This window comes from Phocoena phocoena, chromosome 1 (assembly GCF_963924675.1).
Source record: "Phocoena phocoena chromosome 1, mPhoPho1.1, whole genome shotgun sequence".
Classification (NCBI taxonomy): domain Eukaryota; kingdom Metazoa; phylum Chordata; class Mammalia; order Artiodactyla; family Phocoenidae; genus Phocoena; species Phocoena phocoena.
This window is the reverse complement of record NC_089219.1, coordinates 23,596,433-23,740,611: the sequence shown is the minus strand read 5'-3', so window position 1 is coordinate 23,740,611 and position 144,179 is coordinate 23,596,433. Positions and strand designations below refer to the sequence as shown.

At 51.3% G+C, this 144,179-nt stretch overlaps 1 pseudogene; it reads right to left on the bottom strand.

Moving 5' to 3' along the window:
- Window positions 1-35,636: 35,636 nt before the first annotated feature.
- On the bottom strand, window positions 35,637-88,328 carry LOC136122991 (eukaryotic translation initiation factor 4E transporter-like; annotated as a pseudogene).
- Window positions 88,329-144,179: the final 55,851 nt, after the last annotated feature.

Genomic DNA, 144,179 nt, shown 5'->3' with positions numbered 1-144,179 from the left:
CCTCATCTCCTCACCTCCCTCAAATCCTCACCTCCTCCCCTCCCTCACCTCTGGTACCTCACTCATCTCTTCAACTCCCTCACCTCCTCTCTGCCTCACCTCCCTCACCTCCCCCATCTCCTCAACTCCCTCTCCTCTGGCAACTCCTCAGCTCGCTCTCCTCATCTCCTCAACCCCCTCACCTCCATCTCCACCCTCATATCCTCACCTCCCTCACCTACCTCACCTCACCTCCCTCCTCTCCGTATCCCCTTCACCTCCTCACCTCCCTCACCTCCTCATCTTCCTCACCTCCCTCACCTCCTCACCTCCTCACGTCCCTCAACTCCCTCAGCTCAACTCCTCACCACACTCCCCTCCTCACCTCCCTCACATCCTCACCTCCCTCATCTTCTCACCTCCCTAACCTCCCTCACATCCTCATCTCCCTCACCTCCCTGACCACCTCACCTCCCTCATCTCCCTCACGTCCCACACCTTCCTCCTCTTATCACCTCCCTCAAATCCTCACTTTCCTCACCCCATCTCCTCCTTCCCCTTCCTCACCTCCCTCTTCTCCTCACATCCTCACCTGCTCAACACTCTCACCTCCATCACCACACTCAGTGTCTCACCTCCTTGAGCTCTCACACCTCCCTCACAACCCACACCTCCATCACCTCCTCACCTCCCTTACCTCCTCACCTCCCTCATCACCTCCCCTCCCACATCTGCCTCACCTCCTCACCTTTCTCTCCTCCCTTACTCAACACCTCCTCTCTTCCCTCACCTCCTCACCTCCCTCACCTCCTCACCTCCCTCACCACCCTCACCTTCTCACCTCCTGACTTCTGTCACCTCCCCCACCTTCCTCACCTCCCACATATCCCTCAAGTCCCAAACCTGCCTCCCCTCCACACTTCCCTCTCTTCCCTCACCTCCTCAACTCCCACATCCCCCTCTCCTCCCTCTCCTCCGCAACTCCCTCACCTCCTTCACCTCGCTTATCTTCTCACATCGCTCACCTCCTGACCTCACTCACCTCCTCTCCTCCCTCATCTCCCTCACCTCCTCACCTCCCTCACTTCCTCACCTCCCTCACTTCCTATCCTGCTCAACACCTTCCCCTTCCTCACCTCCTCACCTCCTCACCACCTCACAAACCTCATCTCCTCACCTCTCTCAAATCCTTACCTCTTCCCCTCCCCCACCTCTGGCACCTCCTTCATCTCCTCAACTCCCTCACCTCCCTCACCTCCCACACCTCCCACACCTCCCTCACCTCACTCACCTCCCACACCTCCCTCACCTCACTCATCTCCTCCTCACCTCGTCACATCACTCAACTCCATCACCCCCTAACCTCCCTCACCTCTTCACCATCCTCACATCCCTCACCTCCCTCACCTCCTCATTTCCCTCCATTCCCTCCCCTCACATAACTCCTCACCTCACCTCCCTCAACTCTCTCACCTCATGTCCCTCACCTCTCTCACATAAGCTCCTGCATGTCCCTCACCTCACCTCTCTCACGTCTGTCACATCACCTCACCTTACTCACCTCACCTCAACTCCCTCACCTCTCACACCTCTCCTCAGTGCCCTAACCTCACCTCACTTATGTCAACTTACCTCGCTCACCTCCCTCATCTCCCACATCACCTCACTTCCTCACCTCCCTCATCTCCTCAACTCACACACCTCCTCACCTCCCGCACCTACCTCAACTCCCTCATCTGCTCACCTCCCTCACCTCCATCCGCTAACTCTCCTCACCTCACTCACCTCTTGATCTAGTCACGACCCTCACCTCCCTCACCACTATCACCTCCTTACCTCCCTCACATTCTCCCCTCCCTACCCTCCCTCCCCACCTCACCTACCACAACTCCCTCTCCTCCCTCTCCTCCCTCACTTCCTCACCTCCTGCACCTACCTCACTTCCTTACCTCCCTCTCCTCCTCACCTCCCTCACCACCCTCTCCTCCCTCTCTTCCCCACCATGCTCACCTCCATCATCACCCTCACTTCCTCCCCTCTGTCACCTCCCTCATCTCCCACACCTCCCTCACCTCCACACCTCACTGACCTCACTCATTTCCTCACCTCCTCACCTCACTCATTTCCTCACCTCCTCACATTCTCACACCCAAAACTCCATCACCGCCTCACCTCACTCACCTCCTCACCTCCCTCACCTCCCTCCCCTCCCATAACTCCTCACTTCCCTCACCTCCTCACCTCCTCACCACACTCAAATCCTCACCACGCTCACCTCCTGTCCTCCTTCACCTCCCTCACCTCACTCACCTCCTCACCTCACACACATCCCTCACCTCCTCACTTCCTCACCTCCCTCCCCTCATCCCCTCCCTCACCATCTCACCACTCTCACATATGCACCTCCCTCTCCCCCCTCACCTCCCTCATCTTCACCTACCTCACCTCCGCACCTCCCTCACCTCCCTCATCTCCTCACCTCCTCACATCCCTCAGCTCCCTCATCTCCTCACCTCCCTCACCAACTCACCTCCCTCATTTCCTCACCTCCATCACCTCCACACCTCCATCACCTCTTCACCTCCATCACCTCCTCACCTCCCTCACCTCCACATGTCCTTCACCTCGATCACCTCCCTCACCTCCACATCTCCCTCACCTCCCTCCCCTCCCATAACTCCTCAACTCCCTCACCTCCTTACCTCCTCACCACACTCACCTCCTCACCACTCTCACGTACTCTCTGCCCTCACCTCCCTCACCTCGTCTCCTCCCTCACCTCGCTCACCCCCTGACCTCCCACACATCCCTCACTTCCTCACCTCATCACCTCCCTCACCTCCTTCCCTCCCTCACCTCCTTCATCTCCCTAATCTACTCACCTCCTCACCTCCCACACTTCCCTCACCTACATCACCTCCCTCATCTCCCTCACATCCCTCACCTCATCTCTGTCACTTCACCTCATCACCTCACTCACATGCTTGACGACCCTCACGTCCTCAACTACCTCACCTCCACACCACCATCACCTCCTCACCTCCATCACCTCCCTCATCTCCCTCATCTCCTCATTTACCTCACCTCCACACTGTCCACACCTCACTCATCTCCTCACCTCCCTCACCTCACCTCACCTCCCTCACATCACCTCACCTGCCTCACATCACCTCACCTCCCACACATCTCCTCACCTCCCTAACCTCACCTCACCTCCCTCACCTCAACTTCCTCACCACCCTCACCTCACCTAGCTCACCTCACCTTACTTCCCTCACCTCGCCTCACTCACTGCACCTACCTCACCAAACCTCCCACACCTCATCTCATCTCCCTCACCTCATCTCCGTGATCTCCCTCAACTCACCTCCTTCACCTCACCTCCCACACCTCACCTCATATCTCTCACATCACTTCAGCTCCGTCACCTCCCCTCCCTCACCTCCTTCACCTCACCACCATCACCTCACCTCCTGCCCCTCCCTCACTTCACCTCACCTCCCTCACCTCACCTCACCTCCCTCACATCACCTCACCTCCCTCACCTCACCTCACATCACTCAGCTCCCTCACCTCACCTCCCTCATCTCCCTCACTTCACCATGCTCACCTTACCTCTCTCAGTTCCCTAACAACACTTCACCTACCTCACCTCAACTTGCTCAGCTCCCACACCTCTCCTCACCTCCCTAACCTCACCTCCCTCACCTCCTCACCTCTCTCCTCACCTCCCTAACCTCACCTCCCTCACCTCCTCACCTTTCTCAGTTCTTCACCTCCTTACCTCCTCACCTACCTCACCTCCTCACCACCACACCTCCCTCAACTCCCACCCCTCTCCACCTCATCTCCCTCACTTCCCACACCTTCTCACCTACTACACCTCCCTCACTTCCCTCTACTCCCTCTCCTCCTCACCTGCCTCACCTCTGCCCCTCCCTCACCTAATCACCTCCCTTACCTCCATCTCCTCCCTCTCATCTGCACAACCCTCACCACCATCATCACCCTCACCACGTCTCCTCCCTCTCCTCCCTCACCTCCCACACCTCCCACACTTCCCTCAGTTCCTCACCTCCTCTCCTCCTCACCTCCCTCATATTCACAGCCCCCTCACCTCACTCACTGCCCTCAGCTACTCACCTCCCTCACCTTCTCACCTCCCTCATCTTCTCACCTCCCTCAGCTCAGCTCCCGCACCTCCTCACCTCTTTACACCCTCACCTCCCGCACCGCCATTATCACCTCACCTCTCTCTCTACTTCCTGACTCATCACCTCCTCACATCCCTTACCTCCTCACCTCCCTCACCACTCTCACCTCCCTCAACTCCCTCACCTCTCTCACCTCACCTCCTCAACACCCTCACCTCCTCACCCCTCTCACCTCCTTCACCTCCCTCACATAAATTATCACCTCACTTCCATAACTTCCTAACCTCCCGCACCTCCTAACCTCCATCACACCCTCTCTTCCCTCACCTCCCTCATCTCCTCACCTCCTTCACCTCCTTTGCCTCCTCACTTCCCTCAATTCCCTCACCTCCTAACCTCCCTCACCTCGTCACCTCCCTCACCTCCCTTACTCCTCACCTCCTAACTTCCCTGTTCTCCCCACCTCCTTCACCTCCCTCATATCTGACTCGACATTCAACTCCTCACCTCCCACACCTCCCCCACAATTCACACCTGCATCACCTCCTCACCTCCCTCACCACACCTCCTCACCACCCTCACCTCCTTACCACTCTCATCTCCTCATCTCCTTCACCTCCCACATATCCCTCATGTCCCAAAGCTCTGTCCCCTCCATAACTCCCTGTCATTCCTCACCTCCTTAACACCCATACCCAGCTCACTTCCTTCATCTCCCTCCCCCTCCCTCCTCCTCAGCTCCCTCACCTTCCTCACCTCCTGAACTCCTCACCTCCATCACCTCCATTATCCCCTCAACTCCCTGACCTCCTCACCTCCTTCATTTTCTCACCTCCCTCAGCTCCTCACCTCTCTCAGCTCACCTCCTTTACCTCACCTCACCACCCTCATAACTCTTCTCTCACCTCTCTCACCTCACCTCCCTCACCTCCCTCACCTCACCTTCCTTACCTCCCTCTCCTCTTCACCTCCTCACATCCTCACCTCCCACACCTCCATTATCTCCTCACCTCCCTCACCTTGCCAACTCCCTCACCTCCTCAACTCCTTCACCTCCCTCATCTCACTCAGCTCCTCAATTCCTCACCTCCTCACTTCCCTCATCACACTCACCTCACCTCCCTCACCTCCCCTCAACTCCATTACCTCCCTCACCTTTCCTCTCTCTCCTACATCACCTCATCTCCCTCACCTCCTTCACATCACCTCACCTCCCTCACTTCTCCTTCCACACCTCAACCCCCTCAAATCGCTCACCTCACCTCAATCACCTCACCTCAACTCCCCCATTTCACCTCCCTCACCTCACCTCCCTCACCTCCCACTCATCACATTCCTCACCTCACATCCCTCACTCACCTTACCTCCATCACCTGCTGCACCTCATATCCCTCAACTCCTTTATATCACCTGCCTCACCTCCCTCACCTAACCTGCCTCACTTCCCTCACCTCAATTTCCCTCACCACCCTCACTTACCTCACCTCCTCACCTCTTCGCATTCTCACCTCCCTCACTTCCCTCACCTCCCTCACCTCCTCACCTTCCTCACCTCCCTCACCTCCTCACCTCCTCACGTCCCTCAAATCCCTCAGCTCCTCATCTCCTCACCACACTCTCCTCCTCACCTCCCTCACCTCCCTCACATCCTCACCTCCGTCATCTTCTCACCTCCCTAACGTCCCTCACCTCCTCATCTCCCTCACCTCCCTGACCACCTCGCCTCCCTCATCTCCCTCATGTCCTACACCTTCCTCCTCTTATCACCGCCCTCACCCCTCACTTCCCTCACCCCCTCTCCTCCTTCCCCTTCCTCACCTCCCTCTTCACTTAACATCCTCACCTCGTCATCACTCTCACCTCCATCAACACACTCAGTTTCTCACCTCCCTCAGCTCTCACACTTCCCTCACAACCCACACCTCCATCACCTCCCTCATCCCCTCCCCTCCCACATCTGCCTCACCTCCTCACCTTTCTCTCCTCCCTTACTCAACACCTCCTCACTTCCCTCACCTCCTCACCTTCCTCACCACCCTCACCTTCTCACTACTCTCACCTCCTGACTTCTGTCACCTCCCCCACCTTCCTCACCTCCCACATATCCCTCACGTCCCAAACCTGCTTCCCCTCCACACTTCCTTCTCTTCCCTCACCTCCTCAACTCTCACATCCCCCTCACCTCCCTCATCTCCCTCTCCTTCCTCTCCTCCTCAACTCCCTCACCTCCCTCACTTCACTTATCTTCTCACATCCCTCACCTCCTCTCCTCCCTCATCTCCCTCACCTCCCTCACTTCCTCACCTCCCTCACCTCCTATCCTGCTCAGCACCCTCTCCTTCCTCACCTCCTCACCACCTCACCAACCTCATCTCCTCACCTCCCTCAAATCCTCACCTCTACCCCTCCCTCACCTCTGGCACCTCCCTCATCTCCTCAACTCCCTCACCTCCTCTCTTACTCACCTCCCTCACCTCCCTCATCTCCTCACCTCCCTCATCTCCTCACCTCCCTCTCCTCTGTCACCTTCTCACCTCCCTCTCCCCCTCATCTCCTCAACCCCCTCACCTCCATCTCCACCCTCATATCCTCACCTCCATCACCTACCTCACCTCCTCACCTCCCTCATCTCCTTATCCCCTTCACCTCCTCACCTCCTTAATCTCCTCACCTCCCTCATCTCCTCACCTCCTCACCTCCCTCTCCTCCTCACCTCATTCATATCCTCAACTCCCTCACCTCCCTCACCTCTGCACATTGTTAACTCCTCACCTCCTCACCTCCCTCACCTCACCTCAACACCCTTACTTCCAGAACCTCACCTCCCTCAGCTTCCTCACAACCTCATAACGCTTCCCTCACCTCCCTCACCTCACCTCCCTCACCTCCCACACCTCAGCTCCCTTACCTCCCTCACTTCCTCACATCCTGCACCTCCATTATCTCCTCACTTCCCTCACCACCTCAACTCCCTTGGCTCCTCAATTCCTCACTTCCATCACCTCTCTCACCTCCACACCTCCTCACCTCCTCACCTCCCTCACGTCACCTCCCTCAACTCACCTCAACTCCCTCTTCTCCATCACCTTACCTCCCTCAACTCCCTCAACACCCGCATAACACTTCCCTCACCTCCCTCACCTCATCTCCCTCACCTCCCTCATTTGACCTCCCTTAACCCACCTCACATCCTTCACCTTACCTCAGTCACGTAACCTCTCTCACCTCCCAAGGATCACATGCCTCACCTCACATCCCCTCCCTCACCACAGTTCCCCTCACTTTCCTCACCTCACCTCAACTCCCTCACCTCCCTCACCTCACTCACCAAAACTCCCTCGCCTCGCTCCCCTCACCTCACCTCCCTCACCTCCCTCAACTCTCCTCCCACACATCCCTCACCTCACCTGGCTCATCTCCTTCACCTGTGCTCCCTCATCTCCCTCACCTCACCTACGTCACTTCAGCTTCCTCACCTCGCTCAACTCTCCTCATCTCCCTTACCTCCCCTCCTCCCCTCCCTCTCCTCCCTCACCTCTTTTACCTCACCTTCTTCACATCACCTCACCTCCCTCACCTCTCCTCCCACACCTCAACCCCCTCAACTCACTCACCTCACCTCAATTACCTCACCTCACCTCTCACATTTCACCTCCCTCACCTCACCTACCTCATTTCACCTCCCTCACCTCACCTCCATCATCTCAACTCACTCTCTCTCTCTACTACCTTACCTCCCTCACCTCACCTCACTCACCTACCTCACCTCACCTCCCACACCGCACCTCACCTCCTTCACCTCACCTCACCTCTGTCACATCACCTACCTCACCTCACCATCCTCAACATCCTCACCTCACCTGTGTCTCTTCCCTCACCTCACTTCACCTACCTTACCTCACCTCCCTCAACTCTCTCACATCACCACCCTCACCTCCCTCACTTCACCTCTCCACCCTCACCTCACACCCTCACATTACCTCCCTGACCTCCCTCACATCACCTCCTTCACCTCACCTCCGTCCCTTCCCTCACCTCACCTCCCTCACCTCACCAGTCCTCCCTCACCTCCCACATCACCTCACCTCCTCACCTCCATAACCGCCTCACCTCCCTCACTTCCCTCACATCCTCACCTCCCTCACTTCCATCACCTACATCTCCTTACCTTGCACACCTCCTCACGTCCTCACCACCCTCACCACTTCAACACTCTCACCTCATGACCTCCCTCACCTCCTCACCACCATCACCTGCCTCACCTCCCACACATCCCTAAGGTCACACACCTCCCTCATTTCATCACCTCCTTACCTCCTCACCCACCTCAATTCCTCACCTCCCTACCCTCCCTCCCCACCTCACCTCCCTCTCCTCCCTCTCCTACACACCATGCTCACCTTCATCACCACACTCATCTCCTCACCTCCCTCTCCTCCCTCACCTCCCACACCTCCCTCACCTCACTCACCTCCCAAACCTCCCTCACTTCACTCATCTCCTCCTCACCTCATCACATCACTCAACTCCATCACCCCCTAACCTCCCTCACCACCTCATTTCCCTCCATTCCCTCCCCTCACATAACTCCTCACCTCACCTCCCTCAACTCCCTCACCTCACCTCCCTCAACTCTCTCATCTCATGTCCCTCACCTCTCTCACATAAGCTCCTGCATGTCCCTCACCTCACCTCTCTCACGTCCGTCACATCACCTCACCTTACTCACCTCACCTCAACTCCCTCACCTCTCACACCTCTCCTCAGTGCCCTAACCTCACCTCACTTACGTCAATTCACCTCGCTCACCTCCCTCACCTCCCACATCACCTCACCTCCTCACCTCCCTCATCTCTTCAACTCACACACCTCCTCACCTCCCTCACCTACCTCAACTCTCTCACCTGCTCACCTCCCTCACCTCCATCCGCTACCTCTCCTCACCTCACTCACCTCTTGATCTAGTCACAACCCTCACCTCTCTCACCACTATCACCTCCTTACCTCTCTCACATTCTCCCCTCACTCCCCTCCCTCCCCACCTCACCTACCACAACTCCCTCTCCTCCCTCTCCTCCCTCACTTCCTCACCTCCTGCACCTACCTCACTTCCTTACCTCCCTCTCCTCCTCACCTCCCTCACCACCCTCTCCTCCCTCTCTTCCCCACCATGCTCACCTCCATCATCACCCTCACCTCCTCCCCTCTATCACCTCCCTCATCTCCCACACCTCCCACACCTCCCTCACCTCCACACCTCTCTCACCTCCGCACCTCACTCACCTCACTCATTTCCTCACCCCCTCACCTCACTCATTTCCTCACCTCACTCATTTCCTCACCTCCTCACATTCTCACATCCCACAACTCCATCACCGCCTCACCTCGCTCACCTCCTCACCTACCTCACCTCCTCACCTCCCGCAACAACCACACCTCCCTCACCTCCTCATCTCCCTCACCTCCCTCCAATCCAATAACTCCTCACCTCCCTCACGTCCTCACTTCCTCACCACCCTCACCTCACCACTCTCACCTCCTATCCACCACCACTTCCCTCATCTCTTCCCCTCCCTCACCTCCTTCACCTCATCACCTCCCACACATCCCTCACCTCCTCACTTCCCTCAACTCCCTCAACAACTCACCCCCTCACCTTCCCCATTTCCTCACTTTCACCTCCTCCTCACCTCCCACCTCCTCTCCTCCCGCACCTCTTCACCTCCCTCAACTCCTCACCTCCCTCACCTCCCTCCCCTCCCATAACTCCTCACTTCCCTCACCTCCTCACCTCCTCACCACACTCAAATCCTCACCACGCTCACCTCCTGTCCTCCTTCACCTCCCTCACCTCACTCACCTCCTCACCTCACACACATCCCTCACCTCCTCACTTCCTCACCTCCCTCCCCTCATCCCCTCCCTCACCATCTCACCACTCTCACATATGCACCTCCCTCTCCCCCTCACCTCCCTCATCTTCACCTACCTCACCTCCGCACCTCCCTCACCTCCCTCATCTCCTCACCTCCTCACATCCCTCAGCTCCCTCATCTCCTCACCTCCCTCACCAACTCACCTCCCTCATTTCCTCACCTCCATCACCTCCACACCTCCATCACCTCTTCACCTCCATCACCTCCTCACCTCCCTCACCTCCACACGTCCTTCACCTCCATCACCTCCCTCACCTCCACATCTCCCTCACCTCCCTCCCCTCCCATAACTCCTCAACTCCCTCACCTCCTTACCTCCTCACCACACTCACCTCCTCACCACTCTCATGTACTCTCTGCCCTCACCTCCCTCACCTCGTCTCCTCCCTCACCTCGCTCACCCCCTGACCTCCCACACATCCCTCACTTCCTCACCTCATCACCTCCCTCACCTCCTTCCCTCCCTCACCTCCTTCATCTCCCTTATCTACTCACCTCCCACACTTCCCTCACCTACATCACCTCCCTCATCTCCCTCACATCCCTCACCTCATCTCTGTCACTTCACCTCATCACCTCACTCACATGCTTGATGACCCTCACGTCCTCAACTACCTCACCTCCACACCACCATCACCTCCTCACCTCCATCACCTCCCTCATCTCCCTCATCTCCTCATTTACCTCACCTCCACACCGTCCACACCTCACTCATCTCCTCACCTCCCTAACCTCACCTCACCTCCCTCACCTCAACTTCCTCACCACCCTCACCTCACCTAGCTCACCTCACCTTACTTCCCTCACCTCGCCTCACTCACCGCACCTCCCTCACCACACCTCCCACACCTCATCTCATCTCCCTCACCTAATCTCCGTCATCTCCCTCACCTCACCTCCTTCACCTCACCTCCCACACCTCACCTCATATCTCTCACATCACCTCAGCTCCGTCACCTCCCCTCCCTCACCTCCTTCACCTCACCACCTTCACCTCACCTCCTGCCCCTCCCTCACTTCACCTCACCTCCCTCATATCCCTCACCTCACCTCACCTCCCTCACCTCACCTCACATCCCTCAGCTCCCTCACCTCACCTCCCTCATCTCCCTCACTTCACCATCCTCATCTTACCTCTCTCAGCTCCCTAACAGCACTTCACCTACCTCACCTCAACTTGCTCAGCTCCCACACCTCTCCTCACCTCCCTAACCTCACCTCCCTCACCTCCTCACCTCTCTCAGTTCCTCACCTCCTTACCTCCTCACCTACCTCACCTCCTCACCACCACACCTCCCTCACCTCCCACCCTTCCTTCTCCACCTCATCTCCCTCACTTCCCACACCTTCTCACCTACTACACCTCCCTCACTTCCCTCTACTCCCTCTCCTCACCTGCCTCACCTCCACTCCTCCCTCACCTAATCATCTCACTCACATGCTTACCTCCGTCTCCTCCCTCTCATCTGCACAACCCTCACCACCATCATCACCCTCACCACCTCTGCTCCCTCTCCTCCCTCACCTCCCACACCTCCCACACTTCCCTCACCTCCTCACCTCCCTCAGTTCCTCACCTCCTATCCTCCTCACCTCCCTCACATCCACAGCCACCTCACCTCACTCACTGCCCTCACCTCCTCACCTCCCTCACCTTCTCACCTCCCTCATTTCCTCACCTCCCTCAGCTCAGCTCCCTCACCTCACCTCCCTTACCTCCCTCACCTCCTCACCTCTTTACATCCTCACCTCCCACACCGCCATTATCTCCTGACCTCTCTCTCTACTTCCTGACTCATCACCTTCTCACATCCCTTACCTCCTCACCTCCCTCACCACCCTCACCTCCCTCAACTCCCTCACCTCTCTCACCTCACCTCCTCAACACCCTCACCTCTCTCACCCCCTTCACCTACCTCACATCAATTATCGCCTCACTTCCATAACCTCCTAACCTCCCGCACCTCCTAACCTCCCTCACACCCTCTCTTCCCTCACCTCCCTCATCTCCTCACCTCCTTCACCTCCTCAGTTCCCTCAATTCCCTCACCTCCTAACCTCCCTCACCTCCTCACCTCCTTCACCTCCCTGACTCCTCACCTCCTAACCTCCCTGATCTCCCCACCTCCCTCACCACCCTCACATCTGACCCGACACTCAACTCCTCACCTCCCACACCTCCCTCACAATTCACACCTGCATCACCTCCTCACCTCCCTCACCACACCTCCTCACCACCCTCACCTCCTTACCACTCTCATCTCATCTCCCTCACCACCCACATATCCCTCATGTACCAAAGCTCTGTCCCCTCCACAACTCCCTGTCATTCCTCACCTCCTTAACTCCCATACCCAGCTCACTTCCTTCATCTCCCTCTCCCCCCTCTCCTCCTCAGCTCCCTCGCCTTCCTCACCTTCTGAACTCCTCACCTCCATCACCTCCATTATCCCCTCAACTCCCTCACTCCTCACCTCCCTCATCTCCTCACCTCCCTCATCTCCTCAACTCTCTCAGCTCACCTCCTTTACCTCACCTCACCACCCTCATAACTCTTCTCTCACCTCTCTCACCTCACCTCCCTCACCTCCCTCACCTCACCTTCCTTACCTCCATCGCCTCCTCACCTCCTCACATCCTCACCTCCTGCACCTCCATTACCTCCTCACCTCCCTCACCTTGCCAACTCCCTCACCTCCTCAACTCCCTCACCTCCCTCATCTCGCTCAGCTCCTCAATTCCTCACCTCCTCACTTCCCTCACCTCACTCACCTCACCTCCCTCACCTCCCCTCAACTCCATTACCTCCCTCATCTCACCTCTCTCCTACATCACCTCATCATCCTCACCTCCTTCACATCAACTCACCTCCTTCACTTCTCCTCCCACACCTTAACCCCCTCTAATCGCTCACCTCACCTCAATCTCCTCACCTCAGCTCCCCCATTTCACCTCCCTCAACTCACCTCCCTCACCTCCCACACATCACATGCCTCACCTCACCTCCCACGCTCACCTTACCTCCATCACCTGCCGCAACTCATATCCCTCACCTCCTTTACATCACCTGCCTCAACTCCCTCACCTAACCTGCCTCACTTCCCTCACCACAATATCCTTCTCCTCCCTCACTTACCTAACCTCCTCACCTCTTTGCCTTCTCACCTCCCTCACCTCTCTCACTTCCTTCACATCCCTCACCTCCTCACCTTCCTCACCTCCCTCACCTCCTCACCTCCTCACGTCCCTCAAATCCCTCAGCTCCTCATCTCCTCACCACACTCCCCTCCTCACCTCCCTCACCTCCCTCACATCCTCACCTCCCTCATCTTCTCACCTCCCTAACCTCCCTCACCCCCTCATCTCCCTCACCTCCCTGACCACCTCACCTCCCTCATCTCCCTCAGATCCCACACCTTCCTCCTCTTATCACCTCCCTCAACTCCTCACTTCCCTCACCCCTCTCCTCCTTCCCCTTCCTCACCTCCCTCTTCTCCTCACATCCTCACCTCCTCATCACTCTCACCTCCATCACCACACTCAGTTTCTCACCTCCCTCAGCTCTCACACCTCCCTCACAACCCACATCTCCATCACCTCCTCACCTCCCTTACCTCCTCACCGCCCTCATCTCCTCCCCTCCCACATCTGCCTCACCTCCTCACCTTTCTCTCCTCCCTTACTCAACACCTCCTCACTTCCTTCACTTCCTCACCTCCCTCACCTCCTCATCTCCCTCACCTCCCTGACCACCTCACCTCCCTCATCTCCCTCACGTCCCACCCCTTCCTTCTCTTATCAACTCCCGCAACTCCTCACTTCCCTCAGCCCCTCTCCTCCTTCCCCTTCCTCACCTCCCTCTTCTCCTCACTTCCTCACCTCCTCATCACTCTCACCTCGCTCACCATGCTCAGTTTCTCACCTCCCTCAGCTCTCACACCTCCCTCACAACTCCCTCACAACCCACACCTCCATTACCTCCTCACTTCCCTTACCTCCTCAACTCCCTCATTTCCTCCCCTCCCACATCTGCCACACCTCCTCAACTTTCTCTCCTCCCTTACTCAACACCTCCGCACTTCCCTCATCTCCTCACCTCCCTCACCACCCTCACCTTCTCACCACTCTCACCTCCTGACTTCTGTCACCTCCATCACCTCCCCCACCTTCCTCACCTCCCACATATCCCTCATGTCCCAAACCTGCTTCCCCTCCACACTTCCCTCTCTTCCCTCACCTCCTCAACTCCCACATCCCGCTCACCTCCCTCATCTCCCTCTCCTCCCTCTCCTTCCTCACCTCTTCACCTCCTCACCACCTCACAAACCTCATCTCCTCACCTCCCTCAAATCCTCATCTCTTCCCCTCCCTCAACTCTGACACTCCCTCATCTCCTCAACTCCCTCACCTCCTCTCTTACTCACCTCCCTCACCTCCCTCATCTCCTCACCTCCCTCATCTCCTCATCTCCGTCTCTTCTGTCACCTCCTCATCTCCCTCCCCTCCTCATCTCCTCAACCCCCTCACCTCCATCTCCACCCTCATATCCTCACCTCCCTCACCTACCTCACCTCCTCACCTCCCTCTACTCCTTATCCCCTTCACCTCCTCACCTCCCAAACCTCGTCCCCTCCCTCATCTCCTCACCTCACCCTCCTCCTCACCTCATTCACCTCCTCAACTCCCTCACCTCTCTCACCTCTGCACATTGTCAACTCCTCACCTCCTCACCTCCCTCACCTCACCTCAACACCCTTACTTCCGTTACCTCACCTCCCTCAGCTTCCTCACAAACTCATAACGCTTCCCTCACCTCCCTCACCTCACCTCCCTCACCTCACCTCCCTCATCTCCCTCACCTCACCTACCTCATCTCCCTCACCACAACTCTCTCGCCTCGCTCATCTCACCTCACCTCCTTCACCTCCCTCACCTCTCCTCCCACACATCTCTCACCTCACCTGGCTCATCTCCTTCACCTCTGCTCCCTCTTTTCCCTCACCTTACCTACGTCACCTCAACTTCCTCACCTCCCTCAACTCTCCTCATCTCCCTTACCTTCCCTCCTCCACTCCCTCTCCTCCCCACCTCTTTTACCTCACCTCCTTCACATCACCTCACCTCCCTCACCTCTCCTCCCACACCTCAACCCCCCAACTCACTCACCTCACCTCAATTACCTCACCTCACCTCCCACATTTCACCTCCCTCACCTCACCTACCTCATTTCACCTCCCTCACCTCACCTCCATCATCTCAACTCACTCTCTCTCTACTACCTTACCTCCCTCTCCTCACCTCACTCACCTCCTCACCTCACCTCCCACACCACACCTCACCTCCTTCACCTCACCTCACCTCTGTCACATCACCTCCCTCACCTCACCATCCTCACCATCCTCACCTCACCTCTGTCTCTTCCCTCACCTCACTTCACCTACCTTACCTCACTTCCCTCAACTCTCTCACATCACCACCCTCACCTCCCTCACTTCACCTCTCCTCCCTCACCTCACACCCTCACATTACCTCCCTGACCTCCCTCACATCACCTCCTTCACCTCACCTCCGTCCCTTCCCTCACCTCACCTCCCTCACCTCACCAGTCCTCCCTCACCTCCTTCATCACCTCATCTCCTCACCTCCATCACTGCCTCACCTCCCTCACTTCCCTCACATCCTCACCTCCCTCACCTCCATCCCCTACATCTCCTTACCTTGCACACCTCCTCACATCCTCACCACCCTCACCACCTCAACACTCTCACCTCATGACCTCCCTCACATCCTCAACACCATCACCCGCCTCACCTCCCACACCTCCCTAAGGTCACACACCTCCCTCATTTCATCACCTCCTTACCTCCTCTCCCACCTCACTTCCTCACCTCCCTCCCCTCCCTCCCCACCTCACCTCCCTCTCCTCCCTCTCCTACACACCATGCTCACCTTCATCACCACACTCATCTCCTCACCTCCCTCTCCTCCCTCACCTCCCACACCTCCCTCACCTCACTCATCTCCTCCGCACCTCGTCACATCACTCACCTCCATCATCCCCTAACCTCCCTCACCTCTTCACCATCCTCACATCCCTCATCTCCCTCACCTCCTCATTTCCCTCCATTCCCTCCCCTCACATAACTCCTCACCTCACCTCCCTCAACTCCCTCACCTCACCTCCCTCAACTCTCTCACCTCATGTCCCTCACCTCTCTCACATAAGCTCCTGCATGTCCCTCACCTCACCTCTCTCACGTCTGTCACATCACCTCACCTTACTCACCTCACCTCAACTCCCTCACCTCTCACACCTCTCCTCAGTGCCCTAACCTCACCTCACTTAAGTCAACTCACCTCGCTCACCTCCCTCACCTCCCACATCACCTCACTGCCTCACCTCCCTCATCTCCTCATCTCACTCACCTCTTCACCTCCCTCACCTACCTCAACTCCCTCATCTGCTCACCTCCCGCACCTCCATCTTCTACCTCTCCTCACCTCGCTCACCTCCTGATCTAGTCACCACCCTCACCTCCTCAACACTCTCACCTCCTCTCCTCCCTCACCTCCCTCACCTCCTCACCTCACACACTTCCCTCACCTCCTCACTTCCTCACCTCCCTCCCCTAATCCCCTCCCTCACCTTCTCACCACTCTCACATATGCAACTCCCTCTCCTCCCTCACCTCCCTCACTCCACCTACCTCACCTCTGCACCTCCCTCACCTCACTCATCTCCTCACCTCCTCTCAACCCTCACCTCACTCATCTCCTCACCTCCCTCACCTCACCTCACCTCCTTCACATCACCTCACCTGCCTCACATCACCTCACCTCCCACACATCTCCTCACCTCCCTAGCCTCACCTCAACTTCCTCACCACCCTCACCTCACCTAGCTCACCTCACCTTACTTCCCTCACCTCGCCTCACTCACCGCACCTCCCTCTCCACACCTCCCACACCTCATCTCATCTCCGTCACCTCATCTCCATGATCTCCCTCACCTCACCTCTTTCACCTCACCTCCCTCACCTCACCTCACATCCCTCATCTCCCTCACCTCACCTCCCTCATCTCCCTCACTTCACCATCCTCACCTTACCTCTCTCAGCTCCCTAACAACACTTCACCTACCTCACCTCACCTTGCTCTGCTCCCACACCTCTCCTCACCTCCCTAACCTCACCTCCCTCACCTCCTCACCTCTCTCAGTTCCTCACCTACTTACCTCCACACCTAACGCACCTCCTCACCACCACACCTCCCTCAACTCCCACCCTTCCCTCTTCACCTCATCTCCCTCACTTCCCACACCTTCTCACCTACTACACCTCCCTCACTTCCCTCTACTCCCTCTCCTCCTCACCTCCCTCACCTCTGCCCCTCCCTCACTTAATCACCTCCCTTACCTCCATATCCTCCCTCTCATCTGCACAACCCTCACCACCGTCATCACCCACACCACCTCTCCTCCCTCACCTCCCAAACCTCCCACACTTCCCTCACCTCCTCACCTCCCTCAGTTCCTCACCTCCTATCCTCCTCACCTCCCTCACATCCACAGCCCCCTCACCTCACTCACTGCCCTCACCTCCTCACCTACCTCACCTTCTCACCTCCCTCATCTCACCTCCCTCACCTCACCTCCCTTACCTCCCTCACCTCCTCACCTCTTTACACCCTCATCTCCCGCACCTCCATTATCTCCTCACCTCTCTCTCTACTTCCTGACTCATCACCTCCTCACATCCCTTACCTCCTCACCTCCCTCACCACCCTCACCTCCCTCAACTCCCTCACCTCTCTCACCTCACCTCCTCAACACCCTCACCTCCTCACCTCTCTCACCTCCTTCACCAACCTCACATCAATTATCACCTCACTTCCATAACCTCTTAACCTCCCGCACCTCCTAACCTCCCTCACCTCCCTCACCTCCTAACCTCCCTCACCTCCTCACCTCCCCCACATCCCTGACTCCTCACTTCCTAACCTCCCTGATCTCCCCACCTCCCTCACCTCCCTCACATCTGACCCGACACTCAACTCCTCACCTCCCTCAAAATTCACACCTGCATCACCTCCTCACCTCCCTCACCACACCTCCTCACCACCCTCACCTCCTTACCACTCTCATCTCCTCATCTCCCTCACCTCCCACATATCCCTCATGTCCCAAAGCTCTGTCCCCTCCACAACTCCCTGTCATTCCTCACCTCCTTAACTCCCATACCCAGCTCACTTCCTTCATCTCCCTCTCCCCACTCTCCTCCTCAGCTCCCTCACCTTCCTCACCTCCTGAACTCCTCACCTCCATCACCTCCATTATCCCCTCAACTCCCTCACCTCCTCACCTCCCTCAGCTCCTCACCTCTCTCAGCTCACCTCCTTTACCTCACCTCACCACCCTCATAACTCTTCTCTCACCTCTCTCACCTCACCTCCCTCACCTCCCTCACCTCAACTTCCTTACCTCCCTTGCCTCCTCACCTCCTCACATCCTCACCTCCCGCACCTCCATTATCTCCTCACCTCCCTCACCTCGCCAACTCCCTCACCTCCTCAACTCCCTCACCTCCCTCATCTCGCTCAGCTCCTCAATTCCTCACCTCCTCACTTCCCTCACCTCACTCACCTCACCTCCCTCACCTCCCCTCAACTCCATTACCTCCCTCACCTCACCTCTCTCTCCTACATCACCTCATCTCCCTCACCTCCTTCACATCACCTCACCTCCCTCACTTCTCCTCCCACACCTCAACACCCTCAAATCGCTCACCTCACCTCAATCACCTCACCTCAGCTCCCCCATTTCACCTCCCTCAACTCACCTCCCTCACCTCCCACACTTCACATTCCTCACCTCACCTCCCTCACTCACCTTACCTCCATCACCTGCCACACTTCATATCCCTCACCTCCTTTACAACACCTGCCTCACCTCCCTAACCTAACCTGCCTCACTTCCCTCACCTCAATTTCCCTCACCTCCCTCACTTACCTCACCTCTCACCTCTTTGCATTCTCACCTCCCTCACCTCTCTCACTTCCCTCACCACCCTCACCTCCTCACCTTCCTCACCTCCCTCATCTCCTAACCTCCTCACGTCCCTCAACTCCCTCAGCTCCTAATCTCCTCACCACACTCCCTTTCTCACCTCCCTCACCTCCCTCACATCCTCACCTCCCTCATCTTCTCACCTCCCTAACCTCCCTCACATCCTCATCTCCCTCACCTCCCTGACCACCTCACCTCCCTCATCTCCCTCACGTCCCACACCTTCCTCCTCTTATCACCTCCCTCAACTCCTCACTTTCCTCACCCCCTCTCCTCTTTCCCCTTCCTCACCTCCCTCTTCTCCTCACATCCTCACCTCCTCATCACTCTCACCTCCATCACCACACTCAGTTTCTCACCTCCCTCAGCTCTCACACCTCCCTCACAACCCACACCTCCATCACCTCCTCACCTCCCTTACCTCCTCACCTCCCTCATCTCCTGCCCTCCCACATCTGCCTCACCTCCTCACCTTTCTCTCCTCCCTTACTCAACACTTCCTCACTTCCCTCCCCTCCTCACCTCCCGCACCTCCTCACCTCCCTCACCACCCTCACCTTCTCACCACTCTCACCTCCTGACTTCTGTCACCTCCCTCACCTCCCTCACCTTCCTCACCTCCCACATATCCCTCACGTCCCAAACCTGCCTCCTCCCCACACTACCCTCTCTTCCCTCACCTCCTCAACTCCCACATCCCCCTCACCTCCCTCATCTCCCTCTCCTCTCTCTCCTCCTCATCTCCCTCACCTTCCTCACCTCAACTGCCTCATCTCGTTTACCTTCTCACATCCCTCACCTCCTGACCTCACTCACCTCCTCTCCACCCTCATCTCCCTCACCTCCTCACCTCCCTCACTTCCTCACCTCCCTCACCTCTTATCCTGCTCAACACCCTCTCCTTCCTCACCTCCTCACTTCCTCACCACCTCACATACCTCATCTCCTCACCTCCTTCAAATCCTCACCTCCTCCCCCCCCTCACCTCTGGTACCTCCCTCATCTCCTCAACCCCCTCACCTCCATCTCCACCCTCCTATCCTCACCTCCCTCACCTACCTCACCTCCTCACCTCCCACATCTCCTTATCTCCTTAACCTCCTCACCTCCCTAATCTCCTCACCTCCTCACCTCCCTCTCCTCCACACCTCATTCACCTCCTCAACTCCCTCACCTCCCTCACCTCTGCACATTGTCAACTCCTCACCTCCTCATCTCCCTCACATGACCTCAACACCCTTACTTCCGGAACCTCACCTTCCTCACAACCTCATAACGCTTCCCTCACCTCCCTCACCTCACCTCCCTCACCTCTCTCACCTCATCGCCCTCACCTCCCTCATGTGACCTCCCTTAACCCACCTCACATCCTTCACCTTACCTCAGTCACGTAACCTCTCTCACCTCCCAAGGATCACATGCCTCAGCTCACATCCCTTCCCTCACCACAGTTTCCCTCACTTTCCTCACCTCACCTCAACTCCCTCACCTCCCTCACCACAACTCCCTCGCCTTGCTCACCTCACCTCACCTCCCTCACCTCTCCTCCCACACATCCCTCACCTCACCTGGCTCATCTCCTTCACCTCTGCTCCCTCATCTCCGTCACCTCACCTACATCACCTCACCTTCCTCACCTCCCTCAACTCTTCTCATCTCCCTTAACTCCCTCAACTATCCTCATCTCCCTTACCTCCCCTATTCCCCTCCATTTCCTCCCTCACCTCTTTTACCTCATCTCCTTCACATCACCTCACCTCCCTCACCTCTCCTCCCACACCTCAACCCCCTCAACTCATTCACCTCACCTCAATTACCTCACCTCTCCTCCCACTTTTCACCACCCTCACCTCACCTACCTCACTTCACCTCCCTCACCTCACCTCCGTCATCTCAACTCACTCTTCCTCTACTACCTTACCTCCCTCACCTCACCTCACTCACCTACCTCACCTCACCTCCCACACCACACCTCACCTCCTTCACCTCACCTCACCTCTGTCACATCACCTCCCTCACCTCACCATCCTCACCTCACCTCTGTCTCTTCCCTCACCTCACTTCACCTACCTTACCTCACCTCCCTCAACTCTCTCACATCACCACCCTCACCTCCCTCACTTCACCTCTCCTCCCTCATCTCACACCCTCACATTACCTCCCTGACCTCCCTCACATCACCTCCTTCACCTCACCTCTGTCACTTCCCTCCCCTCACCTCCCTCACCTCACCACTCCACCCTCACCTCCCTCATCACCTCACCTCCTCACCTCCATCACCACCTCACCTCCCTCACATCCTCACCTCCCTCACCTCCATCCCCAACATCTCCTTACCTTGCACACCTCCTCACGTCCTCACCACCCTCACCACCTCAACACTCTCACCTCATGACCTCCCTCACCTCCTCAACAGCATCACCTGCCTCACCTCCCACACCTCCCTAAGGTCACACACCTCCCTCATTTCATCACCTCCTTACCTCCTCTCCCACCTCACTTCCTCACCTTCCTATGCTCCCTCCCCACCTCTCCTCCCTCTCCTCCCTCTCCTACACACCATGCTCACCTCCATCACCACACTCATCTCCTCACCTCCCTCTCCTCCCTCACCTCCCACACCTCCCTCACCTCACTCATCTCCTCCTCACCTCATCACATCACTCACCTCCATCACCCCCTAACCTCCCTCACCTCTTCACCATCCCTCATCTCCCTCACCTGTCACACCTCTCCTCAGTGCCCTAACCTCACCTCACTTACGTCAACTCACCTCGCTCACCTCCCTCACCTCCCACATCACCTCACCTCCTCACCTCCCTCATCTCCTCAACTCACTCACCTCCTCACCTCCGTCACCTACCTCAACTCCCTCACCTGCTCACCTCCCTCACCTCCATCTTCTACCTCTCCTCACCTCACTCACCTCCTGATCTAGTCACCACCCTCACCTCCTCAACACTCTCACCTCCTCTCCTCCCTCACCACCTCACCTCCCTCACCTCCCTCTCCTCCCTCTCCTCCTCACCTCCCTCACCACTATCACCTCCTTAACTCCCTCACATTCTCCCCTCCCTCCCCACCTCACCTACCACAACTCCCTCTCCTCCCTCTCCTCCCTCACTTCCTCACCTCCTGCACCTCCCTAACTTCCTTACCTCCCTCTCCTCCCTCACCACCCTCTTCTCCCTCTCTTCCTCACCATGCTCACCTCCATCATCACCCTCACCTCCTCCCCTCTGTCACCTCCCTCATCTCCCACACCTCCCACACCTCCCTCACCTCCACACCTCCCTCACCTCCACACCTCACTCACCTCACTCATTTCCTCACCTCCTCACCTCACTCATTTCCTCAACCCCTCACATTCTGACATCCCAAAACTCCATCACCTCCTCTCCTCGCTCACCTCCTCACCTCCCTCACCTCTTCACCTCCCACAACAACCACACCTCCCTCACCTCCTCATCTCCCTCACCTCCCTCCTCTCCAATAACTCCTCACCTTCCTCATGTCCGCGCTTCCTTACCACCCTCACCTCATCATTCTCACCTCCTATCCACCTTCACTTCCCTTATCTCTTCACCTCCCTCACCTCCTTCACCTCATCACCTCCCACACATCTCTCACCTCTTCACCTCTTCACTTCCTCAGCTCCTCACCGCCCTCACCACTCCACATCTCCCTCACCTCACCTCACCTGCCTCACCTCATCTACCTCACCTTCCTCACCTCACCTCCCCCACCTCCCTCAACTCACCTCCCTCAACTCTCTCACCTCATATCCCTCACCTCTCTCACATAACCTCCCTCATATCCCTCACTTCACCTCACGTCCCTCACTTCACCTCACCTCCCTCACCTCACATCACCTCCCTCAACTCTCACACCTCTCCTCAGCGCCCTAACCTCACCTCACCTATGTCATCTCACCTCCCTCATCTTCCTCACCTCCCTCATCTCGTCAACTCTCTACCTCCATATGCTACTTCTCCTCACATTGCTCACCTGCTTATCACCTAACCATCCTCACACTCTAACCTCCTGACCTAACTCACCTCCTTCACCACCTTCACCTCCCACCCTTCCCTAAGGTCACACACATCCCTCAGTTCCTCACCACCTTACCTCCTCTCCTATCTCACACACCTCCTCACCTCCCTCACATCCCTCCCCTCCAACACCACCTCACCTCTCTCACCTCCCTCTGCTCCCTCTCCTCCTCATCTCCTTCACCACCTTCACCTCCTCACCTCCCTCACCTACCAACCTCCCTCAACTCCCACACCTCACTCACCTCCTCATCTCCCTCACTGCCCTCCACTCCCATAACTCATCACCTCGCTCATATTCTAACCTCCTTCCACACTCACCTCCTCACCACTCTCACCTCCTGTCCTCCATCACCTCCCTCATCCCTTCACCTCCCTCACCTCCTCACCTCCCACACGTCCCACACCACCTCACCTCCTCGCCTCCCACACCTCTCCACACCTCCCTCACCTCACCTCAGCTCCCTCACATCCCTCACCTCACCTCCCTTACCTCCTTTACCTCACCTAACTTACCTCCCTCACCTCACCTCCCACACCACACCTCACCTCCCTAATCTCACCTCCCCTCTGTCAGGTCACCTCCCTCACCTCCCTCACCTCACCATACTCACCTCACCTTTGTCACCTCCTTCATCTCACTTCTCCCACCTCACCTCACCTCCCTCACCTGCCAATCCTCTCCTCACCTCCCTCACCTCACCTCTCCTCCCTCACCTCACACCCTCACATAACCTCCCTGGCCTCCCTCACATCAGCTCCTTCACCTCACCTCCCTCTATTCCCTCACCTCCTCACCTCCCTCACCTCCATCCCCTACATCTCCTCACCTCCCTCAACTCCATCCCCTACATGACCTCACCTCGCACACCCCCTCACCTCCTCACCACCCTCTCCACATCAACACTCTCACCTCCTGACCGCCCTCACTTCCTCACTACCATTTCCTGCCTCACCTCCCACACCTCCCTAAGGTCACACACCTCCCTCCTTACCTCCACTCCTACCTCACCTCTCACCTCCCTCACCTCCCTATGCTCCTCATCTCCCCCACATGCCTCACCTCCTCACCTCTTCATCTCCTCACCTCACACCCTCATTTCACCTACCTCTCGTTCCTCACTTCACCTCCCTCACCTCCCTCACCTCACCTCCCTCACCTTCCTCACCTCAACTCCCTCAACTCTCTCACCTCCTATCCCTCACCTCTCTTATGTAACCTCCATCACGACCCTCACCTCACCTCAACTCCGTCACCTCTCACACCTCTCTTTAGCGCCCTAACCTCACCTCACCTCCCTCACCTCCCTCATCACCTCACCTCCTCACCTCCCTCACTACCCTCACCTCTCTCAGCTCCTCACCTCCCTCACCTCCCTCATCACCTCACCTCCTCACCTCCCTCACTACCCTCACCTCACTCACCTCCTCACCTTCCTCACCTCCATTCGCTCCCTCTCTTCACCTCACTCACCCCCACGTCTCCTCACCACCCTCACCTCCTCAACACTCTCACCCCCTGCCCTCCCTCACCTCTGTCACCTCCCACACTTCTCTAACATCACACACCTCCCTCAGTTCCTCACCTCTTTACCTCCTCTCCTACCTCACTTCCTCACCTCCTCACCTCACCATCCTCACCTCAATGCCCTCACTTCCCTCACCTCACTTCACCTACCTGACCTCACCTCCCTCACCTCCCACACATCTCCTCACCTCCCTCACCTCACCACTCTCTCTTCCCTCCCCTCACCTCTCATCCATCACCTCACACCCTCACCTCACCTCCCTGACTTCCCTCACATCACCTCCTTCACCTCATCTCTGTCACTTCCCACACCTCACCTCCCTCACCTCCCCTCTCCTCCCTCACCTCACCTCACCTCCTTCACCTCTCCTACCTCACATTCCTCACCTCACCTCCCTAATCTCCCTCACCTCACATCCCTCAACTCTCACCTCACGTCCCTCACCTCTCTCACATAACCTCTCTCACGTCCTTCACTTCACCTCACCTCCCTCACCTCACCTCTCCTCCCTCACCTCACTTCACCTCCTTCACCTCACCTACCTCACTTTCCTCACCTCACCTCCCTCACCTCACATCCCTCAACTCTCACCTCATGTCCCTCACCTCTCTCACATAACCTCTCTCACGTCCTTCACTTCACCTCACCTCCCTCACATCACCTCACCTCCCTCACCTCACCTCAACTCCCTCACATCTCACACCTCTACTCAGCGCCCTATCCTCACCTCACCTCTGTCACCTCACCTCCCTCACCTCCTCACCTCCCTCATCTCTTCACCTCCCTCACCTCATCTCCTCACCTCCCTCACCTCGTCACCTCCCTCACCTTAGTCATCTCTTAACCACCTCACCTCCTCACCTCCCTCACCTCGTCACCTCCCTCACCTCCTCACATGCTCACATCCCTCACCTCCCTCACCTCCTCACCTCCATCACTTCCTCACCTCGCTCACCTCCTCACCTCCCTCACCTCCTCACCACCTTCACATCATCAGCTCTTCACCTCCATCACCTGCCTCACCACCCTCATCTCACCTCCCTCAACTGTACACCTCCCTTAGCTCCTCACCTCCTCACCAGACTCACCTCCTCACCTCCTTGCATTCCTCACCACCCTCACCTTCTCACCTCCATCACCTCCTCACCTCCTTCACCTGCTCACCTCTCTCAGTTCCTCACCTCCTTACCTCCTCACTTACATAACGTCTTCACCACTGTCACTTCCCTCCCTCCCTTCCCACCTCACCTCCCTCACCTTCTCACCTCCTACAACTCCCTCACCTACCTCACCACCCTGTCCTCCCTCTCCTCCTCACCTCCGTCACCTACCTCACCTCCGCACCTCCCTCACCTCCTCACCACCCTCTCTGCCCTCTCCTCCCTCTCCTCCACACCACCCTCACCATCATCACCCTCACCACCTCACCTCCCTCTCCTCCCTCACCTCCCACCCCTCTCACACCTCCTATGCCTCCCTCACTTCCTCACCTCCCTCATCTCTGTAACCTCCCACCCTTGCTCACCTCCCTCAACTCCCTTACCTCCTTCACCTCCTCAACTCCCACACCTCCCTCATCTCCCTAACCTCGCTCACCTACGTCACCTCCATCACTTCCTTATCTCCATCAATTCCTCACCTCCTCACTTACCTCATCTCTTCACCTCCCTCAATTCCTCACCATCCACTCCTCCTCACCTCCTCACCTCCCTAACTCCTCTCACTTCCCTCAAATCCCTCACCTCCTCACCTCCCACATCTCCTCCCCTCCCTCACCTCCCTCACCTACCTGAGTCCTCACCTACTTCCCTCCCTCACCTCTCACAACTCCTCAACTCCCTCACAACCTTCTCATCCCTCACCTCCCTCACCTCCCTCACCTCATCATCTCCCTCACCTCCGTCACCTCCTTTGCCTCCTCACCTCCCTCTCCTCCTCACCTCCTCACCTCCCTCACACCCCTCACTTCCCTCACCTCCCTCAACTCCTCACCTCCTTCTGCTCCCTCACGTCCCTTACCTCCTCACCTCCTTCATTTACTCACCTCCATCACCTCCCTCACCTCCCTCATCTCCTCTCATCCCTCACCTCTGCACCTCCCTCACCTCACTCATCTCCTCACCTCCTCAACTCCTCAATCCCTTACCTCCCTCACCTCCTCACCTCTCTCAGTTCCTCACCTCCTTACCTCCTCACCTACCTCACATCCTCACCACCACACCTCTCTCAACTCCCACCCTTCCCTCTCCACCTCATCTCCCTCACTTCCCACACCTTCTCACCTACTACACCTCCCTCACTTCCCTCTACCCCCTCTCCTCCTCACCTCCCTCTCCTCCGCCCTTCCCTCACATCCTCACCTCCCTTACCTCCATCTCCTCCCTCTCATCTGCACAACCCTCACCACCATCACCACCCTCACCACCTCTCCTCCCTCTCTTCCCTCACCTCCCACACCTCCTCACTTCTCTCAGTTCCTCACCTCCTATCCTCCTCACCTCCCTCACATCCACACCCCCCTCACCTCACTCGCTTCCCTCACCTTCTCACCTCCCTCATCTCCTCACCTCCCTCAGCTCAGCTCCCTCACCGCACCTCCCTTACATCCCTCACCTCCTCACCTCTTTACATCCTCACCTCCCGCACCACCATTATCTCCTCACCTCTCTCTCTACTTCCTGACTCATCACCACCTCACCTCCCTCACCAACCTCACCTCCCTCACCAACCTCACCTCCCTCAACTCCCTTACGTCTCTCACCTCACCTCCTCACCACTCTCACCTCCTCAAATCTCTCACCTCCCTCACCTCCCTCACATCCATTATCGCCTCACTTCAATAACCTCCTAACCTCCTGCACCACCTAACCTCCCTCACACCCTCTCTTCCCTCACCTCCCTCATCTCCTCACCTCCTTCACCTCTTCACTTCCCTCAATTCCCTCACCTCCTCACCTCCCTCACCTCCCTGACTCCTCACCTCCTAACCTCCCTGATCTCCCCACCACCCTCACCTCCCTCACATCTGACCTGCACTCAACTCCTCACCTCCCTCACCTCCCACACCTCCCTCACAATTCACACCTGCATCACCTCCTCACCTCCTTCACTGCACCTCCTCAGCACCCTCACCTCCTTACCACTCTCATCTCCTCACCTCCCTCACCTCCCACATTTCTCTCACGTCCCAAAGCTCTGGCCCCTCCACATCTCCCTGTCATTGCTCACCTCCTTAACTCCCATACCCAGCTCACTTCCTTCATCTCCCTCTCCCCCTCTCCTCCTCAGCTCCCTCACCTTCCTCACCTCCTGAACTCCTCACCTCCATCACCTCCATTATCCCCTCCACTCCCTGACCTCCTCACCTCCCTCATCTCCTCACCTCTCTCAGCTCACCTCCTTTACCTCACCTCACCACCCTCATAACTCTTCTCTCACCTCTCTCACCTCACCTCCCTCACCTCCCTCACCTCACCTTCCTTACCTCCCTCGCCTCCTCACCTCCTCACATCCTCACCTCCCGCACCTCTATTATCTCCTCACCTCCTTCACCTCACCAACTCCCTCACCTCCTCAACTCCCTCACCTCTCTCATCTCGCTCAGCTCCTCAATTCCTCACCTCCTCACTTCCATCACCTCACTCACCTCACCTCCCTCACCTCCCCTCAACTCCATTACCTCCCTCACCTCACCTCTCTCTCCTACATCACCTCATCTCCCTCACCTCCTTCACATCACCTCACCTCCCTCACTTCTCCTCCCACACCTTAACCCCCTCAAATCTCTCACCTCACCGCAATCACTTCACTTCATCTCCCCCATTTAACCTCCCTCACCTCACCTCCCTCACCTCTCACACATCACATTCCTCACCTCACCTCCCTCACTCACCTTACCTCCATCACCTGTCCACACCTCTTATCCCTCACCTCCTTTACATCACCTGCCTCACCTCCCTCACCTCACCTGCCTCACTTCCCTCACCTCAATTTCCCTCACCTCCCTCACCTACCTCACCTCCTCACCTCCTCATATCCTCACCTCCCTCGTCTCCTCACCCCCTCACCTCTCTCACTTCCCTCACCTCCCTCACCTCCTCACCTTCCTCACCTCCCTCACCTCCTCACCTCCTCACATCCCTCAACTCCCTCAGCTCCTCATCTCCTCACCACACTCCCCTCCTCACCTCCCTCACCTCTTTTACCTCACCTCCTTTACATCACCTCACCTCCCTCACCTCTCCTCCCACACCTCAATTCCCTCAACTCACTCACTTCACCTCAATTACCTCACCTCACCTCCCACATTTCACCTCCCTCACCTCACCTACCTCAACTACCTCACTTCACCTCCGTCATCTCACCTCCATCATCTCAACTCACTCTCTCTCTACTACCTTACCTCCCTCACCTCACCTCCCTCACCTACCTCACCTCACCTCCCTCACTCCCCTCACCTGCCTCACCTCACCTCACCTCTCATCTCCCTCACATCACCTGCCTCACCTCTCTCACCTAGTCTTCCTCACTTCCTTCACCTTAAATTCCCTCACCTCACCTAAACTCCCTCACATCACCTCGCTCAGCTCATGTCCCTCACCTCCCTCACCTCACCACCCTCACCTCACCTCCCTCACCTCCCACACATCACATTCCTCACCTCATCTCCCTCACTCACCTTACCTACGTCAGCTGCCTCAACTTACGTCCCTCATCTCTCTCACGTCACCTACCTCACCTCCCTCACCTCCCTCACATCCCTCACCTCCCTCCCCTCCTCACCTCCTCACCTCCCTCAACTCCCTCAACTCCCACACCTCCCTCACAACCCACACCTCCTTCACATCCTCACCTCCCTCACATCCTCACATCTTCACCACCTTCACCTCCTCAGCACCCTCACTTGCTCACCTCCCTCACCTTCCTCATCTCAACTACCTTACCTCACTCACCTCCTCACCTCCCACACCTCCATTATCTCCTCACCTCCCTCACCTCCTCAGCACCCTCACCTACCTCACCTTCCTCACTTCCGTCACCTTGTCACCTCCCTCACCTCCCTCACCTCCCTCACCTCCCACACCTCACTCACATTGCTCCCACACCTCACTCACATTGCTCACCTCACCTCTTCACCTTCCTCACCTTCTCTGCTCCCTCACCACACCTCTCTCACCTCGCTCACCTCACCTCACCTCCCTTACCTCTCTCACCTCACGTCCCTCTCCTCCTTCACCTCACATCTCTCTCCTCCCTCATGTTACCTGCCTCACTTCCCTCACTAAAATTTCCGTCACCTCCCTCACCTCACCTAAGCTGCCTCACATCACCTAGCTCACCTCACCTTCCTCACCTCCCTCACCTCACCACCCTCACCTCACCTCACTCACCTCCCACACATCACATTCCTCACCTCACCTCCCTCACTCACCTTACCTCCATCACCTGCCTCACCTGATGTTGCTCATCTCCCTCACATCACCTGCCTCACCTCCCTCACCTCACGTGCCTCACTTCCCTAACCTCAATTTTCCTCACCTCCCTCACGCCCCTCACCTCCTCACCTCCTCACATCCTCACCTCCCTCACCTCCCTCACATCCTCACCTCCCTCACCTGTCATACCTCCCTAACCTCCCTCACCTCCTCACCTCCCTCATCTCCTCACCACTCTCACCTCCCTCACCTCTCATCCCACACCTCCCTCACCTCACCTGCCTCATCTCCTTCACCTCTCCTCCCTCACCTCCTTCACCTCACCTACCTCACCTCACCTATCTCACCTCTCCTCACCTCCCTTACCTCCCACACCTCATCCCCTCATCTCCCTCACCTCACGTAACTCACCTCATCTAACATCCCACATATCACCTCCCTCACCTCATCTACCTCACCCACCTCAACTCCTTCACCCCACTTCCCTCATGTACCACACCTCACTCCCCTCACCTCACCTCCCTCACCTCCATCACGTCACTTCTCTCACCTCACTTCACTTCCCTCACCTCACCACTATCACCACACCTCACCTCACTCTCTCTCAACTACCTCACCTACCTCACCTCACCTCTATCACCTTCCTCACCTCAACTCCCTCACTCACCCCACATCTCTTACCTGCCTTACATCACCTCTCTCATCTCCCTCACATCACCTGCCTCACCTTCCTCACCTCACCTGCCTCACTTCCCTCACCAAAATTTCCCTCAACTCCCTCACCACACTTAAACTCCCTCACATCACCTCGCTCACCTCACCTCCCTCACCTCCCTCACCTCACTACCCACACCTCACCTCCCTCACCTCCCACACATCACATTCCTCACCTCACCTCCCTCAGTCACCTTACCTCCATCACCTGCCTCAGCTCCCTCACCCCCTCACCTCCTCACATCCTCACCTCCCTCACCACTCATACCTCCCTAACCTTCCTCACCTCCTCACCTCCCTCATCTCTCTCATCTCACCTCCCACACCTCTCTGACTCCTCACCTCCTCATTACCTTCACCTCCTCACCTCCCTCTACTCCCTCACCTCCCACATCTCCCTCACCTCTTCACCTCCCTCACATCCTCACCTCCTCAACTCCCTCACCTCCCTCACCACCCTCACCTCCTCACCTAATTCACCTTCCTCACCTCCACCCCCCCACCTCCTCACCTCCCTCACCTCCTCACCTCCCTCACCTCCTCACCTCCCTCACCTCCTCACCTCCTCACCTCCCTCAGCTTCCTCACCTCCTCCCCTCCCTCACCTCCTCCCCTCCCTCACCTCCTCACCTCCACAGCACCCTCACCTCTCTCACCTCCTCACCTCCCTCTTCTCCCTCACCTCCTCATTTCCTCACATCCTCACCTCCCTCACCACCATCATATCGTCCCCTCCCTCACCTCCTTACCTCTCTCACACCCTCAAATCTCTCACCTCCTCACCTCCATCACCTCCCTCAACTCCACACTTTCTTACTTCCTCATCTCCCTCATATCTTCACCTCCTCCTCACCACCCTCACCTCCCTCACCTCACTCACCATACCTCACCTCCCTCACATCCCTCACTTCCCTCACCTCCCTCACCTCCCTCACCTCCTCACCTCCCTCACATCCCTCTCCTCCTTATCTCCTCACCTTGTTCTCCTCCATCACCACCCTCACCTCCTCACCTCCCTAACCTCGCTCACCTCCCACACCTCCCTCATAGCCCACACCTACCTCATGTCCTCACCTCCCTTACCGCTTCACCTCCTCACTTCGCTCACCTCCTCACCACCCTCACCTCCCTCCTCTACTCACCTCCGTCACCTCCCTAACCTCCTCACTTCCTCACATCCTCACCTCCGTCTCCTCCATCATCTCCTCACCTCCCTCACCTCCTCACCTCTCTCATATCCCTCAGCTCCTAACCTCCTCTCCTCCTCACCTCCCTCATCTCCTCACCTCCCTCACCTCACCTCCCTCACCTCACCTCAACTCCCTCACCTCTGTCATCTCACCTGTCTCAACTCCCTCACCACCCTCATAACACTTCCCTCAACTCATTCACCTCACCTCACATTCCTCACCTCAACTCCCTCATCTCACCTCCCTCACCTCCGTCAACTGACCTCTGTCAACTCCCTCACCTTTCCTTCCTCAGCTCACCTCCCTCCACTTCCTCATCTCACCTTCCTCACCTCTACTCACCTCTCTCACCTCACCTCACTCACCTCACCTCCCTCTCCTTCCTCACCTCACATCCCACACTTCCCTCACCTCACCTCCGTCACCTCATGTCAACTCCCTCACCTCACCTTATCTCCCTCACCTCACTTCCTTCGCATCCCTCACCTCACTTCCCTCGCCTTCATCTCCTCTGCTCCCACACCTCCCTCACCTCACCTCACTCACCTCACCTCCCTTGCATCACCACACCTCCCTCTCCTCACCTCTGTCATCTCACCACCCTCACCTCCCTCACCTTCCTCACCTCACCTCCCTCACCTGCCTCACCTCACCTCACCTCCCTCACCTCACTCTCCTCACCTCCGTCACCTCCCTGACCTCACCTCCCTCACCTCCCACACAGCACCTCACCTCCCTCATCTCCCCTCCCTCACCTCCCACCCCTCACCTTCCTCATCTCACCTCAATCACCTCACCTCACCTCCATCATATCACCTCCTTCACCTCACTTCCCTCATTTCCCTCACCTCACCTCCCTCACCTCACTTCCCTCACCTCCCACACACCACATCCCATACCTGAGCTCACCTCCCTCACGTCACTTTCCCTCACCTCCAACACCTCAACTCCCTCACCTCACCTAACCTCCCTCACCTAACCTCTCCTCCCACACTCACTTCCCTCTCCTCACCTCCCTCACCTCCCACACCTCACATCCCTTCCTCCCTCACCTCCCTCACCTCACCACCCTCACCTCCCTCAGATCTCCTCACTCACCTCCCTCACTGCACCTTCCTCACCTCACCTCCCTCACCTCTCTCACCTCCCTCACCTCACATCCTTCACCTCCCTCACCTCACCTCCCTCAGCTCAACTCACTTTCCCTCACCTCCTACACCTCACCTCCCTCACCTCACCTCAGCTCCCTCACCTCACCTCCCTCACCTCACCTCTCCTCCCTCAACTCACCTCACCTCCCTCACCTCACCTCCCTCACCTTCATCATGTCACCTCCCACACCTCCCTCTCCTCACCTTACTCACCTCTCCTCACCTCCCTCACCTCTCTCATCTCACCTCCCTCACCTCACCTCCTTCACCTCACCTCCCTCACCTCCCTCATCTCACCTCCCTCACTTCCCTCGCTTTGCCTCCCTCACTACACCTCCCTTACCTCATCTCCCTCAGCTCACCTCACCTCCCTCACCTCACCTCACCTTCCTCACCTCACTCACCCCACCGCCCTCACCTAACCTCCCTACCTCACTTCCCTCACCTCCCTCACTTCACCTCCCTCCCTCCCTCACCTCCCTCCCTCTCTCACATCAACTCCCTCCCTTACCTCACCTCTCTCCCTCTCTCCCTCACCTCCTTCACCTCACCTCCCTCCCTCCCTCACCTCCCTCACCTCACCTCCCTCACCTCTTTCACCTCCCTCTCCTCACCTCCCTCACCTCACCCCCTCCCTCCCTCACCTCAGCTCCCTCCCTCTCTCACATCACCTCCTTCCCTTTCATCACCTCTCTCCTTCCCTCCCTCACGTCCCTCACCTCACCTCCCTCACCTCATCTCATCTCACCTCCACACCTCACCTCCCACACTCACATCAGTTTTCCTTACCTCACCTCAATTCACTTCATCTCATCTCACCTTACGAGGCAGCCTTGACTGCCTTTTCAGCCTTTCCTGCCTTCTGGTTCCCATGTCATCCTAGGCCTCCCTGCAAAACAGTTACCTTAAGCTTAAATAATGCACTATTCTCCTTCCCCTGTACTGCCTGTGGGGTCTCAATCTTCAATAAGCAGGAAGAGGCAGTTATAGGTCATGATGCTGAGCCATGGCTGCAGGAGCTGAGCAAGGTGCTTGGTACCTGCCATGGGCTGCTCAGCCAGAGCAGGGCTGAGGCTGCTGATCAGCTTCCTGTCTGATGCAGTGTCCCCATCACCCCAAGGCACAGAGCTATGGATCTTGTGACTGGGGTCCTGGAGCAGTGTCTTCATCCCTACCTGGAGAGTGGGGGAGTGATGGGGGCCTTGAGCCCGCTGATTCAGCAAGCTGTGCCTATGATCTCATTGTCATGTATGAGGACTGTCCTCAGGATACATGCCATTAACTTTATTTTTAATTGTTTTTATATTTTTAAATTTATTTTATTTTTAGCTGTGTTGGGTCTTTGTGCTGCATGCCAGCTCCCTCTAGTTGTGGTGAGCAGGGGCACTCTTCATTGTGGTGCATGAGCTTCTCACTGCAGCGGGCCCTCCTGTTGCAGAGCATAGGCACCAGGCACATGGACTTCAGCAGTTGTGGCATGCAGGCTCAATAGTTGTGGCTTGTGGGCTCCAGAGCACAGGCTCAACAGTTGCAGTGCATGGGCTTAGTTGCTCCACAGCATCCTCCCAGACTAGTGCTCAAACCCATGTCCCCTGCATTGGCAGGCAGATTCCTAACCACTGTGCCACCAGGGAAGCCCCTCCATTCAGTTTAAACACATGGTATCCTGAGGCCCATGATCATTCCTGCAGGAGCATTTCCTGAAAGTGAACTTATGAAATCAACATTCTAGATGCACATGCCATACTGTTCACCATGAATCTGAGTGACCGTAGACCAAAGATTCCATCTCTCTGATCATAAGAATAAATACCAAGCATAATGGGAGCCAGAGTTTCAACATCTGAGAAAAGATTGACCAACATGAAGAAGGGGCAAACTAGAATCCGCCCTGTTTACAAAACCCAGTTTTCTTTTTTTTTTCACACTTAGCATATGCAACTTTAATCAACCAAAAGAAAAAGTTCCAGATGTACAAGGGCAAAAAAAAATCCAAACTGTTGACATAGGCTTAACTAATATCAGCTACTTTTACATACAGCTGTATAAATTCAAAAAAGCTATCCTATATGTGTGTACAAAAGTTGTTTATACACAGGTCTGTACATAAGGGTCTATACATTTATTTCCTCAGAACTCTTAAGGTGCCACCTCTTGGTGAAGACATCAACACTTCATTCACATATCTTACAGAAAAAAAAGACTGTTTCCAGGACTGACAACACTGCATCCTGTATTCAGACCATGTAGGCTCCACTGGATTGGTTAAGTTCCTTCCATCATAATGTAGACCACACCTGGTGCCTGGGTGCCATTAAACAGCTTCTCACAGAGTGCTACAAAGTAAAAGCCCATAAACCAACATGAGATGAGGAAACAGAGTCCTAACCAGGGTGCCATGAGAAGCTGCTTAGGCAAGCCTGCTGCCCTGTTCACTGTCGGTACTCCAATTCATCTACATTGACGACTTTGGCGGGCATGGAGGGCAGGGGCTGCTCTCGCACATCTGAGCCACACCATTTGGCAAGGCCCATGGGGGGAGCTGCTCCTATGGATGGGGCAGTGCTCTAGCTGGGAGTGCACATGGGGCATGCCTAACCATCTGAGCACATTCTGAGGAGTCGTCTGAATGTTGACAGCAGCTGCCTGGGAACCAGAGCCTGGAGGATGAAGAACTGTGCACTGTCGCTGCTGTTGCATCAATGCCAGATGCAGAGGTGTCCCAGAATGAGGGTTTAGGAGAGGGTGACTAGTGGCAGGTAAAGGGTAAAAAGGTTGACCCAAGATTGGGCCAGATATTCCCTGTAAATGATTCAGGTCCACCCCAGGAGGAAGTACACCAGGTTGGAGAAAACTTGGAAGATGCTGTGAATGTACTCCCTGGGCCAGCATCATTTGGACCAACCCTGGGTGAAGCTGGAGAGCAGGTTGAACAATGGGGACATGGGGTACAAGGGGGACTTGGTGGTCAGGGTGGAGAAAAGGTGTTCCTGGAACTGGGGATGCCAAGGTGGGTGTTTTTCTCCCAGTTGCTTTAGGTCGATAATTTTTTTCTTTGGTGTAACGTTTGGTCTGGGATAGCGGGGTGGAAGATGAAAACCACTGTAGGGTTGACAGTTTGGGATTTATAGTGGGAGAAGAGTCTCAATCAGTGGTGGGCACAGACCTGGATGACAGGAGGTTCTCTTCACTGGGCTTCTGAGTGTCCTTTTTACTGTCACCAAGAGCTGATTTCCGGATGCTGGCTCCTCCTTGCTTTTCTCTGTGCTCTCATACATCTTATGAATCACTGAGGTAGGAGTGAAGGAAGGAGAAAGCATGTTTGTGATGGAGGTGGCTGGGGCAGGGCAAGAGGAATTCCCTGGGTGCACAGGTGCTGGCGACTTGGTCACTCATGGTTGCCTGCTTCTGAATCCATCTCTGGTTCTGTCCACCTGCGGTTTACCAAAACCAGGCTGGTAGAAGTTTGTTGCCTGCACTGCAAGGTCATGTGGCAGGCCAGCCCCTCCAAAGCTGCATGTTGCAATTCTAGCTGGCTCATCTGGGCTGTGACAGGGCTCATGAGCTTGTGCATGCCTTGGAATGGATCTCCGAGAAGCTGCTGTGGTCCTGGTGTGAAACAAATTGGTGATGGTATTCTGGGACCAAGGTAGTCTGCTGAGCCTGCTCTGGACTGAAACACCTGTGACAAGGGAGGAGAGGGTACTCTTTGACCCAGTAAAGATGTCTTAGGCTCCAAGCTCCCCATAAGGCCACTCAGAAGATTGGAAGAAGCAGGTCTCTGAACAGGTGGACCCAGAAGTTCCTGCAAGATGTTCTGAGGGACAGGTTGGCCTGGAATCTCAGCAGGGGCTTTCAAGGGTTCGGATGACTTTGGGCTGAGAAGGCAGAGTCCCACTTGCCTTCATGGTGCTCACTACCATGTTGAACGCAGTCATATCTCCATCTTTTCTGAGCTGTGAATTGCTGCTCACAATACTCAGGGTTTCCTCTAAATGCTCTGCCATAAAGGGAATTGAATTCTTCACCTGCTGGTCCACCTCCAAGCCCTTGAGCCCTGCTTCTACCTCTTCCACTGAAAGCACAACCCCTGAATGTGAACTCTCTATAAACTTTTCTTTATTTGCAGAAAGGCTGGAAAGGAGGGGTTTTAAATCCACTTTGGTTTTCTGTAGCATTTCTAGAATATCCACTTTATTTTCAGCATGGTCTTCTAATGGTATAGGAGCAAAATAATTCCCCATGTCCTGTCCGGGAGAAAGGATGGCCTGTTCCAGACCTGCACATCTCTCCAGCTCTTCATGCATTGTTGACCCAAGACTGCTGGATCGGCTTCCTGATCGGCTCGGGTTAGGGAACCAGCCGGCAGAGACTGACTCTTCTCCCAAAACATCTTTTATCATCGAAGCCAAGCATGGCACCTTATCAAGGTTAAAGAAGGACTCATTAAAGTCAAATTATCCTGGGGACTGCTTGGGCAAGATGACATCCCTTGGCACTTCCTGATCAGCAGCAGGCTCCTGTTAGAGGATGACTTCCACCTCATCCTCTTTGGCCATTCCTCCATTGCCCTTGACTATGCCTTCCTTCACAGAGGCTGTCCGTTGCCTTGTTCTTTTTCTCCCCTTATGAACTTCTTCCAGTATCTTATCATCAAAGCCAGTCAGCTCAGTGGTTTCAGACTGACTTGTGGGTCCAGCTGAGAACCATTCTGGTTCTTCTTCTGTGTAGGAATCATCTCTTCTACGCTCAAAGACACACTTACTATCCACAAACTCCCTCTTGAAACGCTTGTCTTTGTAGTCCCTCTCTCAGTCTGTCTCTCAAGTCTTGCAGGTCCTTATGGCTAAGACGGCAATCCTTCTCAAAGGTCCGAGGGGAGATTATCTTCCCACTGCCAATCCTTCATCTGCCAAGCACTGTCTTTATCCAATGGGCTTCCTGAGTGCCGGGAGCTAACAGCAGCAGTCACGTGGCAGCACCCTCTAAAGCTTCGTCTCTGTGGGCTGAGAACAACATCTAGGTCATTTTCTTTCACATGCTCTCGAGGATCTACAATCTTGCACACCAGGGAAGGCCGATCTGTATCCAACTCTTTCTTCAGACTTTCCACTGGTGAGCTCCGCCCTGAAGCTGGGTAGAGGGAGGCATGCCACTTCTCAGGGTCCTAGACACAATCACTGTCGTATTTCTCAGAGAGGCACGGAGGCTTCTGTTTGGAATGAGGGAGTTCTTAAATATCCAAGAGCTCCTCCTTAGGCAAACATGCTAAAGAGCATTCCTGTGGGGAGTTCACCTCTCAAGGAAACATCAATACAGAGGACACTGATTTCTGTGAGGCATCCCAGAGCTGAAATCCTTATATTTTGTATAGTGATGGGGGGATGTGGAGGCCAGTTGCTTCTTCAGCTCAAGGAAAGTATCTCCATTTTCTGTTTCACCCACACTTCTGTCCGTGGCTCCTTGGTCTACAGTTTCAGTGTCTCGGCTGCTGTTCCTCTCTGCCCCTCGTGCCGGTCTGAGGGCTGCTCTGTGTGGCCTTCACTCTCGTCCCCCAGACCCCCCAAACCCAGTTTTCTCCTCTGAGAAATAGAGATGACCATAGCACTCAACTCCTAGGGTGGCTGTGTCCACACACACACACAAATCTCTGTCATTTATCATTACCATCTTATTGTTATTACTATGTTCACCTGCAGTGTGAGAGCACCTCCTGAGTGGCAGAGCCAAGAGGCCCACTTCTGACCTTGACCTTCCTCTCATAATGCTAGGACTCCACACCAGTCTTTGCCTTCTGGTCTTATATCATCACTGAAGTCAATTCTGGGCAATGAATTTATGAATATTAATAGGACAGACATGCCATTCCTAATCTTGCCGACACTTTCAAATGGTTCAGCAGAACATTGTTTGCAGATGCATGAAGGATAAACTTCATGCCTGATTTGTGCTAAATTATGAGTTCCTGGGTTCTACTGTTCTTCTCATATCTATTTGTTCATTTATTAATAATATAAGTATTATAAACTGCCATGGGCACTATGCTAGGGGTTGGAGATAACTAACATTCATTCATTTGTTCATTCATTCATTCACCCAATGAACAATTATTAAGTGCTTACCACAGGCATGGAATAAATTACCCCAGCGAGTAGGCAGTGTCCACACTGGGAAGCAGTGTGGTAAGGGGGGGCTCACACCAGGGGGGAGTGTGAAGTCGGGCAGCTAAGCCTACATTGGAAGATTGATTTCAAATGGGGGGGGGTTAATGAGCACCAGGTTTCTCACTTTCTGAGAAAGAAGTTAGGGATATAGGAAGGGAGAAAACCAGATTCAACCCTGTTGACAAAATTCTGCAGTGCAGAACCAGGGGGTTGGCAGTGAAAATGCTTCAGGTATTTGATTTTGTCACAGAGGCACCTGGGCTAAAATTAAGAGATGAGCCATGGGAAGTGCTGCCATGGCCTTGGCCCAATGGCCACCCTGCCTGCTCTCTCCCTGGCTGCTGCTGGGCCCTGGGCAGCCCTCATGGGGCAGCGTCTGAGTTTCTTACCACAGGCTCTGCAAGGCCACAGGACTCTGATCCTGCCTGGAGGGTGCTTTGGCCTCCTCTGGCCTCCTCACGTACCCCCAAGAACCCCTTGGGCCTCCACCCTGGTTTCCCTCCTCCGGCAGGTGCCTTGGGAATGGTCTGGGAGGAAGTTCAGCATGAAGGGCCTGTATTAGGAAGTGGGATGGCAAGTTCTTTCAGGGATGGGGGTGTCTGGGTGGTGCATGGCAGTGTCCCCTCATCCCCTACGCCTGCCCTCCAGGAACTCCCTCTCCTGGAGAAGCGCTGCAATCCCGCTCTTCCCAGATACACACCCAGGACTAGAGGGGGCGGGACAGAGGGCCAACACTCAGGTCGCAGGCTGACCACTCCCCTGGGCCATTTCATTCTCGTGCTTCCTGTGGTCAGCTGAGGCCACCCTCCAGACTGCATCAGACACCAACTCCTCCACCAGCCCTGCTTCCTTCCCTCCCTCCCACAGTTGTGGATCTCGGGGTGCTTCCTAATAGGCACTCTTCACACTGAACTTCCTGGGTACCCTCTACCTAGCTTCCCTTGACTGTAACAGCTTATTTCGTTATAGTATAACATCAAAACCAAAAAATGAAAACAAAACCAAAAAACATTGGCACGATTCTATTAACTAGATACAGACCTTATTCTGATTTCACCAGTTTTTATATGTATTCATTTCTGTGTACGTGTGTTGTTTGTGAAGTTCTCTGCCGTTTTATGGGAAGTACAGATCCATACATTACCAATGTGGCCATTACCGAACTCTTACGTCATCATAAAGGAAATTTCTCATGCTAGATGTTTATCCTTAATTTTTACTTTTTAAATTTTTTTTTACGCGGGTCTCTCACTGTTGTGGCCTCTCCCATTGTGGAGCACAGGCTTTGGACGCGCAGGCTCAGTGGCCATGGCTCACGGCCCCAGCCACTCCATGGCATGTGGTATCTTCCCGGACTGGGGCATGAACCCGTGTCCCCTGCATCGGCAGGTGGACTCTCAACCACTGCACCACCAGGGAAGCCCCTATCCTTATTTTTTAAAGAAATAAAATATTTCAAGTGCAGTTGAACTCTGAACGCAATCCTATTTCCCACCCTCCATCCACAGAGGGGACCACAATTTTTAAGGTATCATATATGTATATCTCCAAAATAGCTAATATTTGGCAAGTGCTTACTGTGCACCAAGCTCCATTCTAAGTTGTTTCCATGCAGTAATACGTTCCCTACTCACCACAACACTGGCATTGTTATCCCCAACAAGGATGCCAAGGAACAAAGAGGTTAAGAGAACTTACACAAGGACCCACAGCTGGAAGTGTTGATGCTGGGGCTGAACCAGCCTCCACAGCCACTATTCTATAGTGATACACACATGTCTTCTTGCCACAGACATCTTCTACTCACCAAGATGTCTAAGAGATTCACTCAGGTTGATATCTAGAGACAGAACTCATTAATGTTAACTGCTCTGTAGTATTCCCTTTTGTGATTACACTACAATTTATATAGCCATATTCCTAGTGATGGATATTTAGAATGTTATGTTGTCTCTACTGCACGCAATGGTGCAGGAACCCCCTTGTCTGTCTCCTTGTGCACATGTGCCTGAGTTTCTCTGTGGTTTATTAGTAGATGTGGAATTGCTGAGTCTTAGAGTAGGAATGTCTTTGACTTTGGAGGACATTGCCAAGTCTCAGTGTATGCAACAATTTACACTTTCACCTGCCATGCATGAGAGTGTGAGGTGACATATCCCTATTATTTTAATTTGCATTGCTCTAACTTCTAGTGAGGAAGTCACTAGATAATCAATATCTTTTGATTATTGGTCATGCATTTCTATTTTCTCTGTATACATTTTCTATTGGGTAGTTTGTCATGTTCTTATTATTTGTAAGAAATTTTTGTGTATTCTGGATGATAATTCTTAATTGGTGATATGCATGGCAAATATCTTCTTCCAGGCTGTGATTTGTTTTTTTCTTTTTCAACTTTGACTAATTCTTCTATCATAGACAAGTTTTTTATTTTATTGTTTATTGTATTCAATTCTATCAATCTCTTCCATTACAGTTTGGACGTTTGCATGTTTTGTTTAAGAAATTCTTTCCCTTTTAAGGTCATTAAAGAGAATTATTTTTTCTTATTGTTTAAGTTTTATTTTTCATGGTTCTCATAGTAAAGTTTTACTTTGTACAGTTACCTTTCCTATAAGACATAAGGAGTTCCCCCTACATATAGTCACTTTCCTAGCATGACTTATTGTGCCATCTATCTTTCCTCTCTTATTTGCAATGCTCTCTCTATTGTATATGGAGTCCCTGCACACATCCCATCTGTTTCTCTCCCTCCACTGGCCTCTTTGCCTTGAACTAAACCAACACCACACTGTCTGAAACACGAGAAATTTATCATAAACCTTGGTGTTGGGGAGGGTGAGTTGTCCTTGTTATTCAAAATTATTTTCCACATGAGCTTTTGAATCAGCCACTCAGTTTTACCTGGAGCTCTTTTGGAATTTTAATAATTGTAATTACACTGCATTCATAGATTTGCTTGGAGAGTAATTGACATCTTTAGACTATTGGTCCTCCCATCTATAAGCATGTTATATCTCTCCCTTTATTCAGCTTTTCCTTTATGTCCTTCAATAAAGTTCCATAATTTTCTCCTTAAAGGTCTTGCACATAGTTTCCTAGATTTATTTCTTGGTACCTTCCATCGTTTACTGGAATTTTGGGGTGAGGTGTGACTCCTGCTGGAACTTAGTCACTTATGAACCTCAGGATCCTAGTTAAGTCCCTTAAATGGTGCAATTCTCAGTTTCCTCATAAATCAATATACCTCCATAAAAGAGTAGGCATGAAAAGTGAATGAAACCAAGGATGTCACGTCCTTAGAACATCGTAAATATCTGATAAATGTTAGCTCATCCTGGAGTCAGCATACATTTGGAGTTGTGTTTCTGAATATGTGTTCTTGCATTTCCGTGACTGTGCTTAGAATATGGTCCCCAGGCAGAAACAGTCAGAAACAGCTGTCGTGTGACAGCTTCTGACCTATAAGTAATTGGTAGACAGTGCCTTCCTCCCTCCAAAGTAAAGAGCACTAAAGAAAGCACTTTCAAAGCACATGGTAAAATTAATACTTCTATTGAATTCCAAAGCAGGGCTAATTAAGTTACATTTAAAATTTTTTCTAGTTAACTTACCAGAAAACCAACTAAAAAAGAAAATTATTATAAAGATTTTTTTTCTGTTCAAAATTTAGTGTGATTTATTACCATAACTCTTCTTCATGTCTTTTTCAGAGCAAAAATGCGTAAACTGAATTCATTTTTAAAAAAGTTTTGTGTTTTATAAAATGGTGTGTGTCATCATAAACATTTCAAATATTAGGGAAAAATACAAAGAAGTAGACATTTCCCAAAATTGTACTACCGAAGTAGAACCATTGCTAACATTTCAGTCACTATCTTGTTTATATTTCTTGATACCAATAAATGGGCTTCTGGGTCTGTGACCACTTTTTATTTTTCCTCTACAAGGTATTGTGAATGTCTTTCCACTTTAATAGTTGCAGAATTACATCATTTTATATCATTGCATTATATTCCATTTTATAGATTTGCACTAATTTAACAAATCAATTCCTTCCTTATGGCTATTTGATCTTATGAAATAAACCACGCCCTGATGAACCACTGCAACACACCTCTTTTTTGTCAGTTTACATGATTGCTTCCATCAATAGACTCCTTGGAAGTGAGATTATCAGGAAAAAAGACTCGCTCATTTTACATTTTGACACATATTGCCAAACTGCCTTTCCAAAAGGGTTAAATCAATTAGCACTGCCTTCATTGGGGCATGAGGGTGTCCATTTTCCAACGAGCTATGTGGGTTTGTCAATTTTCTTAATCTTTACCTATCTGGTGAATGGAAAACAAACCTCTCTTTGCACATGCATTTCTTTGATCAGTTGAAAAATTAAACATCTTTTCCTCTGTTTATCGGCCATTTCAATTTTCTTTTGTGGATTGCCTCTCTAGGTAGTGAACACGTTCATATGGTTGCTTATAAGTTCTTTGTGTCTTAACATTGTGTATAACATTGGGGAACAGCCACTTGGCTTTGGGCTTGGCCGTGTGCCTTGCTTTGGTCAGTGGGATGTTAGCAGATGTGATGCAGGCAAAGGTTTTCAATGTGTGTGGCTGAGCTTGCCCTCTGTGCTTCTTCTGACCTCATGAAAAGAGGATGCCCTGTCTGGCCTGCTGGTATCAGAGGAATGAGAGACTCATGGAGTGAACTTGAGCCAAACCCATGGTCTGGAGCCAAGCCTAGCCCAGCCCAACCAAGGTCGGCAGAGCCATAGCTGCCAAGCCACAGACATGAGTGAAAATGGTTTTTGTTTGAAGCCACCAAGTTTGGGTTGGTTTATCATGCAGCGGTATTATGGGATAGATGACTGACATACCCTGCCATTCTCTTGCTGTGTGACCTTCTACATGTCATGTTCTTCTCTTGGTCTCAATTTCGTTAAATTTTGCATGAAAGAGTTGACCACTGAGTGATTTCTAAGGTCTCTTCCAATACTAAGAATCTGGATTCCAAAACAGGGTTTTGTGGTGAGAGGGGAGGAAGGTGTTCCAGAATGAAAGGTCAACACACAGATGCAAAGAAGGTTATGCAAGTAAGGCAATGGGAAGGGTTTATCCTGCTGGAGCAGGTAGTCTGAGACACACAGGTGGGGGTGGGTTGGTGGTGTAAGGTTGATGCAGGAATGAATGCTGAGGCTTGGGCTGCCCAGAAAGCTGTTCTTATTCCTCCTCCACTTCTTCTGAAGCTCTTGCAAATTGGCTTCTTAGCCCACCATGCTGCCAAAACTGCCTTCTCAGTTCCGATTCTCACCACCAAACCCTCACTTTGGCCCTTGGCCTCCTAGAACTTGATGCCTCCTTCCAACCCTCCTCTCTAGCTTCTGTGCCCCCGACTTATCTAGCCCACACCTCTCCATCTGTCCACTTGGTATCTGTCTCTTTCCCTGAGTCTACTCTGAAGGCGATCCTCGAGGTTTTTTCCTCAGCTCCCTCTTTTCATGAGTGGAATTCTGGGATACTGACCCCAAGTGAGGAACCTGGGTACCAGGCAAAGGAGGCATAAGGAATCAGAAACATCTTAATACTGCCAAAAAGCGAGAGTTTGGGCTGAACACTAAGGGACCAAGCCCTGGACTCAAAGAACTATTATGTGCTACAGTTCCACGTCCACTCACAGCTCCAGCGCAATCATTCCTACATCGTATATTCTGTGCTTGTGGCTAAACAAGCAGGGTAGCGAACCCAATCAGGCCATCTTAAAAGCAGAGGCGGGCAGCCTGCATTTCTCCTCTGCTCAGCACAGAATGGTCTTCAAATGTTCTTTCTTCAGTAGACCTGTTCCCCTGTTTCCTCTGGCATGTGTCCCCTCTAATGGCTGGTCTCTCTCACTATCCTGTGATCCTGAATTCTTAGCTCATCCTGGGCCCCAGCTGTGGTTTGATGGATACTCCACTGTTTATCTTGCAAAGAGACTTGACCCTGGATTGTAATTTTGCTTGATGAGTTTGCTTACTGTTCTTCCAAGCCCTACCTGCCTGGGTATGGAAATTATTTACACACCTGTGCTATTCACACGGGTATCAGTCATGTCCTCCTCCCCAGCCCCAGGAGGACAAGACCCCTTGTAATAAGCCCTAATAACAAGACCCCCAGGATTTACCATCGCTGGTGCTTTCCTTACAGATGTGATGGATGACTTCCAGCTGGTGTGAGACTGGAGGCAGCACACTCAATGAGGAGGATGAACTGGGAAGCAGACACACCTGGCTCTTGAATTCTGGCTCCATCACATGCTCATACACAACTCATTCCCAACCTGTTGATGATACACACATACACATACAATAATGCACAGTGTCTGACATGTGACTCAATAAATCATAGCCCACACTCCAGAGGAACTTTTTTTTTTTTTTAGCATTTATCCTGTTTCTCTTATTTTCATCAAATCATCTGCTTTCTTTACCTGTAGCTGGCACAAAGGCAACTGGCATTCTGAACTCCTAGCCCAGGTCCTGCCACAAAGCAAGTGCCCTGGAAATGTAGCCTGATGTTGTATAACATATCGGGGTTCTTTGGAAACTATGTGTGCATGTGTGTGTATTCTATTCTTCAGCAACATTATGAATATACCAGATCTCCTTGTTCTGTCTCTCATGTCCTTTGTCCTCATTGCATTCGTTATTACAACTTTGTTTTCTTCCACTTTGACTTGAGTGATTTCCTGAAGCCGATTTCTATTTCCCTGATAGAATCTCCAGTTATGATATATCGTCTTTGTGGTTGGTTTTTATGCAACATTCATCTCTGCAATGCTTTCATTTGTTTCATTTCTCTCCTAAGAGGTAGACCAGCTCATTTTTCTTCTCTCATTTTATAATTTCCATGGATAATTCTTCTTTGAATCTCACTCTCTTCTTTGAGTTTTTGTTTTGTTTTGTACTGAGTCATCCTGATCCTGGATCGTGGGTAATTCCTCTTAGGAGGCAAGTTCTTCCATCTTTTGCTCAAGTGTGCATTTCCTTTTGTTAGCAGGAGGTACTTCCTGTGTGTGGGTCTTGTGTTTCTCCTTGCTGGTCATGCCTCATCTCAGTGGGGTGGCCATTTGGTGTGGGGCTGGGTGGGGCAGTGAGCTGGGTAGTCCTTACATTCTGTTTGGGTTCACCATCTCAAACACCTTCAGAGCAAATTCATCCTTTCCTTTGCCCTGGGGGAGCGATCTTCCTCAGTTTTCAGGGTCAGCAGGTGGGCGTGTTCTTGGCAAATCTCATTAAGTCTCTGTGAGCTGTGGCCCAGATGTCCCTCCCACACCCTCCTTCACGCCTCTTTCCCTTGGGCTGTCAGAGCTAAGGGGGCCAAAGGTGGAGAATGTCAATGGCTTGCCAGCTTGCTGTCTTCTCAGATCATCACCCCTGCAATGCTGAGTTAGAGAACTCAGTCCCTTGTGGCCTGTCCATCAACTCACCTGTCCTCTCTCCAATCACAAGGTCACTGCCTTTCAAGGACTGCACACCTTAGATTTCATCTTTCCTGTCCAGTGAACAACAACTCCATCCTGAAATTGATTGGACCCAAAGCCTCACAGTCCTCTGTCTCCTCATACCTCACACCCAGCTCACCAGCAAACCCTGTTATTTCCTCTCCCATCAACAATGGGTCCAGAGTCTGACCCCCATCACCACCTGCCCTGCACCACCATCATTTCTCACCTGCATCATTGCAGTAGTTTCCCACCTGGTCCCCTTGCTTCCCCCTCCCTCCTGTGCTCTTCTCTACCCAGTGGGCAGAGTGGACCTGTGAAACTGTTAGGTCCGGACCCTGCTGTGTCTCCCCATTTCACTCAACGTGAAATCCAAAGGTGTCCAGTGGACTGTGAGGTCTTCCTGCTCTGCACCCCCCACTTGCCCCTGAAGTCATCCTCCCTTGTTGTCCACCTGTTCTTTCTGCCATTGCCTTAGTTGTTCCTTTTGCCTGGAACATCTTCTCCAGAATCTGCCTAGCCAACATCCTCATCTCTTATAAGTATATCATCCAATGTCACTGTATCAATTTGCTAGGGCTGTATAATAGTACCACAAACTGAGTGATGTAAACAACAGAACTTTGTTGTCTCACACTTCTGGAGGTGATTAGTCCTAGATCAAAGTGTTGGCAGGGTTGGTTCCTTCTGAGGGCTGTGAGGGAGGATCTGTTCCATGCCTCTCTCTTCTGGTGGTTTTCTGGCAATATTTGTTGTTCTTTGGCTTATAGATGCATCACCCCCATCTCTGCCTTCATTTTCATGTGTCATTCTCCCTGTGTGTGTCTATCTCACAATTTTCCCTTTGTAGAAGTACACCAGTCATACTGGATTAAGGCCCATTCTAATGACCTTATTTTAACTTAATTACCTCTGTAAGGACTGTATCTTTTAAAAAGGCCACATTCTGAGGTACTGAGGATTGGGAGTTCAACATGAATATGAATTTGGGAGGGGACACAATTTAACTTATAAGAGTCACCTTCTCAATGAGGCATAGTCTTTCCTCACAGTTTAAAACTGCAGAATTGCACCACCCACTGCATCCTCAACCACCCAGCCCTTGGTTCTACTCGTATTGTGGAAGATGGAGTTTTTCCCTCCAATATTTCATTCCTTTTTGTTACTGTTTTCAGTGAGCTTCCACCCTAATTGAGACTAAAACAAACATTACTCATGTCGCTCAGGGCCATCTCCCCCACTGAAATCCCCTCCCACCTCTGGTCCTGCATTGGCTTCATCCCCATGCCCAGTCCAACCTGCATGGTCTTTGCAGGTGGGTGGGCTTTAGGTACCAGGTGACCCTGGTTGAGGGACCCAAGTGGGGAATAACAGTGGCTTCAAAGCTATCAGAGGCCACCCATGGCCAATGATGTCCCCTAACTTCAGCCTCAATGCAGTGACACCTGCCCTCCACTCAGGCAACTTATTGAGCTCTTTCTCTTCCTTAACGTAACAGATTGGCCTAATGCCTTTATTTCCTGGTTCGGGAGTGAGAGGTGGATGTTCTCCACTGTCAACAAATCCATTTCCAAATCCTCTGGCCTCTATCAGTCTGCAGCTGGCAGGGCAGTGATGGCCTGCTAGGTATTACCATTGATAGCCTTGTTTCCTGTACCCCAGCAGTCTCTTCCCTCCCTCGCAGACAGAGTGCGGTCTCTCCTCCCACCTCCTCTGTGGCCTGGCTCCTCCCCCCCACCCCTCCACAAGTCCCTAGTGAGCTCATTAGGAGACCAAACTGCACTCATCTGCTCAGCACCTCATCACGTCACAAGTCAGAATGATGTCCCTGTTGGCTCCTCCATCTGTAGTCAATTTGGTAGGGGCTGAGGCTCCAGGTCTCCATGAGGGGTGGTAGTCTTGAGTGAGGAGGTCTGCTTAGGCTCAGCCCCCAGAGAACATGGACGAAAGAGAGAAATCAGGTAACAGATCTGATCTGGACCACTCTGAGGCCTCCCTTCTCCTTCTCCAGGTTAGCACATCCCAGAAAATCCCAGAATCTTCTGCCCCACCACTGTTTGCCTGGAGCCTGAACTAAGCCCCCTAACTGACTCCCTGCTTCCTGCATCCACCCCACAGCCTCCAGAGTCTGCTGTCCTCTGCCCAGCAGCCCCTCTGCTTAGATAATCTCCCTCTCCCATAAGAGCCTCCAGACAAAGGCAAATTTACCAGAGGCTAGAGAAGCTTAAGCTTCAGGGACCCTGACTCTCCAGGCCCCTCTTAAGGTCCCAGTTGGGCCCCATGTAATGTGATTAATGAACATTGTCAATTCCAAGATTAATTAGGATTAGAAACTGCAAGGAAAACTTGCTATGCCCTGAAAGCTTACTGCTCAGATATAAGAGGAACTTGACAGGAGGCTTCCCAAATTTGACAACAGTCCTGAACATTTACATGGCATGATCTGTAATGAACTGTGAAGGTGAAAAAAAATTCAACCCTACCCATGTAGAAAACCGTGAAAATCAGGCTCTGTGGGAGGAAAGTCTGATTAAACTTTCTATTCTCTCCACGGAAGATGATATTACAAAATCATTGTCTTAAGAACATGTGAATATAGAGAATGCAGCCCAAACAATTCAGGGGAGAATGAAAGCCGAGAAGGAGTGTCAAGATGCTAAGTAATAAATAGAGTGAGATTTTCCTCAATTCTGTTATGTTTTCTGGTAATTGCTTGTTTTTTGATACCTACAATTTATTATAATTTCTTTGCTCATTCTAAATAACTATTAACTAGTTATTTAGCTAATTTTGATTCCAAATTCTATGTCTTTTTCTTAAAGAGAATTCTCAAAATGGTAAAATTTTCAGACCCATGGCACCTACATCTATTACCTTCAAGGCCTTCCTATTGCACTTGGAATAAAACTTAACCTCCTCTGCTGTATGGTCTGCAAGACCTCCCCTCTCCACCCTGCCCAGTCTGACCCTTGCATCCCTTTCCCCCACACTCACCACCCTACAGACTTGAGAATGGAGCAGACCTGCATTCAAAATCTGCAGCTTTGAACTGCCAAGCAATTTGCAATTGTGTGAGGAATACATGCTTATTATTGTATGTCACTCAGATTTTTGTGGTTGTTTGTTACACAGCAATAACAGACTGATGCAGTGTGATTGAAATGTTTCACATGTACTCTGATCAATCAAGAAGATGTCTTTGTTATTTAGGAAGGCATAACTGGATCACAAACCTAAGAAAGCTGAAATCTAAAACATTTTCAAATTGACCACCGATTCTTAAGGATCTCAAAGGCAAAAGAAGTCCTGACCTTCCAGTGATCTGGATCCAGTGATCCAGTGATCTCAGCTCATTTTCAGACCCATCAGTGTCTAAGATTTAGAGTCACAAAAGGTCAGAATCTCTTTGTCTTGAGACATCATCTAGTCTTAGGGACAACAATATGTCAACCTTTATTTTAAGAGTATTTTCTTCCTCATGTAAATATTATACATGTTCATTACAGGTAATGCAGACAGGCAGAAAGAAAAAGAGAAAAACCACCCATAATATCCACCATCAAAAAAAACACTCTGTCAAATATTGGTTATATAAACACATGTGTTTATATATGTTTATATTTTTCTCATAAATAAAGGAGAGGGGGGAAGCTGGGGCAAAGTGAGAATAGCATCGACATATATACACTACCAAATGTAAAATAGTTAGCTAGTGGGAGCATAGCACAGGGAGATCAGCTCGGTGCTTTGTGATGACCTAGAGGGGTGGGACAGGGAGGATGGGAGGGATGCTCAAGAGGGAGGGGATATGGGGATATATGTATGCATATGGCTGATTCACTTTGTTGTACAACAGAAACTAACACAGTATTGTGAAGCAATTATATGCCAATAAAGATCTATTTAAAAACTAAAAAAGGAGAGGGCTTCCCTGGTGGTGCAGTGGTTGAGAGTCCGCCTGCCGATGCAGGGGACAGGGGTTCGTGCCCCAGTCCAGGAAGATCTCACATGCCGAGGAGCAGCTGGGCCTGTGAGCCATGGCCGCTGAGCCTGCACGTCCAGAGCCTGTGCTCCACAATGGGAGAGGTCACAACAGTGAGAGGCCTGCATACCGCAAAAAATAAATAAATAAATAAATAAAAATAAAAAAGGAGAGTATGCTGTGCATTCTGTTCTGTAATCTTCTGTTTATGTTTACTATGTCATAAAAGTCTTCCTATGCCATTTTACGTCTTCTGCACAATTGTTTTGAATTATGGAATTGTTGCTGAGATGACCTGCATGATCGTCTTCCCTCTCCCAGGCTTCCTGTTGTACCTGAACACCCCTAGGAAGGAGGTATCCTTTGAACCAGCATTATCCAGAGTATTGTAGCTTGACTATATCAGATTTTCCCAGCAGAGAAGCAGGACCCAGAGAGTAAAGGGATAAACAAGTATGAGTGCATCAACGATCTCACTCAGATGACTGCATGTGACCAGTCTTCTCACTGCAGACTTATTGACAGATAAGGAAACTGATCTCAAGGGGGCCCTGAGGCCAACTCTGCATCTGGACCAAGTTCACAGCCAAGAACCCTGCAGCTGTGGCTCTCTGCCCCCAACCCATAATTCCTGCAGGCAGCAAAGGCAACATGTTGACCACCTGTAGCCTCCCTTCCCTACTCAGGTGGACCTTGTCTCAGGTCCCCGTGGCCAGTCCTGTGACTCTACCACACTCCATGTGACATGTAGAGGGAAGAGCCTGGGCCCTAAGGAGGGCTCCACTGTTGACCTGCCGGGTCTCCTGGGTCATGGTTTCACCTTGCCAGGTGTGGTAGAGAATGTCTACCTGTTCCACAAATATGTTTCTTCTTCCTGCGCACATGGCAAGGCTACATCTCCCAGCCTCCTCTACAGGTAAGTGGGACCACGTGACTGCCTTCCAGATGATAGAATATGAGCAGCAGTGACATATGTGACTTCCACTCCAGGCCTTTGAGATCATCCCATGAACTCCCTAGCTTTTTTTGCCAGTCTGATACAGGCAGAGGACCAACTGCCCCCTGTTTCTGCCCATAGGGTTCTCTCCAACACAGCAGCTTGCTTCATCAAAGTGTGCAAACCAAGAAGGCAATAGAGGGCACAGGCTGGCAAGACAGCCTCCACCAAGAAGGTATCCCAGACCCAGTCTCCTGCCATCTTGTGGCACCCACCCTTCAAGGATACTGTTTGGGGTTTACATAAAACTTCTGTTGCATTGGAGCCATTATACATTCTGGGGTTGGTTTCTTAGAGCAACGTGTGTTATTGTGGGTGATACTCAGAATTCACTGAGCATCTATTTTGTGCAGGACCCTGTGTTCCACATGTCACACATCTGCCCTTTCAATAGGACCATGACCTTGGGATTATTATCTCCATTTTTTCCAGAGCAGTGAATAAGCTGGGAATCGAACTCAGCTCTTCTGGACACTCATCTCTCAATGCACAGCTTAAGGGTCCAGAGAACCAAAGACTCCAGGATCCTATGGGTCTCTGAATGCCTCCAGGTGAGCAGAGACGTGAAGAGCGTGCAGGCTGGAATCTGACAGGCCAGGGTCCAGGCCTCCCCAGTGGAGGCGTCAGGTAAGGGCTCGGCTTACCTGCATCTCAGTTTCCTCATTTGTCCAATGGGTCTGCAGGGAGAGGATTCACCACATGGGGTCATTTGGGGGTGAGATGGGATCCTGACTAGGCACTTGGCACTGAGTAGGGCCCTCAGGATGGGGCACAATTGCATCCTTCCCTGAAGCAGCCCCCTCCCTGCGCCTACCCTCTCCTGGTGCCTCCAGCCTCTCTCCACCCCAGCCCTCTTGCCTTTCCTGACTCATCTGTAAGGAAGGGCTTTTCCTCACCTCTGCTGGAGTGCTCAGAAGTTCTGCTTTGCTGAAGGAACTGGAACAGGCGCCTTTACCGCTCGGAATAGTTCTCGGGAAGCCGAGGTACCTCTCAATTATTTATTAGGCAGACTTTCTCCATCAAAGGGCCTGAAATTCTGGGAAACTTTTCCCTCTGTTGCCTGCTGGGCCAGTCACAGGATCTTACCAATTTAGCGAGCCCGGGAGAGAAATGAGAGTCTGCTGCTCCCCAAGGGGAGCCTGACTGGGTTGATCTAAAATAGAAGGGGGAAAAAATAAAATGAAATAGAAGGGGAGGGAGGTTGACCTGGTTCGGGGCAGGTTATTGGGGGCTGGCCTTGCGGGCTGCTCCTGAGGGTGCTGGGTGAGGGGCAGTGGGCAGTCCAGGTGCTGCTGGTGCTTCTGGGCTGTAGAGCTGAGTGGAGAGGCTGTTTGGAGGAGGGTGGGAGTCCCTGTCCTCCACTGTGTCCATCTGTGTGAGGCCCCCATGCAAGAGAGCCTTGGTTACTGAGGCTCGGGTCTCCCCCACCAGCCCTGGTCTCTGTGACTTTCCCCCAAAACCCCCCCTCCAGGACCCAGTACTCGGGGGCCCAGTCAGCACACAGCTCTGCATTTGTGCAGAGAATTCAGGGTACGAACACCTCCTGCCTCTGGATGGTTGGGGTGAGGATGGGAAACCCAAACCAAATGCAGCCAAGTGCAGCAAGTCTGAACTTTCATTCAAATACAGCCCAAGCTAGTCTTGTTGCTTGTAGTGGTTTAGAGCTGGAAGAGGCCTTAGAAGTCGCAGGACCTAACACTTTCGAAGACGCTGACTTGATTTCTGCTTAAAAAATGGGTTTCCTTGCCTTCAGAGAGAGTCCAATCCTCATAGTTCTGCTCGAGACCGACGCCTCCCAAGGAAACCCTCCACCATTACGCTGGAGGCTGGTTGTTCTAATGTGTGCCTGCCCGGGTCCGGGTCTTTCTGTCTCTGTCTTTCATTTGGAAATCCCTCACTCTCCCCACCTGGTGAAGTGCTCGGTATGGACCAGCGAATAGCTTGCTGTCACCTGGCTGAAGTGTCCTCTGGTCCTACCAGGTGGAGCTACCTACTTCGTCACCAGAGCTTCCATAGAGGCTGTCATACCCCAGAGCCTTGGCCCAGGATGCCCCCACCTGGTGGGTCATCTGCTCTGAAATGTGCATCAGAGGCCGTTCCTCTTCATCCCTCAGGTCTCCGCTTAAAGGTCCCCTTCTCAGAGAGGCTTTCCTTGTCCCCACAGTCCAAGGTTGTCACTGTCCATCCCCAGCCCCAGAGCCAGATGCTATAACGTCACCCTGTTTACCTTCTTCCAGCACCTCTTCCCACCTGGGATACTCGTGGATGATGGTCTACCTGTTCCTTCCTGCCTCCCCGCTCCAGACGTCAGAGCCTGGGGGCAGGGACCTCGTCTGTTCGCTGCTGCACCCTCACTCCCATCTGGGCCGGCACATAGTAGGACCTCAACGAGCCAGTTGGCATGAGCGGACCTGACGCTGGGCCTTTATCCAACATCCCAGGTTGTCTCCTTGAGGACCGACCCGCGTTCTGAAGTGTCCCAGGTCCTGAGCAGTGTGATCCCGTCCCCTCCCCTCCGGTTCTCCTGTGCAGCACGAGGAAGAGGGGCTCAGAGCCCAGGGGGTGACTTCACCAGCCTCGCCCTGTCATGCTTCACGGCTCCTCTCTGGGCTCCTAATAATGGCCACACTTTGAGGTTGGAGAGGGAGCGTTAAGGCCAGTCAAGTGGATAAATCACATCTTTTCAAATGGGGCAAACACGGATTTACACAATAGCCTGTGACAAATGCACTTTCAGGGGACGATCTGGCAGGAAACATTCCTTTTTCCAAAGGGTGCCTCGGCCCTGGGAGAAATAATGAGGGCTTTTTAAGGATTTTAATTGTTCCCGGTGCTGACAGGATGCAGGGCCAGAGCTGCCGCCACTGCCCAGCACTCACACAGGCACCCAGCGTGTCTATTCCCGGGTCTCCAAGTGAGCGCCCTGCTCCCAGGGGTGCGTGGGGGCCCAGGGCCCGTCCCTGTGGTTTCTGCTCCCTCCTGCTGACAGGCACATGACGTCAGCGGGAAGAGGGCCTCCCTGTGAGCCCAGGACCCGGACACAGCGGGTCCTTACTCAGCGGGCTTCTCTTCTCCTGCCTGCAGCTGTAGGGGCCCAGCAGGGGAGGTTTCAGGGTCTCCTGAATGCCCCCGACAGGCTCCTGAGGCCGGGGGTGCAGCGGTTTAGGGCTCGGGCTGCGAGGCTCTTGCTCGGTAAGGAAATAAAGGGCCCCATACTGTCCAAGCTGAAAAGGGCTTTGGTGACCATCCACCCAATGCCTTGACTGTCCAGATGGGGGACGAAGGCAGACATGGGGATGTCAAAGGGAGAATGGGGCAGGGGCTGCATTCTAGGAGCATCCTTAGTACTCTACACAGTGGGACGGGGCTCACCCATGTGGAACCCCTGCTGAGGGCCAGGCACATCACCTGGGTTACCTCACTCAGGGCTCACATCAGCCCTGTGATGCTGGTTTTAACCCATTTCCCAGATGAAGAGAGTAAGGTTCACGGAGGTTAAGCAACTTGCCCAGCGCCCCACAGCTGAACCCTCCTAAACGCAAAACTGGCCAATTGGGAAAAGACCCCTGAACTTCCTGGCTTTCACACCAGGATGTGCTTCCCAACTCCACCCACCTCTTGACCCCAGGGCTAGAGGGAGGGACACACACAGGTCATGACCATGGACCTCAGCTGGATCTACTCATGAGGAAGTATGCATCACTGCACTGCCTCAGGACCTTCCCCACACTATTGGGGTGTATGGGTGCCGAAACAATTAGATGAAGAGAAAAGATGAGGATTATGGCTGCTGGTTCAGTGCCTTAATTTGGTGCCTTGTAGAGATGCAGGATAATGACAATTGCAGGAATTTCTCGGTTTCCTGATATTCCTGCTCAAGGCAGCTCTTGCCCAAGACTCAGAGCAGCTCCTGGGTCCCATTCTTGCCCCCAGCCCACTCTTCCCATTGGAATTCAAGAAAAACCCAAACTCTATTGGTCAGTTTCTCAGCAGGGAACAGACACAAGAGGGGGTAATTGAAATGTTTAATGGAGGGACAAGTATCAAGGTGTGGGTGGGATACAGGAAACCAACAGGGGATGTTGATGCACTTGGGGTGAGCGACAGTGGGGAGCTGTGTCCATCCCAGTCCAGAAGGGACCAAAGGAGGGAGCACTTACCAGACCCCAGAGACAGCTGCAGCCACAGGAGAGGGGCCGTCTGATGGAGCTGGGGTCACAGGAGAGAGATGCAGCCACTGCCAAGCGTGGTCAGAGGGAGTACCTGGGGAACCAACACCTGACCCCTCTCCTCCTGCCCCTGGCCTCCAGGACCCAACAGAAAACGGGTCACCAGGAGGGAGCAGGGCCCTGTCGGTGCTGCCCCTGCAGGTCAGTCTCCCGGGCACAGAGCAGAGGAGGTGGGTGAGGGTGGGTCTAGGGGCACACGGAGGACAGCAGTACATTTAATCCTCCCCTCATCCTGTGAACAGGGACACTTAGCTCCATTTTACAGTTGAGGAGAGTGTGACTCTGGGAAACTAGGGTTCTCTGTGGTGCAGTAGGGCTGAGCCAGCCTGGTCTGCTGCAGAGCCTTTGTGCTTCTTCATTCCACCAAGTCCTTCCAGCAGAACCACTGATGTTTCTGACTACTGGCAATGGTGAGTGGTCCAATAACATCACCGATTAAGACACCATCACGGCCCATAATGGTGTGAACAGCTGCTTCCGTATTTTCAATTGAAAAAGAACTTGCAAGAGCTGGAGGTTCTGAGTGCATGGATGAGCCAGGGCCTGACCTGGAAGCCGAACCTCTTTCTGCTTCCCTGGCGGCTGGATGCAGGGAGCGCACCAGGAGGACAGACCCCAGGTTCCTCAGGTCTGGCAGGCAGATGGCGGCCACTACAACTCCCAGGAGAGACAGGGCTTCTGAGAAACGCAGTGGTGGGTCCACCTCGCAGAACCCCATGGTGCTGGATGCTCCACCCCTCATTCCAGGGAGCTGCCCAATGCCCCCTGCCCTTCTTGGAAAGTTTCTTCTGCAGCTTCCCCCGTGCCCCATGGAGACGAAGGGGCCCTGTTTAATGCTAATGTTATTTGAGACAATTGCACACTAGTTATTATCCATGGGTCTCCCTGAGGGTCCCTGGAGGTTCTCTGATGGGGGACGGAGCTGAGGCTGGAGAGCTCTGAGCTGACCAAGGCCTGGACACATGGGTTTCTGTCCATCCCACCGCTGGGTGCACTTGAGGAGCCATTGCTCCTCCCTGATGAGCCCTGAGAAGCCCTCACCAGGTCCCCACTTGGAGCCAGGCCCATGTTAGGCTCACGGGAAGAGAGAGAAGCAAGCAGCATGGTCCCCGCCTGGGGGGACTGAGCAGAGATGTCATGACACTGCTGGGGGTGGGAGTTTAATTTGACTCTAGACTTAGTGACTCCCCCCACTGCAAAAGCTGCCCTCATAGCCCAGCATCCCTCACACCTCAGCTGCCCTCTGGCCTGAGTGTCTTTATGCCCTGGGATTGGCGTTCACCCTGCCGGTCACCTCAGCAGCCCAGACCTGGGCAAGAGGGGCAGGCAGGCTTCTAGAGATGGGCTCAGGGTCATTTAGACAGAGGATTCTGGGGTCCCAGAGTGAGGTGAAAGGGGCTCACAGTCCCCCTTCTCTGGGCCCTGCAGAGTCCTCACCCTGTGGATGGAGCTTGGTAAAGGAAGGGGGGGATCCTCTAAAGCACAAGGACCTCTCCTGACCTAGTTTAAGGGCAGTCCTGCCTGAAATGTTTGTCACCCACTTTCCCAATCTCTGCCCTACAGAAGCTCATCCCGGTGGGTGCCCCCTTGCCAGAGCTGCCCAGCCTCCATCCTCAGCACCCACGAGTGTGTCCACCTCCACTGCCTAGCCTGGACCTGCCCGTCCCAACCCAACGCCCACGATGCTCTGCTCAGCCAGAGCACAGCTGATAGAAATCAATCGAATCCTCTAAAAATGAGTTTTCCCAGTGTATCAGCCCTTCATCTCTCTCTGTGCTACTCCCTGAGCATTTTATAGCAGAGAAAAGAATAATAATAAAAAAAAAAGACAGAAAGAAAAACACTTATGTTTCCTGAGATAAATAGTGAGTGTCTGAGAGGCTGATGTGTTAAAAGCACTTCTTTGTCTGCTATCTACAGCACGAAGCTGCCTGATGGGTCAGGCTTCCCTCATCTTCTGTGAAGTGCAGAGAGGGGGCTCCATTCCCCACCTGCTCTCCCTCCTGGTATACAGGCTGCAGGATAAGGCCAATCTTTCTACCCCCAGGATGCAGGGACTCCACCCAGATCAATCATGTAACACCTTCTAGGTTCTCCTTCATCCAGCGTTGACTAATTTTGCAAAGCTGTTCTTTCTGGTTGTGGAAAGTGTGGGGAGGGCAGCTGAAACAACAGTAAATAAGGGACAATCTCACCAGGCCAGAAGCACCCTGAGGCAGCCCCTTGGCCACCACCTGGCCAGGCTTCTTGGAGACACATCTTCCTCGCCTTGAGCATCTTTCTAACATCACAGGGCATGGTCAGCCGGCTCATTCCAGCTCACCAGGCAAAGGGCCTCTGTGAGCCCAGGGGGCCCAAGGTGGTGGGAGGTCCTGGGATCTGGGGTGCTTGACCTAACCCTGATTCCCCACTGCATGATCTGGGTGGCCTGCCTCCTGCCCTGAAATACACAGGAGTAGAGCTTGGGTCCATCCTGCGGGTCCTCATGGAAGAGATGTGACAGGGGTGCTTAAGGGACAGGCTCTTTGTTCAAGTTCTGGCTCAACCACGTCCTGGGCAAGGCACTTCCCACCCCTGGGCCTCAGTTTCCTTGTCACAGACAAAGATAACAATGTGAAGATGAGATGAGGCAGTGCCTAGAAAATGTATAACATGGTCCCTGAGGTGTAACAGGCACTTGACATGGGTCAGCCCCCATCTATTAGGTTTTTGTAAGAGTATCGATCCAGCTGGGAGACACAAAGGGCTCTCCAGGTCTTGATTATGAGATTCCATGGAGCGTGGATCACCCACCCCTAACTCCATGCTCTACAACTCATCGTCAGGACAGCCACAGTGGCAGGCTCAGGGCCGGGCACCTCGCTAGGCAGCTCTTGCGGGCAGAGGAAGTGTGCAGGATGAATGCAGGTGAGCCGGGGCCCAGCTCACAGGAGGCCATGCTGACTGGGTGCATTTCAGTGACAGCCTGTGCAATTGTTTCTGCAGAGTCAGCACGAGCTAAGCAGGGTGTGAGGTGGGGACATGTCTCCTGCCAGGGCGGCCTGGGGTGATTTCTGATGGTCTCTCATTCTCCATGGTGCTTAGAGGGAGAGATGGGAATGGGATGGAACTGGGTGTCTGTTCTTACTGGCTTGGATTCCATGAGTGACAAATCCTCAAAGCTTACCCTGCAATTTGCAGGTGGGGACATTGGGGGTCAGAGGAGTCAGGGTGGCTCCCGGATCAGAGCGAGCCAGCCACAGTACTGTGGGTCCCAACTCCCAGGCCAAGCCTCCTGCATTACCCTCCCTCTTCAGGGAGTGACCCAAAGCTGCCTTCCCTCCAGGGCCCACCCGGGAAAGGGATCTCCCAGGGGACCCTTGTGACTGCACCCTTGAAGCTTTGTTGTTTTCCTGGCCTTCCAGCCCCTTCTACCAAATACCTCCCCTTCAACCCACCCCAGGGCCTACCTGTGCAAAGTCCTTCTTTGGAGATAGCTTTGTAGGCATTCTGATGTCTCTTTCACTTTAAAAATGGGAGTGGAGAAAGGAAAAACCTACCAGCATCTGCTTCCTAGGCTACTCCCACCTGACATAGTCACAGTATATTTAACTGCACTTGCCGGAGACAACCCGCATGTAAATGACAGGACTGTCACTGTCAGAGGTGATTTGCTTTTAGATTATCTGCATGTCTCCTCCCCATTGTGAGCCGGTGGAACTTAGAGTGAATTGTAGGCAATGGAGAGAAAGGTCTGATTTATATTTGAGTAAATCTTTCAAGTTTTAGATTTTCCTGTTCCTTGTGGGTTTTTAGATGAAGTTTATGTCTTAGCTAGATCCTCTGCTTCAGCAGCTCACCCAAGGTTGCAATCAAATTTTAGGCTGAGGCTGAGATGTTATCTGAAGGCTCAAGTGGGGAAGGAGCTGCTCCCAAGCTCATGTGTCTGTTGGCAGGACTGTTCACTGAAAGCTGATGGACTGAGGGCCTCAGGTCCAGGCTGCTGGTGGCTGTTGGCTGGAGGCTACTGTCAGTTCCTTGCCATGAGGGTATCTCCCATACCAGCTTGCTTCACCAAAGCACGCAAGCCAAGAAGGCAACAGAAAAAGTTGACTAGCAAGAAGGAAGCCACAGTCTTCTGTAGTTAGGTCACAGAAGTAACATCCCATCACCTTGGCTGTATTCAGTTGTTAGAAATGACTCATGGGTCCTGCCCACCCTGTCATCCCAGGAAGCAGGGATCATAAGGCCATCCTAGAAGTGTCCCCACTGCAGGGTAATTCATTAAAGCTCTTTTTTCATTTTATAGGTTTAATTAATTAATTACTTTATTTATTTTTTTTGGCTGCGTTGGGTCTTCTGTTGCTGTGCACGGGCTTTCTTTAGTTGCCGCAAACAGGGGCTACTCTTCATTGTGGTGCGAGGGCTTCTCACTGCAGTGACTTCTCTTGTTGTGGAGCACAGGGTCTAGGCACACGGGCTTCAGTAGTTGTGGCTCATGAGCTCTAGAGTGCAGGCTCAGTAGTTGTGGCACACGGGCTTAGTTGCTCTGCAGAATATGGGATCTTCCCAGACCAGGACTCAAAACCCGTGTCCCCTGCACTGGCAGGCAGATTCTTAACCACTGTGCCACCAGGGAAGCCCCTCATTAAAGCTCGTAACACAGCAGTCACTTGGCTTCCTATTGCATCCCATTCAACCTCTCCCCATCCATACCCTTCATCACTGTACATTCATTTACTCAATCATTCATTCAGCAGGTGTTCGCTGCTAGGCCCTGGGCTGGGCATTGGGAATGGGATGACTTAGCCCCAAGGAGCTCCCAGTCTGGTGGAGGGAGGTAGGAATTCATAGGAACACCATCCCCCAGGCCACTCGGCCCTCTCTGCCCACCATACGCTCCACACAACATCCTCAGCAGGATAAGGAGGTACATGACATCCTCGTCCCTTCAATGTCCCTCATCCCTTGGCTGGGCAGCACCTCCTCTTCAGAGACAAGACATTCAGAGGCCTCCCTCCTTTCTCTCTCTCTCCCCACCCCCTGCCGAAACTTTCTTTAGGAACTCCAGAAGAAAACTTGTTTATCCCAGGGCTTTGGTGCTGGAATCACAGGCAGATGGCACCGGAATTAGCAGCTCAGCAGACACAGATCGTTCCAAACACAATCAACTCAAAACAGCCAGAACTTCTCCCCACGCAACCAAGTGTGGGGAGCAGTGCTGTGAGCCCTTTCCTGGGTGGTTGCCCCTTCTTCTGTGCCCTCCTGACCCAGGCATCAAATCAGCCAGAGGTCTAGAAAGAGGACATGGAGCCCAGGGGTCTCAGAAAGAAGATAAAAGTGACAAGAGTCATCAATTGCCACAACAGAGGGGCAGAGATGGCCGTTGAACACTACCTCCTTCCACAGTGCAGGGCTGGTCCTGGGAGTGGCTTCCCAGCCTGAGACGACATTTCCCAGCCCCCATGCATCCAAGTGGGGCAGGATGCACATTCATGCTAGCCAATGATATGTGGGTGGAAATGATGTGAACCCCTCTGTGCTGAGCTGGTTAATTACCTGGTGAACTTCTTCTCACTCACTCCCCTTCCCTGGTGATCCCAGAGGCCATGTGTAGAGATGACATCATCACAGATGGAAGGAGCCTTGATCTCTGCATCACTGCTCAGAGGAGGTGCCTCCCTGGAGGAGATCCTCATACCAGCAACATTCATGTGGGAGAGAAATCAGTTCTTCCTGGGTGAAGCCACTGGGATCTGAGGGCTATTTGTTACAGCACCTCACCTGTACTGACTGATACAACCCAGTCCTACACCTCATCCAACCCTTCATCCAGCAGATACTTATGAGCCTCCTCTGGGTACCAGGCTCTGTGCTGAGCACCAGACACAGCCATGAACAAGACCCACAGGCCCCTTCCCTCAGGGAACTCAAATGTAGTTTGGGAAATAGCCAAACAAAAGGAGTAAATGATAACAACAACAACAACAGATTGGGTGATAAGACATCAAATAACAGATTTGGGGAGGTGGTGGGTATGGGGTGACCTTAACAGGGTTGTTGGATAGTACCTGAGGGAGAACAGAGAGGCTGGGTTGGAAGAGCTTCTTGCAGAGAGAACAGGTTGCTGGCCACGTGACACCAGCTTTATGCAAATTACTTCACTCCATCCTCGCAACAACTTCAGGGGGCTGGGGATTTCTATTTGCCCATTGTACAGGGGAGAGACTATGGCCCCAGAGGTGGATTGAAGGAGCTAAGTCACATAGCCAGGACACATGTCTTTTTTGATTTTTGTTCTTCCTTACGAGGAAATGTGTCTGTGAGAGTCATAGGCACCTGGGGAAAGGCAGACCTCCTGCCGGGCTCTGACACCTGTCTCTCCCCCTACACAGGGCCAGATCATCTCACATCTACATGTGCCCACACACCACCTTGGCGCTTGTTCAAGTGCAGAGCCAGGCTCATTACAGGTCTGGGATGGGGCCCAAAGTTTCACCAACCCCCACTGATGCCACCACTGTTGGTGAACACTGTGAACAGTAAGAATCTAGAACAGGGAGCAGCCTGGATTTGGACCCCGCTGGTCTGACCCACAGCTGGCAATCAACTCCCAGGCCAAGCACTTGAGCTACTCAGGTCTAGAGAGGACTTCCTGGAAGAGGTGGGGTCTGATCTCAGAGCTGAGGCCAAGGTCAGGGAGGGTGTTGGAGAAGCAGCAAAAATGGGAAGGTGAGACTCTGGTCGTCCATGCCCTTTCAGGGTGGCAGGCTGAAGTTTGGAGTGACCTGTCTGAGGTCACACAGCTGGGTAGACCAGATACCCAAACCAGCCTTGGGTCAGGTCCTCTGCTCTCTTCCAAGAGGCCAAGGGGATGAGATTCTCTCTGACCCATGGAATCTGGGTATATGTGGCTCAGCATGAAACAAGTCTCTGGAGTAAGGTTTTACTCCAGAAAGCTCTTCTGAGGGCAAAGTCTGAAGAGCTCTCAGATCTACCAGGTGCAGAGTAATTTGTTCCTGATTAAGTGAAATGTCATAGGTCAGAGAGGGACCATTTTTAACGTTCGAGACTCTCTGCCTCCCTGCCCTCTCACAGCCTATGAGTTTCCAAGTTTCTCCTCTGCCTCCTGTCCTCACCTGTACCTTTGCACTTCTCTCCCTTCCTCTCGCCCTTCTTTACTTTTCTTCTCCTCCTTCCCTTCTTTCTTCCACACAGTCATTCTGACCATGCTCTGTGCCCCGCAGCGTTCTAAGTTCCAAGGAAACAAAAGGAGGTGAGAGGGACACAACCCTGCCTCACCTTGGAGCCTCCAGCAGGTCAGAGGAGACAACAGAGGAAATCATTAAGGGGATCCCTGTCTACCCTCTGGAAACTTGCCCATTCACAGGACCCTGGGGCTGGAGACTGGCACATATGTCAGAAATGGCAATCGGGAGACACTCCCAGGGTGCAGCAGAAGCACAAAGTGGGAGGGGCTGACTAACCCTGGGTATCAGGGAGGGCTTCCTGGAGGAGGAGACACTTGAGCTCCTAACACTTGAGTGTTAGGATAAATGCGTGTGACTAAGAGAAGGCAGTGCCAAGGCAGAGCATGGCATGAGGACCTTTTTCCAAGGTTGTGGTTATTAATGAATGAATGAATGAATGTGATCAAGACCCTCCGTCTGGCAGTAGAGTTGGGTGCAGTATCTACAGGCCCTGTCAGAGCTGGGTGAGCTCTGACAGCTGCACAGGAAGGAGAGGGACATGGGCTTGGTGACTGTCAGTCCTGTAAAGGCCTGGCTCCACCCTCTGTCCTTTCACCAAACCCCTTTAATTGACTTGGAGTGATTGTGTTTCTCTTGTTTTTATCCAAATGGCCCTGGCAGGTCTTTTCTTTCTCCTCTGATAAGAGATTCAGTGGATTTTCACAACGTCCCATGCATTTCTGACAGAAGCTGGCTTTCTCTGAAATCTTAGAGACACATCTGTCTCTTCCTGGTAAGATGCTTGAGGACAGTGACTTAGTTGTTCTTATTCTTCCTGGTACCCCTCTCCAACCTCAGGACCAGGCATGTAGTAGGTGCTCAATAAATGTGTGTCAAATGACTGAGGGAACATCCTGCAGATGTGGCTGCTAGTGTTTCCCATCTCCTCCTCCTCTGGAGGCTATCCTCCTCCCTGCCAGCTAGGTGAGTACTCCACCTTCAAGTCATACTGTCCTGATGCCTCCCTCCCTCCTCACCCACCTTCTTGTGGCCTGAGGACTAATTTGGAAACAGATCTAATCACATCAAGCCTGCTTCCTGCCCTTTGCCCTATACTTACAACCCTCCACTGGTCCCCTGCTGGTGGGATGAAGACCCAAATCCTGAGAGTGGTGTTTGAGGCCCTCCACAATCTTGCTCCTGTCCCCTCTCCAGGATCCCACCCACTTCCTGCCCTCCAATCACACAGGTCTTGGAGTTCTTCCTGGTTACCAAGAGCCCTCCAGCTACTGGGCCTTTGCACATGCTGTTGCCTGGTCTGAACACTCTTTCTCAGCCCCAAGCTCACCTGATAATTGGTTTATTCTTCAGATCACAGATGGAAGCTCATCTACTCTGCAAAAATCTTGAACTTCTCTATTCATAGCACTGTGAGCCTCTCCTTTAGAGCACCTGTAATTTTACACTTTTTTTGTGCAATTCTAGATTAGTCTTTGTCTCCCTTTCTAGATTCTGAGCTCTGAGGGACAGGGTCCCTGATGCTTTTGCTTAGCTTTGATTCTCCTAACACAGTGGCTGTCACACAGTAGGTACTCAACAAGTGTGTTAAATAAATAAATGAATATTGTCACTGCAGGTCTCAGAGACCTCCATGGGTGGGGAATATATCTCAATCACTGGGCTGGTACGAGGGTCAGGCAGGAGAGGTGTCTAGGGTATATATATATATATATATATATATATATATATATATTTAATGAGGAGCTTTTAAATATATATATAAATTTATTTATTTACTTATTTAGTTTTGGCTGCATTGGGTCTTTGTTGCTGCACGTGGGCTTTCTCTAGTTGCGGCGAGCGGGGGCTACTCTTTGTTGTGGTGTGCAGGCTTCTCATTGCGGTGGCTTCTCTTGTTGTGGAGCATGGGCTCTAGGCGTGTGGGCTTCAGTAGTTGTGGCTCGCAGGCTCTAGAGCACAGGCTCAGTAGTTGTGGTGCATGGGTTTAGTTGCTCTGCGGCACGTGGGATCTTCCCGGACCAGGGCTCAAATCCATGTCCCCTACATTGGCAAGCAGACTCTTAACCACTGCACCACCAAGGAAGTCCCTCAGTTATTTATATATTTAAGGAGGTGTTCTGTTATCCTCAAATGCCTCATGCCAACCAGAGAGTGTAGACAAGAGGAAAAAATGGATTTGAGATTTAAAAGAATCATTGACTCAGCTCCCGGGCCTATGTCTGGAAAGTTCACCTGTGCAGAGAATAGATGAATCTCCCACCAACACAGGCATCTGGCTCCCAAAATAGTCCCAAGAATACCCTGTGGCAGCTGAACTGTTGTATGTTTTTATGCCTGTGTAATGTTGTTTTACTTCTGCAGGCTCATTATAGGGAAATGGGCTTCAGAGGCAGAACAGGGAGGGGAATGGGCTAATTTTCCCAATTGTGGACAAAATGGGAGGGATTCTTACCTTTGCAGGATGTGCTCAATGAGGAATTTGCAAGGGAAATCATAAAGCCTGCAGGCAGTGCAGCTCTTGGACTGATGAGACATTTTTGCAGGGATTGTGTCTGGTGGAGCTGCTTGGCTGATGGCATATAACGTCATCAGAGTGCTTGTGAGGCCATTGTCCTCTCAGAGTAGACAGGCAAGGACACTGCCATCCTCGCTCCCATTCAGGAGAACCTGGGACAGAAACCGAGTGAACACAGTGTTCCCGGGAGCTCCTACTCTGCCCTGCCCACAACTCCCTACCTGGGGGCCACCTCCCAGAAGTTGCCTGGGATGCAGCTCCACCTGCTCTGGGGAGAGGTTTTCAGGTACCTTCTCAGGGAAGACCTTGAACCTTCTCATGGAGAATTTCAGACCCAGAGGCCTAGAGATCTAGAAGCAGCAAACTGCGGGATGCTCTTCCCTCCCTGAATGTTTTCCAGTTTATCCTTCAGGGCCCAGCTAGGGATACCCCTCCTCCAGGAAGCCCTCCTGGATACCTCTAGCCTATGCTGGCCTCTTCCTTTCTTAACCCTTCTCCCATGCTCTTCAGGGCAGGGTGGGGTGGAGGAAGGACATGCATGGGCCTCAGTGGCAGAAGGCTGGGGTTTGGACATGCTCTGCCATTCAAGCTCTGTGACCTTGGACAAATTACTTGACTTCTCTGGGACTCCATCTCCTTTATGTGAAATGATGTATTTTTCATTCATTCATTCATGTGTCCGGCACACATGCATTCTATGGTGATGGAAATTAAGGTATAGTTTCTATTAAAGCTCAGCATCTAGTGGGAATGTGAGGGCTGACATTCTGGCACTCAGCTCCCTTCCCTGACCTGCCCTTGGTGTTCTCTGCAGGGTGCCAAGCTTCTGGGCATCCTGGGGTGACACATGGTTAGCCATGAAGGAACGAAGGGTCCCTATGTCCCTGCTCCTCTGGGAGATGCCAGATAGTACCTTGTCGCCCTCCTCCTGAGACCCCAGGATGCAGTGTCTGGAGAACTAGCCTGGGAGGCAGAAAGCCCTGGCTCCAGACCTCACTCTTCCTAACTTTCTGTGACTCCCTGGGCAGGTCACATTACCTCACATCACCTCCGTAAGGGTCCAATGCGCAGACACTGCTGCAGTGTGGAAAGCAGCTGACTGTTCATCAAAACTCCTTTTCAGTCCTTGGAGGGATGGTCCCAGTTAGGCAATCTACAGCTGGGGGTGGGGAGAGCGGGGTGAGGCTGAGGGAAGCAGAGAAGGAGAGATGGCCAGGTTTATTCATTTTTTCTTTCATTTACAAATATTTACTTAGCATCTATTATGCACCAGGCACTGTGTTTCCTAGTGGTGACTACAGAAGAGGATTAAGTCTCATTGGGTTGTGGGTGATAAAAATATATCACAAACTGGTTGAGACAGAAAAAGAAATGCATTGACTCCTGAAGCTAGAACATCTGGGGGGCTGCTGGCTTCAGATTTGCCTTGATCCTGGGGCTCCAGCTGTCACACCCAGTCTGTGCAGGCAGTGTTCTGGCACTGGGTGTACAGCGGGGAGACAAACAGGGGGGCTCATGTTCTCTCTGCCTTGACCATCCCTCTTTCACTCCATCTTTCAGAGATTTGTTCAACTGTGTTCATTTTTGTTCATTTGTTCATTTTTAGACAGGCTTCTCTTATGACAGCCAACAGCAACTTTGGCCCTACATCTGATAAGCTCAGAAAACTTAAAGGAAAGGAAAGCCTTATTTATGCTAGTTTCAGTCAAAGTCCAAGGGCAAACTCTGATTGGATTAACCTGGGTCATGTGCCCATCTCTGAGCCAATCACTAAGTCCAGGGGAATCGAAGGCACAGATTGGCCAGTGTTGAGTCACGCATTCACCCTTAGAGCCATGGTGGGCTCGGTGCTGGCCAAAGCACCTAGACCGTGTGGATGGTGGGTGAGGAGCATAATTTCCAAAGGAAAATGAGAAGAACATTGGTGGGGGGTTAGGGGGAGTGGGAGGTGGGTTCTCAGCAGGTGCAAACAATCTCAACTTACAGGATGAAACTAAATCCTGCATCTTGCTTGGCTGCTGGGCTAGGAAGGCAAACTCACCTGGGCTAATGTGGGTCACCTTGGCAACCTCCACAATCAGGAGACAGTGCACCTGCAATCTAGCACCCCTCCAGATCCTGACCCTCTGGGTCAGGTGACCTCACCTGCCTTTGCTCCACCCCAGCAGACCTGGCCTTCTTCTGAGAGGGCATTGGGTGAGCAGAGCTGCAGTGATGCTGGCTCTCCACAGAGCTCACACTGACTCAAACTGCCTCCCTGGCTGTGTGACTCTGAGTAAGTTCCTCAACCTCTCTGAGCCTGTGTCCTCATCTCTAAAAAGGGAATGATTAACCAAACTTGTAGCAGGGGAGGGTTTTTGTGAGGGTTGGCGACAATACCTATGAATCACCTGGTCTCCAGCACATACTAGGCATTAACGTGAAGAAGTGGAGACAGGAGGTGCTCGTGGAATCACAGCCATTGCTATGCCCTCTAGTCTGGCACTTCGTAGGCGGGACGGTGTGTATTGCTGGCGGTCAGCCTCTCCCATCTGACCATGACCTCCTCAAGCACAGAACATGACCAAGCTTTCTCTCTCTGCCCAGAGCCCTGCACACGGCCCGGTGCTCTGTGGTGACATCTGCTGAGTCATTGGAAACTGATGTCTCAAAGGATGGAGGGAAGGGTAGGGCATTTCGTGCTCGTTGTCCAAAAGCCGCCGGGCCTTGAACGTCTCTAAAATGTCTGTTTCCAGCCACACACGTCTCTGCAGGACATAAATTTCTTAGTAGCAGAGGGGTATTTAAAGTCTCCATTAAAACAGCTGGAGCTTGATGGAAACAGAGCTGTTATCACTGTTGGGGCCTGAGAAGTGCCTGAGAACGGCAGGGAGGCACAGGCAGGATTAATTCTAGACCTTTCAGAGACTCCTGCCTTATAGCTGGGTTCAGGGCATAAAGATGCCAACTGGCCCCAGTGGCCTGAAGGGAGAGCCTTGCGCTCACAGCAGTGGGGGCCTTGCTGAATGATACTTCTGCCTTGGGGAATGTGGGCGCCCTGTCCACTTTTTCTTTTAATCTCATCTTAGAAGTTTGCCAAGAGCTGGGCTGTGAACTGCAGAAATGTGAGGAGATGCTGTTTCAGCAAGAGCAAAAATAGACATCACTGGCAATCATGGATTAATCTACCCAGCCTCATGGAGGCCCACTGTGTGCTGGGCCCTGGGCTTGCTGCTTAAAGAGCACTGAGAAGCAGGCGGGCACATAGTAGGCTCACGATAATTCTTAGCTGTTATTCTGATGATGATTATGATGATGGTGGTGGTGGTGGTGGTGACAGTCCCCCTTCCCTGCTCCCTATTCCCACGTCCTCTCTCCAGTCATTAGGGGTCAGCCCCCTCCTGGCTGGCCCATCTCCCCCAAGGCTCTGTCATGCAGGAGGGGCTTCTCTCCTTCTCGCTGGCTTAGTTAATCCTAAAACCCGCATCTCCAAGGAGGGCACCTGTGTTTGGCTCCAGGCTTCATCCTGCTCTGCTCACACTGGGAACCAGTGCCCCCCGCAGCCAGGCCAGCACTGACCAGTACGAGGCTGTGTGTTTCTCATTCTGATCCTGGTGTTCACAGTTCATAATCAGGCCGATGTCTCTTCTCCTTTCTCACCTCCTGCAGAGAGACTGCCTTGCCAGAACGTGTGCCATTTTCCCACGAAGATCTGAGCAAGGTCTCCCTGCACAGAGTCATCGATTGCTGGGCCAGCAAAGTAGGGAGGAGCTAGGAGATGATTCAGCCCAACCCTTCCAGGTACAGTTGGGGAAACTGAGGCTGAGTGGTGCTGTGACCTGCCCAGGGTCACTGATAGAACAGGGACCAGGACCCGCCCTCCTGACCCGTGGTTGATGCTCTTTCAGCTCTGCCTTTGCCACATGGATCCTAGGTCTGGGGCTGGAAGGGCCAGAATCCCAAGCCCGGCACAGATGAGGGAGGGGCAGGTCTGGGCAGGACCTGTGTGGAGGGGGTGATATTAAGCCCATGGAGTAAAAGCCTCATGCTGGCCACTTGGGTTCTGGAGGGAACAGTGGCTGAGGGTCCCTGCAGTCCTGACTGAGCCAGTGCACAGACCTGAACCTGATGGCAGGGCAGCCTGGGATGAAATTGTCACAGGCTCTCAGAGAAATGAGAAAAATCAGGTCAACGTAGTCTGTCAGTATAAGGTTGTTGCCATTTATTCTTTTTGGAAAGGTCTGTCTTTTATGATGAAATACTGCCATTCTTTCGGTTGAACTTTTCTTTCTTTTATGAAAGGACTGTGAGAGTAGATCTTAGCTGCTGCTTTGAAACTTTCTTTGCAACTGTGGGATTTTACATCACTGTAGGACTCTCCTAGCATTTTGTGCACTAATGTGTTTTGTGTATAACATTCCTCAGACTAATGATAAGTCTTCATTCTTGAAATCAGTTACTACCACCCAGAACTTGCGTTCCCCTGAACCCAATTTGGGAAAGCTGGCATTTCAAAATCAGCGTGAATTGTCAATGAACTCTCCCAGAACTGGCTGGGCTTTCCTGGAAGTCTGTGCTCAGTGTTGAGAGATGTGAACAGGTGTCTGCTCTATCCTGCTACCCTGTGGGGTCATAAATCATCCAGTGAGAGGCACAGAGAGATGGAGCCCCGCCCCCCTGATCCAGCTATGACATTGAAATCTCAGAGGGATATTCCAACACCAGCAGGGAAAATAATGTCCTGAGAAAGCCTTGGGCTTGTGACTTTGCCCTTTATAATTTAGACGTTATCAATCTCTTAAGAATGTTTCTTGTGTATTACTACATGGCAGGTCACAGGAACAGGATCTAGTTGCTGGGATTTTTGAAAAATGTGACTCTCATTGGTGTGTCTGGAGTCCCCGTCTGCGTGGAGACAGTGAGGGGCCTCTGAGGTCTGGGTTTTGTGGCAGGTTTACTGATTATGTCATTGCCAGAGATGTTGGGCCTGACTGGGCAGTGGCCTGTGTGGCAGTGGCCCTGTGTGGCAGTGGCCTGTGTGGCAGTGGCCTGTGTGGCAGTGGCCCTGTGTGGCAGTGGCCCCTTTTTGACTACATCCTGGGCCTCATCCCTCTTGGTCACCACCCTCCAGCCACCCAGCTCTCCACACAGTTCCTCATACGGGCCAGGCCCCATCTCCTCTCCAGGCCTCTGCACATACTGGTTCTTCTGCCTCATCTTTTTTTCTCTCTCTCTCTTCACAATTTATCCAGCTAACTCTTATCTTTGTATCTCCACTGAGAAGCCTCTTCTGCCTTTGTCTCCTGCCCCCATATGGGACATGAGCCCTTCCATTAAATAATCAAATCTGTACTTGTTTGATGTCTGTCTTCTTAGATCCTAGACTATAAGTTTCCTGAAGACAGAAATTGTTTCTGGCTTGTTCAACAATGTATCCCCTGTGTGAACCCAGATCCTGGCACATGTAGAGATGTTCAATGAAATATATTTTGAAAAAACAAAGAACAGAACAGGTGAGTGTATGAGTTACCTTTATCCACTCTGTGATTAATTTCCAGAAGTGTACACTCTTGCATAGATTCAACCTCCAAAGGATGTGTCCCCAGCCATGGGACCCTCTGCCTGCCTTCCTGTGTCCCCTCTGCCCCTCATGCCTCTATGGACAACATTTCAGCCCAACCTGGCCTTGCCTCAGCAATCACAGCCTCAGAAGGTGCTTTACAAGTTCCCTTGTGCGTGCAGAAGCACAGCTCCCTCCTCCCTGCACTTCTGAGGCTTCCTTGGCTGGGGCACAGACGTTCATCTTTTGCTTCTCTCCCCCCTCCCAGGGCCCATCGACAGAGAAAGGGGTCCATCCCTGGATGCACTTAGAGCAGGTCATTTGTGGGGACAGGTAGGAGGTAGCATGTGTGAGGTAGCTCACATTAATTGAGCATTTAGTGTGTGTCAGGCACTATTCTAAACCCATTAAAGGTTTTAAATCACTTAATCCTCTCAAAAACTCTATGGCCTATAGACTACAATTTCCCCCCTTTATAAGTGGGAAAACTGAGGCACAGCTGGTTAAGGAGCTTGTCCAAGGCCCCCAGGTATTAGTTGGTTCAGTCGGGATTTGGAACTGGACTTCAGGGCTTCTTTACGCTGCTTGGAATGGAGTCTCCAGTGTCTGGGGCCGATGATTCTTCTCTTGGGGAAAAGAAAGCTACTTCTGGGCCTTTAGGAATGTGCAGAGGCAGGACTCGGTACCCAGAACTTAACACAGTTCTTAGCAACACCGTGAAATTGGCGTGAGACCCTAACAGCCTGAGAGGGAAGGGTCTGGAGAATATGGCATTTGGGGTGTAGAGAGGGATCCTAAAGAGTTCGGGGCTTAGCACCAGAGCAACAGGCTGGGGGCCAAAGAAGGGAGCAGCCGGCCAGGGAGATTTCCAGAACCTGGGGGCAGGGGCGTTTGTCTCCTTCCCGTGCTGTGATTCCCTGCACTGCGTCCTAACCTTCTGCAGTGTCTGCACGGGTAAGAGCCTCCTTTTAGTGGTCCTGTGGGGAATGGAGGAGGCCGGAAGATTTCCCAGGCTTGGATGACGTGTGGCAGAGAAAAGGTGGTGGCTGCAGGAGACCAGGGAGGCAGAAGAGGGTGTGGAGGGCCAAGGACTAGATCTGGACCTCAGAACAAGGGGTGCCAAGGGGCCACTTTCCAACACCAGGAATCCCTGTGGCCCTGAGGACAGGGCTGGACATCCCGCACTCAGGAGTTCTGTCTGGGGGTGAGTTATTAGCATATTCAAGGAAAGGGTGCCCTCAGGAAATGCAGGCCCAGGATGGGACATGGGTCATGGGAGTTATGCCCTGTGTGTGCCCAGCCTTTTCCTTCGTCCCTACCCTCACCCCATCATCCCTCCCTCAGCAGCCTCGTCTGGAGGAGAAGAAATTGATTCTCCTCAGTCGCGGCTCTCTTTCCACCCACCTCCACTGAGATATTTGCCCAGTGAATGAAAACACTTGTTTTCATCAGAAACTTGGGAGCTGAAGGTGATGCTTCCATTTATCTCTCTTCTAGTGCCTCCTAGAGCTCCAAGGGGGCTGAACTTAGCAGCGGGGTGAGCCTGGCCCATTAGGGGGCGATCTTGGATCAGGAAAATGATGCTGGGCAAAGGATCTAATCTCTCTCACACCTGCCACACCTGCCTCCAGTTGTGACCATGATTTGTAGGATGACATTCCCAGAGTCAGGGTAACCTGGGGCAGGAAGATGGATTTGATGAGGCTTTCCATGTTAATTTTTGGCAATCACTTTATTTTTATGAAGGGGATGAATCAGATGCTGATATGTTCTATCAGCACTGGTTTCCTTGGTCAAGCTCTTAGTCATGATTGTTGGGGCAAAAGGGGATCAGTGTGTTTAAGAGTGTCACCAACGACAAGCCACAGATCATGAGAAAATATTTGCCAAATACATATCTGATAAAGGTCTGTATCCAGAACATATGAAGAACTCCCAAAAGTCAGTACTAACAAAACAAAGTACCCAATTAAAAAAGATCTTCTTTGGGCTTCCCTGGTGGCACAGTGGTTGAGAATCTGCCTGCTAATGCAGGGGACATGGGTTCGAGCCCTTGTCTGGGAAGATCCCACATGCCACGGAGCAACTAGGCCCGTGAGCCATGGCCGCTGAGCCTGCGCGTACGGAGCCTGTGCTCCGCAACGAGAGGCCACGATAGTGAGAGGCCCGCGCACCTCGATGAAGAGTGGCCCCTGCTCGCCGCAACTAGAGAAAGCCCTCGCACAGAAACGAAGACCCAACACAGCCAAAAATAAAAATTAACTAATTAATTAAAAAAAATATCTTCTTTGAGCAGACACTACAGCAAGAAGAAGAGATAGGGATAGCTGATGAGCACATGAAAAGATGCTTGACATTGTTAGTTATTAGAGAAATGCAATATGAAACCACAGTGAGATACAAGTTCACCCCCACTAGGATGGAAAAATAACTGATAATATCAAGTGCTGGAGAGGATGAGGAGCAACTGGAACTTGCCCGCTCTGCTGGCGGGGATGCCGAAGAGTATAGACACTTTGGAAAACAGTATGACAGTTTCTTAAAAAGTTGAACATATACCACCATATGATTTGATCATTTCACTCCAAAGTATTTACCCAAGAGAGAAGAAAGCATTCATCTGTACAAATGCTTAGGCACAGACATTCATAGAAGTTTTATTTGTAATAGCCATGAACTAGAAGGAAAAAAATAATGTTCATCAGTAAGTGAATAGATAAACAAATTGTGGTCTATCCATACAATGAGATACTCTTCAGCAATAAAAAGGAATTAAATATTAATATATACAACATTGATGAATCTCAATATAACTATACTGACTAAAAGAAGCCAGACAAGTAAGAGCACATCCTGTATGATTCCACTAGATAAAATTCTAGAAAAGGAAAACTAATCAATAGTAACAGAAAGCAGTTTGATTGTTGCCTAGGGCAGGAGACTGGGTGTGGGGATGACAAATGGGAGGGAGAGATTACAAAAGATCAGAGTCATGTGAGGGTGATGGGTATTGCTATAGACTGAAGTCTGTGTTCCCCCACAAATTCCTATGTTGTAACCAATGTAATGGTATTAGGAGGTGGGGGTCTTTGCTTGATTAGGTCATAAGGGTGGAGCCCTCATGAATGGGGTTAGTGCCTTTATAAAAAAGGTCCCAGGTAGCCAAGATGATGAAGTAGGAAGACTCTGAGCTCACCTTCTCCCATAGGCACACCAAAATTATAACTATTTACAGAGAAACCACCAGTGAAAAAGACCATAAGACTAGCAGAAAAGACCTTCTACAACTAAAGATATAAAGAAGAAAACACAGGCTTCCCTGGTGGAGCAGTGGTTGAGAGTCTGCCTGCCGATGCAGGGGACGCGGGTTCGTGCCCCGGTCCGGGAAGATCCCACATGCCGTGGAGTGGCTGGGCCTGTGAGCTATGGCTGCTGAGACTGTGCGTCCAGAGCCTGTGCTCCACAATGGGAGAGGCCTCAACAGTGAGAGGCCCGCGTACCGCAAAAAAAAAAAAAGAAGGAACCACAATGAGACAGGTAGGAGGGGAAGAGACAAGGTAATCAAGATTCATATCAAGATTCACAAGTGGGGGGATAAGTACAATTGCAGAGGTTCTCCCCAGGGAGCAAGTGGTCCAAGTCCCACATTGGACTCCCTTGCCTGGGGGTCCTGCACTGGGCAGAAGAGCCCCTAGAACATTTGGCTTTGGGGCCAGCAAGTCTTTATGGAGAGTCAGAGGGCTGTGGTAAACAGAGACTCTACACAAAATCTCACACACTCCAGAACACAGGGTAGAAGAGTACTTTTAAAGGAGCCAGGGTCAGACTTACCTGCTAATCTTGGAGAGTCTCCCAGAGAGGCAGAAGAAAATTGGAGCTCACCCTGGGGATAGAGATGCTGATGGCAGTTATTTTGGGGAGCTCATTCTTACCACACTGGTGCTGTCAAGTGCCATTTTGGAATCTTCCATCTAGCTTATTAATGCTGAGACTTGGTCCTGCCTACCAGACTGTTGGCACCAGTACTGGAATGCCTCAGGTCAAGCAAGTAGCTGGATGGAGACATAGCCCCATTCTCCAGCAGGCTTGATGACTTAAGACCCCCTGAGCCCAGGGCCACTGTGGGACATTGCCCTGTCCAAGAGAGGGTCCAGAACCCAGCCCTATACACCAGTGCACAGGCATTAACCCCAGAACCCCCAGGGCCCTGCAGCCAGACACCCTGGGACTCAGCTCCACCCACCAGTTGACCTGCACTAGCTGTGGGACTAGCTCCACTCACCAGTGTGTAGGCACCAGCCCAAGGACACCCTGGGACCCAGCCCTGCCCACCAGTGGGCCAACATACCAACTCCAGGACAACCAGGGCCCTGCAGCCAGAGACCCTAGGACCTGAATCCACCCATCAGTGAGCCGGCACTAGCTCCAGAACTCAGCTTCACCCACCAGAGAATAGACACCAGCCCCGGGATACACCTGAGCCCCAGCCACCCCCACCAGCAGGTGGCCAACAGCCCCAGGACCACCACAGCCCCATAGCCTACCATGTCAAGAACCAGTCTACACACCAGCAGCCTGGCTCCAGCTCCAGGACCACCTGAGCTCCTCAGCCAGAAGCCCCAGGATGCAGCCCCACACACTAGGGGGCTAATACCACCTTAGGGACCCCCTGGACCCCCTACTTCCCCAGCCAGCCAGGTCAGAAAATGGCCCAGCCAACCAGTTGGCCAATAATAGCTCCAGGACCACTGGGAAGCCTGTAGCCAGAAACCCTGGGACCTGCTTCTACTGATCAGTGAGCCAGCACTAGCCCTGGGAATCCCATGGATCCAGGCCCCACTCACGAACAGGCTGAAATTAGCCCTGGACCCTCTGGGCCCCAGCCTCACTCAGCAACAGGCCAACACCAGCTCTGTGACACCTTTGACCCTTCAGCCAGACACACCGGGATCCAGCCCCTTTCACTAGAAGGCCAACACCAGATTTGGGACACCCCAGATCCCACAGCCAGCCACGTTAGGAACTGGCCCTGATTGCCAGCAGACTGACTCCAGATATGGGAACCCTGGTCCAACTACCCACTCAAGAACCTGGTTCTGCCCACCAGTGGGCCAGCACTAGCCCCAGGACCTGCTGTGGCTCCACAGCCAGCCATCTGGTGACTTAGACCAACCAACCAGCAGGTGGCAGCCTCCACACAAGTCAGAGCCTGGCAACCAACTAGACCAGGAGCCAGCCACATCTACCATACCACCCATAGCAGTCAGCCTTCCACAACAAAAGAACCCAAACAGTCCATATAGAGGCACACCTGGAACATATAGCTCTGGTGACCAAAGGGGAGTACATTGTTGGGATGCATAGGACATCGCCTACAAAAGGCTACTTCTCCAAGTTAGGGAAACATAACCAACATACTGAATACATGAAAATAGAAACAGCAAATTAGGCAAAATGAGACAACACAAATATATTCCAAATGAAGGAACAAGATAAAACCCCAGAAGAAGAACTAAGGGACGTGGAGATAGACAACCTAAAGAAAAGTTCAAGGTAGTGATTGTAAAGATGTTCAGAGAACTCAGGAGAAGATTGAATGAACAGAGTGAGAAGTTAGAAGTTATTAACAAAAAATTAGGAAATACAAAGAAGAACCAAATAAAGATGAAGAGTACAATAACTGAAATGAATAATACCTTAAAAGGATTTAACAGTAGGTTAGATGATACAGTGGGATGAATCAGTGAACTGGAAGACAGCGTAATGGAAATCACTGAAGCAGAACAGAAAAAAAAAGGGGGGGGGGGAAAGGAAATGAGGACAGTATAAGAGACTTCTGGGACAACATCAAACATATTAACATTTACATTATAGGGGTCCCAGAAGGAGAAGAGTGAGAGAAAGGGGCCAAGAACATATTTGAAAATATAATAGCTGATAATTTGCCTAACCTGAGAAAGGAAAAAGACATCCAGGCCCAGGAAGCACAGAGAGTCCCAAACAGGATCAACCCAAAGAGGACCATACCAAGACACATTGTAATTAAAATGGCAAAAATTAAAGCTAAAAAGAGAACATTAAAAGCAAAAAGAGGAAAACAACAGGTTACATACAAAATAATTCCCACAGGCTACCAGCTGATTTTTCAGTGGAAATTCTGCAGACCAGAAAGGAGTGGCATGATATATTTAAAATAATGAAAGGAAAAACACCTACAACCAAGAATACTCTACCCAGTAAGGCTTTCACTGAGATTTGATGGAGAAATCAAAAGTTTTACAGATAAGCAAAAGCTAAAAGAGTTCGGCACCACCAAACCAACTTTACAAAAAATGTTAAAGGAACTTCTCTAAGTGAAAAAGAAAAGACCACAAAAAGAAACACGAAAATTGCAAAGGAAAAATGTCCTTGGTAAAGGCAAATTATGCAGTAAAGGGAGTAAATCATCTACATACATATCTAGTAGGAATGTTAAAAGACAAAAGTAGTAAAATCATCTATATCCAAAATAAGTAGTTAAGGGATACACAAAACAAAGAGATGTAAAATATAATGTCAAAAACAGTAAACATGTCAGGGTGGTGAATAAAATTAAGTTGTTAAAATGCATTTGGCACACAAAAATCTGTAATAGATACACACACAAAAAGAGAGAATGGATCAGGAATTCCCTGGCGGTCCAGTGCTTAGGACTCTGCACTTTCATTGTTGAGGGCCTGGGTTCAATCCCTGTTCAGGGAATTAAGATCCCTGCACAGGGCACAGCCAAAAGAAAGAAAAAAAAAAAAAAAAGGAATCCAAACATAACACTAAAGACAGTCATTAAATCACAAGGGAAGAGAACAAAAGAAGAAGGGGAAAAAAGAGGAAGGAGATATGGGGATATATGTATATGTATAGCTGATTCAATTTGTTATAAAGCAGAAACTAACATGCCATTGTAAAGCAATTATAGTCCAATAAAGACGTTTAAAAAAAAAACCCAAAACAATTAACAAAATGGCAATAAGTACATACCTATCAATAATTAATTTAAATGTAAATGGACTAAAAATTCAAATCAACAAATAATTCTAAATGTGTATGGAAACACAAAATATCCTGAATAGCCAAAACAATCTTAAGAAAGAAGAACAAAGCTGGAAGTATCACACACCCTGATATTGAACTATACTACAAAGCTACAGTCACTAAAGCAGCATGGTACTGGCCCCAAAACAGACACATAGATCAATGGAACAGAATAAAAAGCCCAGAAAAGAACACACACTTACGTGGCTGATTAATTTTTTGACAAGAATATAAAATGGGGAGGGGCATCCCTGGTGGTGCAGTGGTTCGGAGTCCGCCTGCCGATGCAGGGGACACGGGTTCATGCCCAGGTCTGGGAGGATCCCATATGCTGTGGAGCGGCTGAGCACGTGAGCCATGGCCTCTGGGCCTGCGCGTCCGGAGCCTGTGCTCCACAACGGGAGAAGCCATAACAGTGAGAGGCCCGTGTACCGCAAAAAAAAAAAAAAAAAAAAGAATATACAATGGAGAAAAGACAGCCTCTTCAATAAATTGTGTTGGGAAAACTGGACAGTTACATGAAAAGGAATCAAACTGGACTATTCTCTCACACCATGTACAAAAATAAATTTTAAAAAATGGATTAAAGGCCTAAATGTAAGACCTAAAGCCATAAATCTTCTAGAAGAAAACTTAGGCAGTGAGCTCTTTGACATTGGTCTTAGTAATATATTTTTGCAAATTTCTTCTTGGTCAAGGGAAACAAAAGCAAAAATAATCAAATGGGACTACATCAAACTAAAAAGCTTCCACACAGGGAAGAAAACTATCAGCAAAATGAAAAGTCCACTTACTGAATGAGAGAAGAATTTGCAAACAATGTATCCAACAAGGGGTTAATGTCCAAAATATTCAAATAACTCACACAACTCAACATCAAAAAAGGAACAACCCAATTAAAAAATGGGCAGAGAAATAGATATTTTTTTTCCAAAGAAGACATACAGGTATTCAACAGGCACATGAAAATATGCTCAACATCACTAATCATTATTATTCATGAATTTTGAGGTAACTCAAAACCACAATGAAATGAAGTATCACTTCACACCTGTTAGAATGTCTGTTATCAAAAAGACAACAGATAAAAAGTGTTGGCAAGGATGTGGAAAAAAGGGAACCCTCATGCACCATTGATGGGAATGTAAATTGATGCAGCCACTATGGAAAATGGTTTGGAGTTTCCTTTAAAAATTAAAAATGGAGCTACCATATGGTCCAGCAATCCCACTCCTGGGTATTTATCTGAAGAAAATAAAAACACTAATTTGAAAAGATATATACACCACTATGCTCATTGCAACATTAATTGCAGTAGCCAGGATATGGAAGCTACCCAAGTGCCCATTAGCCAATGAGTTGATAAAGAAGATGTGACATATATATAGACAGTGGAATATCACTCAGCCATAAAAAAGAATGAAATCTTGCCATTTGCGACAATACAGATGGACCTAGAGGGTATTATGCTAAGTCAAATAAGTCAGACTGAGAAAGATAAATACTGTATGATTTCACTTATATGTGAAATCTAAAATACAAACCAAATGAACAAATATAACAACAGAAACTCATAGATACAGAGAACAAACAGGTGATTGCCAGAGGAGAAGAAGGTGGGGGGAGGAAATAAATGGGGCAGGGAAATTAAGAGGTACAAACTCCCAGTTGCAAAATAAATGTTATAGGTATGAAATATACAGTGTAGGGAATATATTTAAAAATTATGTAATATCTTTGTGTGGTAACATGTAACTAGACTTATCATGGTGATCAGTTTGAAATGTATAGAAATACAAGTCACTATGTTGTGTAACAGGAACAAACATATTATTGTAGGTCAATTACACTTCAAAAAGAAACACACTCATAGAAAAAGAGACCAGATTTATGGTTACCAGAGGCAGAGGGTGAGAATTGGAAGATGGCAGACAAAAGGCACAAACTTCCAGTTATAAGATAAATAAATACTGGAGATGTAATGTACAACATAATAAATATAATTAAGACTGCTGTATGTTATATATGAAAGTTGTAAAGAGAGTAAAACCCAAGAGTTCTCAACACAAGGAAAAATTTTTTCTATTTCTTTAATGTATCTATACGAGATGATGGATGTTCATTAAACTTATTGTGATAATCACATCATGATGTACGTAAATCAAATCATTATGCTGTACATCTTAAACTTATACAGTGCTGTAAGTCAATTATATCTTGATAAAACTGGAAGGAAAAAAAGAGGCCCCAGGGAGCTCCTTCTCCCTTCTGCCACATGAGGACACATAGACGGTGTCTATGAACCAGGAAGTGGGGCCTCACAAGACACCAATCCCACAGCATCTTCATCTTGGGCTGTCCAGTCTCCAGAAGGTGAGAAATAAATGTTTGTTGTTAAAACCACCTGTCTGTGGTATTTTTGTTATAGCAGCGCAAAAGGATTAAGACAGGCATGTTTATTATCTTGATTATGGTGGTGATTTCATGGGTATATACATATGTCAAATTCATCAAAATTGATGCATGAAATATGCACAGTTTGTTGTATGTCAACCATACTGTGGTGAAGCTGTTTAAAAAAATTTAAGATGTCGCTACTTTGCAGTGTCTTGAGAGCTCTGAAAGATGCATGCACAATGCTCCGTGGTAGAGTGTGTTGCTGGCCCCAGTTCCTCATTCCTTCTCTGCCTCACCACACTTTGCCATGTAACTTTGTAGCGCCCTTCCACTGTGGATGGGCGCCTGTCCCATCCCTTGACAGAAAGCATATGGCTCCCCCATATGGCTTGCTTTTGGCAGGGGGATGTCAGCAGATGTGAAAGCTACTGTGATACAGATTCAGGCTGTGTGCTGAGGCTGCCTCTTGCATCTCTACTGTTGCTATGAGAGCATGCCTGGACTGACCTTCTAGAGGATGAGAGACATGTGGAGCAGAGCCAGGTTGCTCTGGTCACCCCAGTCAAGGTCAGCCTACATTGATCAGCCAACAACCATGAACACCTCTCCCCTAGGCTTTTTTGTGAGTCAGCCAAGATCATCAGGGCTACCTAGCCAACCCACAGCTGATTCCAAAGAAGTGAGCAAAAATGTGTTTGACATTAGTCAATGAGGTTCTATGATTTGTGTTAGGCAATCTAACCGTGGTAATAGATAACTGATTCAAGTCCTAAAAGAAGGAACAGTTTGGGGTTATCTGGGAAGGCTTCCTGGAGGAGGTAAAGCAAGTTGGGTTTAATGGTGAACATGAACTGGCCAGGGGAATGACAAGGGGAGGGCAAAAGAGCAGAGATGAGCAAAAGCCTGTAGGCCTGGCAGACCTCAGTGCAGGAAATTGGGACAATAACTCAGTGTGGCCAGAGCCAAGTGTGGTACGAGAAGGGAGAAGGGATGGAGAGAGGGGTGAGTCCTCATCGTGAAGGGCTTGAATGCCAGGCAAAGGCATTTTTAGGAAACAGAGAGCCATAGCAGGTCTTCAGGAGGTTATGATTTTATAACAATCACGTGGCTAGGGCAGAGGGCAGATTGGAGCCAGCAAGATGGCAAGCTGGGGCCACAGTGCAGATGAGCAGGTGAGCAAGGATGGACTGAACTCTGGCTGGGATGGAGATCCCATGAGCGCCATTTGTGGTACAATGACCCCAGAGGGTTCTGTGTGGCTGGTGCTTCCTTTACAGAGTTTTTCCTCATTCCAGGCTCACCTAAGCCGCACCACAGAACCCTTGGCCTGAGTCAAACTCACCTCTCACTGTGGGCAATTAAGTTAAATTTTCCATCAATTTTGTATGGTTTGCTGATAGATAAGAACTGGGCAATAGTGTTTAAGGCTCAAAGTGCAAGGGCTGCAAAGAAGAGCTTCACATGATGCTTGCAAGATTACTGTATTCATGAGATCCCATGTTTGCCTCCTGTGTTATTGTGAGTTAATTACATGGTGCCTAAATGCATCCCTTGATAATCAACCCACGTTTAATTAACATTACAGATTGATTAAATGGGAATGATGTGCTTATGTGACATAAAGAAGAGTGTTTGTAGGAAGGTGTAATTGGCATTGATGAGGGGAGTGGGCACATTTACAGCTTCAGCTTCTGAATGGCTTCTCCTGAACTCCCTCTAGATGAGCTTTACAGCCTGGAGAGGGGTTAAAATTTACCTAACTGCTATCTTCTAGCTATGTCTGCAGCTCCGGGCAACTTGCAAAAGCTGTCTGGGTTATGGTTTTCTCTTCTTTAAAATGGGGAAGTAATATCTCCAACGCAAGCTACTTTGCTTTCAAAATGTACGGCCCCAACCTGAAGGGAAGTGCCCTGCTGGCGTCTCCCCACCACAGCCTGTAGCCTCTGCAGACAAAGGGCCCTACTTAGTCCCTTTTGCAAAAACAGGAACGCTTGTCCCTCTTCTGGGCTCGTTGTGGCCCAGCACCAGTCTGCCTTGCAGTGAGTGCAAGAACAGTTCCTGGCATCAAAATCCTTTCCCGGAAGATGTAGGTCCTCTACACACAGAAAATCTGCAAAGATTCATCATCTTCTAATATTTATTCAGAAGACCAAACTATGAGACAAGGTGAGCATATGGTGCTAAAAATGCAGAATAGATTTACTGTGTCTAAGCCACAAAAACTACATTCCCGTGGTGCCTTACAGGGCTGAGTGGGGAACCCAGGAAGAGGGAAAACCCACTCCTAGCTGATGGGAGATTCTGATGGGTTTTTCTCCAGTGGCAGAGTCATTCATGAGAATCTCAACATCTTAGAACCTGGAAATTATCAAAAGTTAGAATCTTATGTTACTGAGTTTTAGACTCTTTAATAGAATCCTAAACTATAAAACCTAATGTCAGATGTCAGAATCATAGGATTTTAGGGACCTAAATTATCATCTTGCCCAGACACCCAGTCAACATACAAATCATTCATATATGTGAGAGAAAAGACTTCCAGATGGAGGGAGCAGGAAGTGCAAAGGTCCTGAGGCAGAAATGTGCTTGGTGTGTTTGAGGAATGGGAAGACCTTGCAAGACTCTGAGACTTTGGGCACCTCAGGGATAAGGGGGAGGATGCTCCCTCAGGGGTAGGCAACTCAAGGGTAGGTGCTGACCACACAGTGGATGCTTAATAAAAGTCTGAACGTGTTCAGTTCAGGACCCCACACAGCCAGAGGGAGCCAGACATTGGGCACATAGGAGAGAGGGATGGGGTGTAAGGGGATTGATGAGAAGCCAGGTTGGGATGGGGGGGGCATGGGGTGCCAAGTAAAGGTCCTGGGTGTTCTTCTTGGAGAAGAGAAGGGACTGTCAGGGGAAAAGGGTGGGCTGCAGTGGAGGCCCCCACGTGTGGCCTCAGACCACAAGGAGGTGGCTGTGTCCAGGTAGATGGGAGTATGTTAGGTCAGAACTGGAGTCCAGGCTCTATCCAGGACCCCTGTGTAAGCTTGGGCCGCGGGGTCACCAGAAGAGTAAAGAATGGCCTGATAATGGGGCCTCTGCAGTGCTCAGGACTCACTTCAGCAGCTTGTAAACAAACTCGAGGACACTGGCCAGTGTCCTGTGGCTGCTTTTAAATGCTCCCCTGGGTGGGGCAGGAGGCTTGCTGAGGGTGAGGGGGAAACAGGGTTGGGAGAGAGGCCAGGAGAGTCAAGTGGAAGGTCACCTGGGGTGTGTGCAGGTTTCTGAGGGATTCAGAGAATACAGACAAATGTCCACTGCTGGCTGAGCACCTACTGTGTGCCAGGGAGTTTACACATCCACTCATTCATTCACAACATTTCATTGAGCACCTACTATGGGCCTGGCCTCAGGCTGAGACCTGGGAAGACAAGTGAATCAACAGATGTGGTCCTACCTTCATGGGGCTCATGTCTAGGTGAAGAAGATGGGGTAAAAACCCCTCAAATAAACAATTAAGTGAAAGAGTGAAGCAGTGAGGTACGTGCCATGTAAAAAACCAATAAGGGCCGAGACAGAACTTTGCCTCCTCACTCATTCTAACAAAGCATCCTGTATTTACAAGAAGATCCTCTCCTGAACCCATTTTACAGCCAGGAAAACTGGCTGAGAGACCCAGAGAGGTGGGTTACTTGCACGGGCAACATGCCTGGGAAGCAGCAGTGCTAGGATCCAAGCCTGCATCAAGAATACACAACAAGCTGTGGCTTGTCTTCCCCACCTCCCCCTGTCCCTGGACGAGGGGGTCTCAGTGAGTGAAGGGGTGCACTGTCACCACAGGAACCACAGAACAGGTACTTCCCTGGCCTGAAGGAGCTGTTGGATCGGGAAGACCTGGGTCCCAATTCTGCTTCCTTCACTTGCTTGCTCTCTGATTCTGAGTGTGTTCATTGATTTCCCTGCATCTCAGTTTTCTCCTCTGTAAAATGGGAATGATAACATGTATCTTAAATGGCTGTTGTGAGGATCAAATGCAAAAAAAAGACAAAGTACCCAGCATAGACCTGTAGACACAGTGTTAAAATGTTTCCAGGCACATTGTGTTCAAAGTTTGTTCCACTTATTTGGATAAAGGCATATTTTCCCTCTCTCAGTGATTTCAGAAGGCTTTTTCTTAACCCTCACCTGCAGGTGCTGGGAAGAACACGTTGCCCAGAAGCCAGAGGAGGCCAAGGCTCTAACCCTCTGCTGTGCAGGCTCAGCCAGGTTGCTGAGCTTCTCTGACCCTCAGTTTCCTCATCCGTAAAACTGGAACATGACGCCCCCTGGGAAGGCTGTTATGAAGGTTGGATGCGGTGATTCAAGTTGAGGGCCTGGTGTGGAACTGGCATAGAATGGGAGCTAGATACACCAGGCTGCTTTGTTTGGTGAAAGGACTTATGCTGTCTTTGAGCTCAGACTTTTCTGGCTTCTAAATGCACAGTGGGACAGGAAGAGCAGTGAGGTCAGAACTGGAGGAGCCGGAGATTGGAGTCCCTCCTCTGCCCCAGCCTTGCTGTGCACCTTGGGTGGGTCACTGCACCTCCCTGACCCTCTGTCTCTTTGTCAATAAAACAGAGAAAATTACGTTACTCCTAAACTAGAACCATCGGCAGGACCCAGTGAACCACACGAGAGACCCCAGAAAGGAAGGCGGAATGAAGAATTCTCTGTCAAGCTGTGTGAGCGGCCAGATCGACACGTGGAGAAATAGCAGAAACCCTTTAAGGATGCACTGAAGGCTGGAACACCTTATTCCTGAACATGTTTATGTAAATTAATTGGATCACCTGTCCTCAGCATCTTTTAATCGCAAAATGAATTAAGTTTCAAATGCTCAGCTTGTGGCCCCGGGGAAGGGAAGGCAGAACCCAAGTTGGCAGGAAGCCACAGAGACGCTGCCCTCTGTGGTGGCCACGGTGGCCCAACGGAAGTCCCCGTAGTGCCCACCTGCTGGCCAAGACCCCATGGGATGCTGGAGAAGCCTGGGAGGTGGCTGAGACTCTCGGAGCAGATGAGCTTATGGAGTCGGAGGGTGGTGGCCTCCTAGCTTGTGAGCCGGGCAGCAGGGCTTAGACAAAGGAGTGGATGGTCCGTGGTGGTGGCCAGAGTGGCCCAGCATGAATACTCCACCCCAGTACCTTTCACTGGCTGTTTTTCTTCTCCTTCATGGCATGTCTACCACGTTCACTGCTGTGTGTTTGGGGCTGAGAAGTGTGTCTGGCACACAGGAGGTGCTCAACATGAACAAGTGGTTGAATGAATGAATTTCAACACAGTGAAAGGAGGGGTTTTCACAGCATCAGAGTTGTCACCGGTGGGATGGGCAGCTTCAGGAGGGAGGGTATCTCAGGGTTCTTAGAGGGAGGAGATGCAGGTGTTGGCTGGGATGTAGATTTGCTTGGAAAACCTTTGCTTGGCCCCGCATGTACACCCCTCCTGTCTGCTCTTCCCAGAGAGTTTGGATTCCTCTCTCAGGTCGAGGTAGTGATTTGGGGTCCGTCAAACATGAGCTCAGCTCTGTTTTCTTAACTAATTCGGGAACAGCTTACTTCTTTGTGACTCAGTTTTCTCATTTGTAAGTGGGACTAATACAGTTGCCCTCCAGTATACAAGGGGGATCAGCTCCAGGACCCCCTCAGCCCTAGCAGACACCAAAATCCAAGAATGCTCAAGTCCTTATATAAAATGGCGTATTATTTGCATATGACATATGCACATCCTCCCATATACTTTAAATCATCTCTAGATTACGTCTAATACCTAATACATTGTAAATGCTATGTAAATCATTATAAACACAATGTAAATCCTATGTACATAGCTGCTGGTGCACAGCAAATTCAAGTTTTGCTTTTTGTAACTTTCCAGAATTTTTTAAAAAATATTTTTGACCAGTGCACGGTTGGTTGAATCCATGGATGTGGAACCTGCGGATATGGACGGTTGACTAATTCCTGAGGCACAAGGGGCTGTGGAGAATGGGAAGGAAATATATTCTGTAAAGGAAAAATACACACACAGAGTCAATGGATATTCCCCCTGTTTTCAGAGTCTGTGAACCCACGTGGTCTGGGCTGACAGCCACAAGATGGGGGTTTGGTCACACCAGATCTTGTTGGGAAAGAAGCCTGGACATCTAGTCTCACTGGCGAAACATCAGCACAGCCTGAATTAAAGCTTCCAGGTCTGAGCACCCCCAGGAGGGAGGTGTGGACCACAGAGGGGTGGCAGTGAGGGGTGGGGGTAGAGGGAGGAATGCCTGATTCCTTCTTCCTCCTTCTGGGCAGCCTCACTTCCCTGCTCTGCTCGGCCGCTGCATCACATTTGGGAGAACATCTTGATCCATCAACACAAGCAGCCGACGAGGTATTTGCATATTCAGTGGGGGAAGGATAATCCAGGTGGCCTCTTGCAATTCCTCTTCTGGTGTGTGAATGTGCACGTGTCCTGGGTGGAGAGCCCACCCGCCTGCCTGCTGCTGAGTTCCCGTGAGGCCTGGGTTTGGCACAGGAGATGCAGGGAGTATTGAGGTGATGTGGTGAGGGTGGGAGTGTCTAGCAGAAATTGGTGCTCAGGGAAATAATTCAATAAATCATCATGAATCAGGGAAGGAATTGCAGCTTCTGCATCCCAGGAGCTCTTGAGCAGGATCCCGGATACTGCTGCTCTGGTGTTTGTCTTTCTCTGAAGGTGGTGGATGTGAAAGTGCGGGTTACCAGGCAACCACCAACATCTGTCCCTACCTGGCTCCAACTGCTATGGCCTGTAGGGGAGACACCTGGATAAACTCAAGGACTCTGCAGAGACACACTCAGCTGAGTGGGGTCACTGGGTCTGCCCACTGGAGAGCCTGGGCAGATGAGATCACAGGGGAGCTCTGTACATCATCCACACAGCCCCAGAGCATCCCAGAAGTACTGAGGCCTCTGACCATGCTGCTCCAAGCCTGAGCCTGACCCCCCAGACCCATCCAGCCACTCACAATAGAGGGAGGAGTTTGGGAGGTAAAATCTGTGGACCTGGTCCAAGTCCCATCACCATTTCTCTTGAGCAGGTCCTGAGTCACTGTGTAAATGGGGTAGAAAATGACACCAACTTCTGAAAAGAGGAGTGATCTGTAACTACCCTAGCCTCCCTCCATAAAGCTCCTGGGACTCCTTTCATGGCCTCCTCACACCCTGCTTCCAGCCTGGCAGATACAGCCAGTAGTAGAGAGTATAGAGGGGAGTTTTGGAGGCTGCCAGACCTGGGCTCAAGCCCTGGTGAGCTGTGTGACCTTTGGCAAGTTACTTAATCTCTCTGTGCCTCATTTTCCTCATCTGTAAAATGAGGACTATAAGGGTTCTCACCACACAGGGTGGTTACAAGCTAATGGAAGGAAAGCCAGGGACATAGCCAGTGCTCAGTAAATAGCAGCCTTCTTCCTCACCATCACCACCACCACCACCATCACAATCAGCATCGTCACCACCACCATCAGCATCATGATCACCATCATTGTCAACACTGTCTTCTTCTTCATCATCATCATCATTGCCTTCTCTCTGCACGCACTGAAATATTATGCAATTGGGACATGCTCCGTAGTCAATTCTCTTTCTTACCATTCTATCATCAGCATTTTCCCACATCACTGAAAATTCCTCAAAAGCATGATGTTAATAGCTTCGCAATTTACCTCATTTAGATGCACCATAATTTACCTCACCATCCTCGCCTGCCAGACACTTGGAGGATTTCAGGCTTTTCTCTTATGCACATCAGGCTTTGATGAACATTCAGAGACCCATGTGCTGAGTCCATGACCGCATCCTCAGGACAGGTTCTTGCTGCAGAATCATGGCATCCAGAGCAGCCGTGTTTCTCAGACTCGGGGTCTTGGTCATCCAACCATCTTCCTGAAAGTTGTCCCAATGGATGCCCCCCAGCAGCCCACAAGGGTGTCCACTGCACCACTCACAGCCCTGGCCTTCTTCCCAGCTACACAATCATCGTATCACATTCCCGGGTGTCTGGAAGCCTGACAACAAGGACAGAGGTAGCCTGGGGAGGGCAGCTCGGGCAGGGAGTCAGAGGAGCTGGTTCTGACCCACCTGCCCTCACCTGTTGGGTGCATGGCCTGGCCCCTCTCCTCCTCTGGGTTTCCGCTTATGCACCTGTTGCAATAGCTCCCCAGCTGTTCTCCCTCCCTCTAGCCCTTCTGGTGCCCAGAACAGGGCCTGACACCCAGTAGGTGTCCAGTGACTATCTGTTGAAGCCTGAACTACCAAAGTGCACTTTATAAGGGACGATTTGAACATGTCATACTCCCAATCCCAGCCTTTGCCAGCATTCGCTTCAATGTAGTTATTTGCTTCTTGCTGCATTTCACTGCAGTGCAGTAGAGGAGTCAGTAAACCTGGAGTTTAAATCTTGGCTGCGCCACTCAGAAGCTGTGTGACCCCAAGCAAGTGACTCAACCTCTCTGTGCCTCAGTCTCCCCCTCTGTAACATTGGAATAATGATGCTTCTTGGTTCATAAAGTTGTGAGAATTTAACACATTCATGTGTACAAAGTGATTAGAATAGCACTGAGCACATGTAAATGCTGCGGAAGTGTTTGTTTTGGTTATTATTATTAATACACAGTCTAAGGGAGAGTCTCACTTTGGGTGAGATGTGGCTGACCCAGGTGCTGAAGCCCCTGTGTCCCGACCCGTCCCTGAGGCTCCATTCCTAGGCTCAGCTTCCCTCTGGCTGGCTTCCCTCGCAGGCATCCCGTTCCTCCGGACTGACCTCACAATTCTAAATATCGGACTAGTTTGAATCCATTCCAAACCCAGTAGTTGATGTCCTTGGAGTTCATGCTGAAAGCCTTCCGTCCCCAAGCCCCCAACCCCAGCAGGGCTAGCCTCCACCTGATTGTAGGTCATGGGCAGTGTCACCCTGCTCCAGGCTCATGGGTCCTCCCTTCACTTCGCTGTCCTTGGAGCAATTTCCTCCATGAATCCCTGAGCCGATGTGAGCCTTCAGCAAGGCTGGTCCAGGAGGACCCAGTGCCCCTTCACTGCTGACACTCACCTCTACAACTACTCTGTAAATGGGACAGGTCATCCTTGAACACGAGCAGAGGGGCTGCAGCCTGAGTGAGGCAGTGCTGGTCAGCAAATCTGGTGGCTGGCAGGTACACTCAGAGGTGAGGGGAAAGCTGGCAATGGCAGCTCTCAGAGCCTCAGCCTCCTCGTCTCGAAAATGGGATCAATAACAGTGTGTTCCTCCAGAGGCTTTGGAGGATTCTAGAGACGATGCCCAATGTGAGCCTGGCCCAGGGTCCAACATGCAGTGGTTGGTTATGGTTCTTAGCAGCATGATCAGATGCCCCCAGGGCTGTTGGATTCCTGGCCGACCACTGTTCTCTGGAGTTTTCACACAGTTATGGCCTGTCCACACCCAGGACCAGAGGCAGCATCAGGACCAGAATTAGAGAGAAAATGGATTTGACTGGAGCACACGCCCCCTCTGCTGTGTCTACCCTGCCCCCACTCAACTTGCCGCTACCAGGGCTTCCAGAACATGCCCCTGGGCTCTGACCACAGTCCAGTTACATAGTCCCGGTCCAGGGAGGCTTGGTGTCTGGGACCAGAGGACGGGTGAGTAGAGGCCTATCTGCCTGAGGAAGGACTTCATGGGACAGGATGTCTTCCCCTCAGGGTCTCCATCAAAGTCCTTGTGGGTTCACGAGGTGACATTCCTTCCGCTCCCTGGGCCTCCCTAGCAGAGCACAGCGTCAGGGTTCGCACGCCTTTCCCAGCTCTGGCCGCCCTGTGAGGGGTGATGACGATGCCCAGTTACAGACCAGGACACTGTCCCCAAAGGGGCCTGGGAGATGTCAGCAGCCTTTTGACATGGTGTCAAATACAATGCAGTCCCCACGGACCCCCAGGGGACCCTCAACATCCAAAGGAGTGGGGGGCCTTGTGGGGGACCTCAGGCTGCAGGGGAGGCTGGGAAAGGGGAAAAGGAGAAGGTCAGTGGGCAGTGGTCAGTGGGAGGAAGCACAGGGGCCTGAAGGGCACAGCCGGCTTGTGGGCGGGGCCAGACTGGCTCTTGGGAGGGGCCAGTACCACTTGTGTCGGTGAGGGGCAGCCTGGGACAGAGAACTAACTGTTTTAGAAACAGGAAATGGGATCAGAGCATCCTTTCAGGCTCACTGATGGGGCTGCTCTGAGTTGGGAACCCAGGACCTCCCTCTGCAGAGAAGCACCCCCAGCTCTCCCCGCTTCAGGGACCTCTGCACCCTTGTCCTCTCTGCCCAGGGTCTCCCCTCCACTTCCTGCTCTGCAGCTGTGAGCACAGCTGTGCTTCCTCACCTGTGCACTTACCTGCTTCCGTCTCCCCTGTTCGATCGTGACCCCCAGGTGACAAGGCAGGGATGGGGCTGCCTTGGTCACAGATGTGTCCCAGGTGCAGGGCGGGCACACAGTGGGCCTTGGTATGTGTGGTGAATGAATGGGGACAGGAGTGACTTAATTCAACTTTGGGATAGTGATGAAGGAGATGGGGTCTCTCAGGGTTTCCGAGGGCTTTTCTGGGTTAGGAAACCCCAGGGAGGAGGGGGTTCTGTGGCTCAGACCGTGAGAGCTCTGAGGTTCCTGGCCTGGTCAGCAGCAACAAGGCTGTTGCATTCTACTCTTCTCCCTCTACCTTGATGGCCTCTGGCTGTGGCCTCACACCTTGTCTTGCTCTGCCCCTCTGGGGAATGGGGCAGATCATCTTATGAGGGCACTAATCCCATTCAAGAGGGCTCCACCCTCATGACTTAATTACCTCTCAACAGCCTCATCTCTAAATATCATCACATTGGGGATTAGATTTCAACATATAAATTTTGGGAGGACACAAACATTCAGTCCATAGCAATGACCATCTTCATTGCACAGATGAGAAGCTCAGAGAGGTGCAGGTACTTGCCCTCTGTCTCTGGAGAGACAAAGCTCCTGTTTGCGAGTATGAGATGCCTGCCATTTCCTAGCATTATTTATTGGTTGAGATGTTCTTGAGCCCCCTCATTTGGTGTAACATATTTGATTTGAAGCTTGGAAGGACACCATGCAGGGCCTGGAGTTGGGCTGCCTTGAGAGGAAGCTGCTCTGCTTTCTCTTGTGACATCCCTTCTCAGAACCCCCAGACACTCCCTTCTTCTTCTCATCCATAATCATTCACTGAGCCCCTGCTGTAGACACTGGGCTGGGGCAGCTGGTGTCAGGCAGTGGAGGAGCCATCTGTGGCTAGGGACAGCGGTGATCCATCATGGCTCCTCAAGGCCTGGCTTAGAGGGAGTGGGCTGCAGTGAAGAAGGAGGAGGGGACAAAAGAAGCCTCCAAAAGTGGAGGTGGAAACAGAATCCATCACAGACACTCCCACTGGGCTGCCTGTGATGTGGGATCACAGCCAAGCTTATCTCCTCATCCATCTCCAGTGATCAGCTCCGTAATACTTACCTCGAACATTCACTGGAGAGTGGGTGTGGGTTCTAGACCCTCTGACCTGCAGTGTGACCCTATGCAAGTGCTGCCCCTTGCGGGGGCATCTTGATTTCTCCATCTTGACAGTGAGGAAGTTGGGGCAGCTCAGGGGTTCCTAATCTTGGTTGTGCATTAGAATGTCCCAGGGTGGTATGGAGCTTTAAAAAATACAGATACCTGGACCTCTTGCCCAGAGACTCAGACTCTGTCAGCCTGAGGCTATGTGATAGCCTGGCTATAAGCCAAGACTATGGAGTCAGACAGTACTGGACTTGAATCTTAAGTCTGCCTCTCACTTGCTGTGTGACTATGGGCAAGTATCTGCACCTCTCTGAGCTTCTCATCTGTACAATGAGCATGGTCATCATTATGGACTGAATGATTGTGTATTTCCAAAATTTATATGTGGAAATCTAATCTCCAATGTGATGATATTTGGAGGTGGGGTCATTGGGAAGTAATTAGGTCATGAGGGTGGAGCCCTCATGAATGGGATTAGTGCCCTCATAAGAAGACCAGAGAGCTAGCTCACTCTCTCTTCTCCATGTGAGAATACAATAAGGAGGCTGTCTGCAACCCAGAAGAGGGCTCTCAGCAGAACATGACCATGATGGCACTCTGATCTTGGACTTGCAGCCTCCGGAACTGTGAGAAATAGATGTCTGTTGTTTGTAAGCCACCCAGTCTATCGTACTTTGTTATAGCAGCCTGAACGGACTAAGAGAGTCATGGGACCTGGTACACAGGTTGTGTGAGGAGGTACTGGGGCAGTGAGTCCAAAATGCTCACCCAGAGCTGGGCATACAGTGGATCTCTGGTCATGTGACTCAGCTGAGCCTCAAGTCCCGTCTCCCTGCCCAGCCCTCCCACTCGCTCTTCCTGCAATGTCTCCTGCCCTGGGGCCTGCAGTGGCTCTGCCTGTTCTTCCCTCTTGATCAATCTCCCCTTTTTCTTCTCCCACTTAACAAACAGCTTCACTTAGAAAGCCATCTGGGAGTATGGATGACACAAGGCACATTTTGCAGAATAAGTTTTTAGAGAGAAGAGCTGAGAAAATAAAGGCACAGCGCACATTTCCAATCTTATTGGGCCCCATGCTCTGACCTCTGGAGTAAAATTGGATTTCTGTGTTGTGCACCCTCTGCTCTGGATCCCCTCCACCCCTGCAACCACATGGCCTTCCCAACATTCTGGGCTCCATCTTCATTTGTCTTTGAGAGGTCTTGTTCCCAATGTCTCCTACTGATTCCCTCCCTCAGGAAAAATTCCCTTCTCTTTCATGGAGGTGGGGGAGGGGCTGCAGCTGGGGCTTCCCTAACCCAAGACTCCCCGCTCCTGTGTGAGCACTGACCCACCTCGGGTAGCTGCTCTCTCTCCCTACAAGAGTCCCAGGTGAAGGTTGTCTTCTTCTGTGGCGTCTCCCAGTACAGATTTAAGACCAAACAGTGTGTGCCCTGTGAAGGAGAGACGTGTCCACAGTTGGGAATGATGGGTGGATCTGGGGAGGGGTAATGAGCTCCCTGTCACTGGAGGTGTACACAGAGGATGGATGAGCACTCATCAGAAAAGCCTCACAGGAGGCAAACTAACATAGAGACTGGGGCATGGGCTTTAGAAGCCAAGAGATCTGGGCTGAGTCCTGGTCATGTTGATTGCAAGGTGTCTGACCTTCAGCAATGACTTATACTCACCAAGCCTGGGTTTCTTCATCTGGAAAATCAGGCAAAACAAGTTTCCACTTCCCAGGGTTGTTATGGAGACAAAAGTACATAATGTGTGCAAAGCACTGAACACGGAGTGTGGATTATCATTACCAGGAGGGGGAACTGGCCAGGATTTTGACACTCAAGCAACTTATGATTCAAAATTGCTGTGATTCAAAAAACCTAAATCTCTGAGATTCTATAATTCAGCTGCCCTAAGATGATAAGACTCGTAAGATCCTAAGGCTTCAAGACAGTGTGGTGGTGTTATTCTTCCCATCTAATGCTCGTAGGAACCTGAGGCTTTGTGATTCCAGATTCACTCTCCATTCCCCAGCACTGGAGCCTGTCTCAGCCCCTGCAGGTGGTCTGAGATCTGAGACATCTCCTTGGCCATCTTCCCTCCCTCCTTCTTCCCTCTTCCAGTCTTGCATCTTGATTCCCACCAGCCCTACTACTTCTCTTCCGTCCCCTTTGCCCAAATCCAGCACCTTTACCCCAGATTCACCAGGTCTCTCTGCTCCAGTCCCATGTCCTGCGTTTCCCACCTCCACACCTGTTCCCCCCTCACCGCCCCATCTCCCCATCCCCACCCTACCTTCCAGGCCAAGTTTGAAAGTTGAACTTGGTGAGGCTCCCTCAACTCCCAGTGGAAATCAATGTTCTACTTCTCAGTGTTTCCAGAACAGTTGGTCTAAACCACGATCACCACAGTTATCTGTCTGACCTCTTACTACTGTGGGAAGGAGACTTCTTTCCTCACTCTATGTTAGACTCACCTCTGAGGCCCCTCCGAGAGCTCTCCACAATCTCCCAGAGCTCCTTTTACCTCTCTGACCCTCTTCTGTCTCTCCTCGTTCTTACACACTGGTACCTGCTCTGGAATGAATTGTGCCCTCCACCCAATTCATATGTTGAAGCCCTCACCCCCAATGGGATGGTATTAGGAGTTGTGCCCTTTGGAAAGTGATTAGGTTTTGATGAGGTCATGAGGTGGAGGCCCCATGATGGGATTGATGTCTTTATAAGAAGACACCAGAGAGCTAGCTTGCTTTCTGTCCTCCAAGTGAGGACACAGTGAGAAGTCACTGTCTGTAGCCCAGAAGAGGGCTCTCACCAGAACCCTGCCATGCTGGCACCCAGATCTCAGACTTCCAGCCTCCAGAACTGTGAGGAAATTCACTTCTGTTGTTTAAGCCCGTCCGCAGTCTGTGGCATTTTGTTCTGGCAGCCTGAGCTGAGGAAGACAGGTTTTAGTACTGAGAAGAGGTACTGCTGTAACAAATACCTAAAATTTTGGCAGCAGCTTTGGAACCGGGTAGTGCGGAGAGTTTAGAAGAGGGTTGAGGTGTGCACTAGAAATATGGATGTTAAGGGAGATTCTGGTGAGGTCTCAGGAGGAAAGAGGAACATGTTATTGGAAACTGGAGCGAAGGCAAAATGGCAAAGAACTTGGCTGAACTGTTGTTCTGGTGTTTTGTGGAAGACAGAAGTTGCAAGTGATGAAATCATGCATTCAGCTGAGGAGATTTCTAAGCAAAGTGTTGAAGGAGCAGCTTGGTTTCTCCTGATTGCTTCGAGTGAAATGAGAAAGGAAAGAGATGAATTGAAGAGGGAATTGTTCAGCCAAAAGGAGCCAGAACTTGAAGATTTGGAGAATTCTCAGCCTCTTCATATTGCAAAAAGAGAGAGAGAGAGAGAGAGAGAGAAACTTATTCTGCAGAGAACTCGTGGACTTGATCAGCCTTCTCTGCAGAAGGCTGGCATGGAGATGGGACCGCACTAGTGGAGACACTGCCAGCTGCAATAAAGGGGACAGAGAAGGTGAGAAGAGATGAAGGAAGGCCGTCAGATCTCTTCAGTTCTATGGGACTGGCCATAGATAGTGCAGCTGTGAACATGCACTATCTTTCAAGGACCCCAAAGGCAGTTCAGGGATCATCAGGGCTGCCACTCCTAGTACAGACAGAGTGCACAGGCTCAGGAGGCAAGGTTGCTTCCACCTGGGCTTGAAAGGGTGGGATGGGGCCCTCACAAAGAGCTTACTGCCTGGTGCCCTGTCCAACAAAGGGATCGGGCTGCCCTGCTGAGCCATGGGGGTGATGCTGCCACCCCAATGGATATGGAGGGCAGAGCACTGAACCAGAAAGGATTCTTCTAGAGCCTTAAGAGCTCATGAAATCTGCCTTGCTAGGTTTTGGACTCCTTGGGACCTGCCTCCCTTTCCTTCTTTCCTATTTCTGCCCAGTGGAATGGGAATGTCTAGCCTGTGCCTGTCTCATCACTGTATTTCAGATGCACTTATCTCTTCTCACAGGTTCACAGCTGGAGAGGAATGTTGCCTCAAGATGAATCATACCTCGAGTCTCATCCATATGTGATTTAGGTGATATTTAGAGAAGACTTTGGACTTCAGACTTTAGAGTTGATGCTGGAAGGAGTTAAGAGTTTGGAGGCTGTTGGGATGGAATGAATGTAGTTTACATTCAAGAAGGACATGAATTTGGGGGCCAGCGGTGGAACGCTTTGGATTGAATTGTGCCGCACCCCCAATTTATATGGTGAATCCCTAACCTCCAATGTGATGGTATTTGGAGATGGGGCCTTTGGGAGGTAATTAGGGTTAGATGAGATCATGAGGGTGGGGCCTTTACGATGGGATCAGTGCCCTTTTAAGGGACACCAGAGAGCTCTCTCTCTCTCTCTCTGCATTATGACACAGCAAGTAGGCAGAGATCTGCAAGCCAGGAAGAGAGCTCTCAACAGAACCCCACCATGCTGGCATCCCAATCTCAGACTTCCCAGCCTCCAGAACTGAGAGCAAATTGATTACTGCTGTTTAACATCCCCCAGCTGGTGGCATTTTGCTGTGGCAGCCTGAGCTAAGACAGTGCCTGGCTCCCCTCATGGCCCTCCTCTCTTCTCCCGCTCCCTGAGTGAGCTCAGCCAGGCCTGTGTATGGACTAACAGCCCCTGATCTCTATCTGCTGCCACCACCCCCGCAACAATAATTCGTATTGAGAGTCTCTGATGTACCACATGGCCTTGTGCTGGACTCACGGTGTTGAGCTGGACAGGCTGTCCCACCTCCAGGACCTTCCTGTATGGGGTATCCTGTGGCCTCTGCCCCCTGCATGGCCCACAGCCTCCTGCCCCTTGACATGTTCAAAGTCTCATCCTTCCCCTTCCCCTCAAACCTGGTCCTCCCCATGGTTCCCATCTTGGTGTTGCCCCTGCAGCTCCCACTCACCCAAATCAGAAACAAAGGGGCATCCCTGACTCTCCTGACACCTCAGGGACCATCAGGTCCTGCCAAGTTGAACTCCTTTAACTTCTGGAGTCCCCTCCCCACATCCACCATCCCTGCCCCATCTCAGGTCCTGAGCATCTCCATCCGGCCAGACATCACTCCCCACCAGCCCCGCCTGGTCCCTCAGCCCCACCACGGCCCCTGCATTCCATCCTGTGACCCTGAGATGTGAGCAGGGGCGTCCTGCCTGGGGCCCCATGCTTTAGGAGCCCTGTTCCCACCTCCTCCAGCTGTGCCTCTCCCCTCAGGGACTAGGGGGACAAGGGACAAGCTCTGGTCCCCTAACCCCAGAACTCCCTTCCTGATTGACCCGAACCTGCTTCCAGGGCTCGTGTAGCCTCCTCTGGGGTCTGCCCCCGCGAGGGTGGCCCGCAGAGCCAGCATGCACCCCCTAAACCCCGAAGTGCAGCTGTGGGTGGGGAGGTGCAGACAGAGCCTGCGGGCTGGGGTGTGGCACACTGTGCATGAGACCGTGGAGCGGCCGAGCTGAGGGAGGGAAGGGAAGGCGCTGGTCCAGGCTGGGTCAGGGGTCAGGGGTCAGGGGCCAGCTGTCTCTGCTCCCTACATTCCTGGGCTCAGGAATTTAAGGAGGTAGAAGGAAAAACTTATTTGATTTGACAGTTCGTTAGTTGCTATATAACTCTTAGATATTTAGCCCACTGGTCCGGGGGCCTCACTGGTTCTTGTGCCCCGGGCTGCACGTGTTGGGGGCGACCTGCACCCACACCCCGGCCACCAGACAGTGATCGTCCCAAACCCAGGACAGTCACGTTGATCCCTGCCCAGTGCTCTTTTAGCCCCCGCAGGCCTAGAGACGGCATCTTCCTCCAATGGCAGGCCCAGCCACGCGTGAAGAGGTCCCGTGAACTGGGACTGAGCCTTGTTGTGTCATGAAGACAAACAGGGCAGGTGCTCAGTGTCTACAGGGACATGTCCAGCCCGGAGCCTGTCTGCTGGGGGGAGGCAGGGTATGGCCGAGGCGCCAGAGGCTTGGCTAGGCTCAGGGACTGTGCCCGTTGGGAAGAAGCATCCTCAGGAGGTCAGTGCTGATGCCGGGGGACTGTGAGCCCTCTGCACCCTCAGGGCCTCAGCTCTCCTGTCCAGAAAAGGAGCAGGTTGAGCCCAAGGTCTCCGGCGACCTTTACAAGCCCAAAGTCTGGGTGTCCGCCCCCCGCCTCCCCCACCCGCAGCCTCAGTTTACAGCCTCAGCAGCTGCGGTCTCTGACCCCAAAGGCTCAGGCTCACCCTTTGCTGTTCTCACCTCTGCTGGCAGGATCTAGAGGTCGATGAAGCTGTTCCAGGAGCCTGGGTTACTTGCCCCGGGGTTCTGAGGTGGGGAGGGGTCCCTTCTACCTGCACAGTGAGAATGGTGATGGAACCGAGGATTGAGACCCAGCCTGGGCTCAGTGGACCCAGCTTTGGAGGCTGGAGCCTGGCTGAGAGCCTCTGCCTCAGGGCCTGCCTTCCCCAGCTACCTGTTTCCATGGTGACCAGAGCCCTTTGGCTGGACCTGGGCCCCACCCCCATCCCTCCCCAGCCCACCCCACCCCTGCCCCTAGGGAGGGAATGTGCCTTTATTCTAGGTGAGCAGGTGGGAGGACATCACAGCTGGGCCTGCGTGGGTGTCACAGTCTGTGACATCCATGACCAGGTGATGAGGTGACCAGAATCCAGGCATCCTCCACCCCCATTTGGGTTTTTTTTGTTTGTTTTGTTTTGTTTATTTGCAGCGTGCGGGCCTCTCACTGCCGCAGCCTCCCGGACGCGCAGGCTCAGCGGCCACGGCCCACGGGCCCAGCCGCTCCGCAGCACGCGGAATCCTCCCGGACCGGGGCACGAACCCACGTCCCCTGCATCAGCAGGCGGACTCCCAACCACTGTGCCACCAGGGAAGCCCCCCCACTTGTTTTTGATACAAATCAGGGAGGCTTTAGGACAGGAAATCTGATGCTTCTGCTTCTTCTCAGCCTGTGAAGCTGAATGCACTGTCTTCTTCAGAGATGTCAGAGCAGGGGTCCCGGGCAGGACCCAGGTTTAAGTCTGTGCACTGGGGACCCGGAAGCTGGTGAGGTCGATGGGGCCTAGAAGGGAAACTCCCTGTGGGAGTCCTGGCACCTGGGGTGGCAGCTGGCAGAGGCCTGGTCCTCCCTGGACTCAGCCCGCTTCCGTTCTGAGCTGACCCTGCCCTGGTTGCTGCCCACTGGCTCCTACTGATCTCTCCAAGGGGGCGGTGGGTCCCTGACAGGGTCCCAGGTGCAACTCAGGCTTTGGAGGCAGCAGACATCCAGGTTCCAGCCCCAGCCCTTGCACACGCCTCTTCCCTTCTGTCCAGCCTCAGTTTTCTCATCTGTAGAGTGCGGATGATGAGGCCAACTTAGCAGGGTGGTCATTAGGCCTCGGTGGGTACAGGATAATGAAGGACAGCATCATGAGGGACAGGACAGGCACAGTCAAGGCACAGGATCTGAGGCCAGACCCTATCTCTACCTCTAAGTAGCTGAGGGACCTCTGCCACCTGGTGCTGTTACTGCCTGCTGTGTGACCTTGGGCAGGCCACTCTCCCTCTCTGTTCCCTTATCTGTGAACAGGATCAGTGGCCTCACCCATGTCCTGGGAGCTTGAAGACAACAGGCAGGTCGAGTGCTGGGCACTGATGTGACAGTGATGGAACAGGAGGGAGGTCGCAGGGTTAAATACACATTATGGAGGTGTCAGAAAATACCCCAGGGGGTGCAGCCTCCCTACTGCGCACCCCACCCCCAGTCTGAGAGCCAGACAGACACGAGGCTCCTGTCCTGGGCCTGAGCTAGGGGTCCTGACCTGCTCTCAGTTCTTTTTCAGAAAGACACTCCGCCCTTGGGCACCAAACCTGGGAGGCACGGTGCCTGCAATGACTAAGGAGGAGAGTCAGCGCATCTCAGGAACAGCTGCCACTGATGGGGCTCCCGCAACGCCCTGGGGCCCGTGCCAAGAGCTGCCAGCATCACCCTTGGCACTGTCAGCATCCCTGTGTGCATGTGAGGAGCCAGGGCTCAGAGAGGGCCAGCGCTTCTCTCCAAGATGCATAGGAAGGGCAGAGGCAGGAACCACATCACGTCTACCCCAAAGCTCAGCCCTTGAGGAAGAGACTGTGTGTGCTGCTCCCATCACCGTCCTGGGCTCAGCCCCATCCTACCCCATGCCCCCTACACTTGCCGATGTTGGCTTGGGCTCAGGATGTGGCCCCTCCTCTGGACTACTCATCTCCCCGTGGGTTGGTTCCCAGGCCAGCTGTCAGACGAATGATGGCAGGACATCTATATTAAGAGCTGTTGACACAGACACCTTTTAGCCTCAGAGAAGAGCTGCTCTGAAAGCTGAGGAAACACTTGATGGAAAATAAAAGAGACTGCAGCTTTGGGACCTGAAAAGTCCATGGCAAGGGCAGTTGGGCCTTGCACTTGGCAGGAAGATGGGGCACGGTGGGGGGAGGGAGCAGGGCCAGCCTTCCATAGACAGGGAGGGGGCTCTCCAGGCAGGTGGGATTTGGGAGCTGCCTGGAAGGTCCTTCCTGGCCCCAAATGCCTCAAAGGTGGCAGTGATCGGGCAGGGCCACCAGCGGGCTGTGGGATTCATACTCTCGGAGAAGCAGGCCTCTCCCGTTCCCACCTTTTACCCACACCCAGGGACACTTCTAACATCACTATGCCTCTGCAGAGATGTCCACAGCTCTGCCCTTCATCGTGCCCTCCTTCCCTGCCTCCACTTGCCATCATTCGGTCAATGTCCTGCTCTATCACTAGGACCTGCTGCGTGAGCCTGGATGCCCAGAGGCCCACCCACCCGCCAGCACAGTCCGTCTCTAAACCCCTCTGACCCCTCCAGCCCACTCTGTTTTCTCAATCAGCCCCCAACATCAGCGACTGGGCATTTGCCCTTGGCGGCGCCCAGCTCCGTGCTCCCCACAGCTAAGCAGGCACCGAGACCCCCTGGGGTCTCCATGTTCCAGCCCCTCCGCTCCCTCCACTGCTGCTGCCCTGGTCCAGACCGGTCAACTCACGCTCCAGGGGTGGAATAGCCTCCTCTCTCCTTCTAGCCTCTAGTTTCCTTCAATGTGTACAGAAGATTATCCTGAATCAGACCTCATCACTTCCCTCCTTCAATGCCTTGGGTGATTCCTCTCTGCTCTGAGGACCATACCAATATTGCACCGATAATACCAATGCTCCTTGGCACGACTTCTAAGCCCATTCAGTCAATCATTTAACAGATACCTATTGAATCACTATTATGGGCTGCATACCTCTGGGGATGCAGCAATGATAAAATAGTCACAGGTTGCTGCCCTCACGGTGCTCACATTTCTAGTAGACAGAGACAGACCAGAAACGGTTGGGATGTGCACAGTATGTAACACAGGGATGGGTAGGAGCTAAGGAGAACAATAAAGTGGGTGGAGGGAGAAGTTATGGGGAAGGGCTCAGAGAGGCAGAGCTGGGCAGGGAGGCCTCAGTGAGAAGGTACGTTTGAATAGCAGCCGAAAAGGATATGAAGGAATGAGCCTTGTGGAGATCTGGGGATGAGCATTCAGGAACAACAAGTGCAAAGGCCCTGGGGTAAGTACAAACCTGGTGTGTTTGAGGACCAGTCTGGCGGGGCCTCTGTGATGGTTAACTTTGTATGTCAACTTGTCTGGGCTAAGGGATGCCCAGATAGCAAGTAAAATATTATTTCCAGGTGTCTGTGAGGGTCTCTCTGGAGGAGATTAGCATTTGAATGAGTAGACTGAGTAAAGAGCCCTCAGCAATGTGGATGGGCATCATCTAATAATCCATTGAGGGCTCAAATAGAATAGCAAGGCAGAGGAAGGGAAAATTCTGTCCCTGCTAGAGCTGGGACATCCATCAGTGCTGCTGGTTCTTGGACCTTCAGACACAGACTGGGACACCATCAGCCCCTGGTTTTCAGGCCCTTGGGTTTGGACTGGAACTATACCACCAGCTTTCCTGGGCCTCCAGCTTGCAGATGGCGGATCTTGGGACTTAGCTTCCATAATCGCATGAGGCAATTCCTCATAATAAATCTCTCTCTATCTCTCTCTATATCCTATTGGTTCTGTTTCTCTGAAGAACCCTGACTAATGCAACCCCTTTGTTCTGGCTCCCCTCCCACCACCATCCTCACCTTATAGCCACCTCCCACCACCACCAAAATGTGCTACTTTCTCACTCCTCTGTGATTTGTGCTGTTCCTTCTTCAGAGATGCTTTTCCATACACTCCCTCACACTCCACATTCTACAAGCGCTCCCTGAAGCTCCTCCACCCTCACCCACACAGGGCCACACCTTTCCCTATGTTTCCAAATTTCCCTCTATCAGGCAGGCCTTGGAATCTCCCAGTCATTGTCATTCCTCAAGTGTGCCAGGCACAGTCTCACCACAGGGCCTTTGCATGTGCTGTATACTCTCCCAGAAGCCTCAGACATTTTCATGACTCATGTCCTCACTTCCTTCAGGTCCTTACTCAGATGTCACCTCCTCAGAGGTTCCCCAGGCCCTCTGTCCCTTCTGTTGCTCTCTTTTCCTTCATAGCATATACCACAGCCTGGCAGAGGTGACAGACTTTCTCGCTGGTTTATCATCTGTCTCCCCAACGGACTGTGGCTCCAGTGCGGCGGTAATTTATTTTGGCTGTGATGTTCACAGCTGTATCTCCAGTGGCTAGAACAGTGCCTGCACACAGAGACTGATATATTTGGGGAATAAAAAATGGGTGAATGGAGGGTGTTGATCACATGGCGCTGTAAAAGCCTGTTTCTGCCCTGACCCTTCTCCCCCTGCCCAGCCACTCTGGGCTCAGCTGGAACAAGGCCCTGGCTCAGTTGCCTCTGTACCCCAGCACCAGCGCGGGGCCAAGCACACGATAACATCAGCAAGTGTTTCTGCTCAAGTGAGGGAGCTGATGGCTAGATGGGCAGGGTGACACTGAGAGCCCAGGGTTTAAAAATAAACCAGCTCTCAGCTCTCCCATGTGTCATTTCTAACTTCCCATAAAAGCCCTTGGTAGAGCAGATATCAGTCACTCGAGGGGGATATTCAGGTTCAAGAAATAGAAAGCTTATAAATAAATACTTATCAATAAAAAAGCTTATAAACAAATCAAATGAACCCAATGGGCAGAGGCCCCTTCATGCCCTGGGAAGGCAGACACGGTGCAAGGAGAGAGGGATGGAGATTTGAGAGATTTGTGCTTCTGCTGAGCGGTACCTGGGGCAGCTGAGGGCAGGGACCTGGAAAGGTCTAGGATTACGGCTGCAGGTGCCCCGGAGCAGGTGGCCCCCTCCACAAGAGCTCTGGGCCTCCACTTCACCTGCCGAGAGGGTGTGACAAAAACATGCCCTGGCCAATGCCCAGGCCTTGTCCTGCCACCGTGGGGGAAGGAGAATGAGAAGAAGCTTCCCCAAGACCTCCCTCCAGGGGTCCCCACCACTGCCTCCCCCGGGGCCTCTTGGGGCAGCCAGGGGCTGTTACTGCCATGTGGCTCTAGCCCTCAGCTAGGGGTGGTCGCGCTGGGGAGGGATGAGGATGGTCTCCTTCCTCCTTGGTCCCTTCTCCCCCATCCGCCCTCTCTCCCTGAAGGAGGGGCGTCTCCTGCAGGGCTCTCCCCTATGATCCTCCGGACACCCAGTTGCCTCCCACCCCTTTCTCTGCGATGCAGCTGGGGCGCCGCACACACACCAGACGCCACACCAGCCTCACACAACAGCCTGCGCCTCGTCCACCTTCCTACTCAGGAAATGGCAGCTTCATCCCTCAGCTCCTCAGCCAGAAACCTGCGCGCACTCATGACAAATCCCTCACCTCCACACCCATCCCTCCCCAAGGTGGGGCGTTTCACCCTCCAAAACACCTCCTGGACCCGCGCCCTGCTCTCCATCCCTGCAGCCCTGCTTTGGTCCAGGTCACCATTGACTCCTGCCTGGACGACCCCCTTCACCTCTTCACTGGGCCCCCTGCTCCTGCTCCAACCTCCAGGGAGGAGCCAGGGAAGCTTCTTAAATCCCCAAACTGATCGGGCTCCTCCCTTACTTCAAACCCTTCAGGGCTGCTCCGGGAACCTTGAGTAATCCCAGCCCTGCCAGCCAAGGCCGTGAGCCCCGCAGGGTCTGGCTGCTCTCCTCCCCTTCTCGTGCTCCCTCCTCATCACACTCTACCCCAGTGCCCTTCCTTCATCCCTCTGACACTCTCCTTCCCACCCCAGGGCCTTTGCACATGTTGTTCCTTCTCCGTAGATCACTCTGCCCCCCACTTTTCAGGTAACCAGCAGGTCTCAACTTAAATGTCAGTCCCTAAGACGACCATCTGAGTTAGTCTCCCTCAAGATCCTCCCACATCCTGTACATGGCATGCTTGACCCCATCCTGAGGTGCAGTTGTCTATGTGGCTTTTCCTTGGAGGGCCACAATCCCCTCCTGACAGTGAGCCCCAGGATTCAGGCACATTGCCTGGTGTGTTTGTCATCCCTGCACCAAACATGAGCTCCTGTCACATGGTAGGTTCTCAGCAAATGACCTGGATGAATAAATGGGAGCATAAGGATGGAAAGGACATAAGAGATAAGCAGCCTGTGTTCCTTAAAAGAACAGATAAAACTCAGAGTGCTGTTAAGTTTTGTATGGGGGGGGTCTGTTTTTTATTTTATATTTTGTAACTCACACTGCTTAATCAGAACTGGTAATTACAACTCTTGTTTCTGGTTTTTCCCTCCTAGATTCAGGCCCCGAGGGCAGGAACCATTTCATATTTAAGCAGTATTAGTTCTGCGATGCTCTCAGGAGAGCCAGAGCGTGCCAGAGTGTGGAGTGTAATTCTCAGCGATGCTAATTAGATCAGGAAAGCAGCCTGGGCTCAGGGCAGGGCTGCTGGGGGTGGAGGGGACGGGTCTCCCTCTAACAAGCCAGAAAGGCCAACACTACCTGCTCTACTGTCCACTCACATTTCCCCAAGCCCTGGTCCCCAGGGGAGATGGAGCCATAGTCTTTCCTGGGACGCCTCTGCCAGACCTCCCCTGGAAGGAAGGACGGCAGCCAGCGCCCAGAACAAAGTGTGTTTCTGCCACCCTCCTCCCACGTCCATCTCAGGGGCTTCCTGGATCTTCTCCTAGGTGGCAGGTGGTGAGGGGCAGCGGGAGGGACTGTGGTGGGCAGGGTGAGGTGTTTCTAAATAGACAGTGTTCTCCTTTTTCCTGCTAAGGATGGGATAGGATGAACCCTCTTCTTCCAATCACATCTCTTCATTTCTACCAGTGTTCTCCACCTTTAGTCGCATCACCATCAGCATCAGCATCACCATCACCATCTTACCTACCAGGTCCCAGCTGGTACTGTGTATTAGGTAATTTGCATACATGATCAAAAACCCTGATGGAAAATTCCTGAGGCAGTATCACTGGACCCAGTTTGCAGATGAGAAAACCAAGGCTTACAAACACCAGGCCCTGGCGAAGCCTTCACAGCTGGTGACTGTGGGGAGAGTACTTAACAAGAGAGGGTAGTATACCCTAGTGGTTAGAACATGAGCCTTGGCAGCTAACAAGTCTGGGTTTGAGTCTGGCTCTACTGTTTACTTCAGGTGCATTTTCTTAGCATCTCTGAGCATCGATTGCCTTCTCCGTCTCCTTTCCTTTGTGTCTCCCCAACAATGCCACCAGTTGGTGGTTAGATATTGTGCCCATTTGGCAGATGGAGAAACTGAGGGTCGGGACAGGGAGAGCTTTGTCCACCTCTGTGCAGTTAGGACGCAGTGCTGGGACCTGGCTCAGGTCTGTCTGGCGACTTTCTCCCCTCTGTCATCCTGTCCATGCTGAACCAGCTCAGTCTTGAGGAGGACTTTTCCTCCCTGGGGTCCCTGGGACAGGAGGGTTTGCTCAGGAATAAGGCACACCCTTCATGTCAAGCTAGAGGGTCAGGTGGTCCACACATGTGACCCCGAGTTGTGGGCAGCTGAACCTGGCCCAGCAGGGGTGGGGGCTCCACAGAGTGAGCAGGGGGTCTCATCCTAGACATCCAGGAGCTAAGAATCTCCTCTCCCCAAGGAGGCCACATAGTGAGGTGTTGAATCATCAGGTTCAGTCATCATGTTGGAAATCTGGTTCTGCCATGTACCAGCTGTATGTCAGCTAGTTAACCCCTGAGCCTTTGTAGCCTCATTTGTAAAATGACACCGGAGAGTATCCACTTCACAGGGTCATGGCAAGATGGAATGAGTAACGACACAGGAAGTACTCAGACCAGCACTTTGCAAGTAGGAAGCACCCAGTTCCTACCATCCACTCTACTATATTTGGCCTGATGGGCTCTGCAACCCTTCTGCAGCGTGGATCCACCCCCAGCTCCGATCTCAGTCCACACAGTGAGCTGTAAGGGGGACAGCTCTGGCCTGGAGTCAGGAGCTCAAAATGCCCACCTCGGTTTCACCAGAACTTGTTGTGTGGCCTTGGGTGTGTTCTTCCTTCTCTGGTCCTGATTCTCCACCTCTCCTGGACTAGACAGATGGCCCCGGGGCTCCCTGCCACCTCTAAGATCCAGGTACACTGTGATCAGTCTGCACCTAGACCCACAGAGCCCTGGACCCTGGGAAGGCAGCAGAAAAATCCACCCAGAAAAGAGAGAGAAGGGCATCCCGTTCACTGTGGCCACTGCTCATTTTCATTTCTTGAGCGCTTCCTCTATGCTGTGCTGTGCTCTAAAGCATTTACAACACTTTACAGGCATTGCCTCATTCGAAACAACTCTAAGTTGGCACAATTATTATCCCCATTTTACATGTGGGGAAACTGAGGCCTTAGGTCCAAAGTCATCTCATCCAGGAAGTGCTGTTAGTTCTAAAGCCCTTCTTACCACGGGCACAGCGCTAAGATCAATACAGGTATCATTTCACCTAATCCCCAGGCCATCCCTTTGGTACATGCAGGCATCCTCAGCCCCATTTCACTGATTAGAAAACTGAGCTCAGAGAGGCTACGCCAGGACAGAGCAGCTATAGGGAGGTCAGACCCACCACGATGCCCTGTCGACCATTCTCAACCACCCGCTTCCTGGCTTTTCTTACCACTCTCTCTCCACGTCCCCTTCTTTCCCATAGCTCGCCTGCTGCCTCTCTGGCTGATTCATCTCAGTCCACTCAGCTGAGTTTTCCTCCGCCTCATCTTACCTTGGACCAACCGACCCATTGTGACTGGTGTTCCTCAAAGACTTGTTTTCATTCTCATCACTGTCTACACTCTCTCGGGACAGTCTTGTCCACACACGTGGCATCAGCTACCACCTCCAAAGCTAAGGATCCCAAACTTCCATCTCCAGGGTGGTAGATAGAGATATGGGACTGGCTCTGTCACTTACACACAGCAAGGCCTCGGGTAGGTTGCTTCACTTCCCTGAGCCTTGGTTTTCTCACCTATAAAAGGGGGAAAATGACATCTTCCTCACTTAATGGTCCTCTGTGATCAAATAGGTTACAGACATGGCTCTGACCAGCCAAAGGCCCGGCACACAACAGGTGCCTGCCCACACACATTATCTCTTTTCTTGCCATGAGTTTCCCCTGAACCAATAGTCCTTCACCAAACATTTAGCCAATCCTTCTGTGGGTTCCCCAGAGGAAGCAAGAGGGCTCTTTTAGGTGGGGTGGTCAGGGGACATCTTTATGAGGAGGTGCCATTTGATCAGAGACATGGATGAAGTCAGGGAGTGAAGCTCAGGAGTATCTGTGGGAAGAGCCTTAAAAGCTAGTGCAAAGACCCTGTGGTGGGTGTGTCCTCGGAGTGTTCCAGGGGTGTCAAGGAGCTGGTGTGGCTGGAGAGGAATGAATGACGGGGAACATGGTGGGAAATGGGGGTGGAGAGGTGGGTGGCGTCGAGCCAGGAAGCGTCTGGTGGACCTTAGCTGGAGGGGTGTGGGGAGATGCGACAGTGGGTAATGTCACCTCTCAGGGGTCAGAAAGGATCCTAATGTGACCATAATGTGACCTTGGGACTTCTAAATCCAGGCCTAACCAGCCACGCCCCTGCTGGAATGTCCATCCCTCTGCAGACGGCGTGAGAGACTTTCCAGAGTTGCCCTGTCTGCTGCCCACACTCTCCCCTCCACACCATCCTGACCGGCTGGGAGAGAGATCGAAGGATGTCTCCACTGGGAGAGGAGCATCAGAGAGCACACCTGTGCCAGCCCGCCCCCAGGCCTCTGTTCGCAATGTGATGTGTAGAGACCAGCGTGAGGGTGACAGGCCAATGCTCACCCCACACCTGGCTCACAGTAGAGTCCCAGGAACATTGTATTCCAGTAACATATTAACAGGAAGAAAAAGATTGGTCCCCTAGGGATGGGGTCCCTGAGATCAGTGTAGAAAATATTAAGGGGAAGGGGGGACCAGAGAGAGCCCATCACGACCTACAGACAATCCTGTCTGCTCTTTCTGCTTGTTGGCTCTGCTGAGATCGCCTTCCTTGCTTCCCTCCCTCCTTCTCTCTTTCTTCTTTCCTTCCTCCTTTCCTCCCTCCCTAGCTCCTTTCTTCCAACCAACTGTAACTAAATTTTCTCTGTGGTGTGATATCCGGTCTCAGTGGGATCCCAGGCAAATGATAAATCCAGCGCCACTTCACTCATGGTGTGATACCGCGTAAGGGCCCAAGGAGACCTGGCTTCTGCCTGGGTGGGAAGGAGAGAGAGAGGGAAGCGTTTTTTCCGTAAGACTCTCTGTTCCAGGCCAAGTGCCAGTGTCTAAGAGCTCTTAAGGGCCAATGAGAATGCTTAAGGTCCAGGAAAACAATTTATTTGGTTTCGAAATAAAAAAGGAAAGCTGCAAAGTTGAAATTGATAAATGTTTAATCGAATGTCTACAAAACATAACATTTTCAACTGCTCACCTTTTCCTCCAACTCAGCTTCTGCATAGTTACGTATAATTTGTATTTAGTGCGGGATGTGGGAGCATTTTAAGATGTTTGATCTGATGGGGGAAGGAGTTTCTAAAAGGAAGAGTGTCTGGGGCTGGGAAGGTCTCATGAGAGCCATGTGTGTCCCTGTGTGGGTGGGGAACAGGGGCAGGGGGTGGGGGAGAGTGGAGACTTCACGGAGGAGGGGTCATGTGGCTGGAAGGGTGAGAGGCGTTTAACCGGCAGAGAGAAGGGCGCTCCTGGGCAGGGGGAAGGGCACCTGCACAGAAGCAGGCCCGGTGGAGCCTGGCAGGCCTGAGGAACAGGACCCTTCACTACACCTGCATCTCGAGGCGGGGTGGGGGCAGGGAGGGGAGGCAGTGCTGGGCACATGCGCTCTTTCCCTCCCGGAGCCGGTCTGCACCCTCACACCTCCTTCCCCATCATTAAACCCAGCTCCACTGTCATCCTCCTGGAGGCCGGGCCAGCATGGAGGCCCTAAGGCCGGCTGGGTCTTCCCACTGGCCCCTCTGGCCTGGCCCTATGAACCCCACTTCTGCTCATGGGCCTTTCTCCCTGGTTTAGTCATGAGGAAGCACAGATGTGTAGAATAGGGAAAGAAAAAAATAACTCGGAAACACAAAGCAGATTCCAAATTCCCTTCTTGGGTAATCTCTGGAAACAAGTCCATTTTCCTTCTTTCTCCCCAGCCCAGTGTTTCAATGGAAACCTCCCCTGTGTCCATTTAAAGGAAAGTCATGCTGTCGCAAGCCAAGCCCATTTGGGGATGGCACCCATTCTCTGCCCAGCCAGAGAAGACTTCTAGGCTGGCCACGGGAACCTGAAGACCCCTGTCTTCCCAGGGCCCTCAGAGGGAAACCTGGGGTTTCCTGGGGCTGGATCTTCCACAAGTGGATCCCGCCATCAGTGCAGACCTGCCAGCATCTCCACCAGCCACCAGGTGCAGCAGTGGGGCTACACTCCTCTTTTCCAGAAATGCTAAAGCTTGCTGGGGTCGAGTGCTGCAAACTTGGTGGAGGTTGGGGGGTGGGGTGGAGTGGGGGTCATCACTGGGGGAGGGGCCACCTCAAACTTGCCCATCCAGCCAGCCTGTCCCCAACTGAGGCCAGAGCCCATCATCATCAAACCGTGGCTTTAGGTTAAATGCTGTCTTCTCCTGGCTCTCTGGTCTTTCTTCCAAAATGTGAATTCTCTCTGACCTCTGGGGAAGTGGGTGGCTGCTTTCTCCTTGGGAGGCAGAATCTCAGAGCCCTTAGGTTGGGAGTTGGAGGGCGGGGTGGGCAGGGGTGCTGTGAAAGTAGAGAAAGCGGCCCCTGGAGACAGGGTACTCTGCCACTTCATTGCTGGACTACATTAGACAGGTTATTTAACCACTCTGGGCCACTTCCCAACCTTGCCTATCTCATGGGCTGGCACAAAAATGAGCTCAGTCACTACATGTAAAGTATTTGAGGTAGCACCTGGCAAACAGGAAGCCCACAACACGTGTAAGTGACTATAATAATAAGAGTAATAGTACTTATAGTAATTATTTGTATTTTTGTTATTATTAGTTTATATTGTGTCAGTAGTGCCTGTTGATGCAGGGCAAGCAGGAGGCCCTCAAACCCCTCCCTGGTGTGGCCCTTCCCTCCAATCCAATCCCCTCCCCCCACCATCTTTTCAATTACACGGAACTCCCCTCCTCCTCCCGTATTTTCTGGCCTCCCTGCCTTTGAACATGCCCTCCCCCTGCCTGGAAGGCTCTCGCACCATCTCTCTCTGGCAAGCTCTTACCCTGCCTGCATGAATCAGCTCAGATGCCACCCCCTCGTGAGGCCAGCTCAGAGGTCCCCTCCCCCACCTCTTCTGGAAGCCCCCTGGGTTGCCAGTACCTTCTCTGGGCTCCTGCAGTAATTGACACATTCCAGGTCCCACCTTCAATCACCCAGCTCCAGCACCTTCTCTTACATTCCCCAGGGCAGGGACTCCCTCCGCTGTCTTTCCATCTCTGTGTCCCTGGTCCCAGAACCCGACTTGGAACAGCGTGGGTGTCCACGAGTGATTACTAAACAAACAAACCAAGTGCATAACGTCAGGTTCTCTTGGGTCCTGAGTGACTCACCCTGTCTGAGCCTCGGATGCCCCAACTGTAATATGGCTGTGAGAGCCCCTGTGGGGCCCTCCCTCCCAGGAGAGCAAAGAATGCTGGCATCCTTAGGCCGGCGGCACTCCAGGGCAGGGGCTGCGAAAGGGAAGGAATTCTGCTATTAAGCTCATCAATTCTAGCTTCTGGTCTTTGGGGAGAAGAGCTTGCCTGGTAATTAGGGTTGTTAGGGGAGATACAGGCGGGGCTAGTATTGATGCCAGGATCGACCTAGGGCGGCCACACCCGAGGCTGCGGGCGGCAGAGGCGGGCACTGGGACGGGGCTAGGTGGGCGGGAACCTCTGCCTCATCTGTGAGGCAGAGAAGGACCAGCGTCTTCCTCCTGGTGTGGGAGGCCCCGCGGCGGTCCCGGATCCGGCCTGAAGGTGGCGCTGCAGGCTCTCGCAAGGACAGCTCAGCCAGGGATGCAGCCCAGTGCCTGGAGGTGAGGAGGGTCTGGAGAGAACAGAGCGCGGGGATGGGGGGAAAGAGGGGCGGAGGAAGGAGGAAAGGCAGAGAGCGGGGAGAAGGGGGATATAAAGGACTGGAGGAGAGGACAGAGAGAGAGAAGCGGGGAGACCAGAGGAGGGAGGAGAGAAAATGCTAGGGCGGGAAGGGGAGCAGGAGGGGAAGAAGGAGACTTCTTCCCATCCCAGGGGCTTGGATGAGCCCGATCCTCTCGGAAACCCCTTCCCCCCAACGCCTACAGAGGGGTCACTTCCTCCCTTACCCCCTCCGCCATCCCTGCATGGCTCCCAGGACCCTCAGGGTGAAGCTCCCAGGACCCCCAGCCTGCACAGCCCAGCCTCATCCTCTGTGGTCTGACCCTGGAGGAGCCCTGCCCGTATTTGTCCACCTTCCCACCCCCTATTCCACCCTCACATCCCAGCCCCAGCCATGCAGCCCTGCCTGCCACTTCCAAGGGTCCCGGCTCTCCCTCTCTGCCAGACCTTTGCGGGTGCCGGGTTGCTGCTGCCAGTAACAACCTTCTCCCCCATTTACCCCTCCTGCTGGCTCCCCCATTTCTCCTCCAGGTCTCAGCACCTGACCCCTGTCCAGGGTTGGGGACCGCCCCTGGGCTCCCCGTCCTGTCCTGCGTTTCCCCCCATCTCAGCACTGACCACTCTGGGTTGTGAATGATTCATCTGTTTCCCCAGCCAGAACAGGAGCTCCCTGAGGACAGGGACACGGCCTTGGCCCCCTCGGTGTCCCCTTCATGGCCAGCCCAGGGGCTGAACAGGCACAGGTGGGCAACAGACCATGCCTGTAGGATGAGTGAATGATCCAATGAAGGGCCGAGTGTGGGAGAAAAGGCAGAGAGAGACATGGAGGAGGAGGAAGAAAACAAAGCCGAGAAGAGATGGATTAGGAGAGAGAGCACTGAGGAGGGCACCCCAGCCCCCAGGTGTGAAGGACCCCCTCTACCGTCCCCAGGGCCTCAGCACTGCCAGGCGGGGCTCTCCCTCCTGAGGTCAGCTAGCCACCTGGCTCTGGATGCCTCTCAGCAGTCCTTCCTTATTTTGGGGGTACAGGTAACAGAACCTGCTCAGCTGCAGGGGAAAGGGTCTCTCAGATGCCCAAGGCAAATCAAACAACCAGAACTCCTGAGGGACCTGGACCCAGACCAGGGAAGGGAACCAACCATAAGGCAGCTTGCTCTCTCTCTCTCTCCATGGGACTTTCATTCTCTACCTTTCTCAGTATCCTACACACTTGCACTTTATTTATCATCAGCTCAAATAACCAGCAGACCCAATGAGCGCCTTTTAGTCTCAACCTCAGATTTATAGGAGAGATGCTGCCCAGCTGGGGCAGCTGTCTGCCACGATCCAGTCCCCACGGGGTTGGGTGGAACAGGTCAGTGTCAGAGGACACAAACAGGACTGCTGGGGGCAGTGCAAAGGACACCAGGACATGGGGGCAGGGAATGCCACCGGCATCCTCACCACACCCTCTTTCCGGTGTCATAGGTGCAGGACCTGCTCCTTGTCAGACACTCTGAGGGATCGTTTCACATCTTGGTCAAACATCACCTGACCAGCTCTTGTATTCCCATTTTACAGATGAGGGACCTGAGGCTCACTGCCTGTCCTCTTTCCATCCCCTGAGCTCCTAGATTCTGTTCCTTCCTCTGCCACCATCCTGTTGAGTTTCTTTAGTCCAGCCTCTGTCTTCTGGGGCCTCAGTTTTCCCTCTGTAAAATGGGGAGATAGAGCCACGAGGCCCCTTTCAGCCCTGACACTTGGGGGATCCCTTTGCTCTACATAGAGGCAGCCAGCGGCCTCAGTGAAGCTCGTGATCCATGCCCTTCCCTCCTGATGATTCATTTGTTGTTTGGGGCCCTTGGAGGAGCCCCTGGGTAAATATTAATAATGCAGGGTTGCCTTCATGTCTGAGAAAGAGGATGAATCATTTCCTGCTTCCCTCCGGGCTCAGGATTGTAGCTGAAAATATGCTGGCTCTTTGGAGCAGCTGTAAAGAGACCTGGATTGATGGGATCTTGTAGCTGAGGCAGAGCCATGAAAAACTTCTCCCCTGGCAGCCTTGGGGCCTGAAGCCTACTGCCCCAAAGGCATGTCTGCGTGAGAAGGATTAGCGTCCAGGCCAGGTCCTGCCAAGTCCTTGCTGCGTGGCTCACTCTGCCTCTCCTGGATGTGTCTACCGGCAGGGCTGGAGGAGGCAAGTGTGCAGAGAGTCTGGTTCTCACCCCACCGAGCCTCCGGTGCTCACCTTCCCTGGGCCCGTGCTGGTCACACGTGGATGCACCTCTGTGTCCCCACCCTGCGTGCACTACTCAAGGGCAGGGCCCCTCAGGATTCAGTCAGTACCCCCAGAGCTGACACATACCTGGTGCTTTGAGAGCATCTGTCCAGCTCATAATGAGCCCCTGCTCAGCCCTCTTCACCTACAAGGCATTTCCCAGAAGCCACAATTGTGCTGTTTGACGTGCCTCTGATGAGAGCAGGCGAGACCAGAGCAGACCAGCTGAAAACCAATCCAAGGTGGACCAGGTGGATTCTCTAGCGGAGGGAATCTAGTTCCATCTGGGCTGTTCTCTCAAATGGAGATGTTTGGGCTCAGGATCTGAGGGGCCATCTTCTGTCTCCGCAGAACAGCAGTAAGAGGGTCCAGCCAATTCCCTGGTCCCGTCTCCCTCCGAGGCCATGCTGCCTCCTCATCCTTGGATTCTAGGAGATGTCCCAGTGTCACTGTCATAACCCCTCTTGTCTGCTTAAGCCAGTATGAGTTGATCCTACTACACGCCACCAGAATCCCGCAGATCCAGGCACACCCTGCATGTGCCAGGCGGTGCTCAGCCATTTGACCACATTATGTCACAGCCTTCTTTTTACATCTGCCAGGTGGGCATCTCCAGCCTCCCATTTTGCAGGAAACTGACACGGAGAGAGCTCAGACCCCTAGTCTAGAGTCACCAGAGCATAGTCTGATTTTCCCACAGCCCTGGGTGCATCTCCTCCCACCAGACCTTATATGATACAAACGGCTTGGGAGCCAGGGGTCCAGATGGACTTACTGGGGCCACTCCTTCCAGATCCCACCAACTCAGGCCCCGGGAGAGTGCTCACCAGGGAGCTGGGAGCTCAGTGAGTCCGCAGGACAGCCCTACAGTCACCAGTTCTGGAGCTGGGAGATGGGCGAGGTGAAGGGGTCCTCTACCCATCGCTTTCTGAACAGGACAGGGCTTTTGCAGTCAGCTCTCTGCTCTGAGTCATTTGACTGGTCCAGAGTAATTGAAATCTCAGAGCCGTCTATTAGTCTCAGGTCACAGATGATTGCCAGGCGGCTGCAGCCCCTGCCCAGAGCAGGGACCTAACTGACCTTCCATTCTGGTCCTGCAGCTGGACCAGTGGGCTATCTTCAGGGCCAGGGCGCCTAAGGCCAGACACCCCCTCTCTGTTGGTCCTCCAGGCACTGAGGGTAATTGGCCACCTACTGCTGCCCTCGGGGGAGGTGACCCCAGCGCTTGGAGATGGAGCTGTTTATAATGAGGGGCACAGGGGGAAGGGGCTCCCTGCAGCCTGTCCTGTTGACATCTTTAGACTGGGCAGCATCGATCTCCACCTGTCCAAAGGCTGCCTTCAAAGTCAAGGGCAGAGGCAACAGAGGACCTTGGAGACTATCATCCCAGCCCCTTCATTAAACTGCTGAGGGAACGATGTTCCAGGGAGGGTAGGGGCCAGCCCAGGGTCACATGCTGAGGCTATGACCCAGACAGTGTTATTAAGTGGATAGAGATTCCATAGAAACTGCAGGCCAGACAAGACACAGCACCATGGGATTCAAGGTTAATCAGGCAGACACGGTCTGCATCCCCAGGGAAATTCACAGTGTAAGATGGGAGAGAAGCTGCTAATTCTCTGTGAACCATGGGGTGTGTACCACAGGGGCTGAAGCTCTTGGAGTCAGGGAGGACTTCCCAGGAGAGAGAGGGAGAGACAGGGACAGAGAGAGAGGAGGGTGAGCAGGAGAGGTGAGCTAGGCTGCTCTGGCATCTGCACAGGCCGGGGGAGGGTGCTCCCAGCAGAAGGGGTGGGCATGTGCCGGGTGAGCGCAGCTGAGTGAGTGGAGCTTGGCCGGGAGGGACAGAGGACACAGGCAGAGCACAGAGGGCCGTGGGAGGAGCCTGCCTCCCTCAGACTCCAACTCCACACCCCTTCTGGGTGTGGCCATTTCTGCAGCTGGACCCTTCCTACACCAAAGAAAGCAAGCACAGGTTAGACACTCAGGCTGCCAAGGCAGCTTTTGAGCAGTGGTTTGCCATTTGCCAAGCTCTCTTCCCCCCTATTCTTCCATTTGGTCCCGAGCACCGTCCACACTGTGCAGATGAGGAAACCGAGGCTCAGTTCAGGGGCCAGTCTGAGGCCTCCTAACTAGTGAGGGGAGAAAACAGAATTGAGTCTAAGCTTGTCTATTTCCCCAATTACATTCCCCCCATCCTTCGCCAGACTGCCAGGCAGGATTTTAAGTAGGGTGAACTAGGGAGGGTTTCTCCCAGGACCTGAGTTTCAATCTGATTTTTGGAAACCAAAAAGGAACAGGAATCAGATGGCAGGGAAGGTGGGGGAGAGGAGAGTCCAGGTGTAGAAACTGGGGTGGGGAAGGTTCTACAGGTGCAGTCAGCTCATCAATGAGAGCAACAGTAGCTGTACTTACTTGAGCACCTACTACGTGCCCAGACTTTGCAAGCACCTGAGACGTGTCATTTCATTTACCCCACAGATGGCCTGTGACGTGGGCACTATGACAGCTGATCAGTGGTGGACCTGGGACCAGACCAGTGCTATCTGAACAGAACCCGAGGGTGCATTGCCACACCCTAAATGGAGCTGCTGCTGCCAAAATGTCTCCCTGGCTGCGTGACCCCTGACAAGTTGCTTACCTTCTCTGTGCCTCTGTTTCTTCACCTGTAAAACAGAGATGATAATACCTATGAAAGATGAAGAAAACATTTTTGTTTATCAGAATTCTTTCTAGGAAGAGTACAAAAGAGTCTGAAAGGAGAAATCTGTGTGATGACAAAAGCCAATACCCAAAACTTTCTAGAAGGAAAGGGTAAAAGCAGTCTGCAGGAAATAGGGAGGCCTGCTTCTTCCATAGAAGGGGGTGCAGGGCAAGGGGAGAGCAGCCAGGGAGGCAGTGAGTCTGTGCCTCTCCCCTCTCCCTGCAAATCTGCAATAAAGCTAATAAATTCAGAAATACTTAATGTGGGTGGATATTTGAGAAACCAGCGATGGAGCTGAGCTTTGCACTTGAAATAACCCAAAATGAAAGAGACCCAGCCAGGCAGACAGAAGGGCCCAACCGCAGGAGGAGGGGTCCAGGGGCTCAGGACCACCCATGGCCATAGGCTGCCCAGGGCTCAAGCCAGTTACACTCAGTTCTCCCAGGGTCAAGGGCATCCTAGCTGGCACCTGGTTTCCCTGACCTTGATAGTCATATCCACCTTTTTGTCATCTCCCTAATCACCCTAAAGTCATACTCTGCTTCATCAAATGTCGAGCCTCCCCTGGATTCCATCCCCTGCTGCCCAGCATCTCCATTCTCACATTTTCCATGCTGTCATCAAGTTTGCAAAGCAAGCTCTCACCTCCCACGTGAAAAGCGAAGCATGGCAAGGCAAACAGCAAAGAAGAAACAAGAAGCCCTCCCTTAACCCCAGCCCCTCCTGCTTCGCCAGCACTTTGCTGGCCCCTGCTTCCTCCCCTCCACCTTGAGCAGGTGAACTGCAGGGCACTCTTCACCTCCTGCCCTGGCACCTTTCACGCCTCACCTACTACTGCTTTCTGACTTGTCAGGGTCACCCATAACCTTCATGTTGCCATGTCTTGTGACCACTTCTCTGCTGGAGGTGTATGACATGAAGAGCCATGCCCCCTCCTTCTGGAAGTGCTCTGACTCCCTGGTACCACCTGCTTCCCTCCCATCTGCTTGGCCCCTCTGTCTCAGTTTCCTATGCTGAACCCTCCCATCCTGACCCTCAGGGCTCAGGCCCGGCTTTCCCTGGTTGGGAGACATGCTGTTTCTTGAGAAAATCTCATCAATTGCGGTGGATACTTTTAACAGCTTCATTGAGATGTAACTGACATATGATAAACTAAACATATTAACAGCGACATATTTAAAGACACAATTAAAGGGATATTTTGGTAAGGTTTGACATATGTATACATTCATGAAACTATCACTGCAATCAAAATAATGAAAATATCCATCATTCCCCCAATTTTCCCCCAGGTCCTTAGTCATCTCCCCTGAAAGTCCCTTCTCCCCCGGCAGGCAATCACTAATTTGCTTTCTGTCACTATAGATTAGTTTGTATTTTCTAGAATACATCAATGGAATCAAACAGGATGTACTCTTTTTTTTTTTTTTTTTTTTTTTTTTTTGCGGTACGCGGGCCTCTCACTCTTGTGGCCTCTCCCGTTGCGGAGCAGCACAGGCTCCGGACGCGCAGGCCCAGCGGCCATGGCTCACGGGCCCAGCCGCTCCGCGGCATGTGGGATCTTCCCGGCCCAGGGCACGAACCCGTGTCCCCTGCATCGGCAGGCGGACTCTCAGCCACTGCGCCACCAGGGAAGCCCTGTCCATGTTTTTAATTGGGTTGTTTATTTCCTTATAACTGAGAGTTACCAGAGTTCTTTAAATATTCTGCATACAACTCCTTTATCATATTTGCAAATATTTTCTCCCAGTCTGTGGCTTGTCTTTTTATTCTCTTAACAGCAGGTTTTGAAGAGTAGAAGTTTTAAATTTTTATGAAATTCAATTTATCAATCTGTTCTTTTATGAATTTGGGGTTTTGGTGCCCAATCTAAGAAATCTTTGCCTAATCCCAGATTACAAAGATTTTCTCCTATGGTTTCCTCTAAAAGAGTAGAGTTTTAGGTTTTAAATTTAGGTTTGTAATTCATTTGAAGTTAAATTTTATATATGGATCAAATTTCAAAAATTTGCCTATAGACTTCCAATTATTCCAGTACCATTTGTTGAAAATATTATCTTTTCTCTACTGAATTGCCTTTCCACCTTTGTCAAAAGTCAGGTGTAAATATATGTGAGAATTTGCTTCTAGACTCTATTCTGTTCCATTGACCTATTTGTCCATCTTGATGTCAATACCACACTGTCTTTATTATCATAACTTTATAAGTCTTGAAATCATTTAGTGTTAGTCCTCCATATTTTTCCTTTTTCTTATAAACTAGCTTTGCCTATTCTATGTATTCTGAATTTCCATATGAATTTGAGTATCTGATTGTAAACTTTTTCAAAAAAGGATTCTGTTGATTGGGATTGCAATGAATCTAAGGACCAACATGGGGACTTCCCTGGTGACACAGTGCTTAGGAATCTGCCTGCCAATGCAGGGGACACGGGTTCGGGCTCTGGTCCGGGAAGATACCACATGTCACAGAGCAACTAAGCCCATGCGCCACAACTACTGAGCCTGCACTCTAGAGCCTGCAAGCCACAACTACTGAGCCCACATGCTGCAACTACTGAAGTCCATGAGCCTAGAGCCCGTGCTCCACAACAAGAGAAGTCACCGCAATGAGAAGCCCATGCACCGCAACAAAAAGTAGCCCCCGCTCGCCACAACTAGAGAAAGCCCACGCACAGCAAAAAAGACCCAAAGCAGCCAAAAATAAATAATAACTTTAAAAATAAATAAATAAAATAAAAGGCTAAGTTGCGAAGGTTTCATTAAATAAAACAGAAGGGCTAAAAAAAAACAACATGAAGAGAATTAACATCTTAAGAATATTGAGTCTTCTGAGCCATGAACATAGTGTATCTCTATATTTCTTTAGCCTTCTTTAATTTCTCTCAACAGTTTTATAGTTTTCAGGATACATATCTTCTGCCAGATTTATTTCTAAGTACTTTTTATTTTTGATGCTGTTATGAATGGTATTGTTTTCTTAATTTCAATTTTGACTGTTCATTACTAGTATACAAAAATACAATTGATTTTTGTACATCCTGCAACTTTACTAAATATACTTACTATTTCTAGTAGCTTTTAAATGGATTCCATCAGATTTTCTATGTAGATGATCATGTCACCTGTAAGAAAAGGCAGTTTTGCTTCTTTGTTATCAATCTGGGTGCTTTTTTTTTTTTTTTTTTTTTTTTAATTTATTTTTTTTTTCTGGGTGCTTTTTATTTATTTTTCTTGTATTATTGCACTAGTTGAAACTTCCAGTGCAATGTTGAATACAAGCAATGAAGAGTGGACATCCCTGTCTTGTGTCTTCATCTTAGTGGGAAAGCATTCACTCTTTTCCCATAATGTATGATGTTAGATCTAGGATTGTCATAGACACACTTCATCAGGCTGAGAAAGTTCTCTTCTATTCCTAGTTTGCTGAGACTTTTCATCAGAAATCTATGTTGGATTTTGTCAAATACTTTTTTGCATCTATAGACTTAGGCATACGGTCTTTCCTTTTTAATTTGTTAATATAATGGATTTCTTTGATTGGTTTTTGAATGCTAAACCAATCTTGTATTTGTGGGATAACCCCCACTGAGACATAATGTATTAACTTTTTCATATGCCATTGGATTTTATTTGCTAAAATAATATTTAGAATTTTTACATGTATGTTTTTAAGGGCTATTGGTCTGCAGTTTTCCATTCTTGTAACATCTTTGCCAGGTTTTGGTATCAGGATGATGCTGGCCTCATAAAATGAGATGGGGGGCATATTATTTCTATAGAAGACATATTATTTCTTAAATGTTTGGTAGAATTTACCAGGGACGCTATCTGGTCCTAGAATTTTCTTTATGGGAATGTTTGTAACTACAAATTCAATTTATTGAAGAGATATAGGAATATTCAAGTTACCACTATCTTCTTGAGTGAGCTTTTGTAGTTTGAGTCTTTCAAGGAATTTGAAAGACTTTCATCTAAATTGTCAAATACATTGTCAAAATGTTGTCATGAATATTCCCCTACTATCCTTTTAATATGTGTAGAATACATAGTGATGTTACCTCTCTCGTTGTTAGTATTAGTAATTTGTGCTTTCTCTCTTTTTTTAACTGATCACTCTGGGTATATATTTATTATTTTATTGATCTTAAGGCATCAGCTTTCAGTTTCATGGTTTTCTCTTTTTTTGATTTCAGTTCACTAATATCAGCTCTCATCTTTCTTATTTCCTTTTTTCTGCTTACTTTGGGTTTCATTTTCTATTCTTTTTCTAGTTTCTTAAGATGGGAACTGACATCATTGCTTTGAGACCTCTTTTCTTTTCTAATATAGGCATTTAGTGCTATGCATTTCCCCCTAAGTACTGCTTTAGTCACATTCCTTAAATTTTGATATGTTATGTTTTCTTTTTCATTTAGGTGAAAAATACCTTCTTGGGGCCCTTTCAGTTTCCATGGTCCCTGACTCACTGTGGTGCATGGGTGGAGCTGAGTGTAAATGGCCAGGAGACTGTGACCCATCACTTACTTTTTTAGTGAGTGAATCTGGAGACCTCAGTTTTACCACTGATCACATGAATGATTCCCGATAGCCCTTCCAGCTTCACTGTCCTCTGATTAGACTCAATTTAAATCACTCATTTCCTGAGTGAAAAACCAGACTACCCCCTCACCCAAGAGCTAGGTACATCACATGTGGTCAGGGGCAAGATGGGCCTAGAACCCCTGCTCCTGGTGCCCAGTGGAGAGCCCTTTAGCACCCAAATTACAGCTTACCCAGTACAGTCATTGATTAGTTCCCTCATGCCAGGCACAGTGCTAAGCTCCTCATGCATATTATCTCATTTAATCTTTATAACAGACCCGTGGAGTAGGTGCAGTTCTTGTTGCCATCACAGAGATGTTTAAATGAAGTCTCTTGCTCCGGTTCCACCTGATGAAGTGGAAAAGTGTGGGCTCAAACCTGGGTCTGTCTGACCCAAGGTCAGCCCCCCTCAGCACTAGGCAGTTCATCTCTCCTTCCACTTCACCCGATTCAGGGTGTGGGCACAGTCTTGGGGATTTAGGAGTGCAGGAGCAGAAGAGAAAGACCAGGAGGAAAGGGGGCAAGGCTGGTTGGAGGGGGGAGAGAGCAGGAGGGAGATGCTCTCTAATTATGAAGAAGTCTTTTGACCTTTTCACGTTCGTTCAGCTAAGTAAAAGGAGTTGAACTTTGTTGCACTGCTTTTAAGTATAAATGCAGATTAATGAGGAAAATCTGCTTTGCTAAGCTTAGAAAGCATGGAGATCAAATTGAGCATGGTATTAAGTCTGTTAATGCCAACTCTCAGGGCCAGAGCCAGAACCACAGCTCGAGTCCCATGTGTGCTCCCAGCCATGTCCTCAGATCCTGCTAAGAGCAGGGGCCTTGCTATGTTAAAGGTGAACCCCAGGGAAGGGGCTGGGGAACTCAAACAGGAGTCTTTGTAGCCCACCCTCCTTTCTCTGTCTTAAGACCAGACAACTCATGACCGTGTTAAGTCTCAGCAAAGCTTACGATAGAGGTTTCCAGGGGCTGATCCTGTTGGATCCTCTGGGCCCCTCAAAGACATTGCGGAGCAGAACACAGGCATCTAGTATAAGGGCAGGTGAGGGCAACTGGGATGCAGAAAGGCAGAGTTGGGAAGTTGGAAGAAGGAGAAGGTGACTTCCTATTCAAATCCCACCAGCTTGGAAAACTTGGCCAAGGTGTCTCCTGTCTCTGAGCCTCAATTTCCACACCTGTATAATGGGGCTCACCTCTCCTGCTATGAAGAGTGATGGTGAGGATTAAGTGACATAATTCATATAAAGGGCTTGGCATCTGGTTCATCTCCTCAGTTATTCAATAAATATTTACGGATGGGCCCCAGGGGAATATCAGGCAGGAAACAGACATGGACTGCCACTGGCCATGGACTCAATAATATCCATGAAGGCAGCTGAAGCCAGGGAAGGCCACCTAGGAGCTGGTGGATCAGTGGCCTGAAAATTGGGTGAGCAGGGTGTGAGCCTGACTCTGCCCCTGACCTGCTATGCAACTTCAGGCAGTCACTCAACCTCTCTGAGCTTCATATTTCTTACCTGTGTAAAGGGTGAGGGTCACAGCCTGGGAGGGCTGGGTGTCTGAAGGTGTGCTCAGCCTGGATGATGTTGTGTCCATCAGAGCCTATGGTGCTAGAAGCTTCAGTACCATGGATATATCAATGCAGTTGGGAGCTGTCAGAGGACAAGAGCAGTGATGAGAATTCTGCCCAGCATGGAACCCCAGAACACCCTCTCCACTGGAGGTCCCCCTTCAGGGAAGGGGCTGAACTCCATAAGAGAGAAAACCTGATGCTTGCTCTGCTCAGGCAGGCTTATAGAACTGGGAAGACCACCTGGATTCAAATCTGGGCTGTGTGACTTTGGGCAGGTCACTTTCCCTCTCTGAGCCTTAGTTTCCTCATCTGTAACATGAGAATAGTTACACCTCACAGGGCTGATGAATTGTGTAAAAACTCAGACTCTGGTCCACCCAAGGCCTTGATTATGCATTTGTGTCCTTCCTGAGAGGGCCAGCAGTTTCTCCATCCTTTAAGACCCCATCCTCAGGGACCCAGGACAGCTTGGGGTTACAGAGACCTTCTCAGGGACCTTTCTGATGTCACCTGGCTCTGTCAGTGTGAAGAAACCTTCTCTTGACAACCTCTGTTATCACCCCCTGTTGATAATTCTCCCACCCCAAGGGACTCTGCCTGCCACCAGGTCCTCAAACAAGGCACACGTGGAAGCCTGCCCTGGGCTCCAGGTGCTTTGCTGGTTTGTCAGTGATGGGTCCAGCAGCCCTGCAAGGTGGGCCTGACCCCCCTCTTACTGATGGGTAACTGGGGCCCAGAGAAGGGACTAGAGCCAGGGTTGGGGCCACTCCTTCTGGGCTCAGAGACAGCACTGTCCCTGCATCCACCATCATCCCACCCACTGCCACTGGGCTCTGTCCCCACGTGGATCATTGGTGTCATTGAGCACTGGCTCCGGGTACCCCTGGAAGTGCGCTCCGTGGGCTAATTCCTTCAGTCCTCACCCTCTGGGGTGGGGCCGTCAGGACCTAAAGATGAAGTTTCACCTGCACTGACCACCAGGTGCCACATCGGCCACCTCACTCTGACATCTGCGTTCCTAACTCTGAGCTTCAGTGACGTACCTGCTGTGTCCTCCGTCTGGGACAGCCTCCACCCGCCTTACACCAGTGTACTTTTCCACTGGGAAAAATACAATCTCAGTTCAAGCCCAAGTCAAGTGCCACCTGTTCTGGGAATCCTTCCCTGATCTCCCCTCCAGGAGCCTCCATTCGGGGAGGAGTCCCCCATAAAAGCATCAATCTTCTTCACCCTTGGGGTGTGTCCATGTGTCCGTTTCCCCCTCTAGACAAGGGTCCCCAGAGTATGGCCCATGGTAGCATCAATCAGCCCTGATGAAGGATATGGCTATTTAATAGAAACTGCACTGCACTGGGGGATGCTGATTAGATACTTCTCACCCCAGCAGACTCCGGGATCCTTTGGTTGAATCCCTTGACTCTGTGAAGGGCGGGGGGGCGTAATCCCCAAGCTGCCTCAAAGTCAGGTGGGGTGGGGACCACTCATCTGCCAAGATCCCTCCTAATGAAAAATGTATGAAGATTCCTTCTGCAAAGACATTTCAATGCCCTGAGCCCCCTGCCACTCTCTGTCCCTTCTCCTTTCTTTATTTTCTTCCCAGCCCTTCATCACCAGACAATATATGTTCATATGTTTATTTGCTTATTTACTTTTCCCTGCACTAGAATGTCAGGTCAGTGGCAGAGAACTGGACCTATCCTGTCCACCATGGATCCCTTGGCTGGAAGAGTACCTGCACACAGTAGGGGCTCAAACGTGCTTGTTGAGTGAAGGAACGGATAATGAATGGACAGTTAATGCCGGGGGTCTGGAGTCAAGCAGATGTGGGTTCAAGCCTCGGCTGTTCGAAGCTCCCTCTTGTCCCTTCACAGGCGGCATCTCCTCTGTGAGCCTTTGTTTCCTCATCTCTATCGTGGAGCCATCGATAAAAGCTCCTGCCTCTTGAAATGTGGTTGCACTAGCTTGAGACGAGTCTTCCAGAGAGCTGAGCACAGGCCCTGGTGCTGAGGGAGCTCTCAGCAAACACTGTTCTCTCTACAGCTCCACACAAGTTGTCCGGATAGGCTTCGAGCTGGGGGGCTCAGGGTAGGTGGCTCACTTTGGAGCCTCCATTTGCTTATATGTCACATGGAGATCATAACACCTATCCTGGAAGGTTGCTGTGAAGGTTCAGAAGGTGACGATGATGATAGCTAAACTGACGAACAGCTTCCTATGTGCTTTACCCTGGCTTTACACAAATTAGTGTGTTTCATCTTTATTTCAACCCTAGGGGGCAGGTGCTAATACTATCTCCATTTCACACTTGAGAAGCTGAGGCACGTGGCAGGGAAGTAACTGGTCCTGGGTCACCAGAGGATAAGTGGTACAGGGAAGGAGATGGGGAAGAGCCACAGTGGATACTCTGCCCACACCAGCCCCACTCAGTGCCTGGAGGCTCCAGGGGCAGGGCCAGGGACTCTGCAGGAAATGGACACTTATTAAGCACTTGAGTACCAGGAAGTGGACAGAAAACAGAGAACAAGAGAGGCCAGACCCTGTCCTATGAAGCACATATGGGGGGAGGCAGAGGGGGCTATACCAGAAGCACGCTAGAATGGGTTCACTGACAGGTAGCCACACTCACGCTATCATGCAAATGTCCATGGGGTTACTGGTCTTCTGGAGTAACTTGTTCCACAGTCACTAATACAAGGGCATCACAAAGCAGAGAGGTCTATGCACGCCTTTAGCTCCTGATTTAGTTAGCAAAGAGCTTCGTCCAAGTTAACGTCTTGCTGGGTGGGGAGCTGGGCAGCTCCAGGGCCCACAGGGCTGAGTGTCCAGGTGACCCTCCCAGGGGGAAGGAAGGCCAGGTTTGCCTGCAGGGAAAGGAGAGAGCAGAGGGCAGTGAGAAGGTGGGGGCAGCAGAGGGTGGGATGGGGCTGAGGAGACAAGGCCAGGAAGACACTGATCTTACTCCATGAGCCAATCAGGACAGGCTGTGTGTGAGACAAGAGGCAGAGACAGAGAATGCTTCCCTGACCTCCCAGACAACACTCACGCATGCACCCGTGCACACACTTGGACACGTGCATGCACGCATACATTCACACACTCATGTGCACACACACAGACACAGCACGTTTCTTCGTGGAACGCGTCACCCCCCAATTCCACGTTTGTTGGTGTGGCTATGAGATCATCGTGTACACCCCACTAGACTGTGCACAACTTTGGGGAAGCCGGGATGGCTGGGGTGGGGGGATGCTCACCACTGCCTTTCCCCTAGCACATAGCAGTCGCTCACTAATCAGGCATTTGTTCACTGAACGAGTGAAAGAGAAAGGGAGCAGACCAAGTGACAGGTGGCAAGGAGGGGGCTTGGTTTGGAAGGTGAGCACAGCGTTGACAGCACGTGAAGGAATGGGCTGTGCAGAGGCACGTGGCTGGGGAATTTCTGAGAGACTTCTGGGAGAAACCCTTCACCTCATTCTTCGAGATCAAAGACTCTACTTGACACTTAAGCATCTTGTTTGTTCTATTTTGTAAACAAACAAACAAAAAAATCAAGGGACCTGGAACTCAGAGAGTGAGGGCTGGGAAGAGCCATCTCCACACTGATAGATGAACTCACTGGCTCCAGTTTTTTCAATGGCTCTCATCACGATCACCCCCAGGCTTAGATGAGGAGTCTCCGCACTCAGCAGGGTCTCCAGTGAGCCTAATAGCAATGGGCATTTATTGAGCACTTACTGTATGCCCAGGCCTGAATCCAGCACCCCACGTATACTAATCTGTTTAATCTTCACATTGGCCCTTTCAGGGAAGCCCTCTCCCTGTTTCAGACGGAATCCTAAGGCACAGAGAGATGTGGCCACTTGTCCAAAGCCTCATAGCTGCTGAGTGGAGGGTGGTGAAGCCTGGGCTCCAGAGTGACTCCAGCCTGGCTTATACACCTTCCTGTCTGAGTGGCACAGGGTGTCTCTTCAAGCCTGAGATCACTCATCTGGACAGTGAGGGCATTCAGCAGGTGCTCGATAAATGGTCCATTTCTATGCACAGGCCTCATGGTGACCTATGAAGATGACTGAGAGCAGCCCAAGCCAGAGGGAACCTGAGTATAGCACTGGAAGGGGCTTAGATCGTTGACTCCAAAAGTCCCATTCTACAGATGAGGAAACTGAGGCCTCAGGAGGGAAATGAGTGGTTCAGATTACTGGGGTTGGGGTCACACCTTCCCATTCATGGGCCAGTGTTCCTTCCTCACCCACAGCTGTGGTTCAAACATTGCTTCTAAGTTTTAAAATAATAATAATCAAAATAAAGGGACAAGCAAGGAAGTCGCTCCCAACTGAGCTGTGGGGCGAGGGCTGGTGCTCACCTGCTTGTTTTAAGAGCAAGGAGAGGAGCAGGGCTCTTCTCTAAGAGGATAAAGGCTGAGGGCCGTGCCTGTGGGTGCCCTTTCTAGAGCAGAGCCATGGGCGTGGTGCCCCTCCCAGTGCCCTTCAGTAGCTCCTCACCGCCAAGCAGGCACGTGCCTCCTCTGGGACTTCATGGCCCTTCCCAGCAGCATCTCCTGACACACCCACCCCTGAAGATCACACCCTTCTCTGAACCTGCTTCACTCTCTCTCAGGGTTAGGTCAATTCACTGAAAATGCATTTCTAGGGCTGGTGGCGCAGTGGTTGAGAGTCCGCCTGCCAATGCAGGGGACACGGGTTCGTGCCCCGGTCCAGGAAGATCCCACATGCCGCAGAGCGGCTGGGCCCGTGAGCCATGGCTGTTGCTCGTACCACAAACAAAAAATGCATTTTTAGAGCCCAACCTCTCAGATGATCAATCGTACAAAAACTTATCCACAGAAGGACTAACCAAATGATAATTTACCAAAAACTGTTAGACCAACCTTTTGGTGACTGTATCCATGCTATGTGTCCGTTCATCTACTCAACAGCTATTTACTGAGCACCTATTGTGTGCCGGGGCAGTGTCACACAGGGTCAGGAGTGAAGGTGCTGAAATCTAGGGGTGAGGAAAGTTCATTTATCTGCCAAGGCGTGGATGGTGGCAAGAGGCAGCAAAAACAGCCAAGGGAGGGAAGGAAGAAGGTTCTGGGACTGTTAGTCAATCTCCTGTGACCTGGGCTGGCCTGGCCGAGCTGTCTGCTGCCCCACGGTCCCTCCCCCCAAGCACCCTCTGCCTCTGCTCACCAGATGCAGACTCAGGACTCTCACACAACCCAGAAAGGGAAGGGTGGTTGGAAGGGTCAGGTGGACGAAAGGTGGTGGGGTGGGGGAAGCGTGGTGGGGAGGGTGGAGCGGTGGGGGAAGGGTGGTGGGGTGGGGGAAAGGTGGAGTGGTGGGGGAAGGGTGCAGGGTGGTTGGAGGGGTGGAGGGTCTTGATGAGCAGGTCTGCAGCCCATCCAGGAGAAGCACAGCAGGAGCACGTAGAGACCCGTTGCTCTCAGCCTGCTCAGCTGCTCGAATGGCCTCGCTGCTTCTCGCTGGTCTCAGCGTGGCTCTCCCGCAGGGCCGGCTAGCACACAGGTTCTTATAACTGTCAGCAGCGCTCTGATGTGGGATCCACCAGAAAACCTCCCGAGGTCCTCTTCCCGACCCTCCCAGGAGCCTCGGGTGTCCCCAGGCTGCTGCGCTGTCCACAGTTCCAGACTGAGATGCAGATCAGGCCTCATCTCCAGCCTCCTACTGGGGCCAGGTCACAAGTGGACTAAGGTTCTTGCTTGTCTCCCTCCCCAGAGGAAGGAAACTCTCCCCAGGCCCACTGCCAGGCAGTTTCCCAAGAGCCTTCCGGAGACAAGGTCCTCTGGGAGGGGTGGGGGCACAGGCCTGATTCCAAGGAACGTTCTGGGTACTTGGATGCCAAGACCCCGCTCTTTCCTCCACCCCCTGACAGCGGTCTGTGTCAGGCCTCCATTTTCTTCCCTGAGCTTTGAGGTTGGGGCCTCTTCTGGGGCTGCATTATACTCCAGATGTGCGCTTCCTTTTCCTGGATGTTCAGAGAAACTGCCACTCTGAGCCTGGGACCTTGGGCTGTCCAAAGTGGGAGCAGAGGTGGCAGGTCCTAAACTCAAGGGGCAGCAGAGGGAGTGAGGCCCAGGGAAAGATACAGTCACTGACTGCTGGTATTTTAGCCCTATATTCCTCTGGCTTTCATATCACTTCCACCAAATCTTTTTATCATACTTCGATAACCATTTGAAAAGCTACTGAGGAGATGCAACCCTGGGAAAACAACAACAGCTGACATTTACAGCACTCCAAACTGAGCACATCACACTCATTACCTTGTCCCAGGCTCACTACAACCCTGCCAGGTAGGGGCTATCTCTCTCCCCAGGGTATGGAAGACAAAACTGAGATACGAAGAGGTTAAGTCATCGGCCCAAGGTCACACTGCACTGCTCATAAGTCGTGGACCGACCTCTCCATGCCCCACAATTCCCTCCCCACAGCTGCTGAAAAAGCCCTTCCTTATTACATAAGAGGCCAAGAGGGCAAGCGACTCCTCCACGGCCACACAGGGCATTTGTGGTTGAGCCTGCCTGGGGTTCCTCCACCTGCAGGTCACTCTGGCCACCTTCTCCCTGGGTAGCATGAGGGAGGTGACTCAGAGGATGGAGGAGGCCAGACACAGGGAGGCCCAGGCAACTCTGGAGGGTGCCATGAAGATGGGCAGTGCCCACAGCAGCCAGCAAGCTGCCCAGGGACCCTGGGCTCCCTCCTTCCTCCCACTCACATGCTGCAGAGAAACACAGGCTTTGAAAATGAAAGCTCGCTTGAAGTAAACAGATTAGTGGTGGTTTTGTGCTAGCACCTTATTAATTAAATGTCCTAAATACATTGAAACCCGAGCATTTAATTTAGATTTATAGGGATAATTTAAATTTATAAGACCAGCTATTATGCATTAAGTACAGAAAATGCCAATTGATTTTCACAGGTGATATTTATTGAAGTGTTAAAAAAGAAAACTATGTAAAATTTAATTACCCTGGTGGTGAGCTAAGCGCTGGCAGGGAGTTTAAGGTGATGGTGGGGGGAAGTGTGCTTCCTTCAGGAGCTGTTCTCTTATTTTCTGGGTGGCAATTTCATCCTCCCCTTGTTAGTCATTGAAATAGAAGTAGGCATCACACCGTGAATAAGATACCCACAGTATGTGTCACAATGCAAGATGCTGTCCCAGCCGCTTCTACACCAACTTCAGGGCTGATGGATAGGGTGGAGTGAAGTGGTGCAGTGGAAGCCAGGGTGGGAGTCTGGAGCCCTGGGTTCTCATCCCAGCAGGCATGGCCTTCCCTGTGACCTTGGGGCACTCGCCTCAACTCTGTGTACTCGCCTCCTTAGCTCAGAACCAAGAGGGGCATGGCTGGTGGTCTGGATGCCCCTGCCGGCTCTGATGTTTGATGAACTTAAAGATTTGGTCCCCCATCTGGATGGGACATTGGACGTCATGTCCTAATACCTCGATCTGTCTCTGTCTCTCTCATACACCCCGCAGTCTTGGGAGCTCCACTTTCATGATTCTGAAGGGACCACATCTGCGAGGTGGCAGGTGGGCACAGCGATGGGCCAGCTTCCCTACAGGTAGAGTCAGGCAAAGCCACAGGGCGCTGTGCTGAAGAAGTGAGGAAGGTGGCCCCATGTAATACAGGTGCCATGGCCTCTGAAGGCAGGACCAGGGTTAGTCTTGCAGAAACCACACCAGGTGTTTTAAACTGAGGGATTTAATGAAAGGAACAAGTTACAAGTGTGTTGGAAGGGCTGAAGGAACCAAAGGGAAGTAGAGATAACCCAGAGGTTAGTTCCTGCATGGGTTTCTAGAGCTGGGGCAACACAGGGAGGGGTAATGTAGCTGGAGCCCAGGACCACTTGCTGTGATGCTGGTGGAGATGCTGCCACTGGGGCCACCCTTGACTTCTACTGCCAGACCCATCAAGGTCCACTAGAGCCCACGCCCACCCACTGCTTTTGCTGAGAGAGCCCATGATTGCTGCTGGGACCACCAAGGGCCACTTCCATGCAGTGAGCGCTCCTTGGTGAGCATCTGTGTGGGTCCTAATATTCTCACACTATATGCTGTTCTGAGACATCCACCTACACACGTCTTCCCCAAACCTCCCTGTCCCCAATCTTTCCATCCGGTTCTCTCCAGACCCTAATCATTTGGCCAAACTGTTGGCCATTGCCTGTGAATTGGGTAGATCTTTGCCTCTGGCCGTTTCCCCATTTCAGCTCAGTGGACAGAGGTGTGCTGCTTGAAGACCTGTCCCCTGGGAGGGTTCCTCTTGCTTCCTGTCTTCAGGGTCATCAGCGTGGCTGAGGAAGGCCACCAGTTAGCTGGTGCACTGGGGTGAATTGTTCCATCTCTACCAAAAAAAAAAAAAAAGGTCCACCGGGAACCTCAGAATGTGACCTTATTTGAAAAAGGAGTCTTTGCAGATGTCATTAAGGTAAGGATCTTAAGATGAGATCATCCTGGATTAGGGTGGGCCTGAAATCCAATGATGAATGTCCTTACAAGAGACAGAAAGGGAGGCACAGGGACACAGGGTACAGAAGGCCATGTGGAGGTGGAGGCAACTGGGAGAGGCCGGGAAGGTTCTCCCCCAGGAGAACTCATGGCTACCAAGCATCTGGTAATTTGTTACAACAGCCATAGGAAGCGAATATGGCTGGCAATGGAGAATGTTGTACGAGGTCAGTGGTGTGGATTGAGAGAAGGTGGTCATACAGCTGGAGAGGATGCTGTGAGACTCTTGTCACCTGCTCATGTGATTGACCTGTCTCCAGGATGGGCTTGAGCCCCAGTTACACATGCCACTTTCACCGGATGCTGGACAGGTGCTGAGGCCGACTCTATACCCCAGTGTTCAGACAACACCCAGGGCAAGATGGGCCACCAGGTTTCAAGATCACTTGGTGGCCCAGCACTCAGCGTTCGTGCCATCTCTACCAGGGCCCAGTAAAAAGCCAAGAGCTATTTTCAAATGTGTGACAGTTACCGGCAGAAGAAGGCATGGCTTTGTACTGAACACCAAGACAGCTGTGCTGTGAGGGTCCTAGTGGGGCCTGCTCCTGAGCATCCCTATGTGCAGAGTTGAGGACCACTGGACAGCCTGGGCCCTGAGGCCCAGGTGTCAGGGCAGCTGGCCCTGGAGACTGAAATGGCTGCAGGACCTTTTCTAGCTCTGAGCCCCACTCAGCTTGGCCAGTTATTCAGAAAGTGGGTCCGGGCAGCACACACGCAGGTCATGTAGGTGGCTTCCAAAGTTCAGAGAGTGCCCCCCACCGGGGTTGTGTCTCATCCTTAGATTGTGCCTCTCATTCCTAATCAGTGCCTTTACCTTCAAGTAAGAGACAGCGAGCTTGTGAGTTCAGTTTCTGTTGCAAATCTACACCCCTCAGGAGTAAATTTTAGATCTGATTTTCATTTGCATCTGACTTATGGCTGTAAAGCATAAAAGCTTCCTTAGGACAATAATAGAAGATCACTGGTTTTCTGGCCATGCTTTGTACGGAGAGTTAAAACGCCATGCTTGTCGTTTTCTTTCTGCAAACTCTCCAGTCCTGTCCTGAGTGGCCATTACACACCTCATTCCTTATAACAGTTGTCATTACCACCTCCGAGGCCAGCACAGCAGCCACTGGTCTGACAAAGGCCACTATTATGTGGGCACTTCATCCCTGGCAACTACAGGGGATGATTCCACTGACTGACCGCCCCACCTGCCATGAAGTACCAAGGGCCTGCTCTGCCCCGGCAGTGAGGTCCTCCTTCACTGTGCTCAAGCCTCATCCAGGCAGACAGCCCAGCCCCAAACCCATCAGTGAGGGCTTGTCTCCTGCTGTCACTGCTGATAGCAAATGCTGCATCATTCAGGGCTCATTTAAGAAGAAAAAAAAAAAGACAGAAATTCCACGAGGAATTGCAAACAGAGGGGATTTAACACAGGGAGCTGATTATAGAGTGTTGAAAGGGCTGAAAGAGTGAAAAAGGAAGATGAGGGTATCTAGGGCTAGAGGAAAGAAAGGGACGGGGAGGTGCTTCTGAGCTGGGAACTGCATTTCTTGCTGGCTCTGGGGGCCTTGCTGCTGCCACTGACCCTACAGATGCCAGAGCCACCCAAGCCCTCTGCAGCTACCACTGGCCACCATTGCTGCTGCCGGTGTCATCAAAGAGTGGAGGAGCTGGCATCCCCCTGTGCAGCCAGAATCTCTTCCAGAAGCAGGGACGGGATGCAAACAGCTTCTACCCCTCCTACTTTTCCATCCTCCGCTAGCACCTTCCAATGTCCAGGGCTAACCAGAGGCAAGGGGGTCTGGGAAACAGTATTAGGTGGGCTTCAGCATCACACAATGGTGTTAACGAAGCAGAGAGCACACAGCGAGTGGATAAGTGACAAAATGACCCATACAGTGGCGTTCAGACCTTGGACTTTGGTGCTGGTCAAGTTTCAGACTCAGCTCTGTGCCCATGAGCACATCATTTAAGTAAGATGGGGATAATGACGTCCACCCCACAAAGTCATTGTATGAGTCTTTGTATGCAGGTGTCCAGATGAGGGCCTGGCAACATAGATGCCCTCTCTCCACGGGGCTTGATAGTATCAGGGTCAGCCTCATCCCTAACTTACTCTTTGACCTTGAGCAAGTGCCTGCACCTCTCTGGGCTCCATTTTCTCTTCTGTCAAGTGAATGGGGTTAGACTACAGGCTCACTCCAGCCCCGTGAGCTGTATGACTGTGAATCACTCCTTAAATGAGATGGACGGCTGGGACTGGCAGGAGGGACGGAGGGAAGGGGTTACGTGGGGAGGCTTTGGCTGAGTCGGAATGTTCTGAGTGGTGCACTTCACTGGAGAATATGTTCACACATCAAACGGCTCACACTTCAGCTGCCTTAATGCTCCCTGTATCTCCCTGCTAATGGTACCCCTAGCAGCGCCAACCTGGTCTCTGTTCTCTTTGATGTGACCCCTGTCAGCACTGCTTAGTCGACAAGAAATTGCCGGGAGCAAAGTTTTTCTGCACCCTGTGGTCCAGAAGGAAAGGGAGCCTCCAGTTAAATCCTTCATGAAGATTAGATCCATAAGCTCTGGGGCCTGAATAGCTGAGCTTTGAGGATCTTCCTGTTTGGACAGGAATTAGGAGTCAAAACCTGTTGGAACTCAGGTTCAGGAGTGCCGGAGATGCTGCAGGAGCCAGGGTCCTTGAGAAGCTCTGTAGCTTTGTTGTTAAGAGCATTTATAATCCCAAAGGGTTCAGGATCCTACTCTGTCATCTTCTAATTTATGCCAGTTACTTAAGATCTCTGTGACTCAGTTTCTTCATTTACAGAAGGGAAATAGAAATATCTTCTGTAACTGGCAGATGCACTGTTTTGGCCCAGGCAGCATCCCTTTCCACCTTTAATTTTCAGCACCCATCAATCCCACCACCTTCCTTCAGGAAACTAAGCCTCTGTATTCCCCAGGCCCTGATTTTCTGGTAGGGTTATCAATCAGTGACCCTATCCCCCTCCCCGCATCTCAGAGACAGATACACGCCTAGACTGAACCAATCATAGCACCCCATTCCCCCAGGAAATAGTGATTGGTCCAAAGAAACACATGACCAAAAGCAGGCCTATCAGAATCCTCGACCAGGACTTTATATATGGCTATCCCTCTGGAGTCATTAGTTGGGGCTGCCATTGGTTATAACTCTGCTTCACGCTCCCACCTCCCGCCTCATGAATAAGTCCATAGCAAAGAGAAAGATGCTCCCACACAGTCAGAAGAAAAATAGAGGTGTGGAGATAGAGAGAATGAGAGATGCAATTGGAGCCCCTGGATTCAGCTATGTCTGAAGCTGTTCCCCACTATCTGTCCCAGTCGTGCAAACTACTGAAGTCCCTCTTTGGTTAAAACAGCCTGATCCTTTTGGTTGGAAGTGTTGAAGACCCCATTCAAGCTGGGAAGTTAGTAGCTCAATCAATGTTGGCTTTTACTTCAGCCCAAGTCACTGCATGTCTTACCCTGGTTTTATCAGGGATTATCACCCTGATCTCAGATGCCTGGGGAGTGTCTGTCTCCTTCCTGAGAGCTCCTTGGGGCAGGTACAGGGTGTGATGTGTCCAGCACTTACTCACGGCCTGCACAGAAAGTGCTCAGGAAACATCAGATGAATGGAGCTGCACGTGAGTGCGTGAGCACGAGAACACTGACCCAGGACTTCCTCCTGCTCAGGCCCCACCTCCTTGATGCCTCCTTAAGCACCCTTGTAACCATAGTTACTTGAGCATTTCTGTCCCCCTCCAACATCCTCCTCTGGACTGGGAGCTCTGCATTTCTTCATATTTCATATTTATTTATTCATATAACATAACACAGATATTTATTGAGCACTTCTTATTAAGCATCTAGAGGTACTGTTCTAGGCTCTAGGAATACAAAAATGAGCAAGTCAGACCCAATTCTACCCTCCTGTCATTTACGTTCTAGTGGGGGAAACTGATGAAGAATGAGGAGATGTGCTCCACAATGCCAGGTTCTGAAAGACATCCTGCATGGGAGGAGAAGGGAGGTGGCAAGTCAGGACGGAACTGGTGAGTGAAGGAGTCCCTATCTTTGTCATCACCTGTTCCCCACCATGACTGCCCGCTCCTTGTACAAGCCTGGGGCTGAGTAATGTTGGGAGGATGAGTGAAGTATAGGCAGGTAGGTCGGTTGTTCTCTGAGGCTTGGCCGTGGGAAGCAGAGTCCTAAGGGAAGTGGAGGTGAGGACAGAGGAACTGGAGAGACCTCAGAATCCCCACTCCTAGAGCTGTGACCCAGTTGGGGCAGGGCCCGGGTACTGAGTGAGGAGGCAGGAGGCCAGTCTGTGTTGCAGGCAGAGCCCAGGAAATATCCCAGCTGACAGCCAGAGTTGGCTCAGAATCCCTGAGGGCGCCTTTCTCATGAACTAGCCTGGTCCCTGTCCCTGGGGGCTCAAGAGCTACAGACAGAGAGTCCAATCCAGGAGGGAGCAGGAAGAAATACCCCAAACTTTCTCTCCTCCCATCCCTCATCTACTGGCATTACTTCCCATTGGCTGAACTCAACAGAAGCCAGCCGGCAAGAGGCCCTGATACGGTTGGTACACACGGGTCATCCTCACTGGTTCAGAGCTGGACAGAGGGGGCTGGAGGATAACTGGGCTATGGAGAAAAACCAGCTGGAGAGGGCTAGAAGAATATTCCCCACAAAGCTAATGGTGTTACTTCAGAGAGCTCTTTAGAGTCTTTTTCTTTTGGTATCAGTGGAATTTTTCACAAAGATTGTGAATCATTTGTGTTATTAAGCTATTTTAAAGGGAAATCAGATGAATTCATACTCAAGGACAGAAACAAGGTGATCTTGACATCATGAAACCCCTCCCCACCGGAAACTGGGTCTCCAGGTCATACTTGAGGCTTAGCAGGTGCAAACAGGCTGCAGTGAAAGAGCAGGGTCCAGGAGCCTAGAGATCTGGGTTCAGGTTCTGCCTCAGCTCCTACCTGCAGTGTGAGCTCAGGTAAGTCCCTCCCACTCTAGGCTTCAGTTTCCCCAGTCTGCACCAGTGATCACCAGTGGGCTTCCCAGCTCCCACGGGCCAGGAGCCCTCTGAGAAGGAAGAATTCATCAACACCTGGAGCCTGGGGTTTTTCGAGTATGGGGGATGGATGACTGAACCAATTTATACAGAGGAAAATAATCCAGAAAAATGTCTCCTGGAAAACAGCCGGGAGCATTTCCAAGATGAAGAAAATGCAATGATGAGCACTTATAATTAACGTCTGCCGGGATGGGACAGAAAATCGAGGGCCAGGTGTTTGCACAGCAGTTTGGGAGGTGGAGGAAAGGCTCTGGGAACAGGGACGAGGAGCCTGGCAGCTGGAAGCGGGGAAGAGAGACGGGCCGGGTGGCTGGGTCACAATACCGGATGTGTCTCTACTTCTGAGCATGACCTTGAACAAGCCCCTTTGCCTCTCAGGGCCACAGTTTCCTCAGCTATAAAAGGAAGGCATTGAACACAAAATCTCTGTGGCCCCAGGCAGCTCTGTTTCCACAGCAATCGGGGCTTCTGTCAGGAGGTGAAAGGTTGGAGAACAGAAGTTTTCAGGCTCTTCAGGGCTGGGGGCATATTCCTTGTGAAGTTAGGAGCACAGGTCCACAGGCTGAATTAAAGGCTGGCTGTACTCCTTCCTGGCTCTGTAACTCCTGACAAGCTCTTTTCCTTCTCTGTGCCTTGGTTTCCTTCCCTGGTGAAAGGCAGCCATAGCAGTGATGTTTTAGGGTTGAAATCTACCATTTTCCTATTTGTTTTCTGTTTGTTCTTTCTTTGTGTATCTGCTCCCTTTTCTTTGCCTTCTTTCGGATTGATTATCATTTATGATTCTACTCTGGCTTCTGTGTTGGCTTGTTAGCTGTTTAACTCTTTGTTTTGTTATTTTAGTGATTGCTTTAACATTTACTGTATAGACCTCGAGCCTAACACAGTTTACCTACATGACATATAGTTTAAGAACCTTACCTACATTTCACTAGTTTAAGAACTTTACAGAAGTAAGGCTCTTCTCCTATGGTTGTGCTAGTGTTATCATGCATTTTACTTATACATATAAGCCCCACACTAAATTATTAATTTTGTTTAAAAGGTCAATATTCTCACATGTATGTGTGAATCAATAGCTGGTTTATCTCTATAGCTAAGTAGTATTCCATCGAATGGATGCACCACCATTTGTCTATCCATTCACCTGTTGAAAGACATCTTGGTACAGTTTGGAGCAATTATGAATATGGCAGCTGTAAATATTTGTGTACAGGTTTCTGTGTGAATGTAAATTTTCAATTCACTTGTGTATACTTTTAGAAAGGGGATTTCTGTATTATATGGGAAATGTATGTTTATCTTTATAAGCAGCTCAAAGGCCCTCTTTTTACATAATTTTTTTGAGATTTTTGTATTTATATTTGTACGATGATAACTTCCACAAGAATTGGCCAGTGTTGCTAAAATTTAATACAGAGTGAAAGGATACCAAGATATACCTTAATATTGAATTTGACTTGGGATTTCACGATGTCTCTGTGAAACAAAATGTTATTTCTTGCAAATTTTCAAGTGGCTACATATCTTCATGTATAAATACAACTTATAGTAAATGAATGAATAAGAATGCTGGATATGGGGCTTCCCTGGTGGCGCAGTGGTTGAGAGTCCACCTGCCGATGCAGGGGACACGGGTTTGTGCCCCAGTCCGGGAAGATCCCACATGCTGTGGAACGGCTGGGCCCGTGAGCCATGGCTGCTGAGCCTGCATGTCTGGAGCCTGTGCTCCACAATGGGAGAGGCCACAACAGTGAGAGGCCCGCATACCACAAAAAAAAAAAAAAAAAAAGAATGGTGGATATGGAATTGGAGGAGTGAATGTAAATAAGAGCTGAAATAGAAATCTAAGGCTTGATGTATCTGCTGAGGTAAGAGAAGTAAGAATAGATGTAGAGAGGAGAGTCCAAGATGTCCATGACAGTACCATCTACATAGTTACTTAACCAGAGCACTTTATTTTTTCACATAGATTTGAGTTATTGTCTCTTGTCCTTTTATTTCAGCCTGAAGGATCCGCTTTAGTATTTCTCATATGGCAGCTCGACTGGGGACAAAGTCTCTCAATTTGTCTTTACCTGGGAATGTGAAATTTCTCTTTCATTTTTGAAAGATAGTTTTTCTGGATATAGAATTCTTGATTAACATGCTTTCTTTCAGCACTGTGTGTCATGCCATCATCTTCTGGCATTGACAGTTTTTCATGAAGAAGTAAGCTTAATGAAACTCCCTTGTATATGATGGATCATTTCCCCTTCTTTGTTTACAAGATTCTCTCTTTGTCTTTTGACAGTTTGTCTATGCTGTATTTAAGTATAGATCTTTGAACTTAACCTGCTTGGATTTTGTTGAGCATCTTTGATGTGTAGATGGATGGTTTTCATCAAATTTGGGAAGTTTTGGTCATTATTTCTTTAAAAAAACTTCCTCTTTCTCTTTTCTCTTTCTTCTCTCCTTCTGTGACTCCTGTTATCTATATGTTAGTATGTTTGATGGTGTCCCATGGATGTTTGATTCTCTATAAATTTTCTTTATTCTTTTATCTTTCCATTCCTCAGACTCAGGTAATCCCAACTGATGTATCTTTAAGTTCACTGATTCTTTCTTTTGCCAACTCAAATCTGCTGTGTATGAGCCATATTTTCCTCTTTTTGTGTGTCTTAAAATTTATTGACATTTTAAATGATATAATGTGGCAACTCTGGAAATCAGATTCTCCACTTCTCAGAGTTTGTTGTGCTGATGTTTGTTTTAGTCATTGTGTGTGTGTGTGTGTGTGTTTAGTGATGTTTCTGTAAAGTCTGTATTCCTTGTCATGTGTAGTCATTGAAGTCTCTGCTCAGACAACTTGGTGGTCAGCTAATGATTGGACAGAGACTGCCTTAAAAACCTAGAAACAGTAAGTTTCTCAGTCTTTGTTGAGGGGCTCTGTGTAGGGATTAGGGCATGCCTTCAACCCTCAACCAGTTTATGACTCTGCCTTAGCCTTCACAAAGCCCTGAGGTCAGCCAAAGGTGAGGACTTAGGGCCTTCTCAGGTATTTCCTTAGTATGTACACAGCCTTACCCACGCTCATGGCATCCTAGATTTCTGGGAATATTTTGGAGCTTTTCAAAACCTGTATGAACAGCCTACTCCCCAGTTCTGTCTTTTAAGCTTGTGGTTAGTCTATTGTTAACCCCAACTGTTGTCCACTGTGTCAGGCAAATCTGTAATTGTTTTTGACAAATGTTCCCCAGAGAAAGGCTTTTTGCACTGGGCGAGTTTTGACTCAGGTAAAATGAAGACAACCTTATGAGTGGGATCTTCTAGGGAACTACCAGACAGGTCAAATAATGACAGTTTTCCAAAAATGTGACTTTGAAGTTGCTCCAACCTTGTTCTGCCCCCTTCCATGGTTGCCAGTCTGCTCTTCTCACCATGATTCTTGGATGTTGGATTTCAAGGTTACCATCGTGCTGGAGAGAGTGGGATGGGACTGCAGCAAGACACAATGCTAGAAAGCACACTGTTCTTACTGAGATTCAACCTATTTTTTTTGAATAAATTCACCCAGGATTGCTTCAAACCTGGTTTGGTTAGTTTCTAGAGTTCTGAAAAAGTCAATTCTGAGAATTTTTGCCACTTTATCCATTGTTTTATGGAAGAGAGAATTTTCAGTAGTCCTTACTATGCCATTTTCACTGATGTCACTTTTACGTTGTTTTAATTAGAAACTTGCTATCATTTTTATCTTTGTCACTCACATTCTTATTTTTGTTCCTCAATGCGTAATGTAATTTTTTCCTCTCTTGCTGCTTTTAACGTTTTCTCTTTTTCACAAATTTTGATAAATTTGATTGTGATGTGCCTTGTCATACTTCATGTTTCTTGTGCTTGTGGTTTACTGAGCTTCTTGCATCTCTGGGTTAATAAGTTTTGTCAGATTCAGAAACTTTTTAGCCATAATTTCATTAATTTTTTTTTTCTGTACTTCCACGCTTCTTATCTTTCAGGGGCACTGGTTACACATATTTTAGGCTCTTAAAGTTTTCCCACAGTTTGTGAATGCTCTATTCAACTTTTTTAATTACTTTCTTTCTTTTGTGTTTCATTTTGGATAGTTTCTATTGCTGTGTCTTCACGCTCACATATCCTTTCCTCTGCAGTGTATAATCTGCCATCAATCCCATCATCTGCACTTTTTAAAAAGTCTTACACTTTGAAATTTTCATCTCTTGACATTCTATTTGAATCTTTTTCATCTCCCATGTTTCTACTTATCATGCTAAATCTTTCCTCTAGTTTTTTGAAAATATTGAATAAAGTTATAATAATTGTTTTGATGTTCTTGTCTGCTAATTCTGTTGTCTGAGACTTCTGGGTTGATTGTTTTTTCTCTTCATCACAGGTCATATTGTCCTGTCTCTTTGGCTTCCTGATCATTTTGGATGGTATCAGACATTGTGAATTTTACTTTGTTGCATGCTGGATATTTTTGTTTTTCTGTATTCATGAGTTTTGTTCTGAGATGCAGTTAAATTATTTAAAAAGAGTTTTATCCTTTTGATTGTTGCTTTTAAGACTTGATAGACAGACCAGAGCAGCATTTAATCTAGGACTAATTTTTCCCAATACTGAGGTAAGATCCATCTGAGTATTGTACTCAGTTCCTTATTAATTATGTTTTCCAAGTTGGCTGGTTGGAACAGATATTATCCCCAGTCTTGTGTGAACAACAGGGATTATTTCCTATTCTAGTCTTTTTAGATGGTTCTTTTCTCACACGCATGTGCTGGTCATTACTCAGCTAAAGATTCAAAGAGGATCTTTCACAGATCTCTGGGGGTCTTTCTGTGCAGCTCTCCCCTCTTCGGTACTCTGTCTTGGGAGCTCTCCCAGACTCTCAGCTCCATCTCTTCAACCAATAGAGTCCTCCAGGCTCCATCTGGATTCCCCTATCCTGAACCATGTCTTGGAAACTCTCTCAAGACAGTAAGCTGGGCAATCACAGGGCTCACTTCATTTGTTTCCCATCTCTCAGGGATCACTGTCTTTCATTGCATGAGGTCAAATGTCTTAAAAAGCATTGTTTTAAATATTTTGTGTGTTTTGCTTAGTTGTTTCAGGCAGGAGAGTAATTCAGTTCCTGTTACTCCATCTTGCATAGAAGCAGAAGTCTAGGGAAATGTGCATTTTTTTCCATGTACTTGAACTTTAAACCTTCCAAGCAGGGTAGATCCTATAATTGTTCCCACTCTGCAGATGAGGAAACTGAGGCTCAGTTAAGTTTAAGTGACACACTCCAAGTCATGCAGCCTGTATGTTTTATGTCTGAGTCACAAACCCAAGTCTATATAAGCCCTGAATCTCCCCTAGCTGTGAATTTCCCTCCCACCCTCACTCAGGTCTCTACTCAAATACAACACATGGCCAGTTACTTAAGGGACTTTGTTTTTGATGGAGTGTTGTGCAGAGGTTTTAGACAAGCACTGAACAGCCCAGGTTTTTATGACCACCTCCTCCCAGCATGGAGACCTAAGGGCCAGAGCAACCTGTTCACATGTGCTGAAATATTGCTTCATAGTCCCTCTGTGAGGGGACACTGCCCTGACACGTCCTGGTGAGAGAGGCAAAACGGGAGTGAGAGTGGATGAGAAGTGGGTTTGCACATGTTGACAGTTCAGGGGCAGGACAAACGTGAAAGGAGATAGTTGTGAACACAGAAATAGAGACACAGATGTAGAGAACAAGTGTATGGACACCAAGGGGGAAAAGCAGGAGGTGGGGATGAATTGGGAGATTGGGATTGACATATATACAATAATATGTATAAAATAGATAACTGAGAAGAACCTGCTATATAGCACAAGGAACTCCACTTCACTGTACAGTAGAAACTAACACAACATTGTAAAACAACTATACCCCAAAAATAAATAAGTAAAAAATAAATTCAATTATATATGAAAAAAAAAACCCAGAATGTCTATTAATTAGATCTTTTAAGAGGACCCTTGTTCTTACTCCAGCAGAGACAGGAAGGCACACGCAGTTGTGGGGCCTGCAGAGCACAGGAGATCCTGCAGAAAGTAGGGGCAGGGGAACCCCATGGGGTCAGCAGGAATGACTGAGTCTAGAGGACATGTGTGTGCAGAGAGACACCTGCTCCTAGGACCTCGCTGTCCTCACCTGGGGGCAGCTCTGGAGACCCCAGGGGCCATGTCTCCACTGACCAGTGACCCACGTGAATAGCCCAGCACAGAGACTGGACTTGGACAGCAGCCAGGCAATGGCCTCACCCTCCTCTTCCTCAAGAGGGGTTCAGCACTGGTCTTCCACAGCATGGGAACAAATTCTGTTCGCTGGCCACTAGGTGGTGCCTTTTGGGTATAAGGGATGGGTGGGGGGTGGATCTGGGGCCACTTCTCTGCCCACCCTCTGCCCTCAGAGACGCTCTCTGGGTCACCTGACATGTCTGCACCCCAACTCCTCTTTCATTAAACGTTGCTCATCCTGACTCCTCACGGGCCCTGTCTGGGATCCTGGGAAAAGGCTGTAAATTGGCCTGGTCCTTGCCCTTTTGGGACTCCCAGATCATTGCAGGAGCAGTCAGAGAAACAGACAACAGCCCCCAGTGTTATGAGGGCATCCCAGAGCCAGCCAACATCATGGGGCACTTGCTGTGTGCCAGCATGGGCTACGAGCTTTACATACAGCACTGCCTGTCACCCTCCCAGCAACTCAGGTGAGTCAGAGGACACCCTTATCCTCATGTAACATGAGAATATTTCCTTTGTCTATATGGTTAGACTTTTTACCCTGTACACGCATGAGGATGCAATACATACATGAAAATGTGTTCACGTATGACTTCGACAATACAAAAGAAGAGTGCATTGCCCTAGTCCCTTCTGGCGCTGACTGTCCCTGGATCTTTGATTCTGGACTTTCCAAGAGTGGACCAAGTGGGATCTGGGGATGCTGAGAAGTGAGGTTATTGCGGAAGACTGTGGGGGATGCCTATTGTCGGAGGTGGAGTACATTAAGTCTTTTAGCCCCCGCGTTGGTCCTCACTCCTTGCACAGCTTCTGATAAGGCTTCCAGGCTCCTCTGATTCTGCCTGATACACAGACACTCATCTTGTCTCGTTCACCACTCTTCAGACTCACAGGCGTTATTTGGGGTTTTTTGCATAGACTGTGATTCTTTATCCTTAGGGCCTTTCCAAACGCTGTTCCCTTTGCCAACAATGTGTTTTATCTTTCAGGACACTTTCAGTTCCAGGAACATAAATCTGACTCCAATATGTTTAAACAAAACAGAGCAAAAATGAGGCATCTCCTGAATCGTTCATCTAAAATGTCCAAGGATTGATAGCTTCAGGCACAGCTGAGTCCAGTGGCTCAAATGATATCATTTTACAATCTCATCTTTTTCACCTCTCCCCTCCTTCCTGCCTTCCCTCATCCTCTCACCCCACCCCCACACAACTTCTGTCCCTCTGCCTCTCTCTGATGTCACCTCCTTCTCCCCATCTTCCCCTATCCCCAGCTAATTAAATGATACGGATACTGTGCTCTGTGTTTCATTTGC